Consider the following 128,295-nt stretch of genomic DNA (forward strand, 5'->3'; position numbering starts at 1 on the left):
TTGTACTGATATTGTGCTGTTTCATATAAAAGTCATCAAATGTTGCTAAAAGACTGGAAACTGACTGAATCAATCTCTTTGAATGCTTTTAAATCCAAACTCAAAGTGCTAGAGACTAACTCAAAGACTTGGACTTGTTTTTTCATAGTTTGACTTGTCCTGTAAACTACTGTATGTTGTAATTGTGTGTTGTATTTCATGCTGCCTCTTGGCCAGGACTCCCTTGGAAAAGAGGTTCTTAATCTCAATGGGATCTTTTTATTCCTGGTTAAATAAAGGTTAAATAAATAAAGTAAGTTTTTTACTACTCTGCTGAGATCATTAAAAACTTCATTTATATTTTTAAACAGGGCAGGTAGTCATCTGTAAAGTGATGTCATGTTTACAGACTATGTTTAGGTAGTTATTTAGGATTATTATTATTATTATTATTATTTGTCATTTGATAAATTAACATGACAAATTGTTTTCACACTGAGTAGGGATGGATATTTTATTGATACTCTTACAAACACTGCTCATTGATAGGGTACTTTTTTGTAGGTTAAGATAACAGTTGAAATTGTGAACAGAATGATTTGCCTTCTTTTCTTATTAGAGGCATAAGTCGATGTAATTAAAATATAATGGATATTCTGTAGCAGGAAAGTCAGCAGCATTATTTTGGATAATTTCCTATCACAGACTCTGATTTTGTTATGCTAGTAGTATGGAACAAAAAAAAAAAAAAATCATTTAAAAAAAAAAAAAAAATCTCATCATTGTTAAAACTGAACTCAACCGAACTCAACTTTTTCTCCCAACAGTTTTTTTGGCAAAGCGGTCGTTTTCCAACAGCTTCCAACCTCTAACTGCTCTCATCTATAAAACTATGAGTCACTGACAAATCAGTCGATGAGGCTCTGACCATTTCAGAATAAATTTGTGAACAGACCCTAATCAAAACAACCAGCGGGCTCTGGCCGGTGCTTATTAATTTTTTTTTTAATATTCAGTTTTGATACTCATTTAATTTGTATATTGTGAGGTCAAGGGCGGTGGCCATATTAGATTGTGTAATTTTTAATAAAATTGAGCTTTGAACATATTTACATGGAAGTTTTCTTGTGTTTTTGTCATCTTATCCTTAAAATAAATGAACTTAAACATTAGTAGAAAGTAAAATGCAGTAAGTTTTAGTTGCTTTTCAGCCAAAGCAGCAGAGGAGCCAAATTTGTCCTTATCTATCCAAGCTAAAACTAAATAAACTTTATTTACTTACTAACTAAACTAACTCAGGACCATGCCTTTCAAACTAAATTTTCTTCTTCACATTGAATAGAAACACGTCCTGAAATGGTGTTAGGATTGAAGGGGCTTATGTCCGCCACCTGTTGGTGGAAGGTGGTAACAAGATTTGGCAACTCTATCTGGAGCTGTGGTCTGTCTCAGGCAGTTATGTTGCAATATTGTAACGTTGGCACTTAAATGGTTAATATGTAATTAATTAGCTCCAGAGCCCATTTAATACCAGGTTTCAGTATCCACCTGTAGTCATACAGAATGTAAATCCAATGCAGCAATAAAGATTGATAAGCATTAATAACATCAACACACCCATTGTGTGAAACATTATGACAGAATAAATAACCAGCCTGGATTAGATTTCCAAAAAATATGTGACTGGTCGGCCACACACAGCCTCCAACAGTGCAGTTCTGTACTGAGTCCTCTACTTTTATTTTAGGTGTAGAAGTAGGAAGAAGTAAGTTAAATTCTTCCACCTGAATTACCTCCATATTGTAAAATTTGTAGATGTAGATGTAAATATAGATGTAGATGATGTTTCACACATTTGACATATTAGACAGGTGGCAAATAATGTTCTGCTCCAATAGATGCTGGAGTGGTTGAGATCTGATTGTTATCTATACTTTCGGTAGGTGCCAAGTACTTTACACCGAGAATGAACATGATTTAGAGAGGCCCTGACCCAGTGATTTGGACATAACAACTGATCACTTGTCAAAGTTTCCTAGATTCCTGCTTTTGTCCATTTTTGCAGTTTCTAACACATCAACTTACTGCCTATTATATCTACCCACTGTTAGGTCCCATTGTAAGAAGATAATCAATATTAATTCCACTTTGCCTGTCAGTGGAAGGAATGTTATGACTGGTCGGTGTACATTTACAGCATGACATGACAACACTGATGATTTCACTCTTTAATATAAAAATAGGACCAATGGCCCTGTAGCTGACCGGCCAAATGAAAAGCTTTGGGAAATGTATCCGGATGCCATTTATTATCACCCAGTTCTGTGTATTTATTCTATTACAGAAATAGCCCATGTTTTGCTCATTTTCCAATCACATCTGTAAAAAAGTCAAATTCCAACTTGATATCATTGATATTTACTGATTTATTGGATCAGTCCATTTCCTATCTCTTATAATGGGAAAATTTTTCGAAGTCGCGCCAAATCCAGAATCAGATCCGGATAGAAATAATTTCAATACCTTGTGTTGACATCCTCATACAGAAGCTGTATACCAAGTTTGAAGTCAATCAGAACTGGAGTTTCGGAGAGAAAGACGATTGAAATGTTTTCCCCATAAGAGCCCATGTTAAATTTTCCGTAAGTTCCCGGATCCAGAAGAAGATCCTGATCAGCATGTGGACATTATGTTTGGGTCATCTCCCCATCAGGGCTGGACTGTAGAAATTTACACTGGAGATCATTAATATTTACTGAGTTACTGCATCGATCCACTTCCTATCTATTATAATGGGGACATTTTTCAAAGTCGCACCAAATCCAGAATCAGATCCAGATCCAAATAATTTCACTAACTTTGGTTGACATCATCATAAAGAAGCTGTATACCAAGTTTGAAGTCAATCGGAATTGTAGTTTCAGAGAAGAAGACAATTGAAAATTTTGTAACGGACGATAGACGACGACAGACGACGACAGACGACGACAGACGACGACAGACGACGACAGACGACGACAGACAACAATAGCATACGGCCTGTTGGCCGGTAAGCTAACAAATAAGAAATAGGACCAATGTCCCTGTATCTCACCGGCATGTTCTATCAAGAATCAGTAACAAGTTGAATGTGTGAGGTTGTCAGGTTCTGTTGCTATGTTCCAGTCCTGTGGTCTGGATGCAGGAGATCAATCTCCCAATAGAAGAGGGTGGTATTTTCACTGGAGGAGAACTCAACTAATTCAAAGTCCATAAATGACTTTTTATCAGTCAATAGGAACTATATTGATATCTGTAACTATTGACATGTTATAAGTCAACAACATATGGACCATTATAGGAAAGGACCATTTTCAATACTTCAAAAATTTGTTAAAAAAAAAAAAAATTGAAATTCAAAATTTCTCAAAATTGTGAACAAATTTTGTAGACATTGTCCCAAGGAAGCTACTTATAAAATCTGAGATTAATCCGACCAGTAGTTTTGGAGAAGAAGATTGTTGAAATCTAGACATTAGTGATCTTGAGTTTGACCCTTCAAGGTCACTCAAGGTCAAAGGTCATGGACCCAAATAAAAGTCCATTGATCTCTAACCATTTCCATGTTATAAACCATAAAAATATGGACCATTATTAGTAAAGGCACATTTTTTATATTAAAAAAATTTGTCAAAACTTCACAAAACTGTGAACAGAGTTTGTAGACGTCCCAAGGAAGCTACGTAAAAAATCTGAAATCAATCCGACCAATAGTTTTATCAGGGGAGATATCTGATGAAATTACTAACAAAGATGACAAAGAAAAAGATGAAGATGATGATGATGACAGACACAGCGCCTTCCCAGAAGCTCATGGCCTATCGAACTAAATATATGAACTAAAAAGGACACAAACAGGATGAAGACGTAACGATCAGGAGTTTACAGTAATGTTAAGGTCATGTGACACTTGGAGAAGACAGATTGGTGAATGGTAATGATGCAAGTATTTCACATTATGGTGTTGTCTATTCGGTTTAAAGTAAAGGCTTTGAGGGGTTTTGTTCATTCATGTCTGATATTTACAGATGTCTGTTTGTGTGTGGAACACAGGCTCCCATTGATGTGATTTACCTTCACCCAAGACATCACTCTTTGTTAGTTGCTGCAGTCTGTCAGCAGCTGAAAAAAACAGAGAGAGAGAGAGTTGGTGTTCAAATAAAATTCACACAGTTCAGTAAAAAACATGAGAAATCCATCGTATTCTTTGAGCAGACACGGGATCTGTTACAGCTGAAGGGAAATCGGGGAGACAAGCACTTCTTTTTGATTTAAGAGAAAATGAGGAGACATTTTTGTTCTCGTTACCCATGAATCATTCATCACCCAGCACAGTAGGGGTTTCTGCCAGTCAAGACTTCAACTTACCAATTCACAGACACTCTAAACTTTTAAAATGTACTGTGTTTTACTCCTGTGGACACATTAGACACATGAAATAAAATGCACAAGAGGCTGGAATGAAGGTCTGTAACATGAGAATATTAAGTGTAAGAGATATAGACTGAATGATATGTGATTATATTATTAACTGATACATGGTATTTACATATGATGGATGGATGGATGGATGGATGGATGGATGGATGGATGTTCCCATAACTAACCACCGGTGTCTCTTCACGTCTCTGTGTATAAATAATGCCAGTGAAGTCCTTCCATAGGATGAACAGAGGAACCTTTGCACATAATGATGCCTTGTACAGAAAAAAAGAAAAATGTCACTGAGGAAGAAAATCTCCCATTAAACTTTAAGGAAATATTGATGTTTATAAACAATATGGACATAAATATTGGGACACATCATGTCTACAGCTGTAAGATATCCTGTTTATGATGATTTCAGATAAAAACATCAAAATAACAATTTAAACCAAAGTAACCAATGCAATGCAGTATTTATCCCAATATAAAACTCTGTTATTGTTTTGTATCCCAGACCCCTGTTAGAAAAGAAACACCTGAATTCAACGTGTCCCAATACTTTTGTCCATATAGTGTATGTAATATAAGAATCCTCATACAAGATAAAAAAAGACTTTGGATCCATTTGTGTCCATGTTTGCACTCATTTGCCTTATTAACACTATACCAGTCACATTTTGATATCCGTTGTTATTATTTTCACGCAGAATATTAGTGTTAATTAGGACTGAAATCTCACTGATTCCATTTAACTGGTACTTTGAGGAACAGTGTATGTGTCTGCTACATCACTCATGAACATCTCACTGGATAAACAGACTGAGTGAATATGTCAAAGTACTTAGATCCATTTTCTGAGTGCATTTGCATCACATTCAGATGAGTTTTCTTATGACAGAGAGATGATGAGACCATATGTCTGCACATATGTTATTTCACACATGCGAACTTTATAAATAGTCATGCAGTAAGTGAATGCTGTTTTCACACATACGTGGCAGGGGTCGGGGATTACACCTTTTCTTCTCACAGCAGGTGTAACATTGTGAAATGCAAAACAAAATAAGGTAAAGAGTGAAGTGTGTCTTTTGACAGCATTTAACTATATACAGTATGTTCTGGTGTTTACTCATATATTATTTCACTCATGCTTTGTAGTTTTCTGCATACTTTACTTTTTTTTTTGTTTTGTTTTATTGGCAGGAAACACTGACCTTCATGATGTTTGATAATGAATACTAAGATGTCAGTGGTGAGGGATTAAATGTGCATGTGTTAGGAATTAATGATTATATAAACACTATAAATACAGCCAACATACATTTGGTGAACATAAAAAATATTTTTCAGTCCGTGTATCTTTTGGTAATTGGATTTTCTTTTCAGAAACAAAAAGAAAAACTAGTGGTTAATTGATTTTCGTTTTAAAATAGAAGAATTAACATTGAATTTCAAGGTGTTTTTCTTTTTCAGTGTCAAAACAGATGAACAAAATCTAAAAAACAGAATGATTTTCGTTTTCTCTTTCTAATAACTGTGGTGGAAAAATTTACTTTTACTCTTTTAATATGTTATACTGTTAAGTACATGCTGAGTCATTGTTATGTGTGATGTTTACCACTCTGTAGCAACCCCGACTTGGGGACGAAGTTCTTACCTTGAGTTGAAACCCAAACACCTAAATGTCTGAATGTGTAGATAGAGGATGGCGCCTGTATTCAAGCAAGGTTAGAGTGAAGAGGTCCTCATGACCTCTTCACGGAGCAGAGAAGGAGTAGTATGGGGTGGTACGATGTACGTAAGGAATGACAGCATAGTTTGAGGGGGTTGGATTTGGTTCTATATAATCTTTAGTTTTCTCTTGTTTAATCAGACTTCATTTACAGAGCTTTGTCTGTGATTGATTTCTCAATAAATGCATTTATTATTTTAACTCTAACTTTCTCCCTTTTTCTTTGTGTGAGTTAACAGTTGAACGGTAAATTTCCACGACATAACATATAAGAAAGTTACGACGTTACCAAAATGGAAAAATAGACCAAAAACGCCTGTTTTTTTTTTTTCATTTTCTGAGACCAGATGTTGTTATTTTCAAGGAAAGAGGACTGATGCCTAGGTCACAAAGATTCTTACGAACGATGGGTTTGTACAAATCTTCCATTGTGAACAAAATCTAGACATCGTAGACATGTTCCCTCCATGAATGTCTACACACTCCAGATTTCATACAAACCATACAAACTGTGGAAGGACTTCAGCAGATTTATTATCGACCATGTTTTCAGAAACTTTGTCATATTGTGGAAAAATGTATTATTTAGTTTTTACAAATACTCCAAAAAGGAGAAAAAAACACAACATTTTTTATAATTAATTTACTTCTCTTACCTGCTAAATTTTTCATTCACAAATGTAGGTTCTGTAACACAAAACCAAATATTATTTATTTTTTGAAAGATGTTGAACTTTATTTAAAGCATTTAGATAAATCTGGAAACAAAAACACCATAAAAAACCATCGATATTTATTCTGAGTTAGACATTGTATTATAATACCTGTGTAATCCTTCCCCCTGGCAATTTTGTTATTTTCTTGTTATATACTTTACATTCTTGAAAAAAGATTTAATGAAAAAAAAAAAAGCCTTGGTCACAAAGATTTTTAGGAACGATGGGTTTGTATGAATCTTCCAGTTCATACAAAATCTGGACATCGTAGACATGCTCCCTCCATGAATGTCTACACACTCCAGATTCTGTAGAAACTGGAAGATTCATACAAACCCATCGTTTATAAGAATCTTTGTGACCTAGGCATTAATGCTCTTTCCTTGAAAAATGATTGGATGATCAAAAATGATTTAAAAATATTCGGTCTCAGAAAAAAAAAAAAAAAACAGGCATTTTTGGTCTGTTTTTCCATTTCTGTCAGGTTGCCCTGGAAAAAATCTAAATCTTACTGAGTGTATTTTTCTGATTTCTAGTCAAAATATCTCATCACACTAAAATAAGACATAATCACCTAAAGAGTAACTTTTCAGTGAGATATAAGAACTGATTTTTAGACAATAGATCTGGAAAATCTTATTTCAAGAAATCTTACCAAGATCATTTTCACTTGTTCCACTGGCAGATTTTTTTTGCCTAGAATTAAGCAAAAAAAAATCTTGAATTAAGCAAAAAAAAATCTGCCAATGGAACAAGTGAAAATGATCTTGGTAAAATTTCTTGAAATAAGATTTTCCAGATCTATTGTCTAACTAGAAGCACTCGGAGAGCGCAGACCTCCGCCAAGGCTGATCAGTGGCCCCCCCTGTGGGCCCCCCCACGCCAAGGAGGTTATGTTTTTGCCAGGGTTTGTTTGTCTGTCTGTCTGTTTGTTTGTCTGTCCGTTAGTGTGCAACATAACTCAAAAAGTTATGGACAGATTTTGATGAAATTTTCTGGTCTGCGCCCCCCCCATGGGCCCCCCCACCCCCGATCACCACCAAAATTTAATAATTTCTTCCTTATCCCATTTCCAACAAACCCTGAAAATTTCATCAAAATCTGTCCATAACTTTTTGAGTTATGCTGCACACTAACGGACAGACAAACAAACAAACCCTGGCAAAAACATAACCTCCTTGGCGGAGGTAAAAATCAGTTCTTATATCTCACTGAAAAATTACTCTTTAGGTGATTATGTCTTATTTTAAGTGTGATGAGATATTTTGACTAGAAATGAGAAAAATACATTTGGTAAGATCTTGATTTTTTCCAGTGTGTAACCTCTGTTTTTGTTATTTGAAAGAGAAAACGAAAATCTATCCATTTTTTAAATTTGGTTTATCTGTTTTGGCACTGAAAATGAAAAACGCCTTGAAATTCAATTTTAATTCTTCTATTTTAAAACGAAAATCAATTAAACACCAGTTTTTCTTTTGTTTCTGAAAATAAAATCCAATTACCAAAAGATACACTGACCTTTTCCCTGTTCTTTGCTATTCTGTGGGCGGGAAATCAGAGGGGGAAAAAAAACGGCAGAAAATGCAAATACAGATGTTCTTTCTGCAGCTATTTTCTCTCAGCCTAAGCATAAAAATACTGTAGATAAAAATTACATGATTTCATGCAACTTCAGCTCATATTTAATCCTGCTATCTGTATGAAAATGCTTGTGATTCGCCTAAATCTGCATCGTGGTGCAGGTTTTCCTTTCAGACCATGAAAATCACAGTATGCTGAAAGGCAATTGTGGATTTTTTTTTTTTTTTTAAACCAAGCAAGTCTAAAAAACCTTTTAGACATTTCATTTTTCTTCTTCCTTTTTTTCTGCTTCTTTAATGAAACATGTCTCGTTAAACCAGGCAGTAAATGAACCTGCTGCTCACATCCTGGAGGCAGATTCAAGGGTTGTTTTTTTTTGTTTTGTTTTGTTGGAATTACCCATTAAATATACAAAGGATGTGGTATTTACATCTCACACTTACAACTGAAAGCCATGGCAAAGTACACAAATAATATGTGACAAACAAACTGCATTCACACCACAAAAGCTTATTAATCACTTTAGAACGGAAACTAAATCAACAACACAATCTTAGTCTTTGGTTTGTGTGCATGACAGAATCACATGCACATTTTTATCGGTGTATTTTATATTCTGTTTTACTCTTTGGTATAAAATCTCCTAAAGTAGAAAAACTATGAAGGTGCAGATCCAGGCATGATTAGTCAACATTTTTTTTACCATTAACACTGAATATTTTCTCCATTTTCTACACTTTTACTACCAAATTAAACTGAATACAGACACATGTACAAGCAGAATTTAGATATATGATCAGTATTGTCTTTATTCAGACCAGAGGGTCCCAAATTTTTTCATCTCTAGACACAACAAATCTGTCTTTTACCTCCTGTCCTTTAGAGTGGACAGCATTTATTTATTTAGTTATACTATACTCTACTACACTATATTATACTATACTATACTATACTGTACCATACTATTCTATACTATATTAAACTATTCTATACTATTCTATGCTATACTACACTATATTATACTATTCTATACTATACTATACTACACTACACTATACTATTCTATACTATATTATTCTATACTATACTATATTATACTATTCTATACTATACTGCACTATATTATACTATTCTATACTATACTGCACTATATTATACTATTCTATACTACACTACACTATATTATACTATTCTACAGGGTGGGGAAGCAAAATGTACAATATTTTGAGGCAGGGATTGAAAGACAGTGTATGACCAATTAGTTTATTGAAAGTCATGAGAATTTATTTGCCACAAGAAAATGGACATAATAGAAAATGTTTTGATTGTATGTGTCCTCCTTCTTTCTCAATAACTGCCTTCACACGCTTCCTGAAACTTGCACAAGTGTTCCTCAAATATTCAGGTGACAACTTCTCCCATTCTTCTTTAATAGTATCTTCCAGACTTTCTGGTAATAGTTTTGCTCATAGTCATTCTCTTCTTTCCATTATAAACAGTCTTTATGGACACTCCAACTATTTTTGAAATCTCCTTTGGTGTGACGAGTGCATTCAGCAAATCACACACTCTTTGACGTTTGCTTTCCTGATTACTCATATGGGCAAAAGTTTCTGAAAAGGTATGGATAATAGTGTTAGGTATGATTATGACATCAATATATGTTTGGTTTCAAAACAGCTGACGTAGTGCCTGCTGAGAAAAAACAACTAAATGTTCATTGTAAATTTTGCTTCCCCACCCTGTACACTATACTGTACCATTCTGTTCTATTCTATAATATACTATTCTATTCTATACTATAGTATACTATACTACACTATATTATACTATTCTATACTATACTATACAATTCTATTCTATACTATTCTGTTCTACACTATTCTATAATACTATACTATTCTATACTACTCTATTCTATACCGCACTATATTATACTATTCTATACTATACCGTTCTGTTCTATTCCATACTAGACTATTCTATTCTATACAATAATATACTATACTACACTATATTATACTATTCTATACAATTCTATCCTATACTATACTGTTCTATTCTATTTTGTTTCTATTCTACACTGTTCTATACTACACTATACTCTATTCTATTCTATTCTATTCTATTCTAAATACTAAAATATACACAAGACCAACTCCATTTTATAGATAGAAGAAATATATATAACATAAAGGACATATATGTACATATGTACACACAGGTAATATCAGATATATTCAGGGTAAAATTCAAACCAAGGTGTATGAGTCATGAGTATCGTACTAAGGTAGGGTGAGGTGAGACTGAGGGTGGTTTGACACCTCTGCTCTACTGAATGCATGAAAGCACGTCTGCACTTGGGCTTTAATGTGCCAGCCAGTGGCCAAAAAACTGGATTATTCTGGGTTTGATCTGTGAAAGAGTGCTGCAGAGCTGTTCTATCTTGGATTTCTTTTGCTTTTGGGTACAAAGCCGTGCTTAAAGGCCTTCTACAGAACTCCTGCTCCTCCTGATGTGCTCCTCTGCCTGCCAGAACCTTTTCTCTTCACAGCTCCTACCGCTTTCAAGATGCTTTTTGAGCGCGTCAGTCACAGCGCAGAAACACTACTGTGAGACTTGGGCCATTTTCTCTGTAAGGCAATCTCCCTTTTCTTTGGGTAATAACAGGCTGTCTCTCTTCTGTCACAGTGAGCTGACATTTGCTGCTGTGATGCTAAGTTTCTTGTGTCTTGCTTTGTGCCACATATACAGTCTGTGTGTACGAGTTGTGTAATTAATAACTGTGATACTTGCTGCTTTTCATGTAGGTGTGTGACAGAATCTGAGCACTGAGCAGCTTTCCTATAGCCATATGTTTATTATAGCTCCACTGCCCTTTAGGGAATAGCGTGCGTCTTACGCAACGACAAATGTCAGCGGTGAGGAGGAGTCATTAACGAAGGTGGGTGACGTCCTCAGATCCTAATGAGTCTGATAATTAGAGCTTCATTAAAGGCACAAGCACCAGGAGACTCATCAGTAACGTATAGAGATGGAGCTTACGTCACAGACCGTTAGAGGTGGCGTGATCCAGAAAGAGCTGGTCAATAAAACCATCATTCATTCATTCATTTTCCAAACTACTTAACCCCCCAGAGTCTCAGAATGTAACTATCGTTACATGGTTATAAAGGCTATATATATAAATAATCTGGTCACTAAACTTCAGGTGAAGCTTAGGTTCTTTTTCAGAAACAGAACTTGCTTCTCCCTCAGGGTCAGAAAGAAATTAGTGACTGCAACCCTCTTGTCCATTCTTGACTATGGGGACGTGCTGTGTTTGAGTGCGTCTCATCCAAATGTCTCCAGTCCTTGGACACTGTTTTTCATTCAGCACTGGCTGCAGTCGTCTCACCCACCACTGTGAATGAGATTTGAAATCAAACTTGCCTTCTCTGAGTGTACGCAGATATGCACATTGACTGACCCTAATTTATAAGGCTCTTTTAACCCATAATGACCCAAATATTCACTGACGACCAAAATCATTTACTGATATAAAATGTTTAACACCTTTTGATCCACTAATCCTATCATTCCATGTAAATAATTAGTGTAAAATACAGTTCTTCATCTTTTCATGGTCATCAGATATGACCCATTTGGACGTTCAGAGGCTCTGTAGTGAACATGGAAACACTGTCATCTTCTACTACACTGATTCACCAGTAAAACCCATGAAATTGGATCAATGACAGTGGATGGACACACTGGATTTATGTTCAGTTAATGATATAATTGATGGAAAGGGTGATTTTTTTCTCTCCATTTTCTCAGTTTTTGGATATATTGACCCTCAACTTTAATTTGAGCTTTTATGGACATTTACATGACCAGTGACTTAAATGCAAGAAAATACCAGATTTTCACTTAAGAATGCAAACTATTGACCGTGATATTAGAATAAATGATGCTAAATTACTTTTAATAAGTAAAAAATAGAGAAAAGAATCATTTGGGAACTGCCAAAAAAGTAACACTGGGTCTTTATGGGTTAAGATAGATGCCTCTTTATTTGTGCACTTTATTGCAGAAAACTAGCAGCTGCTATGCCTCGTGTTCTTGCACTACACTTGTTTTATCTGTTCCTCGGGTCAGGACTGAATTTGGAAAAACAGCTTTCAGCTTTGCTGCCCCTTCGGCATAGAATACTCTACTGCTGAACTGAAAAACTCTGAAGATCTTCCACTTGGAGCCTTTCATCCTATCCTGAGGGACAGACAGTGTCCAACCACTGGACAGGGCCTGTGTTTTTAAATTATAAATTATGGTTTGTTGTTATGTTATAGCTCCTACACTTCTTGTTAAAACCCTATTGCACCTCTAAAATTGTAAGTTTTAATCTATACTGTGACTTCCTCAGAACTGTTCTTAGGATATGTGCTGCTGACCTGACCAGGTCACCCCTGTGAAAGACATCCTGATCTCAATGGGTTTTATCTGGTTAAATAAATATCAATACACATCACATTAAATTATGCAATTTTATTTAGTCTATTTTTGTCCATTTTCTCAGGTTTTGTTTCTCATTGTTAATTTTGATGATTATTTTGGAAATTTTTGTCTTTTTTTTTTTTTTTTTTTTTTTTTTTAATATATTTTGTTTAGGTTTTGTTTAACGGTGTTCATTTTGTTCATCATTTTCGGAATTTTTTTGTCCATTTCCTCATCTATTTTGTTCAGGTTTTGTTTATTGCCCATTTTCTTGACTGTTCTGTTCAGGTTGTTTGTAATTTGGAATTTTTTTTTTACTATTTTGTTGAATATTTTGTCCAGATTTTGTTTACTGTTATTCATTTTGTTTATTATTTTGTAATTTTTTGGAATGTAATAGTACTTCCATTTTAAGCATTACATCTTACATTTCACTCCACCTCATTAGTTTAAGAGCTTCAGTTTAATTCATCTCATTTCTATTGAGTTAAAAATCTCCAAATCCAACTCTTTATAGAACCAAATAAAAACCCTTGGACTCACTAGCAAATGCATCGGTACAGACCTGATGAAAAGCGGAATTTTCAGAGATATGTGGTTCTCATAGGACAGATGATGATCCTATAGAACAGGGGTGTCAAACATAAGGCCCGCGGACCAAAAGTGGCCCACCAAATAGTACAATCTGCTCAGGTGAATTTGCAAAATACAAATATTACACTGAAAATTAGGGCTGTAGCGATACACTAATCTCATGATATGATACGATACGATACACAATATTCAGCCCACGATATGATTCGATGTGCTTCGATATGATTTGACACACATCATTTTCTTGAAGATTTTAAAGGGACAGAGTGATTTTGGTGACATCTTGTGAGTGTTCCATTGACTTGGATTGAATTAACTGAACTGAAAACTGAAAGCATCAATCAATTACACAATATATGGCTCTGACTGGACAGAGAGTCCACAGCTTGCAAATGCTGGACAAAATGAATCAAAGATGTGATGAGAAAACTAGTTTGATTTATTGAAACAGTGCAAACTGCGGCTTACAAGCCTTTGAAAAGTGCAGTATCTATAACCCCCTTATTAAACTTTTTATAAAAGCATACAAATCAAAACTTCCAGGAGGGATTATATCACAGCTTTATACGAATATTTCAAATCTTAATAATCATTCCACCAAATACATTAAAGGAAAATTGGAAAAGGAAGGGAGATTTGTAGTAACAGATGAAGACTGGGAGGGGATATGCACATCTCAATGGAAAAGCATGAGATCTCATATGTGGAAAGAATATTGTTGTAAAAACACATCAGGCTTTTTCATAAGCCCATGTCAGAGTGCATACTTTTCCCCAGTAAAAAGTAAATGTTGGACAAACTGTGGCTGTCAGTTGGCCCATCACTACCACATATTCTGGGACTGTCAGGGTACACAAAACTACTGGTCTGAGATCAATAAAGCAATACAATTAATTTTTAAAACATACATTCTCTCTGACTTCAGAACTATGTATTTAGGACTCAAAACACCTGCTACGAAAATAGAAGAATATCTCTGGAATGTTCTTTTGGCAGCAGGGAAAAAAGCAATAACATAAAAATGGATGGTACAAGATGAGCCAACTGTTCAGCAATGGGTTCAAATAACATGGGCCATTTACAAAATGGAAAAAAAAAAAAAAAATCACCTTCACCGTTAATCTAAAATTAGAAATATTCAACAGACATTGGGAAAAATGGGAAAATTATGTGAAACAATACATGCCAAATTTTACCTTGGTGATATAAAAGGAGACAACTGGATTTAATATGTCCTTTTTATTTTCATTCCATGTTAAAATCACTCATAATCTTTCTTTTCTATTGAATATTATACAGAGCTACATATGTCCATGCTGTTCTCTCTCTGGATGTTTGAAGGAAAAAAAAAGAATTAGTTCTAATCCCTAAGAAAGTGGGACAGAGACAACCAGAACTATATTAACCTTACTGTACCTTGTTTGATGGGGAATGTGCGCTGTTTGGCCATGGATGGGGGGGTGTAGATGGTATGCATGCTTAAAACAAGTTGTAGAAATCCACTTGATTTTTGCCAAAATGAATATAAAGATAGCTTTGCAATTTTCATAATGTAATTTAACGTTCATACTAAAACGAGATTAAACATTTGGATTATTATTTATAGGTTATTACATTCCTGGTCTGGCCCACTTGAGAGCACATTGGGCTGAATATGGCCCCTGAACTAAAATGAGTTTGACACCCCTGTTATAGAATATGGTGTAGATTAGACAATCAACAGTTCATAAAGTCTGAAATTTAGTTCAGTTTAGTTTATTTTGAATATGCAACAAAACAAAGTAATCCTACTTAGTCCTTATAAATGAAACAGACTATAAGAAAACTAAACAAACAAAAAACAAAAACCAATACATAATGAAAACAAAGTATGATTTCATTTTCACAAATGAGCTCAACTTCAAACATCTGCAGCAGGAAAATGAGCAAAAACATCCGATATAATAGTGAAACCCTGACATTTTACTGCACAATGAACAGCGTGTCTTCCCTTTCTGTAAAAACATTTGGGGATACTTCGTTAAGTAAATGAGCGCTGAGTTTAACCCGCTCACTCTGTAATGATTAACTATTACAGCGGCGGTATCCTTGGCTTAAATTCTCCAATTGACCATCATAAAGTTAAGGAGTCGTGTGATGCTGTACGTTGTGGTGACGCACGGAAGATAGGCCTGTTAAACTGATAACAACTGCAAAGAATTGAGCAACGTTCAAGGGTCTTTTATGTGCAGTACGTAGGATGTGAATATTTAATACTTCAGCTGAATAAACAGGATTTTTGGATAAACGTTTTTCATGGACAAAGATAATGCGACATGGACGCACTGTGTGTATGTGCCAAAACATCTGCTGTGAAATAAAAACTCATAATACCTCCGTGTTGACTGGATGTACGAGTGTGTGTAGTTAAAGCTGTGAGGAATAATAACATGGTCACGTTTCCACAGAGAGATGCTGACCTCAGCTACCGTATGACCTCTGTGGTTTTTGGATTTAATGTCCTTGTTAAACAGGAAGGAGAATTACTGAGCCCACAGTCTGGTTTCCACTGAGTCACTGTATGATCATGCATTCAGCAACAAAACAAAAGGAAAAGAGATGACGTATTACAGCCGACTTTGCTTAAAAAAAAAACAAAACAAAAAAAAAACACATGAAACTGTTATTAATAAGGTAATCAAGTATCATAAGTAAATACAACAAAAATATATGATAGATTAAGATAAAAGGAGAGCATTCCCAGGATGAGGTTAAATAAAAAACATTGTAATGATGTAAAAGTCAAAACAAGACAAAAGAGTAAAAGATACACAAGGAGGAAAAAACATGAAATGAAACAAAGTAAAATATTTCAAAAGACAATATGACTTAAAACAACAAGAAAGGATGAGAATGTAAAAGATGAAACAAGACATGACTGATGTACTGAGACATTTAAAAGATTCAAGATGTGAAAATTACACAAACAAGACATAAAAAAAGATGCAAAGAAGAGACTTTCAAAGAGTGTTTTGACAGTGAAAAAGCCATGTGGTTGTGTTTGTTCATATTTAATTGTTTGTTTTGTGTGTTTCCATAAAATGTCACAAGATCTTGAAGCGAACTTTAAAATAAAAAAAAAAAAAATCACAAACGTGAATTATGTGCATTTCCATACGTGTATTAAGTGTTAATCATTCTAGACTGTGTTGAGTCACCAGCGGGTGGTGCTGTAGGCCACATCACCCCTGAGTAGGACCATTGTGTGTGTGTGTGTGTGTGTGTGTGTGTGTGTGTGTGTGTGTGTGTGTGTGTGTCTTATTGTGTGTTATAAGTGGCTGTGATGCTCTTTTTTCTCAGATGAAATAGAAATAATTCAGTCTGTTCTTGAGTCCACATGACCTGTTGGACCAGATGGATTTTCACACATAATCAGAATATCTGAAGATGCTGAGGTCTGAAGGTGTTTCTATTTCTTCTTCTGTTGCAAAAACTCTTAAAACCACCTCAAAATAGGAAAAAAAACTTTTGGAAAATTGGAGATTTTCTGTCAAATCATACTGGTTGGATGTTTTTTGTTGGGTGTCTGTGAAATGGGTTATTATGAGCACTAAATGTGAGGTGTCATGAGATAACTTTTGTTGTAATGTGGCACTATATAAATAAAATTTGGTTGATTGATTGATTTTTTGTGTAAAATTTACAATATGTGCGATAGATTTATGGTCATACACTGTATGTGTTTCTTGTTAACTGAGATTTCTTTCAGCAGGGACAGAAGGTTAAAGCTTTATTATCCCTGTAGGGAAATTTGGTCCCTGCACTTTACCTATAATGCACACAGTGCCTAGCATTAGCATTAGCATAAGCACACATTACTAGCAGTGAGCTGCCATTGAAGGTGCTCAGGAACCAACTCCAGATCAAACCAGTAACCTGTAGCCAGTCTTTAACTCTTTCGGTGCCAGACAGTTAAGGGGCTAATAAGCCTTAAAAGTGCCACAGAATTTGGCCGTTTTTCAGTATTTCGCGTCGTTTTTATAATATTTGAAGAATCCTGCAGGAAACCGCTCGGTAACATCCGACCGATTGCTGATTAGATTCAAAACGCACCGGACGCAGCTGATTCATTTTTTATCGTAATTTGCATAATTTATAATAATAATAATAATAATAATAATAATAATAATAATCTTTATTTATATAGCACTTTTCATACATTAAAAACTGTAGCACAAAGTGCTTTACATATCAGTTTAAAAATCAGTACCGCCCCCCACCCACACCCACCCACTCAACCGCACACACACACACACACACACACACACACACACACACACACACACATACATGCAAACCCACAAGCTCACACATACTTAAGAAGACTGACTGAGCACAGGTAGACCAGAACAAAAATGTACAAGTAAAAGTAAAACATCAATTTAGGAGGTGCTGTCTCAGGGAGCCATCCGCACCAGGAGGCAGCCGCGACCAGGCACCAGCAACACAGCCCCGCATCCCAACTAGTGGGAGAGGGCCAACTGGGACCCCCACCCACCAGAAAGGAGCGGACCCCAGTGAGAGAAGGCGCCACAGCCCCCGGAGTCCACAGCCGCCCCCCGGCATGGAGTGCTCCCTCTGATGAAACACCGGAGAATAAGAAACATTAAAAAGATATAAAAATATTATTCGGTCGCGTGACCTCAAATTCCCGTCTGGTTGGTCTCAAAAGGGGGACACAGAAAGAACGTCATCGAAATGTGAGAAAGAAATGGGGGTGGATGGTTTGTTTGTACACAAATATGGTGTGTTCTCCAAAGCCGATCTGATCGGCCCGTGGCACTTTACAGGTTGTATTCGTAAAGCCGATTTAATCGGCCCATGGCACTGAAAGTGTTAATGGAGGGGGAAACCAGCATGGTAGAACAGGTAAGCCCAATATGGGGCACCTTTCCACCGCAGGAACTTCGGGGTAGTTTTACGGGGGCGGGGCTATTAGAGTGTATCTCCACTGTAGGAACCGCCTCCGAGGATCAAATTACAGGAACCTTTATGAGGTCTAATACCGCGTTTTCACTACATGGTACCAGTTCAGCCTTTTTGCGTTTCCGTTACGAAAAAGGACCTGGAATCTGGTACCGGGTACTAGTTTTTTGGTATCACCTCTGCCGAGGTTCCAAGACTGGGGAACAGATACTAAAACGAGAAATGTAAGCGCTGCAGACCACTGATTGGTCAGAGAGTTGTCTCTGTGACCCGCCGTTTTACAAAAAACAGATACGGAAGTTGACAGGAAATATAGCGGTAGGTTTATCCAAATGATGACAGCCTGAAAACTACACCATGGCCAGTCGAGGAGATTAGGCGGCCAACGTAAAAATTCAGCATGAGCTTGACGAGACAACACACAACGAGCGAGTTTATCGGCAACTCTCTGAGCAGCCGACATGGATCACTATGACGTCCAGGTACTCTAACGTCAGTAGTATCCTGTAAGGGAAACGGTCCCCAAGAATAGTACCTGGTACCCGAGTTGAGTCAAGCCGAGTCGAGCCAGTTCCGTGTAGAGAAAACGTGGCATAATTGACTCTCTGCTTCAGGGTAGGTACTCGAAATGGCCCCAAAAACTCCTGGGTGGAGCATAAAGACCCAGAGCAGGACAGGAAACGAGCATCATTTTTAAAGTGCTGCACAAATCTGGAAGTAAATAAATAAATAGTAGATTTTGTGAGTATGGACAGATTTTACAATTTAAAGAATAATTTATAAGTGGACCGACACAGATGTGGAGGCAATGCTGGCATTCTACAGCCAGAATCGGTGGTGGGTCCGACTGCAGTGGAGACACAGCAGCTAAGACAGAGGACATACCTGTAAACCCCCACCCCCCAGCTTGTACCCCAAAGTTCCTGCAGTGGAAACATGCTTAAGGACTCCAGCCTGGAACATTCTAGCTGTGAGGTGGAGGCTCTAACTTCTACGCCACCATGCCACCACAACTTCATCACCAAAAAAGTACTTGTTGTCCTTATCCTGCTGACTATTTCTGCATTGTTTTGTTGGTGAAACCATCCGTAAAAGTGTGACATTATGGCAACTCAAGACTTATTTTTGTTCGTCTTGGTCCAGAGGAGACACAAAATATGTCATTTGGGTCCTGAACTGAAAAGGTCTGGGAACTATAATCACAACTAGACAAGTGGGTCATTCTTTGCCTTAAGTAACCTATATCTTGCTGCAATCAAACTGTTGTATTTAATACTGGCCCTGAAATGCCAACTGCCATTAGTTGTGACATTTATCTGCGGTTATCAGTCACCCTCCAAGTAGCTGAGTAAGTGAAAAGTTGTTTTATTCTGGCAAACAGGCAGCATTTTTTGGAAACTTCACCCCATTTTATCTGCCTTGTTCTCAAAGTTGCAGCGAACTGTGCAATATATAGTTGGAGTTCTCTCATAACACTGAAATAAAGTCCTTTTTCCAGGATAATTGAAATAATTACTTCTACTTTAGGTCATAAGTCTGTTGGACCAGATTCATTTTCCCCATTAGTTTTATATAACCCTCAGTGAGGAGGAAGAACGAGAACTCACTCCTCTACTCATAATATCAGTGGAGAGATATTTTGCTTTTTTTTAAATGGAATTGTGCATTTTCAAACACTTCCCTGTGGTCTACATAAACTGTAAATGCTCTGCTTGGGTCTGAATTCTTCATTCATTCAACTCCACAGGTCCATCTTCAACCCTATTTCTGACTAATGACACCAGAAAGGTGGTTTTGAGCACTGGCCCTTTAAATGTAAATCAATCACTTCAGGCCCCGCCCCCTCCAGGCTGTTGGCTGTGCTGCTCCGTCCCGTTCAACCAACAACTGAACATTTTAGGTAATCGGCTCAAAGTTTGGACATATTTTCAGTATGGAGTACAACCGCTGCTGCTGATAAACAATTATGTCGTACTCAGAGAAATGTTGGTCGGAAGTCTTGACCTTATATGTGCAAATGCAGTGACGTAACTAGTTATAAAATGTAACAAATTAAGCAGGAATTAAAATGGATTGTAAAAATCCACTCGATTTTTGCCAAAATGAATATAAAGATAGCTTTGCAGCACCAGGAGGGATCAAATTCAAACTGTATGAACTATTAGGGTCCAAATACACAAATAAATGAACCAAAGACTAATAAAAGTGGGTTTAGCAAAATATGACCCCTTTAATTCTTTTTACCTCATGATGTTGTGATCAATCTTAACCCTCAGAAACCCAGATCTGTACTAGTTTATTCATTTTTCTATGTATCTAAATATTTCTATGGTCAAACATGTCACATATCATCTGATTCAGAAAAACCTGACTTGCATTTTCTCATTTTCTGAGAATACATTAATTTACAATAAAAAATAAAATGTTAAATGTGTAACATGGGAATTTCTTAATATTTTTAATACACAGAACATACAGTAGACGTTTTAGACTTCCAACTCTAACCTTTCCTAACCAAGCTACAGCCATTTATGGGTTCAAATAAAGACATTACGATGAATAAATGCTGCACAATGTCTAAATATATTCACTATAAAGCATCTCAGCATCCAAATAAGTCCTATATAGTATGACTGAAAAATCTCCCATTAAAACTTTAAGGAAATATTGATGTTTATGTCTGAAATCAGTATGAACAGGACATCTTACAGCTGTAGCCATGATGTGTCCCAATATTTTTGTCCATATAGTTTATAAACATCAATATTTGAACGTTTAATGGGAGATTTTTCTTCCAAAGTGAGATGTGAAGAAAGCATTTTGGAAGCAAAGACAACAATTTAAACCAAACTAACCAATACAATGCACTGATATTCATCCCAATATAAAACCATATTATGACATTAGTCATTATTGTTTTGTATCCCAGACCCCTGTTAGAAAAGAAACACCTGAATTCAACGTGTCCACATACTTTTGTCCATATTGTGTATTTTTTAAAGGGGTCATATTTTGCTAAACCCACTTTTATTAGTCTTTGGTTCATTTATTTGTGTATTTGGACCCTAATAGTTCAAAGTTTGAATTTGAACCTTCCAGGTGCTGCAAAGCTATCTTTATATTCATTTTGGCAAAAATCGAGTGGATTTCTACAAACTGTTTTAATTCCTGCTTCATTTGTTACATTTTATAACTAGTTACGTCACGACATTAGCACATATAAGGTCAAGACTTCCGACAAACATTTCTCCAAGTACGACATAATTGTTTATCAGCAGCAGTGGTTGTAGTCCATACTGAAAATATGTCCAAACTTTGAACTGATTATCTAAAATGTTCAGTTGTTGGTTGAACGGGACAGAGCAGCACAGCCTACAACCTGGAGGGGGCGGGGCCTGAATTGGCTCATGTGCATTTAAAGGGCCAGCGCTCCAAACCACCTTTCTCATGTAGAATTGAAAATGGACCTGTGGCGTTGAATTAATGACGGATTCAGACCCAAGCAGAGCATTTACAGTTTATGGAGACCATAGAGAAATGTTGGAAAATGAAGAATTCCATTTAAAAAAGCAAAATATCACTCCTTCAAGGGGTTAAAAAACTGTGATGTAGGTTGTAGGTTGCTAATCATGATTCTACCTCAAAACCTTCTCGTCAGTTCAATCATATCCATGGTCTGTTGAGATTTATAAATCCTATCGTCCCTCTGGCAGGTGAGTCCTGAACTCACCACTACAGTACATCACTAAAATCACTGAGGGACACGTTTTCAGCCACGGGTAATTCATCTAGTTTTACGTCTTCTATTTGACTTTCCTTCCTGCAGCAGACTCATCTCTCTGTCTACATCGGTGCAGTTTCATTTCATCTTTTCCTTGTTCCGTTCAGGAGAAACAAACCAGCCACAAAAAGCCAAAATCTGAAACTTTGAACTAATCTGTCCTGTTTCTTCACGACATCCACCCACAGACACCGACATACTTAACGTACTTCAAAGAATTTCCAAAATGCCAAAACTGTGACTAATGATCCAACTTTTTCCAACACAACAGGCCAAAGAGCCACATCTGCACTGAAGTAATAAATGTGAGAACTTTTTAGAGCCTCCTCTTTTTCTTAGGAAGTGACAAGACAAATGTCATTATTCTGTTAAATTAGCAGTGAGTCATGCAGACAGGCAAAAGCAGATTTAGTCACAGGCTTTGCAAATGTTTGCAGATCAAACAGCTCAGATGGAGATGGATGACAAGAATGAATGTGCTCAACGCTGGAGAACAGTGCCATCTAGCGGTCATAGATGGAACAGTTGGGTTTTCTGAGTTTCTTCTAAAACTGATGACACTTAAAAGATCTGCAGTTCTGCATGTTGGAGGAACAGGTCTGACAGAAACCCAATGGTTTTGTTTGTACTGAACTTTTTCCTTCATTCAGCAGGTTCAGTGGAAAAAAGCCAAACACGTCTCCCTGCGTGGATGTTATCTTATCAGTAAAACCTTTAATTAGAGATTAGTGATCATTAATAGAATGAATTCAAGAAACGATAAAACCTTAAATGTAAAATAGAATGAAAATGTGGGTAAAGCAGGGTGGTAAAAAAAAAAAAATGGAGGTAATTGAATAAAAACTTAAACACAGATAAAGAGGCTAAAACAAGAAGAGTATTAAGTAAAATACGGTGAAATTAAACATTAAAAAGCTCTTTTCTGTCATAGTTCAAGTTAAAGAGTGACATTTTCCTTTCAAATCAAAAATAAATGAGTAAATTCTGAAAAAAAAAAAAAATACATATAGGAATTTAATACCACAAAAAAATAGTATTCTATCACTGTGTTGTTACCAAAAATGTAAAAATAGAAATTATTTTAGGCTTTTTTTTTCAGACAAATTAATTTTTAACCATTAGGTAAAAAATAAAGTAAATAAAGTACACTATTATTATTCTGACATTGTCACTAGTAATATTTTGGATATATTTTTCTTTTCCTGTTGTTTTGATAAAGTCTAGCTCACTTCCTGAAGACGTCATAACACCTGCTTCAACTTTGTCCCATATTTAGTGAAGAGAAAACATGAAATGAAGCTGATAACAGTCAGGTTCACATCCAAATATGTGCTGATTTTAACACAATTCAAAGAAAACCTACCAAATGGCGAAAAAAAAGAAAAAGAAAAAATCTGCATTAACATGCAAGATTTCAAAATATATTCCAAGGCACACTATAGGATTTGTGTAAAAATAAAATGCCTTTATTTCTCCATGGCAATCATTTCAAATGCAGCCAACATGTTGCGACCTCTGGTCTTCATCAGGGCTTTTTTCACCAGTGAAAAATCTACCAAATGGTTCAGATCAGGAGGTTATTTTGAATATTTTTATCTAGTTTGTTGCATATTTTGCACATTTTGTTCATTTTCTTAATAATTTTGTTCTTTTCTTGTTCATTTTGTTGATTATTTTTTCCATTTGTTGACTTTAATTCACTGAATTAGGGCTTAACCTGTTATATTTTATTCAGTATAGTGAATTTAAGGTTGTATTCCCAATTTGTCCTTTCTATGTTAATTTTTTTTTAACAATTTTTTTTTTTGTTTGCTTATTTTTCATTCATTTTTGTTTGTTTTGTTAATTATTTTTGCACATTTGTTCACTTTAATTTGTTGGTCTTGTTCTTAATGTGTTGGACTATTCAATATTGTAAATTTAATGTGTTTTCTGTTCAGTTATTCTTCATTTTTATTTGTTTTGTTTATTATTTTGTTCATTTTCATGTGTTTATTTAGTGCTTTAAAGCATAAACTGACTTTCATGACATTAAATCCAACTGGACAAATCAAGTTCAATATTCATGTTTATAATAATTTACTTTTTATTCATTTTCAGTATTAGGATGAGAAAATATCAAATCATGTTCAGTATGTGAGACAAAATGTACCTGTGTTTTTGGTTATTATGTCTATTCTTAATGTTGTAACATGCCCGTAAACATCCTCTATTGTCCCACATTCTGCTTGTCAGGTCCTCATCATTCTTCCTCATTCTGACAGTTCACCTCTGAGCTAAACACAGACAAAAACTAAACGTGGACGCCCCGCCGAGAGCAAACAAATACACTCAGAATGTTCAGTGTAGCAGGAGAAAGAAACATGAGTAGATGACAGCAGTTTGGATGAAGGGTTCACAAAGGACATGAGAGCGTAGTAACGTGGATACAGTGTCAGAGTGGGGGTTTACACACAGAATGAAGGAAACAGATATGGAGGAAGGAAGAAGATAAAGGCAGGAGGAGGGAGTGCATAAATATTTTGGAGAAATACATTCCATGCAGTAAATTATACCGGCACATTCTTACATTACAGACTGGATGATATTAGACAGTGAATCTGTGAGTGGAAAAATGTGAGCGGAGAACATTACAGTCCGTTTAATTTAAAGACAAATGGAACTGTGACGAAGGCAGGACGAACAAGTAGAACACTGGAAATACTTCACTACAAGTAACAGTAACAAATAAAATCTAAATTAAATCTAAAAGTGCATGGGTATAAAACTTAAAGCTGGTTTACAAAATACTCAGGTGTTGTTTCTGTGGATTCATTTTCCTTAAGGTTGTGAAATGCAGAGGTCCTTCCACCATAAAATGTCATGTTTTGAATGAAAAATATTTAATTTTGCAAGAGTCTTGGTCATGTTTAGCTATCACACATATGTACAAAAGGATCATATCAAGCAGCAACATGTTCATTAAGCTCTGTGCTGAAAACTAAATAACTTATCTCCATGTTTATAAAATGTATGAAAAGGTCTCATATGACACATGCTACAGTTTATAGAAATAAAATTTGGGGGCAAAAATACTTAAATTACTGCTGCGTGACACGGGGAATCAAAATGAACACCTTTTTTTTACTTAACGCAAATGTACAAAACATTCTGTTCTCATAAGAAACTGATCCTAAATAAAACATAGGGCTTTAGCTATGATGTTAAACTACAACTGTGATCAATATTGGATAAAAAAGTTGAAATGATAAGTTTTTATGACCATAAATACATTGTGACACGGGGACAGCAGTTTGTCACTTTGTTCAGTATCAGAATGAAAGACTTGGTTGGAACTAAAACACTACAAATAAGCTCATAAACTTTTATTTAACATACATATTAAAACTGAAGTGATATATAAAGCTAATAACAGCAAATAATTGACTAATAGTTGGATTGCACAGAACCTTTCTATATTCTTGTACTGTTGAATAATTAGTTCCTTCAGATTCACAGACTGAAAATATCACTGATACAAACAAGAACAAATATTATTATTAAAGTTAATAGTGAATTTACATGTTTTTGTCCTTTTTAGGTTAAATTTTATATTGATTGTATCTTTTTTTTCTACAAGTGATACTGAAATTTTATAAACAGTTCCATAAAATAGAGTAATTAAGCTATAAAAAAAAGAGCCTATTTGAGAAATGGTTGGTCAAACTTTCATTTTTGACACTGATGTTCACTTTCACTTGATCTGACCCTTAAGGTTGTGAAATGCGGAGGTCCTTCCGCCATAAAATGCCATGTTTTCAATTAAAAATATGTAATTTCACAAGAGTTTTGGACATGCTTTGCTATCACACATTTGCACAAAAATAAAAAAGCAACCAAAGAGCTTAAATGCAAAACTCAGACTGCAGCCGTTCAGAGTGAAAAGTCATGTTTGTCAGTTTTGGTGCTCTTTGTACTGATTATTACTGCTGCAGTCACGTGCATATCGTATTTAGTACAGTAAATATTAAGGCTGAGCTCATTTGAAGTGTTTTAGTCAAGACCAGGACCAGATATGTTATTACATGACATGGCACGACCAAACTGTTTTCCCTAACAGTCATTCTTGTAATCAGTAAATTTTGAGCAGAAACAAGAGTTGGAAAATGCTTAATACACAAAAGCGATGTTTAAGATTTAACAGTAACAAATAAATTAGACTGTATCCGTGCAGTTTAGTAATGTCCATAAAGCTGTGGACTTCATTGGTCTTGAAATAAGATTCTGAGTCCAAGACAAGACCAAGACCCTCATAAATAGACTGACCTTGAGTCCTTCAGTAGCACTCATCTGATCTACCTTATGCACTCTTGTCTAGTATGTCAAGTGTCATCACTTCTGATAACCTGTTGCTTATTTTCTTGATTAATTGATGCGTTTTTTTGGTCTATAATATATCAGAAAACGGTGAAAAAAAGCCCAAGATGATGTCCAACAATGACAAGCTTGATCCACAACCCAAAGATATTCAGTTTAGTGACAAAAAGTAGGGAAAAAAACAGAAAGTCTGCATATTTAAAAAGGTGGAATCAGATCATTTTGACTTTGCTCAAACAATTATACAAGTGTTATTATAGTAGTCGTCAATTAATTTAACAGTCAACCACTAAACGATTAATCATTGCAGCTCTGGTTTGCAGCAATGCATCAGATTCTACATGTTGGTAGCATCGCTGTACTAAGAGAACCAGGTGTCTCTACAAAGTTAACTGTTCATGAGATCAGAAAAACAGGCCTGAAAATTAACCTGTAAAGGAAAAACTTCACAAACAGTATTACAAGGGATCACCTGGTAGAACATACACCATTTGACCCAAGGTGACCCGGGTTTGACTCTGAGCCAGGTCCCTCAACACATCCCACCCTCCATCCCCCTGCACCAATAAGCACTGATAAAGATGATGACTATGATAATAATAATAATGATAAAGGAGAATTGTGAAGATGAATTGAAGCATCAGTAAAGAGTAGGACTGTAATAGACAAACCTTCGATTTTTTTTTCTCTTTGTTTTCTAGTAAGAGGCAGACTAAATATTTAAAAAATAATAATAATAAATAACTTCTCTTACTGCTCCTTTCCAAACATTAACATATTGATTTGTGTGTAAAATTAAATTGAGTCTTGTGTAGTCTCGTCTCAGATTTTTGCAGCCAAAGTCTGGTTTTATCTGCACCTCTCTTTATGGTTAAATTTATTTACTTATTTCATTCATTAGATAAAAGAAAGACACTTTTACGTGGGCACTTACAGTAGTCATTTCAAACAGACTGATGAAATCAACCTCTTTAATAGAATATCTGGCATTACTTACTGCTGTGATTTATATGGAAGAAGATTAGGGTCACTGGGAAAAAAAACTGAATTAAGGTCCAATACATTTTCTTTATTATTCTGAGAAAAAGTCAGAATTCTGAGATTAAAGTCAGAATTCTGAGAAAAAAAAGTCAGTATTCTGTAAAAAAAAAAAAAAAAAAAAAAGTCAGAATAATGAGAAAAAAAATCAGAATTCTGAGGAAAAAAATCAGAATTCAGGCTCTTTTGTTCTCAGAATTCTGACTTTAATTAAATCTCAGAACAAGTATAAAAAAATACTTAACCCTTTCATGCATAAATTATGAGAACATTAGTCAAGATTTTTTTATTGAGTGTTTTTATTCCTCCTTTGGCATGAAAAAAAAATTATGATCCAGTTGTGTTTTTTTTTCTCATGGAATTACAAAAATATCCATGCATTTAATTTTTGAAGTATAGAAACATGTGTTTGAAACCCATTATCAGAAAGTGAGATGAAAACAATGAAATAAAAACATTTTAATGCTGCTAATCTGATGTTTTCTCACCTTTTAACATATTCTAATGCTAGTTATTGCTCACATCATGAAGACAATATGCAAAAAAAAAAAAAAAAAAAAAAAAAAAACTTTTTGTCTAACAAATTACAATTGATTCACACTAAAACATATTACTCCAGATCAGGTTTATCAAGAACAGCAAAGTTACAGTAATGGTATGAATGTCAGTGTATGGGATAATGCATAAGTGTGCACTGTGTTGGCTGATATGGAACTAAAACAACATAACCCATGAATATACAAGAGAACAGCTGGAGGAAAAAACTGTCCACTGTGGTGACCAGTATGCATGAAAGGGTTAAAATAGTCAGAATTCTGAGGAAAAAAGTCAGAATTCCCGAGATTAAAGTCAGAATTCTGACTTTTTTCTCAGAATAATAATAATTATATATATATATATATATATATATATATATATATATATATATATATATATATATATATATATAGATAGATAGATAGATGGATAGATAGATAGATAGATATTGGACCTTAATTTTTTTCCACAGTGACCCTAATCCTCTTCCCTAGCCAAGGCAAGGCAGGTTTATTTATATAGCACATTTCATGTACAAGACAATTCTGTAGATTCATCATTTCCAAAAAAAAAAAAAAAAAATCTATTTATTCTTTAATTTCTTATTTTCTTTAACCAAACAGAGAAAGCACTTTAAAAAGAACAGTCATATTTTATTTTACTTATTTTTTTAATATTCTACTTAAACTTCTATGTACTACTGTTGTCAGTCTTTGACTTTGAAGTACCCTGTGTTTGAACTGTGTCATACTCATACACTTGTCCAAACAGGGAGGTTTCTTCAGATGTGATTTGACATTTAAAGTCGGTAAACCGGTGTCTACAGTTACAGACTAAACCACAACTGTACTTCTGTGACTCTTGTGCTGTCCGTTCGTGCAGGTCCATGGGCTGTTTGTGCTGTTCCATCAGTTTGTTGTGAGTTTGTGTTGTGCTTTCACAGACTCACCGTCACTCCTTCTTCTTCTCCTTCTTCTTCTCTGGTTCTGGTTCTTGGTCTTCGTCTGGTCCTTGGGGTCCGTACCGGGGCAGAGCAGAGCCGCTGAGCCTGTGTGTGCTTCAGCTCTGTGTTTCAGCTCTGTCAGGTAACCCTGCTGGACTTATCAGTCTTTTCCATGTTTTATTGCCGCGAGTCAGTTTCAGAGTTAGACTTCAAACTCTGCAACACGCGCCGCTACGTGCCCCGCCGTCACCGTGACGTCGGCGCATGGGTCACATGACAGGAAGTGGAGCTCAGAGGACATAAACAACTTTACTACTCAAGCCACGAGGTTGGATGGTGTGAGAGGTGGTTCAGTGTTTACTGCAAACCTTTGGGCTTTAACGAGAAGACTTGTGTCATAAACCTTTTCATAAGGCCACATTACGTTTGGAATTATATTCTTTGTATATTATTATGTATATATTTTTAATTTTATTTTCAGGTTTATTGTCAAGGGTAATAATGACTGCACGCACTGTCACATACAACTGGAATATGTCAGGAAAAACAAAATGACAAGTATTTGACAAGCATTCAGTGTTTGGCATTTTATTGTATTTTTTCAGTTATTTTATCTATCTATCTATCTATCTATCTATCTATCTATCTATCTATAGTAGCGAAAAAAAATGTTAGACCACCATGTTCTCTTCAATTTCTTGTTCGCTTTAGTGCCTGGTCCAACTAAAGGTACATTTGTTTGGACAAATATAATGATAACAAAAATAGCTCATAGGAGTTTAATTTCAGAGCTGATATCTATCCATTTTCCATGTTTTCTTGATAATAACCAAAATCACTTCAGTTCTTACACCAATATCTATGGCATTGTACTGACAACAACAGTGCTTTTAGACATTCCATGTGTTCTTTTCTGTCTGTTTTAGTCACATGATACACACAGGAGTTAGTACTTGATTGCATAGCCGTTGTTTTAGATTACTTTTGATGGTCTAATAATTTTTTCTGCGATTCTACATCTATCTATCTATCTATCTATCTATCTATCTATCTATCTATCTATCTATCTATCTATCTATCTATCTACTAATAATAAATTCAATGTTCAATGCACAATATTCATTTTTCACTTTCAAACAATCTGTAACAAAACAAGCTAAATATTTCTATTGTGATGTGAGCAAAATGTGTAATATGTGACCAGAGTTATCCATCTAAGTTGCCCTTTATTAGACATTAACCCTTTCATGCATGACGTCCAGATTTGTGGACACACAGTTTAAGCTCACTTTCCAAAGGGTTATAAAGGCAACATCCTCCAAACCACATGAGGGCAGTCTCTATAGACCCTTAGCAATACAATGAAAAAAGTATCATCTTAGTTTTTGTTTGTCTTTAGTTTTTAGTTAGAATTTAGGCTGCTATGTGGTCTCGTAAAGTTAACCTCCCAAGACCCATCTATGGGTTTTCTGTCCGTGTTTGTGGACAAGTATGGGGTAAGAAGAGTTTCACAGGTTTATACAAAAAAAGAAAAAAACACACACAAAAAACTGCCCACCGCAAAGGATATTCCATAATTTTTCTTTTTAAAATGCATCTGAAAAAAACTGTTGCATCATGATGTTTCCAATATAGGCAATTATTTCATTTTTAAAAAAGCCAAAACTTGCACTTTCATGGGTCTCTGGAGGTTAAATATCTTCTTGATAAAACCATATTTTAAAGAAAATTCAAAATGCATTTCAACTTTAGTCTAATTTTGAGTAATAAAATCAATCTAAGACAAACAATCTAGATACGTTTTTCTTAAGTCATGCATGATAGGTTTAGGTCTCCCATTTCACTGAAAACCTCACTATTGAAGAACAACTTTCCCCTACAATGTACAGTAGAACATTTGCTTTGTAAACTGCTGTGTGATTCAAAGGAATAGACTGACATGTTGGGAAATAAGCAATAAAACTTTCACCACTGTTATGTTTCTGTGGTGAACATGAAGCTGCAACCACTGATTCAGACCTAAAGGAAACGGGCTGAAACATGTGTTCCATCAGCAGCAGCTCTGAGGCTTAATTAACAGGTTAACAGGTTACACATCGACAAACCACTTGTTTACTCTGTACTTCCAGGAGGATTGTCCTCACTGTGAGGTTGCTAGGCAACCACTGGAGACACACATTTACCCCCAACACAAACACACAGGGAAAACACTCTGATGAGAGGTGGGAGCTGAAACACACTGATGGAGATGTAAGGGAGATAAATGAGTGAAATGGGACTTTACTTGGAGATTTGAGAATGTACTTTTCCTCTTTTTTTTTTTTTTTTTTTTGGAAGCTCTGCTCCACCTGAGTAAACAGAAGGTTTTTAGATCCTTTGAACATCTGACAAGCCTTTCACTTGATTAATATGAAGTTAGATTCTGATTTTATTTGATGGAAAACATCACAATTAAGTACTTAATGCTTAAAGAACTAATTTTGTGGCAATTTCTAAATATATTTTCCTTTATATATCACCTTTCATAAGTGATTTATCACCATTTATTATTATATTATCTTCTACCTTTTGTATTTTTCAGCCAGATATTGTCCAATATTTTATTACCCCACCCCCTGAAGGGCAGGTAAGGGGTATTATTTTTGGTTTGGTTTGTTTCTTTGTTTCTTTGTTTAATAATTAATTTACTGATTGAATTCATACCAAATCAAGTTTATAGATTACCTGTGACCCAGAATAGATCTGGTTACATTTTGGGAGAAGTAGGCCAAAGTTAAATTTTTTTCTGAATTCTTTAATTCTTTTTTTCCCATCTACTTATAATGCTTGAAATTTCACATCTATAATAACATCAATTTTGTTTCAATTTACTTCAAACTTGGCACATACTGTATATAGACACAACTGATCTGCTGACATCAGCACAGGCATAGTCATGATGACATCAGCTGAATCAATGCCAAAATAAGCTACAATACGTGTGAGGGATGGGGTTTGTTGTGCCTGGCACCACTTGTTTACTAATTCTGTACATGTCCTTAAAAGTTCAGAATAAATTTGTAAGTTACGATACCAAAAAACTGAAAGAGCAAACTGAAGAAAAAGTGACTTTTTAACCAAATCAATCATGAACTGAATGTAAAAACAAGTGTCTTCAACTGCTATCATTTGTCAAACTCAATAGGTTTTACTACAGAGTCTCTTAACATCCAAATGGGTCATATCTGATGACCATGAAAAGACGACAAACTGAATTTTACACCAATTATTTACATGTATTGATAGGATAAGTGGATCAACAGTTATTATATATTTTAGATCAGTAGATGGTTTTTGTCATCGGTGACAGTTTGGGTCTTTATGGGTTAAGTTTTCATTTATGCTCCACCTTAACTACAGAACTGTACTGACTCTTGAGTATATACTGTGTGTTAAGTTTTTCTATTTTTTCACATCCTCTTAGACCTTACAAGTATAGATTAAATGGAGTTGTTCTAGTCTCCAACAGCAATGGATACTGAGGACACAATGCAAAATCAAAGTCATGGACCATCAACATTTAGAACAGCACCACCAAGTTAGGGTTTTTGTTGTTTTTGTTTTGTTTGGGTTTTTTTTTTTTTTACATATAACTGATCACAACCTCCTTCCAAATACTTTATGTGTACGTATTACATATCACTGATGACAATGTAAAGAATGAATGGAAGTAGGACGCAGTGACGGTTGCATCATTTGAAACTCATTTCTTTAGGTACACAGAAGGAGCATAAATGAGCTTCACCTCTGCTGCACTGCCAAACAGATGATGTAAAGTACGTTAACGTGAGATTCTACCTGTTGAAGGAGAACTGGAAGTCCATTCTGAGTTATGGTAGATATTGATAAAATACTGGTGAAACTATTTTTAGGCATATTTCATCCCATTTATGTAATTAAATACACTGTAATCCTTGTAAATCTGACACACTGGACCTTTAAAATACACATGAAGTTCACGAACTAGAGCATAAACTAGATTATGTTGTATTGAGTGACACACACCACTGTTACAGCCAAAAACCTGAACAATTAGCACAGGAAATATAATAAATATGTATGTAAAATTAAAAAATAAATACTTTTTTTTTTTTTTTAAATTACTAAGTTGAAAAAATTAAGTTTCCATATATAGCTTCAGCTTTTTAATTTTATTTCCAAACTGTATTTCTACATGAAATGCCACAAAAGTCAATTAAAACATTTTCCATACAGTATATTTTCTTGTACAGTGCAAAAGATAAAACTCTACCATCATTAAGAAACCCCAGATATATAATGTTCTTAATTTAAATGGTTTAGTGCAATTATTAAATAAGTGCATATGAGGTTAAATGCCACTCTGTTGTTAAACTGCAGAGGATGAGTTTAGCCTCAGAGTCTAAATGAGCAGAATCATAAGCGAGGCAGGTCAAAGGTCAGAGTTGAAGCAGAAATAGCCACCATCGGTGACATAAGTCCTACGTAAAGAAAAGAAAAAACAAACTGCCCGACACAGGAGACACAAAGCATCTCTTTGTGCAAACGCTGGTTGACGAGATGATCCTTTGTGGGTTTGTTGTTTAAGATGTCTTTGTTCGGACTGAAGCACAGCAGGCGGACGGGCTCATGAACCTCCGGGATCATTTGGAGTACTGAGCGAACGGAGACTCTTCATTCACTTTGACCTGAGGAGGACAAAAAAACAAAAAGAAGTTGCAAAGTAATAAAAAAAAAAAACACACACAAAAAAAAAAAAACACAAAGGCTGTCAGAACAACCAGATCTTGTGTTTGTAGTCATCTATGTTTTAATAAAAGGTGATAAATCACTTAAGAATAGAATAGAATAGAATAGAATAGAATAGAATAGAATAGAATAGAATAGAATAGAATAGAATAGAATAGAATAGAAATTTGTGATGTTAAAACAGGGTCATGAGCCAAAAAAAGTTGGGAACCGCTGCCATTGCTCCAGATAGAGAAAAAAAAAAGATGGCGGACATGTGCCCCTTCAATCCTAACACCAATTCAGGGCATGTTTCAATTCAAAGTCAAGAAGAAAATCCAGTTTTAAAGGCATGGTCTCGAGCTGGTTTAGTAAGTAAGTGAAGTTTAGTTAGTTTTAGTTTGGATAGATAAGGACAGATTTGTGTACTCTGCTGCTTTGGATAAAAAACTACTAAAACTTTCTGCATTTTACTTTATACTAATGTTTAAGTTCATTTATCTTAAGGACAAAATGACAAAAAAAAAACAACAACACACACACACACAAAGAAAACTTCCATGTAAATAAATATGTTCAAAGTTCAATTTTACTAAAAGTTACACAATCCAATATGGCCGCCGCCCTGTAATATCACAACACTCTAATTAGAGGAGTAAATTTACTCCCATCATAAACTTTGAGTCATATTCAATATTTGTCTCATTTACAGTATGACTTTATCTCCAACCACTTCCAAGATACAGCTTTTTGAAATCTTGATGTCATTTTATTATTATTATTATTATTATTATTATTATTATTATTATTATTATTATACTGGGCGACATGGTGGTGCACTGGATAGGGAAGGTGGAAGGTCCTGGTTTCGATTCCAACACCAGTCGATGGGGGTGGGACCTTTCTGTGTGGAGTTTGCATGTTCTCCTGTGTCTGCGTGGGTTCTCGCCAGGTACTCCAGCTTCGTCCCACCATCCAAACACATGCACTGATAGGTTAATGGATTCATCTAAATCACCCATAGCTGTGAATGTGAGAGTGATTGTTTGTCTCTGCATGTTCAGCCCTGAGATGAACCGGTTACATGTCTAGGGTGAACCCCGCCTTCACCCATAAGTAGCTGGGATAGGCTCCAGTGACCCCCGTGACCCTAGTGAGGATAAAGCGGGTTTAGAAAATTAATGATTTTTTAAACTCAGCTGCTTAAAGGGATAAAATTCAAATCATTTCATTAGTCGCTTTTCCATTGACCCTCAAACTGTGCAAATATAACTTGCACATAAAAATTGACCTACTGGCAAAATGACAATTTTGCCTAAAGCCTCATTTTTTGATCAAAAGTTTTTGCGCTGGCAGCAGGTGGTTTTCGGTTGTAGCGCAAATGGTATATCACGCAAAACTGCAATGGAAAGACCTTTTTTCGCAACTAGAGTCGGGTGAATTTAAAAAAATGGATGCTGACGTACGTTTTAACAAGCGAAGAAGAAGAAGAAGAAACATGTCGCGGTGTATGTGGACACACCAGGAAACCACTTCATTTTTAAATTTAGTATGAGAGAGAGGGGTAATAATATATAATAATAATGAATATATCTGTAAATCAACACATATTTATGTTCGTCGCCATGTTTATGGACTGACTTCTCGTATCATCTCATGATAATAAATAAACAAATCATCGCAATTGTGATTTAATGGCAAAACTGAGATTATGCACTTGCGTTTTTTCGACATTTAGTAAATATCGTAAAGTTTTATGCAGATGTCCAATGGAAAAGCGACTAGTGAATAAAAATCCTTTTCTGTGTAATAAAATACCGTTAAAATCCAGTTATGTTACTTATTAAACTTGCTTATCTTCACTTGTGCAGTTTGTAAAATCAGCCTTTCATTCCAGACCTGCGTAGATGCTGCAGTACACTTTGTTATTACATAAAACAATATGTGGCCATAAAGATTCACTGATAGTTGACTGCAGAACCTGTATTTCACAAGGTTTTGGCTTCATCTGGAGCGACGCTGTCACTGCATTTTCATGTGTGACGTCCATGATGCTGATGTGCAGATGCAGTGATAAGCTGTCACTGAGTCACTGTACTTTTTCTGAGTCATTTTCCACCGAATTCATTTAAGGTAAAGCTGCAGGTGACTCCACCCAGCCCAGACCACAGCAGAACACCACATATGAGGGGGAAACGCAGCTGAGTTTACGCATCCACACTCACGCTGAGCCAACTCTGTCATGGAAGGCCACACGTGTGCAGTAAGAGAAGCCCAGACCAGTCCAGACCAGACCAGTCCAGACCAGACCAGATGTGGGCCACATTTGGGCCCAACACTCACCACTATCTAGGTGACGAATCAGAGCTGCTTCCTGTTAATGTGAAAATAAAACTGTGAAACACTGAGGTCACTGAGGGGAAAATAACGGCTGAGAGTCACACCTGGTTTTCATTTTAATATTATTCCACATGCATCATCTGTAGCCTAGTGTCGCCTCCTGCTGGTGGAAAAACCAACCAACCAACCACTCATCCTTCTGTTCATTCAAACTGACTACACTTATGTACAGTTACTTCTCTACAGGTAAAAATGACGACACATCAGAGCTCATATCATGTTGCTGTATCTCTACTTTTTCATCAGCTCATTCAGAACACTGCTGCTTATTATTACTATTATCAGATTCAGATTCATTCATTCATTCATTTTCTAAACCCGCTTTATCCTCACTAGGGTCACGGGGGTCGCTGGAGCCTATCCCAGCAATTTATGGGTGAAGGCGGGGTTCACCCTGGACATGTGACCAGTTCGTCACAGGGCTGAACATATAGAGACAAATAATCAGTCTCACATTCACACCTATGGGCAATTTAGATTAACTGATTAACCTATCAGTGCATGTGTTTGGATGGTGGGAGGAAGCCGGAGTACCTGGAGAGATTCAGATTCAGAAACTTTATTTATCCCATACGGTCAATTCATTTGCAGCTTATCACAGACGTCAGTCAACGTTCAAAGTGCAATGTGTCAAACATGAATCAGTAAATAAATACAAGATAGGCCACTGGAAGACAAATAGATACATTCAATAATCAACAATAAATCAACATTAAATACTGATGGAGGCTAAAAGACCCTGTTAATTCTGCTAACATTATGACTTATTATCACTATTATTTACTTACATACTTATATGACTTATTACTAAAGTATCATTGTTATGACTACTATTACTGTTATCACTTTATTATAACTTTTATCCTGTGATTATTAAACTTCAAAGGTTACATAAATACATATACATATTGTACGTATTATAATATAACATAGTAATTTTATTATTATTATTATTATTATTATTATTATTATTATTATTATTATTATTATTATTACATTATTTCTACTTTGTTATTTGTTATTTCTAATAGTGCTTTCCAATGTGCAATTGCCTGTTATTTTTATTTATTTATTTATTTATTTATTTATTTTGTTTTTACTACTACTACTGTTTACTGTACTACTGTTTTTATAGTTATTATATTATGTTGTGCTGCTACTGGAACCTTGATTTCCTGAGGGCTCTGCACAAAGAATCAGTAAAGTTCAATCATATCTGATCTAATCTAATCTAATCTAATCTAATCTAATCTAATCTAATCTAATCTAATCTAATCTAATCCAGGTCAAACAGACTAGAACCCATTATTCCATTTCTAAAACCTTTACATTCGGTCCAGTCAGTTTCAGAGTAGGTTTTATCTGCTGTAGTTTTGCAGGTATTATTCAAGGGGCAATTCACAGAATATAGAAGCAATAATTCATTAATCTTTGTTGTTATCATTATATTTGTCCAAACAAATGTACCTTTAGTTGTACCAGGCATTAAAATGAGCAAGAAATTGAAGAAAACAAGGATGGTCTAATAATTTTTTCCAAGACTGTAGAACAAGATCTGTAAATGAACTCATGCTAGAATTCCTAGATTTGCACCAGAACCTGATGTAACAACGGTCACATTTGTTATTATTCTACTGTCAGATTACAAAAAAAAAATCTATATATTTGAATTTGGTACAAAATCATACCCATTTTAACTTAAATGGCAAATTCATGCACAAAAGGATTCAGAATTTGCAGAAACTGCTGGAAATGATCAGACAACTGTTGCCAATTACACACTAGTCTTGCATGATGTTGCATCATAATTTGTCATTTTTTCCACAACTGCATATCTCAGCCTGAGACAAAACCTGCAAATGAGATGCAAACGTGCTGTAAACATATCCAAAGACTCATCATAAAACCAAAATAGTAGGCCATATCTTAAGAGTACCCCAAAAATTCAAATTATTATTTTAAATGGGCCAGGCTTTAATTATGTTCCTCTTGACTAAAAAACCTGCCACATAAAATTTTAGACCATTTCCACTATATTTAATGATGCTGCAGTTGGATGTTATTTTGGTTGTGCGTATGCTTGTGTACGCAATGGATGTTATTTGTTCCTTTATTACTACAAGAGCACAAAATAAATGTATTAACCAGTGTAAAACATTCATGTGGATCTGTATCGGGCTGTGGGAGATCTGTGGAGATGAAGCAGTGGCAGTAATGACAGCAGCAGTAGCAGCAGGAATGATCCAGCAGCGCCCTGGAGCACAGGAAACCTTTATAAGGAGTTTGGAGATTCACTCAGTTTGGACTGAAAGTGAACATCAAGTACCGCTTTGAGTCATCTCTACCAACACATGCACCTCTGAATGATTTGCAGTTGTTGCAAAAGCTAGTGTCCTATAATGACCAAGGAATATGCAGTGATCAAAGGCTTCCCTGAGACACATGGTATTTATAAGAGTTTGTAGGACTCACTTTCTTTGATGGTAAAACATCATCAGGTCAATATATTTTGCTTTATGTAAACTAAGCAGCACCACTTAAACAGTACTGCAATACAATTTTATGAAACATGTATTTTCATCATTTGGAACATTTTTGGGGGGTGGCCCATAAAAAAAAATCCAAACTTGATTTTTCAGACACATCCTACAAAATAATATCAGCATATTCCACATGTCTGAGTCTGAAAATGCTGGATCTGAAAAAAAGACCTATTTCTGAGTGTCATCATGGAACAGACATAGGAGACTGCGGCATATCCAAGCACGGACCGCCAGACTCCTAAACAGCTTTTATCCAGAGGCAGTTACAATAATGAACTCTTGCTGAACTTGAGCCCAGAATGCACTTTAAATTGGCACTTTACTGCTGTGCACTTCAGAAATAAAACGTTTTAGTTATTTATAGGTAATTTTTTTTTTTTTTTTTTTTTTTGGGGGGGGTATTTTTATTGCTATTTTATATCAGTATTTTATTATTTTATCAGTAATTTATGCTATTTACTAAATGCTGCTGACAGTCGGGGATCTGAGTACAATGTTTTGTTTCTGTGTATTTTTTTATATGCTGAAATGACAAATAAACTTGAATTTGAATCTGAATCTGAACACATGTGTCAAACATACCGTACGGCCCAAGGGCTAAAACTGGCCTGCCAAAGGATATGGGATAAATGTGTGAAATGCAAAAAATAGTTCAGGTTCCACATTCAGCCCAGTTCAATCTCATGTGGGTCAGTCAGTAAAATACTATCATAACAACCCATAAATAATGACAAGTCCAAATTTTTGTCTTTGTTCTAGTGTAAAATATAAATTAATTAATAAATGAAAGTGTTTACATTTATAAACTATCCTTCCATAAAAATATGAACAACCTGAAATGTCTTAAAAGACCTTTATGTAATTTTAAGAATATTCTGTCTTTTACTAAATGTTTTGTGTATTTGTAGATCCACTCTGATCTGTAAGTAGTAATGCACACCTGCAAATGATAAACTGAGGCATAAAACTGTTAAAATTGCATTTAGTTTTCTTATTTTAATTTGTAAATGTAGACATTTTCATTATGTAATTTTACTTTTTTCACACTGAAACATAAAGAACCGTTTGGAGTTGACATTATTTATATATTGTTGTTTTATTATGTTATTAGTCTGGCCCACTTCAGGTTATGTTGGATGTATGTGGCCCCTGAACTAAACTGAGTTTGACTCCCCTGTCACAGAATATTCTACATGACACCTCAAACTGAGTATATTGTATAGTAACAGTGGGATATTAGTACTTTGTGCTTCTTGTCCACATTTGAAGGATATGTAGAGGTGTGTTTAATCAGTTTGCATTTGTAATATCACTGTTAGAAATCTACACTGATATTCTGTCTGAAGTTGTGGCATGTGAGGGATGTTTTTGAACTCACCATCGGTACATCATCAAGCCTCTCAAAGTTAGACCTCGGCGATCGGATGCATTTAATGGTGGCCACCACCAGCACGAGGGCCAGAACGATGCAGAAGATGCAGAGGATGGCCACCAGACCAGGGTTCGCTGCCAGGTCTCCATGACTCCATTCAGGTGAAAGAGCTGAGGGTGAGAAAACCAGACAGGTGAAGAAGGAGGTGAAGAGATTAGAATTATGAAAGACAAAAAGAAGAGGAGGCAGGCAGGACTGTTTGGAGTTATTTCCTCACAGATTTGAGACTTAAAGAGGGTCCATGTAGTGTTGATGTTCCAAACTCTCACCAGCAGGGGTCAGTCTGGCACCAAAACACACTTAGGACCAAAACCACCAACGAATCTACCCTGTGTGTCCACAGACTGTACCATCGAGTTTTCTTCTTCAAACTAAAACTCACAGATACATATTTTAGCACATCGCTTCAAATAGCACTGTGTCCTATAATCTTCATATGTTGCGTCAGCTGATAGTTTACATTATAGCTCTGTTAGCTTAGCCCTGTTAGCTTAGCTCTGTTAGCTTAGCTCTGGTAGGTTAGCTCTGTTTTGCTTAGCTTGTGTGGGTAAGCTCTGTTAGTTTAGCTGTCGTAGCTTAGCTCTGTTAGCTTAGCCCTGTTAGCTTAGCTCTAGTAGGTTAGCTCTGTTAGCTTAGCTCCGGTAGGTTAGCTCGTGTGGGTGAGCTCTGTTAGTTTAGCCCTGTTAGCTTAGCTCTGGTAGGTTAGCTCTGTTAGCTTAGCTGTGGTAGGTTAGCTGTGTTAGCTTAGCTCTGTTAGCTCTGTTTTTAGACTGAAAAGAGCCACAGTAAAACCACTAATCACCTCTGTTTTCTGTTCAGTTTGTGTTGTCAGTAGCTGAACTAAAGATCTGTTTGAATCCAGTAAACAAGGTCAGAACTGTCACAGTTTAGTCTGAACCACGGATCAACAAACTACAACTTAGCAAAGATAATAACATCCCATAATAACTTTATACTTTCATAAACTTCAGAATCAAACTAAACCGTTAATAAGAAACACTGACATTTCAACTGGAGATCAACATAAATTCACAAAACAAAGAATTAAAAAAAATTCTCTTTTTTTACTTCAGTAAATATCAAACTTCTATGAAAGCTAAAAAAAAAAAAAAAAAAAAAAAAATCCAGTGAGAAGGTAAAATACAACATTTGTAAAAACATAGTTTTAAACCAGTTCCAGGCTGGTTTATGTTACACTGAAAGGAAACTATGTTTATGCCAAAATAATGCAATGTTATGAGTTCTTGTTACACATGTAGGGGTGAATAATCAGGGTTTCCTGTTATGCCACGTACTGCACACTTGTTACTTTAGTGATTATTATTATAATTACTATTTATGTAATTTTTGTAACTTTAACAATTTTTTTTTTTTTTTTTTTTTAATATTTTTATCTTCTTGTGCTGTAGTACATTTAAATTTTCTCCTGGGGGGGTCAATAAAGTATACAGTCACAGAAAATTTCAAAAGTCATCAAAAACAATGGTTATGCAATTCAGTCCTAACTCCTGTGTGTGTCATGTGACTAAAACACACACAAAAGAAAACATGGAATGCCTAAAAGCACTGTTTTTGTCAGTCCAATGCCATAGATATTGATGGAAGAACTGAAGTGATTTTGGTTATTATCAAGAAAACATGTTAAATAGATATCAGCTCTGAAATTAAACTACTATGAGCTTTTTTTTGTTATCATTATATTTGTCCAAACAAATGTACCTTTAGATGGACCAGGCATTAAAATGAACAAGAAATTGAAGAAAACAAGGGGTGGGCAAATAATTTTTTCCGCGACTGTATGTTATGTTATGTTATGTTATGTTATCTTGTCTTATCTTTTGTCATACTTAATCACAGACTTAATGTGGCTCATGCTCTGACCTGAACTCGTCGTGTTTATGGTGGTGGTCGAGGTGTTAGATGAGGTTGTCTGGAGTGTAGGTTTCTGGGTAAAGGTCTGGTTGGTGGTTGTAGTCTGAGCTGTGGAGCTGCTCTTTGGTTCCTGGGATGTGCTGTGTGTTTGGTGGGAGGTGGATGGCGGTGCAGACGTCGACCCTCGGTGGGATGTGACTTCAGTGGTGATCTGAGTCGATGTTGTTTCTGGAGGCTGTTTACTGTCGGTGGTTTTCACAGTTGGTGACGTGACACCGGTTTCGGTTGTCGTAGCTGAAGTGGTTTGGTGTTCAGCATTTGTGGGAGTTGATGTTGTTGATGTTAATTCAGAGGAAGTGATGACGCCTGCAAAGGAAATAACAGACATTGAAAACTGTGAGAGGAAACAGACAACCACAACTGACATAGATAAGAATACAGTGTTTTTTAGAAAGTAGAAAACATGTTAATGTTAAAAGCAGAGACAAATTAGTGTTTCCACTGTTTCTGCTCCAGGTATTTTTCTGCTTTTACTACATACATGCATCAAATCTCACAATAACAATAACATCTATGCTGTAACTACACACTAAAAATGACAAGTTTCCACAAAGACATACATCTGCTCATGTATTTTTAATAATGCAGCTCATGTCCCCATATGTGAATATTTCACCAAAACAGCTCCTGCCATGAAATAATTCAACAATAAACTGATGCTGCAGCCTTAGCACCACTAAAGCTGGGTTTCTCAACTGGTCTCAGTTTTCAGACCACAGTTTCATTTTCCTATTTTAATTAACTCAGTATTAAGTCTAATGTAACCCAAACCAAGTAAATGCATTTTTCAGAAACAGGCTGGTAAACATGTAAACAATGAGTTTAAAAAAAAAAAAAAAGACAATACACTTAGAATAGAAATATAAAGTACTTTCATTCATTCCTTACATAACTTAATCTAAAATTTGAGGTTTTACTCAACGTTGACAGAGTATTTGTGGACTGACAGCTGAAGTCAACATGGTGTATCTGTAAAACCTTTACACCAAAAATAGTGACGTTTTACATTAGACCTACACAGATATGTCAACGTATCTATTATACAGGTCTGGTTAAATTCTATAAGACTATTCTGTGAATTCAAAGAAACATGAGGAGGAATGTTTACATTTGTCATCCAGTTTCAATATTGTTTTTGTGATCAGGTTTATGAACTGTCCAGAACAGGGGTGTCAAAACCAACCAGCCAAAGGTTCCAATCTGGTGCTGGTCTTAGTTCAGAAGCCACACACAGACCAATGTGATCTAAGTGAAATAATAGCAAAATAATAACCTATAAATAATGACAACTACAAATTTTCTTCTTGGTTTTATATGAAAAAAATACCATTACACTATGAAAATATTTACATTTACAAACTATCCTTAAACAATAAAATGTGAATAACCTGAACAAATATGAATAACCTGACATGTCTAAAGAAAATTAAATGCAATTTTATCAATTTTCTGCCTGTTACTAAATGTTTTGTGTATTTGTAGAGCCACTGTGATCTGTAAGTTGTATTACTTATAAGCTGAGACATAATATTGTTGAAGTTGTTCTTATTTTAGCTCCAGAATTTTAACAGTATTATATCTGTGACCAAATGTTGAAACATTCTGTGTAATGCACATGTACAAATGATAAATTGAGGCACAATATTGTTAAAATTAATTTACTTTTCTCTGAAAATTTCATTGTTTTCAGATTATTCACTTTTTAGTGAAAGCATACAGTCACGGAAGAAATGATTAGACCACCAAAAGTCATCAAAAACAATGGTTAAGAAATGAAGTACTAACTCCTGTGTGTGTCATGTGACTAAAACAGACAGAAAAGAAAACATGGAATGTCTAAAAGTACTGTGTTTGTCAGTACAATGACATAGATATAATGGAAGAACTGAAGTGATTTTGGTTGTTATCAAGAAAACATGTTAAATGGATAGATATCAGCTCTGAAATTAAACTATTATGAGCTATTTTTGTTGTTCTCATTATATTTGTCCAAACAAACGGACCATTTGTTGTACCAGGCATTAAAATGAAAGAGAAATTGAAGAAAACAAGGGTGGCCTAATAATGTTTTCCCAGACTGTAGTTTGTAAATGTAAATGTTTTCATAAAACACAAACAAAATTTGGAGTTGTCTTTATTTCTAGGTTATTATGCTATTATTTTGATGAGGTCAAATTGGGTTGAATGTGGCCCCTGAAAGAAAATCAGTTTGACATCCCTGGGTTAAATCTTAAAAGAAGAAGAGTCAAACCTGTTTTAAACCTCCTCGTTACAGAGGAGGTGAGCAGCTGTAACGGATCACACACATCTGAGCTCAGGTTGTACTTTGGTAAATACACCTAATGTCCTTCAGATGTGTGTCTGTGGTTGGTGATGTAAGCCTTCATTAGACACACATGGATTCAATGGTCAGCAGGTCATGTGTGGGTGGGTGGGGGGGTACTGATTTTTAAACTCATGTAAAACACTTAGTGCTATGTCCTCAATGTATGAAAAGTGCTATATAAATAAAGATTGATTGATAATGAACACATGACAGTGACTCCATTCACACGTTCACCTCCTCAGTACAGTTCATGTGGGTCCAATTAAGCTTCATTTACACAGAGGAAAGACATGTTCACTGTCTGTACAGAGCTGGGATGGAAAGAACTGCCTCTAGTCTGACTGTTGTTGTTGTGGCTGTTGCTGTGTACAGTGTGTGTACTGGTTTCAGCTCAGATGTTGGAAACCACTTATAACAGGGATGTCTAACTCATTTTAGTTCAGGGGCCACGTTCTGCCCAACAGGATATCAAAGGGGACGAACCAGTAAAATAATAGTATAATAACTTAGAAATAATGACAACTCCAAATGTTTCTCTTTGTTTTAGTGCAAAAAAGTAAAATTACAGTCTGACATTTACAAACTATCCCTCAAAAAAATGTGAGTAATCTGAGCTTCCATGAACAACCTGAAATATCTGGAGAAACTTGAGTGTAATTCAACAATATTATATCTAGCTAATTATTTTCACATGTATATTATAACTTTGACATCACAGTGGATCTACAAAGGTACAAAATATTTGGTAACAGGCATCTGAAACTGAAAAATATAGAATTTAACTTAATGATCACCCACAGGTTCTAGATCCTGGACTTCATCATTGTCAGTACAGAGGGTGGGATGAGAAAAGGGGGGTATTTTAAAAACCCACATCCCGACCCTAAGGGGCAACATCCCAGTCCCCCAGCATGGATATTTGTTGTGTATTCATGCATGCTGTACCACATTTGTTCAGGAGTCACCACCAAAGTGTTCAAGTGAGTCTGGGCATAGCAGCCTGATTGTAAGGCTATTGTATCCAAGATTACTAATATCTCCCCAAATATTGGTCCTATCAACTTGCCGTTTTCACTAGTCTGTTCCTTTTTTTTTTTAATTCACTTTTTTATTGACATTCTGCATCAGTTTTGACAAAGATATTCATTACCTCCGCCAAGGAGGTTATGTTTTTGCCAGGGTTTGTTTGTTTGTTTGTCTGTCTGTCTGTCTGTCCGTTAGTGTGCAACATAACTCAAAAAGTTATGGACAGATTTGGATGAAATTTTCAGGGTTTGTTGGAAATGGGATGAGGAAGAAATTATTAAATTTTGGTGGTTGTGTGATGCCTGAGACACACACACACACACACACACACATACACACACACACACACACACACACACACAGAGTCCACTTCCCTTTTATAATGTACGGATACAACATTGAAGTTTCATTCTGTGGGCTGGATTGAACCCTTTTGGAGAGCTGGTTTAGGCTCATGGGCTGTATGTGGACGTTTTTATGCAGTTGTGTATTTGTGCATGCTGTACTGCATTTGTCCAGCAGTCACCGCCAAACCGTTCTGGGTATAGCAACATGATTGTAAGGCTATTGTATTCCAAAATTGCTAATATCTCCCAAAATGCTGGTCCTATCAACTTGTTGTTTTCACTACTGTCTTTCTTGACCAAAAATACATAAGTAAGTCAAACTGCAGCAGTCAGCTCTGTACGGATTTTGTGTGAATCCCCAGAAACACACACATACACACACAAAGAGGCCACGTGGCTTTTATAATGAAAATGGTGATAAATTACTTCATTGCTTTGTAAATTGCTGCAAATAATCACTTTTTCTTCACTTTTCTTTGTTTTAATATGATAACCTTTGAATTTACTTTGAGCTTTTATGAACATCTACTGTGCATGATCAGTAAATTATAAGAAAATTCATAATTATCACTGAAAAATATTAAGGCTAAAATAACAAACAGTGATAAATCAGTTACAGAAAGTTAGATGTAGAGCAGAATTCAGGGTGAAGCTAGGCTTCATTCAAGGCTGATTTTATCCCAACACGACTGCATCAGGAACTTCTAGTCCGGGTTTCTGCTGCATCAGATGCATCATTTAACATTGGTATTTACTCAAGAAGAGCAAATAGTCTGGATTTCCCTCCCATATTATTAACTGTTTACAGTGAGAACACGTTGAACCTCCTCTGATATTTGAATCAAGCTAAGATTAAAAGTAAAGGAATAATGATGAAACCTTATCTCCGTTTGTAGGTGTTTTTGGATTACTGGTGACTTGGACATGTGGGTTTAATTAGTATTTTCTTAAAATGTGATGAGATTGAAAGCATCAGAGCAGATATTATTAAGGCTTGAGTTGAATCAGTGAGTATTTCAAAGTTTAGGATGATGATAAAATGACTTAGAACGTTCAGAGGAAAAGATGAATTAGAACATGTCAATATTTTTCTGCATTTCTACGATAAAACTGTGTTAAAACCTTTTGAAAAACCTTGAGGTGAGACTGTTTTGAGGCTGGCGGGCTCACCGGTCAATCGGCAATAAGTTTTTGTAAAGGCGTTGTGTCTGCATCGTCTTTCTTGTCTTTGTTGAATTCATTGGCAATTTCTTTGAACATCCTCTTTGACAAAACTACTGGTTGGATTCATTTCACATTTTATATGTATCTTCCTTGGGACAATGCCTCCAAAGTTTGTTCACAGTTTTGGGAAATCTAGATTTTTACATTTTTGACAAATTTTTGAAATATTAAAAATTTGCCTTTACTTATAATATAATAATAATATTTCAATGATTTATAGCATGTAAATGGTTAAAGATATCAATATAGTTAGTATTGAGCACTGATTGGAAGTCATATATGGACTTTAATTTAACCCATAAAGACCCAGTACTACATTTGTATCAATTTCCAAATGATTTTTTGTCTCTATTTAACTTTTCTTTAGTAATTTATCACCATTTATATCATTCTGTTGGATTCTGTTGGGTTTCTGTAAATTGGCTTAGAGTCTGGTTTTGACCAACTCTACATATAAAGTGTCATGAGATAACTTTTTTGTTGTGATCTGGTGCTATATAAATAAAATTTGATTGATTGAGTGATTTGATTGGTTTTCCCCTGTAAGTTGCTTTGGAAAAAACATCTGCCAAATGCATAAACATACACATACACATAATATTATCCTCTGTATTTTGCATTTTTTCCGTGAACATCAGGTATTTTCCTATATTTAACTGACTGGTTATGTAGTTGTTTTTTAAAGCCCAGTTTAAAGTTGAGGGTTGTTACAACAAAAATAGAGAAAACTGAAGAAAAAGTGACTTTTTCAGCAAATATGTCAATAACAGAACATAAAACTTAGTGTGTCCATCCACTGTCATTGATTCAACTCCATGGGTTTTACTGGTGAATCAATGTTGTAGAAGATGGCGGTGTTTCCATGGTAACTACTAAGCCTCTGAACGTCCAAATGGGTCATATCTGATGACCATGAAAAGGTGAAGAACTGTATTTTACACCAATTATTTTAAGATATTCACAGGTTTAGTGGTTCAGAAGTTTATGAAACATTTTAGATCAGTAGATGGTTTTGGTCGCCAGGGGCTGTTTGGGTCTTTATGGGTTAAAATAGTTGAGTTCTCCTCCAGTGAAAGTACCATCCACTTCTATTGGGAGATTGATCTCCTGCATCCAGACCACAGGACTGGAACATAGACACAGAACCCGACAACTTCATAAATTCAACTTGTCATTGATTCTTGATAGAACATGACGCTGACATACAGGGCTAATGGTCCTATTTTTATTTGTTGTTAAGGCAGAGTCTGGTTCAGATCAGGTGACGCTGTTTACTTTGCATTACTCTTCCTAAAGTGGAATTAATAGTCTGTGTTGAAATGATTTGTATTTATTAGTAATGAGGATTTACTGGTAAACATTAGTCAGTTTGAACAAATACTATAAAGACGTGTTTGTAGAAGCAGCAGACGTGGCTGGAGATTCAGCTTCGGATCATTTTCACTGATCAAATATTTGCTTCAGTTTCCACCCAGACATGACCTTCACATTTACTTTAGCTGTGTAGAGAAGCAGCTTGTGTTTCTATCAGTCTAATAAAATTACAGATTAAACAACAACATCAGAGCCTCGGCTTTCCTTCACACAAATTAAAAGTTGCTGGATCTCATCTTAGATCTGCTTTATGTGTTAAAGTTGAAATAAGTGGAACATGTTGGTGAATATTCACAGAAAACCTGCATCAAACTAGTGCACACCAAATTGCTCAATCTCCCTGTCGCAGCAGGAAGTTTCCTGTTTGCATAACTTTGCATCTTCAGTAGAACCGAACACGAAGCTGTTGAACAAACAGGGGATTAAAAGGTAAAAAGTCAACGTACCTTTACAGACTGTCAGTGCAAACAGGGTGGTCAGCAGACAGAGGTGCATGGCTGCAGGCGTTTGGAGGAAGGAATGTGCCGGTGGTCATAGTATTCATACACAGACTACATCCTTGACAGCAGGATGTGTTGAACGGCTGAGGAGGAGGCTCCACCGTTCAGGAGGTGTTTTATCCAACGCTGATTAGTCAGTGTTTAAACAAGACTGTGTTTGTTCATAGCTCCGTCCCTGCTACGTCAGACAGCTGCTGCCAACGCTAACTCTTATTTCTACACTCAATAACTTCCCAATTACATAGAAAGAATGTGTGTGGGTTATAAGAGCTATTCCTTCTGGCATTATCAAAGTGATAAGATGTCATTTAGGACACCAAAAAGTTACACATTTGCCTTTGTTCAGTGCACTGCAAAAAAAAACGGGGTCTAAAAACAAGATAAAAGCACTAAATCTGAGGAAAAAGGTACTGAAAACAAGATCATTTAGAGCAGGGGTCTCAAACATGCGTCCCGGGGGCCAAATGTGGCCCGCCAAAGGTTCCAATCCAGCCCCTAGGATGAATTTGCAAAGTACAAAAACTCCACAGTCAAAGCTGTGGAACTCATTTTAGTTCAGGTTCCACATACAGACCAATCTGATCTACAGTCAAATAATAACAGCAGAAGAACCAACAAAAAAACCCAACTCCAGATTTTCTTCTCAGTTTGATGTGAAAAAAACATTACATTATGTCTATAAATAATGACAACTTCAAATTTTTGTCTTTGTTTTAGTGCAAAAAAAAAACATTAAATTATGAAAATATTTACATTTACAAACTATACTGTAACAATAAAATGTGAATAACCTGAACAAATATGAACAACCTGAAATGTCTAAAGAAAATGAAGCACAATTTGAACCATTATCTTATTAATTATCTTATTATTAATTAGTTATTAAGTGTTTAGTGTTTTTGTAGATCTGATTCATAACACTGGTCAACAACAAATGTATTGTTTAAGTTTTTTGAGCTGATTTAGGATAATTTTGGTGCTGAATCCAAAAATCACATTAATTTTGCTCAATCAGGTCAACTTTCTGAACTATGCTACATATTGGCTTTTTAACATTTTTGCTTACATTTATGGGCATTTTCACATCATATGATACAAAATTCTTTCATATTTCTTGCAATAAATGAGTTCTGAAGATTTTGCTTTGGCCAATTTATGATTAATGTTTTTTTTAATATTACAGGTGAATGAAATGGCTTCGACTAGAAGATCTTGCAAAAATAAGCCTGACGTATTCTGCTACATCTGCGGTGAATGCATAATAAATAATAAATACATCCTGTTAGAGAATGATTTTTTTTCCTCTTAAAACCTATTTTGTGTGAGAACTATATAAAAAATCAACTGATAAAGTCACAAAAATGTAATCAATTTTGTGAGAAGATCAAATTTTTCAAATCAAATTAGCAAAAAAACCTGACCTGACTGAGAAAAACAGATGTCATTTTTGGATTTAGCGGTGCAAAACGGTCCTAATTCAGTTGAAAAAACCTAGACAACTTGCAAAAAACATTTTTTTTGTAACCCAGTGTAATGCACATGTAGAAATGATAAGTTGAGGCAGAATAGTGTTAAAATTGCACTTATTTTTCTTAAAAAATTTCATTTTTTTCAGGTTATTCACATCTTTTTTGTTTGAATGGTTTATAAAAGTAAGTATTTTCATAATTTAATGGGGTTTTTTGCACTAAAACAATGACAAAAATGTGGAGTTGTCATTATTTATAGGTTACTATGCTATTATTGTACTGGTCCGGCCCACTTGAGGTCAAATCGGACTGAATGTGGCCCCTGAAAGAAAATGTGTTTGAGACGAGACCCCTGATTTAGATCATAAGAGAATTTCACTTGAATTAAGATTGCACCATTGTAAGATTGCAGTGCAGAAACAATTTTGCACTTATTCTTTGACTGTGCCTCCTCTGACACGTTTTAGAGGAAACTGGAGAAAGTTATTTTAAGGAAACCCAAAAACATATCTGAATATCTCCAAGAGAAAAGATAAGTAAGTTTAAATGCTCTAATAAACCTTTCATTTTTTAAATTAATCTAATCATACTGATGGGTGAACATCATATTCATAAGGAAAAGTCCTCCAGATTCCTCCCTGACATCAACATCTTCATTAAAGAATTAAAAATATATAATAAAACATTAGCCTTAGCAAAAAATCACAAATGTGAACATAGCCTCAAACTGTTTGATCATTTATTTTTTGTTAATACTTGATAACTTTTTTTTTATATTGTTGTGTTCATCTGCTTATTGTTGTATCAATATTTAAATTTATATGTGATGCTTCTTTCTGTTAAATGGTGCAAATTTCTACTTGTTAATTATCAATAAAGCTTTAATGAAACAAAAAAACGTTTTTCTACACTTCAGCACATTGTTGTTCTTTCTTCTTAATATTAAATATGCAAAGACTTTCCTGACTACTTTCTCTGTCAGGTCATTTCAGTTCAGTTTTGTGAAAACAAGGTTTCAGACACCCTTAAAATTTTACACAATCTTAAATATTATAATCAAACATTTGCGGAAAAATCTTTTTTCTGTTTCAAAAGGTGTGACTGCATCAGACGAACACAAACAAATATAAATTATTTTTTTGTTTAATGTTCTTAAGAAAAAATAACAAAACTAAATTCTTGTCAGTTTCATTATTTTGCTGAAACATCCACCTCTGACCTCGATGGAACTGAGCATGTGCAGAAGGAGCATGTGGGTTTGGAGAATGGAACAATACAGAGTTCAACGACTGAAGAGGGATTCTTAATGTAATATTTCATACATGCATGAGGTGAACAAACACTTTTTTCCATCACTACATAAGACCCAGGGTGGTGCTATGGTTAGCACTGTTGCAAGAAGGTCCTGGGTTCGATTCCTTTCAGTGTTGAGTTTGCATGTTCAACCTATTATAAAACTCGTACAGGAGATATAAGCAAATGAATACCATAACTCGTGCACAAAAACATCCTTATCTATGGATAAGCAGTAAGTACAGTAGGTTATTGCTTGAACTGTTCTTATGGCCGATTAGTTATAGAAAAGGATATTTATGAAGACGATTCAATGTCTGAATACTGTATGTACTTGAACAAACTGTGAGCTGAACATCTGTAGTTTAAAATGAAAACACATACAGTTCTATTATTAGTGAAATGTTGCAGTGAGTGAATAATGACACCTCCTCCCTGTGTAAATGTGATAAGAACTGAACGACGTCACATAAGTCAACAAGTCAGAGATTAGAATAAGAATCTGTCCAACTGCTGCATATTTTGTTGGGGAAAAAACTGTAATGCATGTTCTAGTCAACATTATATACTGAATATGTGTCTTTTAACAAATGCACATTTACTAGTTTTTGAGACAATATGGTGAAAAATGGAACTTGTTAAGCAAATTGTACAATGAAACGAGACAAATGTCTAAATATGCAGACAGACAGGACACTAACCAAGTTCATTTCCTTGAGTTTTGTATTTGCTGTTACCCATCTGGGCCAGGACTCGCCTGAGCAGAGGTTCTTAGTCTCAATGGAATTTTTTTCCAGGTTACATAGTTTAAATTAATGTCATTAAATTATATACATACTGTACCATATATATATATATATATATATATATATATATATATATATATATATATATATATATATATATATATACACACACACACACACCAGGGGTTCCCAACCTTTTTTGGCTTGTGACCCCATTTTAACATCACAAATTTTTGGCGACCTCAGATATGCAAAACAGTGACTTTTTTCTTTCTTTTTTTGCTAAAAATTTATTTGTTTTTGGTTCCTGTAGTAGTTTGCTATACTATGTTGCAAATAAATGTTAATTTTAGATGACATTTAGGCTATATAATGTATATTATTATGGACGGAGGCAGAAAAAACAATAACTCAAACTATGAATTATGAAAGAGCTGCAGGATCTTAAACCGGCCACAACGAACATTTGACAGATAAACAGAACCAGCGCTTCAGTTTCAGCTTCGGAGTTTGTCGTGTCTTTTATGTATTGTGATTGTCTCTGTAAACTCACCATATATTTTTTTATTAGTAAGTTTTTATTTTTTGTTTTTATCAATTACTAGAAATTTCAAGCGACCCCACATGGGGTCCTGACCCCAAGGTTGAAAAACACTGGTATACACAGTTGTGGAAAAAATTATTAGACCATCAAAAGTCATCAAAAACAATGGTTATGTTATCCAGTCCTAACTCCTGTGTGTATCATGTGACTGAAACACACACAAAAGAAAACATGGAATGTCTAAAAGCACTGTTTTTGTCAGTACAATGCCATAGATACTGATGGAAGAACTCAAGTGATTTTGGTTATTATCAAAAAAACATGTTAAATGGATAGATATCAGCTCTGAAGTTAAACGACTATGAGCTTTTTTTTACTGTTTTCATTATATTTGTCCAAACAAATGGACCTTTAGTTGGACCAGGCATTAAAATGAACAAGAAATTGAAGAAAACAAGGGGTGGTCTAATATTTTTTTCTGCGACTGTATGGATATCTAATCTTTTTCTCATCCACCTGGGCGGTGTCTCCTTCAGACTCAGGTCCTCTACCAGAGACATGGGAGCCTGAGGGTTCTGCGCAGGATCTTAGCTGTTCCTAGGACTCAGATCTCTGATGTTGTTCCTGGTATCTGCTGGTTCCATCCCCTCAGTTTGGGGGTCACTGGCCCTGGTGCCCCCATCACTACTGGTACCACTGTTGCCTTCACACCCCACATTTTCTCTACCTCCTCTTTCAGCCCTTGGTATTCCTCCAGCTTCTCATGTTCTTTCTGATGTCACCATCACTTGGGTTTGCTTCATCTATCTCTACCACTGTCCTCCCATGTTTATCCACCACCACTACGACAGGCTGACTGTCCATCACTGTCCTGTCGGTCTGAATCTGGAAGTCCCACAGAATCAAAACATATATATCCACTCAAAACATTAGTAAGAATTTCTAATACTTGACAGTTTAATTTCCTCTTCTTCTATATGTCCTTTAAATCAACCATAAAAGACAACACTGACATAATCCATCTGCAGAGTACTTTTAAGACAATTTTAATGTCTATATTTGATGCTTCATCTTTAAACTCTTTACACAAATACATCTGTACACGATGCCTGTTTTATACAAAGGGAAAACTGTTGAACAGTGATGACGGAGCAGCATCGATACGTCAATACTTAAACCGACAAAATTAGAAATACAAACATGTAAGCATGTCATAGATTTTCAAGTCATTTTTAGACAAATATAAAGTATAAAATTAGTGATTGAAAATAAATTAAATGCACATCTTCAGTCTCTTAGGAATCTAAACAACATGTACAGCTAAGGATTCTGTGGGTTGTCATAAAATATATAATATATCTGACACTGAAGAATCGTCCCTTTTCGATCTGTGTCGTGTAGTCTCAGACGTTTCCTCAGAGTTAAAATTGAAGTTATTTGGCTTTAAACACAGTAGTCTCAGACTACAGATTAAGGCAAATTAGACGTAAAATACAGCAGAACACTGAAGCTGCCAGGAGACGAAAACCCTCTTCTCAGGTTTTATGGAGTTGCAGATATTGGACACAAAAGGCCAAATATTTGGACGAGGAACCATTAACATTATGAGCCTTTTGGTCCGGTCATCAGCGCCGACAACGGAGGTAAAGTGTCGAGTAAGACCATGTCAGCTGACAGTTAAAAACAGATCACAGCGACTGGCAGTGTCACAGCTGTCTATCCCTGAAACGTCCTTCAGGAGCGGAGATAACGTACCATTCAAGCATAAATAAACTAAAAAAAAAAAAAAGAACAAATAAAAGGAAAGTGTTCCAGTGCTTCAGCTGCAGGAACATGTGGTGGGTTTAACAGTTAATCTGGAAAAAAAAAAAAGCCCAGAACAGACTCGTCACAGAGCTTCAACGTCATGTTCAGGCTTTTTCTTTGAGGGGTTTGGACGGTGGGATCACTTCCTGCTGCACGTCGACTGAACCGCCGTCTGAAACCTCAGCCTCAGACTGACTGTCCTGGAAATACAACAAACAAATACAACAAACACACATCAATCTGACCACTGTCGCTTCCACTCACACTGTAAGACACTGAGCCTGTTTACATGACCATAAAAACCCTATAACTTCTTTTCAGTGTTTGGACATAAAACAAAAATATTATTCTGGTATTTATAGCAGAAAACACATGCATGGTTTATGTACATGTGAAGTAACAAATGCGAATGTCGGATTTTGAATGTGAATAAACAATTAATTATAAGACAAACAAACAAAAAAACAATATGTTGCCTGGACAATACCAACTGTCAAGATCATGGAGGGTTTTACGCAATCCTCCTCCACACTCACATGCAAAAAAACCTATTGCATTGTTATAAATGAGCAAATAAACCAGTTGAATTAAAAAATGTTTTAAAAAATCCTGTAAGTAATCAGATAACTGTAATCATCTGATGCGTTTACATGCAGTTAAGAAACACGAAAATCGAAAAACCCTGGTTTAGACGTTTCAGTCCGTTATTGGATTTCTTTCAGACTGCGTATGGACATAGTGACGGTAGAATCAAACTTCCTATTTCTCTTTTCTGCTCACGTTTGACTACATCACTTCTCTTTTCTATGATTGTAACTGTTTAAAGACATGCGCAGATGTAAAAACGCAAAATGATGTGTCCCAATATTTTGTCCACAGCGTTTATAAACATCAATATTTCCTTAAAGTTTAAAGGGAGATTTTTCTTCCTCAGTGAGATGTGACGAAAGTAGATGGTTAGTTGTGGTAGAAAATTATTTATTACAGTTAGAACATGAAAAATATTTGAGAAATTTAGAGGTAGACCATTTAAAATCAAAGTCATGGATAAAAAAAAACCTAAATCAATTTTGAGAGAAATTAAATAAAAACCATCTCTGAGGCATTTTAGAAGCAAAGATAACAATTTAAACAAAAACTAACCAATGATATTTATCCCAATATAAAACTATATTATGTCATTTGTCATTGTTTTGTATCCCAGACCCCTGTTAGAAAAGAAACACCTGAATTCAACGTGTCCACATACTTTTGTCCACATTGTGTACATCCTAAGACACATGTTAAACCTGAGTTCATCTGCTGTATCTGACTTACTCTGTGTTTGAGGTAGGAGAGGTAAGTGTCCCACCCTAAAGTGACGACGTTTATGTACACCACACGGAATTTGGGCGACAGGAAGTAGAAGTTGACCATCTGAGCTGCAGGCCAAACACACCAGTCGGCCTGTCGAAGAAAAAACACACACGTCGTAGGCATAAACAAACCCCACAGAGCAAATATCATTAAAACTGAAAGACGCTTCGGGAAAAAGGTCTGGTCCCACTACCTACATTTTATTCAGTTTCAACTGACTAGTGCCCCATAATAAAAGTATCATCATGCATAACCCCCCTCCCCTTTTTTATTCTGTGTCTTATTTTATTTTATTTAAGATATCTTACTTTCTCTTTTTTATTTTATTATTATTATTATTGTGATGTAATGCTATTTCTGGTTTTCTGTGTCACTGTCCTGTCAGTGTAGTGGGTGTGTAGAGTGCCAAGTGTCAGCTGTTAATATGATATGTATGTTGTGTGTTTTTTGTCAAAAACAAAAATCAATAAAAACTTTGATTAAAAAAAATAAATAGAGAAACAATTCATTTACTTCAACATGAACAAAATGGATAATCTGTGTGAGCCCTTGGTACATCACACTGGCATCTCTACTCTTTTTTATGGCCCATTTGCTTTCCTTCTGCTGTAATGTCATGGTTAGGCACCTTTTCTCAGATTTGCTAAGATTTATCTTCTCGACTGTGATAAACACTGAAGACGAACGTGTGTTTTAGGAGTTACTGTGTGTGTACATTTATCTGTTGTTCTAGATCTGCAGGCAGGAACACATAACATACCTTATAAAACTCCCAGAACTTGTCCTTAAACTCCTCCCATCCGTCGGATAAGGTGCGTCCCTCTGCCAGACCCATACCTGTAATAAACAGGTAGACTGTCAGACGTGCGTCACTGCGAATTTCATCAACACCAACTTCAGATAAGGTAAGAGGCCTACAGAGTGTCTGTGTCACATAAAAAAGAACAGTCACGCACAAGACGTCATTCAGATCTGAAATTTTTTTCTCACAGACAATCTTTGAACTCAATCAACCTGTGATACGACAAACTGTGTCTTCTGTCTCACCTCACTGAGGTCTGAGGATGACCTTTGACCCCGATTTCTGTCTAATGCATATTTCAAAACCTAAACATGCCTCAGTCTGTAAAAGGTCACAGATCTGACACTTACATCAGTAAAAATCTGTGAAATTCTCCTCACCTAAAAAATACCACATCCCCAGAGTTGGTGAAGCCACAATCTGGTCCACTAAGACCTTTTTCCCGACTGTGTTCAGAGCTTTGCCCACGTACACTCTGTCCAGCCACGAGTACCAGTAGTGCAGCACCGGGCCCATGGAGCAGCCCACCGCAAACATACGACCTTTAAAGAAGAGAAAAAGAGAAAAATGAAGAGTTAGCATCTGCCCGTCACTCTGTCAAAATGTCATGTGCTGCAGAACTTTCCCTGAAATAAAAGGAGTTTCTGCTCACGAGAAGGTGGAGAAAAATAGACGACAAAATGTGGAGTATTTAATGAAGTCTGTAAACCAGTAAAACATTCAGACTTACAGCTTAGAAATAATTTTCCATCACAGATTTAAAAAAAAAAATCATTAGCTCATTTAATACATGTGTTTAAAGATAAATCTGTAAACACTGAGATGCATCATGCGATCACTGTTCTAAACTTCTTATTGGATCACTTATTTTGCGTAATAAGGACAAGATTCACCATTCAGTTGAATTAAAAAAACAGGCAGATAAAACCAAAACCGCATATTTCCTGTTTTTCGTCCCACTGTTTGCTTGTCATTATGCCCTCTACATCTCAGGATGGTTTTTTTTCTATTTGTAACTGTCATTATTACTCACTCATCTGTGTATTTCACTTTCAGGCTTTTATGTTTAAATCATTTTTATTGAATATGGCCTGCTGTCTGCAAGCAGAAATGCAATGCTAACTTAAGCAATTAATGCTAATAAATATCTCTTCTTCATTGGTTTACTGTATGTACAGTGCATAAATAAACTGTTACAAACTTGAAACATAATAGGAAACTGTATAATATTTTAACATCCTGGGTCCGAAAGAATATACTACTACACTGGACTTCTAAAAAAACCCTACTATTCCTGGATGGAGGAAGCCAATACTGGAGCACAATCCGCTTGACTGTCTGACATGTTTGGCACATTCTAACATAGACATATTCAATTGTATTTGGAAACCCTTCCTGGACTATACTGAAGGAAATGTGTCCTCAATTCTGTCTAAAGCTTTCATCTGCTCTTAAATGGACATTTTATCATATTATATAGATGTTAATGTGATGGGAATCTGCCTCTATGCTGACTGTAAATCTCTATTTTTGTTTTGACTGTGGGGCTGAGCTCTTTTTGTTTTGTTTTATGTTGTTTTGAAAAATGATAATTTAATAAATATATTCTTAAAAAAATCTGTTACAAACTTAAAAGCAAATGGTAAATGGACTGAACGTATATAGTGCATTTTCTACACCTTCATGGTGCCCAAAGCGTACAATTCCTCACATTCACCCATTCACACACACATTCACACACCAGTAGACGGCTGCTGCCATGCAAGGAGCTGCCAGGCTCTACTGGGAGCAATTTAGGGCTCAGTGTCTTGCCCAAGGACACTTTGACATTTGGACAGTTGAAGCCAGGATTTGAACCACCGACCCTTCAGTCAAAGGACGACCTGCTCTACCAACTGAGCCACAGCAGTGCAAAGTAGCACAAAATAAAACAAAATCAAATTGATAACTGATTTGTTTGTGTGACTATTAATCAGAAACTGAAACTGTATTACTGAGACAACCCTACGACTGGTTGTTTGTTTTATTGTTAGCCCCTTAACGTGTACTAGAATGTATGTATTTATTAATAACTGAATTTCTGTTGTTCCTTAAAAGCCAACACATAGAACAAGATCTGTAAATGAACTCATGCTAGAATTCCTAGATTTGCACCAGATCCTGATGTGACAGTGCTCACATTTGTTGTTATTTTACTGTCAGATAAAGAAAATTCTATATATTTGAATTTAGTACTAAATCACACCCATTTTAACTTAAATGGTGAATTCATGCACAAAAGAATTCTGAATTTGCAGAAACTGCTGAAAATGATCAGACAACTGTAGCCAATGACACACTTGTCTTGCATGACGTTGCATCATAACTTGTAACAGGACTGAGTTAAAGTTTCATCTACTCTGAGGCTGTAAAAGTCAAACTTTAACTGACCTTGGTTAAATTACTGCTGAAAATGGAGGCAGACTCCATAGTTTCAAACATATTTTGAGGACTTTGACCTCTGTGTACAGTGAATATGTGCAACCAAAACAAATCAGTTCTGTCCTTAAAAGTGGTTAAGGTTTCGCCCAAACAGTGTCCTTGAATTTGCGAAATAGAAGGTGTTCCTCATGCATCACCAGTCACTCATTTTTAATATATATACTCTGACATATTTTAGTAGAATGAACAGATGCAGAACAGTTTCTGGGTGCATAAAGATGATCAAACCCATCTCTGAATCTGAGTACACCACAGATGCTCCTCCCTCACCTGTCCTCTTCCAGTCGTGAACTCTGCCCGGGTCCTTGCGTTTTTCGTAGCTCTGCTGCAGGAAGTCCCCCAGGCCCAGCATGCCTCCGCAGCTCACGGTGTTGGTGAGCAGCAGGAACCGGCCCTGGAACAGCGGCCTCCAGAAGAAACGGATGCGGACCAGGAACTCTTTACCCGCCTGGGGAAGCATGTTCGAACCGCACACAGCCCTACCATCCGCTGGAGACACGCAGCTTTCCCCTGTGTGCGTCTGTCTTTACGCACAGAACGTGTTACACTGACATAAACATTTCAATCCAATGTTTACGCCGTTTATTCACATTTACTTTCTATGACCCCGGGATGCTAATGTAGCTAGCATGAAGCTAACAGTATGGGCTAACTGTCTGAACTTAACCACAAAGAACAAGCTCTACTGTATTTAACTGCAGATTTCGGATGATTTAATCACCGTTTAACCATCACGTTCTCATTTTAACTGAATTAAATACCACTTTTAATGACTAAACCCGGTGTCCTAATGAAAACGTACGAACATCATGTGCGGCAACAAACCAACGACAGCAGAGGAGACAGAACTGAGGCGGGTTTAAGGAGCCGAGCATTCACTCTGCGCCCCCTGGCGGCAGGAGGAACTACTGCAGTTAGATGAAGCCTGAACAATAACTTGGACTTAGATGTTGCACAAATTATAGGTATTTAAGTGTTACTCGAGCATGCACCTTTATTGTACTCCTATTCTGATACATCTCAGAGGCAAATATTGTACTTTTAATCTATGATATTTATCTGACACCTTTAGATACTTTGACAGTTTTTCATCACAGTTCTGTAGAATTATAATATCTACAAATGTGTTGCCTGTGATAAACACAAAGCTGTTAAAGACTCCAAAATATGACATGGATTTGCTAAAAAATGCAATACCACAACAGGACGCAACATACACATCAAAACTAAAAATATATGATGATCTGATGGAACCATGTAGATAATGACATAAGCAGTTTTTAAAATATGTCAAATGAACTGAACCTTAAATATGTAGAGCAGTAAAATGAACCCAATACTGACCTTTCTTTCTTTCCTTCTTTCTTTCTTTCTTTGGTTATTTCATGCACGCTCATTATTATAGCTTTAACTGGGGGCAGTTTTATACATATTTTAAGCTGCTTCACTTTTGCTCTCTCTTAAACCGTTGTAACACTTCACATGTCCTGATTGGTAAACTAATAAAATATTATTTATGTTTTTTAAACATGTTTTTTTTTATACCTATATCTCGAATTTGAGTTTATTTATTTGTCATTGTAAAACAAGTTACAATGAAATTGAGGGTTGCTGCTCCTTCAGCGTAGGCACAATGTATAAAAATGTATATTCAAATTATTAAAAACACAATTCACAAAACAACACCACAGCAGCAGGAAATACTTTTAAAAAAGTGCATTCAGTATGAAGTGAAAAGAATATCTCAATTCCCTTTTTATTTTTAATCTCATTTTATTGTATTTTTCATATAAATGTATAATTAAACATTAGATAAAAAACCAAGGAAGTATCACAACTGTAATATTCTAATATATATATATATATATATATATATATATATATATATATATATATATATATATATATATATATATATATAACCTTCATAACTTTGAAAACAACCTTTTCTACTCAGATGTATGCCTGATGTTCAAGGTTCTTCGTGGGCTTGCACCCCACCCCCCCATCTTAAAGCGTTCCTGAACTCACCTGGCTGTGGTAGAACTGTGCAGGTGAGAACCAGATCATCCTCTGGGGGAGACTGGGGACCAAAGTCTACAAGAACAACTCTTGGAAAATCACCATTTTCTGTAAAAGTGGTGGGAAAGTGGAATTTCCTTCCCACTGATATCAGAAGGTCTGGCAGCTTTGCACCGTTTAAAAAATGACTGAAATTTTGGCTAAAATCCACACAAAACTGTAAACATAATGAAGTGCTTTGGCTAATTTATTTTTTGCACCACTGAATCTCACCCAGGGCTTCATCTTTAAAGATGCTGCTGTAACTAAATGAGAGCCTTTTAATGGTACTTGGACAGAATACTATTTCTATTTACCATTTATGCTTTGTACAGAATATATTTTTTCATCCTGTGTTATTTAAACAGTATTCTTATCATTGCATTTTTAGCTTTATATTACATTGTCGTATCTGTATATTATTTTTAAATTGTTTGTCAACTGTTTTATGTAATGTCCTGTTTTTATATTCTGTATTTCCTCTTGTCTGTTGACCTGCCCACAGACTGCACATGTTAATTAGCTCTTAACTAACTCTGGTGCAACTGTGTGACTGTACACTGTCCCTGTCAAATAAACAATAAAGTAAAGTAAACAAATGGACACGTCTATTTTCAGGCTCTTTTCTTTACTGTTCTACTAATATTATCAGACAGGTGAATGTTATTGGGTGAAAACCACTACAGTGGTTACTACTGACCTCCTGTTCAATAATTCAGCCTCTCCGGCTGCGCTCATTAATAATAAACACCAGGTTTAGTATTTGAGCTGAAGAGTTCATGACGGTTGTTGCGGCGCGGCTCTGGATTGGGTAAACAAGCTGTCAATCTAATGCGTTGCTGCTGAGGACCCGCCCAGTTGTCATTCATTTAACGTCAACGATTTTTGCTGCGTAAAGATGGCGGTGATACACAAACACCGGAAATGAAGGGATCTTCAAAATAAAACAAATTACGCGCGGTACAATGGCATTTTATTATTTTATTTTGTTTTAATGACATGTTGGAGTGACGGAATAAAATATTCACATAATTTTGTAAAAATATGCAACTATTATTGGCAAATAATATTAATAATAACAACAGCAAAATGGAGTTTAGCTTAAGTAGCCTGTTGACATGGAAGTTGTTGGTGCTTGCTGAATTTAAAAAAAAGATTGAATTTTATTAAACTTTTTTTTTTTTTTTTTTTTTTTTTTTTTTTTTTTTTTTTTAAGTTTCTGTGCATTAAAAGTCAATAAAATAGGCTAAAAGCACAACATTTTCCCTAAAATAATGTAGGAAAAAAAACTGCAATACTCCTATCTATTGCCTACTTCACCACGGTCCTTGAGTAAAAGTTCATTTCTGACACTGGTAATATGTTTTATTACCCTGAATTATATCATCCAATTAATCATTACATAATATAATTTACTTTTATGATCAACAGCCACTACAGAAAATATGACAGGATGTGTTCTGAACATGTCTAATTATTTAAATGAATTTCTTATCATTTAAAAACACTATAAACAAACAAACAAACAAACAAACAAACAAACAAACAAACAAATAAATAAATAAATAAATAATGAACGAATGAACGAACGAATGAACAAACGAACAAATTTATTTCGAACAAACATGTCTAAAATTAAGGGGAAAATATACATATTTAAAATAATAATAATAATAATAATAATAATAATAATAAGTCTAAGATTTTGTGGAAAAAAAACTGAAAATAAGGAAAGGCAAGTTTATTTGTATAGCACATTTCAGCAACAAGGCAATTCAAGGTGCTTCACACAGGACATTGAAATAAAAGAAACAAAAAGAAACACATTTAAAACATTATAAAAGAAACATGTAAAAGGTGATTAAAAACAGCAAAAAAACACATGAAATAAAAAAAAAAGAATAAAATAACATAAAAATAAAAACACACACATATTAAAGTAAGAGTTGCAGTGCAGAGTTTCAAAATAAACATAACAACCACCACATACATACAATGTGGTGACTGTTGAAAATGTAATAAATCTTCTTCTTCTTCTTCTTCTTCTTTTTTTTTTTTTTTTTTTTTGTTAATTCGGACAGACTCTGACTGGTGCTTTTAATATGAAAGGTGTCTCCGGATGCTCGGTGTAAACTCTCTGACTTGACTCAGTGGTGTTTCTGCGGGTTCTGGACGCGGTGGAAAGCAGCCAGATAGAAATCTATAAAGGTAAGATTTGTGCTTTTATTCATCTCTTCCACTGATCCAAAAGCCTTCATTTGTGTGTGTATTTATACTCTGGTCGGTGTTTACTGCTCATCATCCCTGGCATTAAAACAGAAAAGAGGAGATTTCAGAATAAAGCCTGTTGAGATCAGATGCTCTGTACACCAGCTGTGTCCATTGTGTAAAAACCATCCCAGATGAAGCTGTAAAATGCATTTGTGCTCATATGATTTGTGTGGATGGATGTGGAGGTGAAGTGCTGCTGGTTTTTTGGAGGATCTGTGGTGTGACTCAGGGCCCGTCCTGCAGGAAAAGGCGTTTCACACAGTCCGATGAAACCAAGAAAACTGGACATAGATATAGAATATGTGGAATATGTGGAGCTTCAACAACAGAAATGAACAAAACCATGATGAAAACAGGGAAAAATGGAAAACTGGATTATATTTGTTGTCTGTATTTATTTATATACCTTAAATAAAGCAGTAAAAGGTAACCTAGACATTAATGCAGCAGTAATTTGATCCATATAGGTGGATATCTATATGTTTTCTATCTATATGAACATGTAGACATACTGCATTATAGTCATAGTGTAACCTATAGATAAGTATATAGATACATTTTTTGCTACACATGTGGGTGTGTGAGGACTGTTCATTAGGAATAAAAATCAGTTTATAGGTCCATGTGGAAGCTATTTCTTTCTCATGAAATATTGAATATATAAGATTTAAGAATGTATTCATTACTCAGAATAATAATTGGACTAATATCAAATGCTGATGTTGTTTTGTTTTTGCTTAAAAGGTTATTTTCCACCTTTTTATGGCAGAAAAACCAAGAATTCTTCACTATATAAAACCCCCCCTCTCCATTCCTCATGTGCTTTACCTCATACACATAATTTTAGCATTTTATTGCACTGTTTCTTTTGTAGGACTTATTTTTCTTAGCATTTTTTGCTGAGGAGGATGCTGCTAAATTGTTTTTTTATTATAGTGCAACCATGACAATAAAACTCTACTCTGTTCTATTCTATAAAAAATATAACTGTAATGTTTTAAAGTGGGTTTTTTTTTAGTTCATCACAGCATCTTTGAATGAGTCAGTTGTACAAAATTAACCTTCAAAGAAACACATTTGTTAAATATATTAGGTTGGCTTCATATAGTTACACATAATTCTCTTAATAGCTGAAATAATTGATTGAATGATGTATTTATTTTGAATATGAATGTCAAAAAAGCAGAATTATAAATAAACAAACAAAACATTTAAACATAAGACACATAATATTCTATAAAATAATATATAATATGGTAGATTTAATAGCTGAAACAAGAAAATAATACTGATATGAGCTGCGTCCAGACAGAAACAGTGTCTTGTAAATCTGTTGTGATGCACCTTTACATAAACTGCTGTGTAACGTGTTTGACGTCGGCCACATCTGCCTCCCACCTCCTTCCCTGTCACTGTCACTGACGCATCTGCTGTTTCTCACAGCGAGAAAAAAACACACCCGAGCTTTTCTCCGTAACTGCCTCCAAACACAATCAGGGAGGTGCTCTGGGTCGATATGTTTTATTTCATTTCTGATAACAGCCAGTTCATTAGAGCTGTTGGAGTCTGTGATTTCCCCCCTTTACAACATACATGGAAAACTCACATACTCTCAGGCACGAAACAATTGAATCAGCCTGGATTTAGCAGAGGTTTTATCATCCCATATGGTGCAAAACTGCCCTGAAGGAGCTCCGACGTCACTGTAAAAAACTAAAACATTTTTTTTTTTCTGGTATAAATGCAAAATGCTCCAAATCAATATGAGGTATTTGTGTTCAGAAGCTTCTAAGCAAAAATATAGTGGCAGAAAAAAATATGAGACCATCAAAAGTCCTCAAAAACAATGGTTTTGCAATCCAGTCCTAACTCCTGTGTGTATCATGTGACTAAAACAGACAGAAAAGAAAACATGGAATGTGTAAAAGCACTGTTTTTGTCAGTACAATGCCATAGATATTGATGGAAGAACTGAAGTGATTTTGGTTATTATCAAGAAAACATGTTAAATGGATAGATATCAGCCCTGACATTCAACTACTATGAGCTATTTTTGTTGTTTTCATTATATTTGTCCAAATAAATGTACCTTTAGTTGTACTAGGCATTAAAATGAACAAGAAACTGAAGAAAACAGCCGCGACTGTAATGTCATTAATTGCAAAATCTTTTTAAAAGTCACATAGGAGACAACTAGAGCTGCAAAGATTGTTTAATAAGTTGGAGAAAAAAAAATCAAAATTTCTCTGATTCCAGCTTGTTAAATGTGAATAAATGTGAATATATCCAGGTTTATTGCACTCATGTGACAGTAAACAGAATATCTTTCACCTTAGTCATCTTATCATACACATTTATTTCATCAACCAAACAGTTTATCAGTTATATCGATAAATGAATCAACAGTATAAATTCTTGCTATCTGCAGTATAACAAAATGAACAGATGTAAAGTTTAGATTCAACCACAAATTTTCTTTTTCTTACTTCATTTTTATTGTTGTTTTGGGACATTTGGGATGCACTGACTATAAAAAACCTTTGTGACTAACATTTGGTTTTAGTAATGTGACGTTGAAATGAAAATTGTCCATTTTTCCCATTTATTTTGACTCTCTTCAGTCTGTGGGTCAGAATCTCCATCTTAAATATTCCATTCACAATATGTATCCAGTCGTTAGTTGTAGGTGGTTCTAATCTGCACCATTTTTTTGGTAATAGCCTTTTTACAGGCCGCTAATAGTATTTTTTTTAACAAATATCTATCATTTTTAATTACATTATGAATGAGTGAATGGTTTATTTTTGGTTTGTGCATTAATCGCCGCACACTGCACAACAACAACAATAAACACAAAAACAAAAAAAAAGGAATAGGCTAGAAGTAAAAGCTTATTTTTGCTTTTTTGACATTGAATTAAATGTGTACATCATCGAGCATTCTCATTATAACAAAAGAATGAACAACAAAAATACATCTATCATCTCAACTTAATATTCCTCAATGTTATTACCAATTATACATCCGAAATACGTCACCAAACATGTTTTAGGAATTGCACAATTCAATATCTTAATTATTGTTGAACACACATTATCCAAAAATGATGCAAGTTTAGGACATAAAAAAAGACATGTGCCTGATTTACATCAACATCTGCACACTCACTCCAATAAAGATGAAGTCTGGACACATATTTAGCTGTAATTTTAGGAATTATGAAAAATCAAATTCTATTTTTCCAGTAATGTTCCCTCCAAATTCTCAAAGAAGTGTTTGACTGTTGAATTCTCCAGATATTTACCCATTCCTCCTCCTAGTGTAAACCACAAATTTTCAAGATTTATATAAAACATAAAACGCTAAAACAACAGGCAAAATAAACACAGTAGACAGATCTAAAAACCACAGTCCTGACGTGCTTATCGTCGGACTCTGAGCTGCTTTTAATCTAAGACGTCCTGGATTCACCTGCCTCTTCAATCCAAAAAAATAAAACATCCACCTCCCACATCTCTTTGCTCCCCTTGCTGCTTTCTCTCTCTGTTTGCTGTGGAGAGTAAAAAAAAAAAAAAAAAAAAAAAAAGAAGTGGTGCTATTTTTAGCGTCCCCTCCTCTCCTCTGCATCCCCACGCTTCCTAGAAAAGGAGGCACGTGATTGGAGGAAAAGGGGAAAAATGCCATCTCAGACAACCTGAGAGCAGGACGGCAGCCGCATAAACACCACCACTGCTGCTCAGAGGAGACATGTTCTGTTTGAACACAATGTAAGAACTGCAAACAGCACCGACTGCAGATGTACGCGCAAAGACAAATATGTAGGTTTTGTTACAGAGCAGGTATAAAGCTTTTGTGAAACGATGAGGCTGACATGAGATTAGACTGGATGAGTTCAGGGTTTTTCCTCTGGGTTGTGCAGGGTTTTGGTCCTGTTAGCTTTGTAATTGATGTTAACTGATGTATTTTTGTATTCATTTTGGATCTGTATTAATGCAATATTTACATCAGGGCTCTCAAACTCATTTTCTTTCAGGTTCCACATTTAGCCTGATTTGATCTCCAGTGGGCCGGACCTGTAAAATAATAGCATAATAACCTATAAATAATGACAACTCCAAATTTTTGTCTTTGTTTTAGTGCAAAAAAACTCATTAAATTATAGAAACACTCACTTTTATAAAATATCCAAACAAAAAAGATGTGAATAACCTGAAACAACTGAAATCTCTTTAGAAAAATAAGTGCAATTTTCACTGTCATGCCTCAACTTATCATTTCTACATGTGCATTATGGATTGAATTGTTAAAATTGTGCTTAATTTTCTTTAGCTATTTCAGGTTGTTCATATTTGTTCAGGTTATTCACATTTTATTGTTACAGAACATTTTGTGAATGTAAATATTTTCATAATTTAATGTTATTTTTTGCACTGAAACAAAGACAAACATTTGAAGTTGTCATTATTTATAGGCAAAATGTAGTATTATTTTTTTCACATCAAACCGAGAAGAAAATCTGGAGTCATTCTTTTTTGTCGGTTCTTCTGCTGTTATTATTTGACTGCAGATCATATTGGTCTGTATGTGGAACCTGAACTAAAATGAGTTCCACAGCCTTGACTGTGGAATTTTTGCACTTTGTAAATTCATCCCACGGGTCAGATTGGAACCTTTGGCGGGACGCATTTGGCCCCCGGGACGCATGTTTGAGACCCCTGATTTAGAGCATGAGCGATAATGACTCATTAATGCCAACACACTATTCCTGTTTTATTGGATTATTTGACAACATCCGTGTTCAAAAGCTCCTACACAAAAATATAAATCCAAATCTCATAAAAGAAAAGATGTGGTTTGACAGAAATAGGTACTAGCTACTGTCCTTCTGCAGCTCCTCTGCACTTTGGCACAACAGTGAATGTAAAACACATGCACAGCGTGACAATAACCTTGGCCTTTGCACCAAACGGCGTCCCACAGGGCTGAAAAGTGAAGCCAATGTCCAAGTGTGAGAATGTGCAGTAAAATGAATGTCCTCTGGGGGTCCGTCCCCATAGACCCCCATGTTGAAGAGTCCAACTAAACAGCAGAAAGGAGATGTTTTGCTTTTTTTTTTTTTTTTTAAATGCAATACTTCATTTTCAATCATTTCCCTGTGGTCTACATAAACTGTAAATGCTCTGCTTAGTCTGAGTTCTTCATTAATTCAACTCCACAGGTCCATCTTCAACCCTATTTATGTCTAATGACACGAAAAGGATATTTTGAGCGCTGGCCCTTTAAATGCACATGAGCCACTTCAGGCCCCGCCCCCTCCAGGTTGTTGTGCTTTCTGTCCCGTTCAACCACTTTTGTTCGTTAATACAACCAACAACTGAACATTTTAGGTAATCGGCTCAAAGTTTGGTCTTATTTACAGTTTTTACTCCAGCCGCTGCTGCTGATAAATATAATAAACTTTATTGCAGACACAGGTCCATAAACCACAAGCACACAACATACAGAATAAATAAAATATAAAAAAAATAAAAATAAAAAGGATAAAGAAGAATAAAAAGAATAAAAAAAATAAAAGGATAAAAAAAGAATGAAAAGAATAAAAAAATAAAAAGGATAAAAAAGAATAAAAAAAAATAAAAAGGAGATAAAAGAATTAAGCACATTATAAAATATACAAACTATTGCACCAATGCCGTCTCAGTTTAGAGGTAAAACCATAGCAGCTTTTCAGGGGCTGACTAGAGCTTCTGTAATGTGGTTCTCTGATTCATCCAGGCGACACATAAAACTAAACATCGGTCTTAATAGCGCCTCACAAGTTGGCACACATAAACAATTATGTCGTACTCTGAGAAATGTTTGTCGGAAGTCTGGACCTTATATGTGCAAATGTCGTGACATAATTAGTTATAAAATGTAACTAATTAAGAAGAAATTAAAACAGGTTGTAGAAATCCACCCAATTTTTGCCAAAATGAATATAAAGATAGCTGTGCAGCACCAGGAGGGTTCAAATTCAAACTGTATGAACTGTTAGGGTCCAAATACACAAAGAAATGAACCAAAAACAAATAAAAGTGGGTTTAGACAAATATGAGCTCTTAAACACGCTAACGGTCTCTGATATAACGGTTTTCTGTTCATTTCCCTCTGTTATAACTGCACAGTTGTGAATTATGATATAATGCATTTGTTTGATTATGATACCAAAATGTTCTGATTAATTTGGGGTGTGGCTCCTGTGATTGACAGGTGAGGTTGTTTGTGTATGTGTGGGCTTTGATTGACAGCTAGCGTTAGCAGCTGCTGGTTTATTGAATGAAGCCTATTTTTGTCCCTGACAGGCAGCTCTGTTTTAATTGTGTTTCAACAAAACCATCAGAGGATTCTGTCATGAAGTTTACTGGAGATTAATTACAGGAACTAGATTAATTTAGCTGTTGTTAGTTGATGTTAGCATTAATATGTATAGGATTCAATGGTCTGTCAGCTAGCCTGCTAATTAGCCGAGGTGGCTGTGATTAGTGTTTGTACATTTATAATGTTATCAACACAACTGTCTGGGTTTACATTTATTAAGGAGGTGAACTGACAAAGTGGTGTTTATTATGACAATGTTAGTGTTAGTGTGGGAGGGGTTTTCAGTAACATTTTGGTGTTATTCCTTTCTCTTCTCCATCTTTACCACCTTAAAACCAAGATGGTGAAGGCCATGTCACACATGTCAAGGCTTGAAAAATGCAGTTCACAAACCAGTGGATTCATTCAGTCTTTTTATTCAGTGTTATTTATACCCACCCCACATACACACCATGGAGTTCATAGTGTCTAAACTCTAAAACTCAGTCCAATTTGCATAATCACTATGTAAAAACAGGGTGATATATTGATTAAAATGAACATATGCTGCTCACCTACTGGGTAGCATTGTTAGAAACAATAATAAGTCTGCACATGTATATGTATCCAGACACTGGAAGATTTTTCTATTTGTTAATGGCTGTAAAAGGCAGAAGGCAGACTGAGAAATTTTATCACCACAAAATGGACTCTTCTAGTCAGCTGATTTTTTGTAGTTTTTTCATCCTCTGGTCATAAAGATCTGAATAATGCCCCGTTTCCACTACGTGGTATCAGCTTGACTCGACTCGGCTCGGCCTTTTTGCGTTTCCATTACAAAAAAGGACCTGGAATCTGGTACCCGGTACTACTTTTTTGGTATCACCTCCACCGAGGTTCCAGGACTGGGGACCAGATACTAAAACGTGACGTATAACACTGCAGACCACTGATTGGTCAGAGAGTTTTCTCTGTGACCCACTGTTTTACAAAAAACAGATGCAGAAGTGGACAATAAACATAGCGGTACATTAATCCACATGATAACAGCCCAAAACTACACCATGGTTGGTCGAAGAGATTCAGTCTGTGGTGGCCGATGTAAAAATTCAGACGAGACCACACGCAACGAGAAAGTTTATCAGCAACTCTCTGAACAGACAACACGAAAGTAACGCACCACATCCAGGTATTGTAAAGTCAGTAGTATCTTGTAATGGAAACGCTCTCCAGGAATACTGAGCTGAGCCGAGTTGAGCTGGTTCCACGTAGTGGAAACGCGACATAAATGTACTGTCTCAGTTTGAAGAGTTTCAGATCTTGACATTAGAGTTGGTTTGGATCCTCACTTTTCCATCCACTGTAACATTTGTTATCTGTTTTGTTTTGACGTCTGCACTGTATTTTATTCAGTTTATAAACCAAACAGCACAGCAGTGCAGACATCAGCGCTTTATTGGAAGGGTCAGAGGTCAAAAGGCTGCTGAGTTCACATTTATACAACGACAATAATTGTTAATGAAATTGATTTTAGTTTTCAGTTTTTGTCCAGTGAGTGCTGAAACAGGCCAGGCAGTTTGGAAGATGAATGGATGGAGTTTTACATCCACAATCCTGCCAGAAGTTGAATCATGCTGAGTTTTAATCTGCTGATTAATCAGTGCATATATTTGACTCCTTGTGTCTCACTGGAGATTTCAATATTTTAGCGTTTAGTAGTGTTTACGCTCTTTAATTCTGCTCGCACACTCAATGAACAGATGAGGAGACATTTTTCTTGGTGGGGCTCAGTACATGCTACAGTTTGCAGCCTAATTATTAAGACAAACGGTTGAAATTGACCGACCATTAACCATTTGTGTTGTTTTACAAATAGATCACGTTCCATTTGGTTTGAGCTCGATGTGGCTGAACTTTGACCTGAGGAAAAGACACACTCAACTACACTAATTTATTCAGGATTATTGATGTTTCTGTTCACCTGATTTGTAAAGAAAAAGCAGCAGGGATGTTTACATAGGGATTAGTTACAAGAAAAACTACAAGGATGGAGATAAAGACAAAGAGTTTAGGATTAGATTTTTATTTCATTTTGATGGTTTCATATGTGAATTATTTTGTGACATTTTAACACAATGTCTTATAACCTTCACGTGCTGCATCAGCTGATAGTTTACATTATAGCTCTGTTAACTTAGCTCTGTTGGTCTTGTCTTTCCCCTTTTATATAAGGTTTTATGCACTTTTTTTAAAAAAAGAATTATGTGTATTTCATATATCTTTAATCTGACTCTGAACGACTGCACAAAACTTCCTATGTGTATATGCACAAATGGCAAATAAACTTTTGAATCTTGAATCTCGTTAGCTTAGCTCTGTTTTTAGACTGAAAACAGCCACAGTAAAAACACTAATCATCTGTTTTCTGTTCAGTTTGTGTTGTCTGTAGCTGAACTAAAGATCTGTTTGGAATCCAACAAACAAAGTCAGAACTGTCACAGTTTAGTCTGAACCGTGGGTCAACAAACAGCAGTTTAGCAAAGATAAGAACATCCCATAATAAGTTTATACCTTCATAAGTCTCAGAATCAAACTCAACCATGAAGAAGAAACGCTGACATTCAGCATCAAACTCCATTCTTTACATTTACAGCTGAGTCCAGTGGAGAAAACAACAGCTTCTATTTTTATCACTTCTTTTCTTTGACTCTAAAAGTTGTTTCTTAATGGTTCTCATCCCATCTGGTCACTTTCTGATGCTTTGGTCAAAGGCCCTGTGGTGTTAGTTTTCCTCAGAGTGACTCACTACTCACATAAATCCCTGTCACTGGAAATAAATCCAGTCTAGTCTAAACACTAATTATAACTTTAGCTCATTTTTTCAATATTTGAAAGTAGAAGTACTACATATAACGTGCTACATTTAATTGACTTTGTATCAGATTCTAAAAAAATGCTGAATAATTCCACTATTTTGTGAACACACACTATATATTTCATATCAGTTCCTTGACCTTTAAAATTTCCACCCAGGATTTGTATTCATGTCTCCATCCTCAGTTGTTTTGCTCTTTATTGTGGTGGAGTGGAGGTGTTTTCAGGGTCCGTTATTATCAAACTGAAGGTGGACAGGTCCGATATGAAGAGGGAATGAACAATGAGTGAAATAAAACACATCTGAGGTTACACCTGTCAAAACTGAGATCACAAACAACTGAAACAGACCGTGTTTACCGATACTGTCATGATGTGTATGTGTGGCTTTTTACACAACAATAACGGACTTCATGTCTGATCAGATCCAGACCATCTACTAAGACAGTGGTTCTGAACTGGGGGGCCAAGGGGGCGCGGACACTCTCCTGGGGGGGCACGAGCACAGGACGGGAAGGGAAAAAAATTCACAAAAAGGAGATGCAGCAGATTCAAAAATGATGTTGAAATGCAAGTGGTTGGACTATTGTTCCGCGTTTCCACTGCGTGGTACCGGCTCAACTCGACTCGACTCGACTTTTTGCGCTTCCATTATGAAAAAGGATCTGGAATCTGGTACCTGGTACTAGTTTTTTGGTATCACCTCCGCCGAGGTTCCAAGCGATACTAAACTGTGATGTATAACACTGCAGACCACTGATTGGTCAGACAGTTTTCTCTGTGACCCGCCGTTTTACAAAAAACAGATGCGGAAGTGGACAGTAAATACAGCGGTACATGAATCCATATGATAACAGCCTAAAACTACACCATGGGCGGTCGAGGAGGTTCAGTCTTTGGTGGCTGACATAGAAATTCAGACGAGACAACACGCAACGAGCAAGTTTTCAGCAACTCTCTGAGCAGATGACATGGAAATAACGCGCCGCATCGCTATGACGAGCAGGTACTGTAGAGTCAGTAGTATCCTGTAATGGAAACGGTCTGCAGGAATACCGAGTCGAGCCGAGTCGAGCTGGTTCCACGTAGTGGAAACGCGGCATTACATTCTCAACTGGGGTGGTACCCCCACGTAAAGACCCTGTGTAAGTATCAGCGTATAACAAAGCCCCCCCCCCCCCCCCCCCAATCACAAATTAGTGTTTTAGGTGGGAACTGATGTGGTGAGGGGGTTTTATCTACAGAACTAACCCAACACGTCCTCCACATACAGGTTCGTCGTGTTACTTTTTCAGTAACATACCCTCCCCCCCACAAATTTTTTGGGGGGATGGGGGGGGCGGCAGGAGACTTATGATGCCATTAGTAGGCCTTTGTTCAAAAAAGGTACCTCGTGGAAAATCTTCAAGGTGAACTATGTAGTTGTAGAGATGCAGACACAGACAGAAAAGACAATATTCCAGCTGTTTAGGTTTTGAATTTCTTTCTTTTTTCACATTTTTCAAGCAAAAATGCAAACTTTCTTTTCTTTATGCTGCATTTTGTGGTATTTTATATTTTATTTTAATATCCAGCAGACTGATCTCATGAAATCGCATTGTATGTGATGCCACTTTATTGCATTTGGTGTGCTATACTTACACATTTTCATTCTTTTGCGTGTTATTTAATGCCATTTGATTACGTGTCAATGCACTAGCTGCTAATCGTGCCACCTGCTAACCCTAACTGCTAATCATGCTAGCCACTAATCGCACTAATGGCATGTTATTTTAGTTTTATTAGTAGTTTTATTTTATTACTTTTATTAGTAAGTTGTTTTTTTTTATCAATTACTAGAAATTCAGGTGACCCCATTTTGTATTCTCATGCGGTCCCGACCCAAAGGTTGAAAAACACCGCCTTAACCTAACCCTAACCGCATGAATATACATGCTGAAAGTTTATAATGTATACAATTAACATGCCAATTAAAAGTGGCGTGTTATCTGTACGCAACTGATGATATCACGTTGCATCCAGTGTGGGTTAGGGTGAATCACAGTTAAAAAAATACCATAACAGTTAAAAAGAAAGCTTTATTCATCAAATGTTTTACTCTTTTTGTGGCAAGGCTGTGTTGAAATGAGGATTTAATAAAGATCTGCTCAGTAGTTTCACTCAGACAAGGAAGGAAATGTGTAAACTGTGAATTCAGAAGTCGGAACACATTGTTTTTGATTTGATGTTTGCAGTTGATTCACTACGTCTGCTTTCTACAGACGAGGTATTTGTTTGAGCAAATACAAATCACAGCACTTCACATTTGGCATCAACCGTCAAACTGAACTCAGACTCTACATGAAGTTGACTGTGAACGTCACCTCTGCTGTAGTTCTCACCGTAGACGTCTCTGTCAGCGTCTGGGTAACTGTCTGAGAGCAGGAAGGTGTCGGGCTGAGCTGGGATCAGTTCAGGATCAGCCGTCAGTCTGCAGGAAGCCGCTCGGTCCTGATTAAATGTGCCTCGATCGCCAGCTGCAGCAGCACTTAGCTCCGGATCAATCAGCTCCTCAGAGACGTCAATCTTCTTAAGGTGACGGCTTTAGGGCAGAGCTTCATGATGTCATTGTCCCGTGCAGAAAGTCTCCACTCTTAATCATGATTAATTACAGAAAAAGACCAAATAAGTTGAATGAATAGTTAGATGGTGGCGTTTGGTTTGAAGGATGGGTTCTCAGTGTAATGTATTGTAACATGACTTTATTTTTCATCAATATGTCCACCTTTATGTTTCCTTGTCCTTCAGGGCATTTTGCGATTTCAGCCCAAATCTGTGGTGAATGTGGGTTTTTTGTCTGCACTAGAGGACACCAGTTCAAGTTCAGTAGTACGACAACGTGATATCATGAATTAACAGATAACACGCCACTTTTAATTGGTGTATTATCTGTACACATTATAAGCTTTCTGTGTGTATGTTCAAGACGCGTAAAATACCACACGATAAGCGTTAGGGTTAGGGCAGTGTTCTTCAACCTTGGGGTCGGAACCCCACGTGGGGTCGCCTGGAATTCAAATGGGGTCGCCTGAAATTTCTAGTAATTGATTAAAGAAAACAACAACAAAGAAAAAAAAACCCGGACTAATAAAAAATACATGTTGAGTTGAGAGAGAAAGTCACAATACATTGTGGCCGGGTTCAGATGCTGCAGCTCTTTGAGTTCTTGTTTGTTCAGTATTAATTGTCAGCCTTGTAAATCCAAGCTGGACTGACTGTACATATCCTGAACAGGGAAAATAAAAATCTCCCTTGGTGCAGTAATCTACACCTGGCTTTTCTGCCTCCGTCCATAATAATATACATGATATAGACTAAATGTCGTCTAAAATTAACATTTATTTACAACATAGTATAGTAAACTATTACATGATCAAAAACAAATAAATTTTAGCAGAAAAAAAGTCCGCGTTTTGAATGTCTGGGGTCGCCATAGATTTGTGATGTTAAAATGGGGTCACAAGCCAAAAAAGGTTGGGAACCACTGGGTTAGGGTTTATGGAGAGACATTTGTTTTTCTATTCATCAATCAAATACAATAGATTTGCAGCCAAAAAAGAGATCTGACAGCAAAAGACTGTAAGTGACAACCAAATAAAGATAATTTTACTCATAAATCAGTCCTCTTTGCTTGCAAGTTAAACTGCACTTAACCCTTTATGGGGCACTCATTGAAATACTCTGAAATTCAAAATTTCAGCCGTAGTGTCAGTCTCCCTCCTCTTACCATTAAACATCTGAGCAGCACTCACTAAAAATAAACCCACAAAAATCACTCATATTCACTATTTGCAGCTTCAAAATGTTTCTAAAATCTCACTGAATCACAGTATAGTGTTATAAAAACCAACATTATTCTTGACCTCACTGGTGCACAGGATTGGCCCCGTATTTAATGTTTGTGGAAGTTACCAAAAATAGTCACTTGCCTGATAAAGGAGTAATGGGCGGGGCCTACGCTGATGGATGACAGAAGAGTTTCTATTGGTGGGTTTGACCTGGCTCCAGTGCCGGCTACAGCTTCCACATTAAGCCCACCTCTTCCTTGTGTTATGCTACTGGGAGGTAAGTAATGAATTACACTAAACAGCGTCGGCTACAGCCTGTTGTAGATTCACAGCCTGAGCAGAGGATGTCAGAATGAGTGAGTGAGTTACAGGGAGGCTCCCAGTAGCATAACACAAGGGTTAGGGTTATTGCATGTTTTGTGTTCATATATAAACCTTAAATAAACAAATTTGTTGTTTTATTGGGGATGGGTCACTTTTCCATAAGGGGGGTCAGAATTCCACAATAGAAAACTGACCCACAGGTCATTTTTCCATGGGGGACACTTTTCTATCTGACACCGGCCCTAAGACTTTTGTTACCGTGGTTACAGTCAGTTGTGCTAACAAGTGACGCTATTGCTACTTTCATTGTACACACAATGACAATAAAGGCTATTCTATTGTATTCTATTGTATTCTATTGTATTCTATTCTATTCTATTCTATTCTATTCAATGAAGAAAATGGAGGTTGTGTTTTTTTGTGGTGTAATAGTATTGTGTACAGTCCATAATACTGGACTATTTGCGGCTGCAGCTGTGTATATGTGGCTCCATAGCTCAGGGGTTAGAGCACTGGTCTTGTAAACCAGGGGTCGCGAGTTCAAATCTCGCTGGGGCCTGGTCTTTCTTTAGCAAACAGATTACCGCTACCTTAACTTTCTAAATGTAGTGCAACTATGACCTTTGTATATTGGTGATCATTTGGTGATCCAACCTGTTCCACCAACTGAAAGTAGAAGCAAAGGTCGTGTTCTGTGTTTAACTCGGATGTTATGTAAAGAACAATGGACTATTGACCTTCCTTGCTCAGCATTTCTAGGTTATTAATTTTCCTTTTGCATTTAAATAGAGCGTATGGGGACCTAGAGGTCAGGGGTGAGGGCACTAGAACAAAGTTAAACAATGTGCTGAGAAGTTCATCTATATTATAAAAGGGAAGTGTGTCTTGGGCATCACACAAAATCCATACACAGCTGACGGCTGCAGTGTGGCATGCTAATGTATTTTTGGTCAAGGAAGAGACTAGCGAAAACAGCAAGTTGATAGGACTGATATTTTGGGAGATATTAGTCATTTTGGAATACAGTAGCCTTGCAAATGCCCAGAATCATAGAATCATAGAATTGAAGTGGGTTACCTAGCAACAGATAAACAATAGGGCCACGTTGCCATGGTGCCCAATTTCATGTGTAGAAACAGACATGCCAGCTGAGAGGTTATTCAACTGAAAATGACCGTGGAATTTACCAAGAAAGTAAAGGAACGGTCCCCCGCAGGTCAACGCTGTACTTTACAGGATAACACGGAAACAGCAGGTCTACTGGTTTAGAAAAAAGAGCCCCAGAATTAAAACTACTGGGCCAAAATTCAAATCGTTGTTCAGTTTCTTCCAGTTCACAGTTCATGTTCAACATCCTAAATCTCTTATTGATGTACGTTCTGAGTGCCTTATTTAGTAAAAACCTGTCAAACTTTAATTCCTCTCTTTGTCGTTTTCTGTTATTCCACCTGTTTTGACCTAAAACACACAGGAAAACAAAACCACTGAAGAAAAGGAACGCACTGAAACAGACGCTAATTCACAGCAGCATGTTTACCTGGAATAATGTCTCAGTGGTTAAAGGGTCAAAACCTTCTGCTTGCTCTATCGTACAACTGCACAAAATGGTTCTGTAATTTGTGTGTGTGTTTATCATTGTGCTAGAGTAGGAATGTTGTAATGCCATAAGTAAAGTAGACTGCTGGTGCAACGAAGAGAAATGATGCATGAAGAGATGTGACTCAAAAAGAAAAGAAGGAAGAAGGAAGAAAAAAAACAAAAATAAAACAGGTCAAATGATCCCCTGTATCTGCAGCAACAGAATTCCCATTCACCACACAGACTGAATCTGTTATTTATGATTCCTGGTTCTGGAGAATCTGAGTTTCAGATTGAATTTGACTTCCATAAAGTGGTGTCTTGAGTTGAACTGAAGGGTGGGATTTTGGACAGGCCCTGAGACTTTTGTTACCATGGTGACAGTCAGTTGAACTAACAAGTGGCGCTATAAGAGAAGAAAGCAGAGGTTGTCATTGGTGTCTGTTTGTAGTGGAACAGTTTGTGTTTTGTACAAAATGTTGGACTGTGTATAACTTTGTACCTACATGGGGCTCCATAGCTCAGGGGTTAGAGCACTGTTATGCTAAACCAGGGGTTGTAGGTTCAAATCTCACTGGGGTCTTAAAGGTCTTCCCTTTAGTAATAATTAAGACCAACTAAGGTTACCGTCGTTCATCTGTTACTGTGCATGAGGTTTCTCTCTCACAGCTGTACGAAGTCAAAAATGTTGAACCCATACGCTGGGAAGTTCTTCAACATTAATATATTATTATTTATTTCACAACGACCACAACAAAAATCAAAGGCCTTTTGTCTGCTTATTTGGTTCGGATGAAATGTGGACTTTATTTTTTTCGTTTGGGTCGGATCGCGTTCTCATTGCAGTTTTTGCTAATGGCCCAAAATTTGTAAACACAAGCACGAATGTGATTAGCTGCGGTGGCACTGGACAGAAAAGTCGAGGGTGGGGTGAATCAGAGATGGCCGGTGTTGATGAAAACAAACATGGAGGTCCTACGTGCAGTTATCGTTTTTGGCATATGTATTCTATTTTTACAGACGCAAACTAATGAAAATAATGTTAACTGTCAAGAACAGCTCATTCGGAGGGAATTTGTCAATGTTTTACGTGTCATTCTGCATCGGCGAAGGAGTGCTGCTCAACGGCTTCATGGCTACGGTGGCTCATCAAGCATAAAAAGGCACATGGTTCCTTGGTTTGTTTTGGCTTGAGGTTAGTTCACACCAGAAGTGAAACAGCCCAGAGTTTGTTTGGAAGTGGATCGAGACCCCCCAGGAGAGCTTGTTTGGTTTGAATCAGAGTTCGCATGTTTGTATTCACACCTAGAAAAAAGTCTGAACTTTCCGGGGAAACAAACTTTGGTCCATTTTAAACAAACCAAACAAAGTAGGTCGGAATACATCCGAAACAAGAAAAGCACTCGGAGAGCGCAGACCTCCGCCAAGACAGATCTGCCCCCCCCCCGGATCACCACCAAAATTTAATCATTTGTTCCTTCTGCCAGTATCAACATTTCCTGAAAATTTTGTGAAAATCCATCCATAATTTTTTGAGTCATCTTGCTAACAAAAAAACATGCACACAAACGCACAAAGCAAAGTGATCACAATACCTCCTGGTGGAGGAAACTAGAAAAGCACTCAGAGAGCGCAGACCTCCGCCCCCGATCACCACCAAAATTTAATCATTTCTTCCTTGTGCCAGTATCAACATTTCCCGAAAATTTCCTGAAAATCCGTCCATAACTTTTTGAGTTTTCTTGCTAACAGACAAACAGACAGACAAACTTCGATGAAAACAGAACCTCCATCGTTACACTTGGTGGAGGGAATAATCATTTTCCCAGAAATATATATTTAACCCAGTTTCAAACGATAATCAGTATCTGTGCAGCCTTTAAGAAGCGTTACAGTTTCACAAAGAGGCGTTTCTAGGTTGTATTTATTCATCTGCAGTGCCTGAAGACACACATTAATAAACTCTGGCTGTTATTTTTAGATATTTATACTTTATTTAAGATTTGAGTTTGGAAATCCTGAACATGTTCCACTGGGTAAAGCATTCAAAAAGGATTTGATGTACAGTCATTTCCTCTTCTTTGAATGCTAAACTTGACCAAACTGGAGGTCTGTAGCTGACTTGGCACTGGAGGAGAAAGTGTTTTACCATCCCAGTCAAATGAAAGCAGCAGCAGCAGCAGCAGCAGCAGCAGCAGCGATATCCTGCAGGCTGAAAGACATTTGCATAATGAGAATTTTGTTAATTACTTTGAGATTAAGCGCAGAGGCCTTATTCTGTAAGCTCCTGTATCAAATTAGAGTCTAGTGGAGGTTAAGTCAACTCTCTTCTCAGGAGCTAATCTCGGAGATGCAGAGGAAAAGCTGCTGCCGCTACGTCACAAACAGCGAACGTTCGCCAGCCTCGTCTGAAAACCAGAAACATGTTTGACAAGATCCAGACAGACTTGAGCAGCTACTTCTGTACCTACTCTTGTCACATCTATGAATAACTGTCACGTTCTTTTGAGTCTGCAAAGATTCCAACGTCATAGAATATTTGGGAAAACATTTATTTATAGGGAAGATAATCACAATTTAATGTCCAACAGAGGTGTAAAGATATGATTTAGTTGAGATATGAGACCAAAACATATGAATGTTGGGTTTTCTCCTGTTTATTCTTTGGGTATGAGGAAAATAATGGGAATGAGTGATAATAAGGACAGAGTGATTATGTTCATCATGTCTTCCATTCCAAATGTCTGTTAGAGATTTCCTTGTGATCTGACAAGTAGAACTGAGGAAAGATGTCTTTTTTTTAACCTACTGACGGTTTCGGCTGTAGCTCCAGCCTTCATCACACCCGCACACCTGGGACACTGTTCTTCACCAGCAACAGACACGGTTGGGTTGGGAAATTTTATCTTGAAAAGTTTCCTGATGAGCTGGTTTTAGACACGTCTCACCAGGAAGTGTTTGACAGCTCTGATGAACGCTGAAGGTGCAGGCAAAACCATCAACAGGTTAAAAAAAAAAACATCTTTCCTCAATTCTACTTGTCTGATCACAAGAAAATCTCTAACTAATAATAAGGACGTTACTGCTGTTAATTTATTTTCCTTTTAACTTTCTTTTCCTATTTTATTTTCTTAATTTTTTTCCTCTTCCTTTTATGGGAGGATCATTGTTTTGTTAGGGCTGTGATTAATTGCGGACTTGCAGCTTAGAGTAATTTAAGGAGGTTGAAATATCACTGGGTTACAAAAAAATGTTTTTTGCAAGTTGTCTAGGTTTTTTCAACTGAATCAGGACCATTTTGCACCGCTAAATCCAAAAATGACATCTGTTTTTTTCAATCAGGTCAGGTTTTTTTGCTAATTTGATTTTGAAAAATTTGATCTTCTCACAATCTGCGCCCAAACTTTATCTTGGTCACCAAGTTTAATACCAAAATAAGATTGGTAAGCACACTTTATGAAACTTGTGACTTGATTCCTGTTAGGTACAATGGTGTATTCACCGCAGATGTAGCAGAATACGTCAGGCTTATTTTTGCAAGATCTTCTAGTCGAAGCCATTTCATTCACCTGTAATATTAAAAAAAACATTAATCAAAAGTAAAATCTTTGTATGATATGATGTGAAAATGCCCATAAATGTAAGCAAAAATGTTAAAAAGCCAATATGTAGCATAGTTCAGAAAGTTGACCTGATTGAGCAAAATTAATGTGATTTTTGGATTCAGCACACCAAAATTATCTGAAATCAGCTCAAAAAACTTAAACAATAAATTTGTTGTTGACCAGTGTATTGTAATACATGAGTTAAAGAAAAGGGGTGGAAGTAAATAAGCGTTTCCTACTTCCTGCTCCTTTTCAGATTTGTAAGTAAATTCTACAACTGTATTAAAGGGCTCATATTTTGCTAAACCCACTTTTATTATTTTTTTGTAAATTTTTTTGTGTATTTGGACCCTAATAGTTCATACAGTTTGAATTTGAACCCTCCACGTGCTGCAAAGCTATTTTTATATTCATTTTGGCAAAAATCGAGTTGATTTCTACAACCTGTTTTAATTCCTGCTTAATTTGTTACATTTTATAACTAGTTACGTCATGACATTTGCACATATAAGGTCCAGACTTCTGACGAACATTTCTCTGAGTACGACATAATTGTTTATCAGCAGCAGCGGTTGGAGTAAAAACTGAAAATACGTCCAAACTTGGAGCCAAATTATCTAAAATGTTCAGTTGTTGGTTGAACGGGACAGAGCAGCACGGCCAACAACCTGGAGGGGGCGGGGCCTGAAGTGGTTCATTTGCATTTAAATGGCCAGTGCTCTGAACCACCTTTCTGGTGTCATTACTCAGAAATAGGGTTGAAAATGGACCTGTGGAGTTGAATGAATGAAGAATTCAGACCCAAGCAGAGCATTTACAGTTTATGTAGACCACAGGGAAGTGTTTGAAAATGCATAATTCCATTTAAAAAAAAAATCACTCCTTTAAAGTATTTTTTCAGTGTAATAGGATACATTTCTTGTTTTGTTTTGGTGGTTTCTGTTGATAATTTGCTTCAATAATTTGCTTTGTTGGTGGTTGTAATGTTTTTTTTTTTTTTAATGTAGTATTAGTAGTAGTAGTAGTAGTAGTAGTAGTAGTAGTAGTAGTTATTTAATCGTTAATTACTTTAAACAACAAACAAAAAACAACATATTCATTGTTCCACATACAATCCAAGCGATAGGGTTTAGGCTGAAGTTCAGACTTATTTTGCTTAATCCTATTTACAATTAACACAATGTTTCCACATGAAAACAAACAAAGAAAAACATTTTCAATGCAATCATTGCTAAATATACAACAGAAAAGAAAACATATTTAATTTAATTCAGGTAAATCGTGTCCTTATCTCAACTACCAATACTGATTCTAGTCTTTTAAACAAGTATTTTCTTTAGTCAATCCTGAGCTGTATATTTTTGAACAATAGTTCATTTGTACCTTTTTAAAAGTTGTAATTGTTTCAGACTGTTTGAATTGATCTTCCAGGCTGAAGTAAAACATTTATTCATTCATTTATTCATTCATTCATAGGTAAAGAAGGAGTTTCTAGACATGCAGCAAAACATTTCAGAAGTGAGTAACTGGATTTATGGGATTTTTGTGTCAGAAAAGATGGAGAAAACAGTTGCTAAAGGCTAGAATGTTTTGGCAGGTTGTTGTTTGTGGATGCTGACGCACATATTTCAGGGGAGTTTGGAGGTAAAGTTCTTAGGATCGATCAAAGCCCTGAAAAACCAGAGATAATTGCAGAAGTTTAGGAGAACGGGGAGATCCAAATTCTGCGTGTAAGTGTTCCTAAGTTGATATTCCTGAATCTAAACTTGTTCTTATGCCTAATGTTCTATCACTGTGACATCGCTGACTTGGCTCAAAAATAAAAAACACTGTCGATAAAAGGCACATGGGCTGAAATATGTGCCGAGCTGAGTAGACACTTTGTGCAACAGTAACACAAGCAGATACATTTTTAATAAGATATAAGGCTGGGATGGAATCGAACACCGAACTCTGGCTGTGAGCAAATCTGATCTCACTTCCAGTTTGTTTCAGGATGAAAAATAGTCGCATCGTGTCACATTTGGGGGTTTTTGTTAATTTAAATTCACAATATTTTCAACCAGATTCCCAGGAACTTTTATTACAAAGATCTTATTTATCTGGGTATAAGAATTTTTGCAGTGGAAATGTGCCTAAAGTTCATGGAAAACTTCCTGTGTGGAAAATGGGCTAAGGATGTCAGTCACTTATTTAGAGATGTTAAAAACTGAAGGACACTGGAGAAATAGTGTTTGACGATCTTAAATACAGTCAGGGAAAAAATTATTAGACCACCCTTTTTTTCTTCAATTTCTTGGTCATTTGAATGCCTGGTACAACTAAAGGTACATTTGTTTTTACTAAATTTATTAAATCTAAATTTTACTTTAGATTATTATTTCAGTTATATCGTATTTTCAAATTTATTTTTTTTCCTGTGTATTGTTTATTTCTGGGGAGGTATTTACATAAGCCTTTTTTGATGTCTATCCTCTCCTGCACAATGGTGTTACTTGCATGAATTTTTTTTTTTTTTTTTCATTTTTCTCTTGCTGTTTATGATATGCAAATTAATAAAAAAAAAAATGAAAATGAAAATTTGTTTGGACAAATATGATAACAACAAAAATAGCTCATAGTAGTTTAATTTCAGAGCTGATATCTATCCATTTTCCATGTTTTCTTGATAATAACCAAAATCACTTCAGTTCTTCCATCAATATCTATGGCATTGTACTGACAAAAACAGTGCTTTTAGGCATTCCATGTTTTCTTTTCTGTCTGTTTTAGTCACGTGATACACACAGGAGTTAGGACTTATTGCATAACCATTGTTTTTGATGACTTTGCATAATCTAATAATTTTTTTCCGCAAATGTATTAAACATGGTTAAACCCCACAGTTAGATATTGGATGTTTTTTTTTTCTGTAAACACATAGTCTAAAGCCTAGAAAACATCTTCACTTTGTAAAAAATAACTTAATAATCAACCATTTATTGAGGTCATTTCTAAATAGAGCTGTGGTTCAAAACTGTGAGAAAATGACTTAACATGCACTTAATTGCTGCGTTTTTTACACATAAAAAGTGCTGAACTGTCAAATCTTCTGCAGTGAGTTTCCAACACTGACTTTCACTGCGGTTATCGTCAGCTTTTGCTCATTTCAGTTATTTTTTCAGTTCATTCTTCTCTAAATGAATCCTCTTCTCTGTCAGATGATGCTTCTACAGCTCATCGTTGTGTTAATGTTACTTTTTCTGCAGATTTGTAGAGCTGTCAGTCATCCTTTATGCTTCAGTACAAATCTGACCATCTTTACTCCAAAACAACACTCAGAGTCAAAACTAAGAACGGTTATCAACAGAAACATTCTAAGAAAACCCAGACTCTCATTAAGTTTTGTTTATGTTTTGTCTCAAACTAGGACGGCACATTTTTATTGAGTCAAAGGAATACAAAAGTGATACAGGGTGAAATGTTTTCGTTCAGGTGTTTCAGAGTTCACGAGGTAACTTGGCATTCTGTGTGTTGTGCATTCACTCTGCCAAAGTCAATGAATATTGATTTATTTAGTTTAGACAACACACAATCTCAATGCGCTGTGTGTTTTGTCACTGATGAACGACTTAATATATTGATCACACTCCAACCCTTCAGCCAGCAGCTGTTCAGATACAGTCCGTCAAGATTAATGACATATAAAGTCAGGGTACAAATATTAAGTGATACAATAAAATATTTAAAACAATGTATAATAAGTACATTGGTTATGCATAAGTCTGCATCTTATTGGTTTTATTGTGAGTAACAGAAAAAACTTTGAGAAAAATTGTTGGTATCTTTGCCGAAGTTGTAATAGAAACAGCAATAAAAACAAATGGTAAATGGACTGAACTTATATTGCGCATTTTCTACACCTTCATGGTGCCCAGAGCGCTTTACAATTCCTCACATTCACACACCAGCGGGCGACTGCTGCCATGCAAGGGGCTGCCTGGCCCTACTGGGAGCAACTTTGGGTTCAGTGTCTTGCCCAAGGACACTCCAACATGTGGACAGTCAGAGCCAGGATTTGAACCGCTGACACTTTGGTCATTTGATGACCCACTCTACCAACTGAGCCACAGCCGCCCAACCAAGGGGATGCACTTTTGTATGTTTTTCAATAATAACAATACAGATATTTGAGCAGAAATCATGAGTTGCTTTTCCATTGACCCTCAAATTGCACAAATATAACTTATGCATAAAAATTTGCCTAACGGAAAAACAACAATTTCATCAAAACTCTTGTTTTTTAATAAAAGTTTTTGCGCTGGCAACATGTGTTTTTTTGGGTGTAGTGCAAATGGTATATCACACAAAACTGCAATGGAAAGACCTTTTTCTGCAAGTAGAGTCACATGAATAAAAAAAGGGATGTTGACAGATGTTACAATAAGCGAAGAAGAAGAGTTTTAAGAGAAACATTGTGCAACTAGGAAACCAATCATTTTTGAATCTAGTACGGGATAGAGGAGTAATATGTAATAATAATAATGAATATATCTGTAAATCAACATGATATTTATGTTTGTCGCCACGTTTATGGAATGACTTCTTGTGTCATCTCATGATAATAAATAAATGATCACATTTGTGATTTAATGGAAAAATTGACATTACGCAATTTTGTTTTTTCGACATTTAGTAAATATCGGTAAAGTTTTGCACAGATGTCCAATGGAAAAGTGACTACTGATTGATTGATCATTTTTATTTCAACCATGTGAAAGTAGAAACAAGACATGAAGAAGAAAAAACACCCAAAAAGAATATAAATATACAATATTTAAGTGTTTAAGTGAATTATATTTACAGGGGTTGGACAAAATAATGGAAACACCTTCACCTCAAGATGATAATGCCCCAATCCATACAGCTAGAACTGTTAAAGAATGGCATGAGGAACATTCTAATGAAGTTGAGCATCTCGTATGGCCGGCACAGTCCCCAGACCTCAACATTATTGAGCATTTATGGTCAGTTTTAGAGATTCAAGTAAGACGTCGATTTCCACCGCCATCGTCTCTAAAAGAGTTGGAGGGTATTCTAACTGAAGAATGGCTTCAAATTCCTTTGGAAACAATTCACAAGTTGTATGAATCAATACCTCGGAGAATTGAGGCTGTAATTGCCGCAAAAGACGGACCTACACCATATTAAATTATATTTTGTTGATTTTTTAAGGTGTTTCCATTATTTTGTCCAACCCCTGTATATTATATTTAAGTGAAGGTAGAAAAATAAAAGAGTAGCATTAATTGTACATATACAGTTCTGTGTGAAAGTCTTAGTTTAACCTTATGTTTGTTGGTTTATTAAAATTTTAATGTCCACACGTATGCATTTGTCTCTGTATTTAGATCCAATCTGATAAATGTGAAGTATGAACAGCAGGAAAAACTACAGTTTCAGAGCAAAAACAGCTTCTATAAACCAAAGTGGTCATATTTAGTGTGACCTCCCTTTGCATTTAACATATCTTTAACCCTTTTATTCAGACAATATGAGATTTATTTCATTAATTTTCTGATATTTTATACCAGGTTTCATTCAACACATGTCAGATGTTTGTAATTGTTTGTGCTACCTCCTTCCATGGGGTCAGAGGTCACATTAAATAATGACTTTAACCTTTTTAACACATTTAGTTCAGTTTTTTTGTGTGTTTTTAAGGCTGTGAACATTTTTCTTGTATTTTCTTGTAGAATGTGAAGAAAAAAGAATAAGGAAAAAATATGTATGATCATTTCAACCCCTTAGAATAACAACAAACCTAGAGCTGGCCTAAGACTTTACATATACACTATACAATCTACTTTTATATAATTATAGCAATAAATATTTAGATTTTTTCTCCTCATATTCCATTTTTAACTTGTTTGTTGTTTTTCTACCTGTCTTTCTCTGCAGTGGTTTGTTGTATGTTGCTGCTGTTAACAGTGAAATTTCCCCATGGTAATATAAAAAAATCAAATCTGATCTTATACACATATACATATACAGATGTGCACTTATACATACAAGCAGATCTATTTGCATGTAAATCTGTATGATCTTTCATATGACTTACATATATTTGACCAAAAAGGAGTAAGAAGATGTAGAAATTAAACCCCTAAAACCAAAATGTTAAAATGACACCATTGTTAAAATACTGTATGTTTATTATTATATTCTTCCTGTATTGACAGTGTTATTGACCGATGGTAACAGCGTTCTGCCGTTCTGCCCTCTTGCATAACACCCCGCTGATGTGTTGAGGAAGGGTCGGTGCATTTCCATAATTTATCAAGCATCTCTCTGTTCCTTGGTGTAAACCGATCTGTCGGAGCTCCGCGGAGGGTGCAGTTGTTTTGTTTGTGCTTTATTTCCTCTGAGTTCTAGTGTTCCACTGCAGTCGAGTTGAGATAACGCTGTTCTATAATTAGAGCAGGGCACAGAGACTTTGAGTCCTGAGGGCTCAAGTCATCCTACCCTCAGGAGTCGCAGAGGTTTCCTGAAGCCTTTTAGCCCGTTGTTCAGTTTACTCAGCCCTGTGATAATGACGGTGGATATCTACAAAGAAATGTGACTTCCACTATAGTCTGTAGAAAAGACGCCAAACAGAGCCGAAATACAGAACGTGCAATAATAGGTACTATAGTGACCCCTCCATCGTGCAATATTTCTTTTTTATCTTTACTAACTATTTATTTATTTATTTTAGTGCAGTTTTTAATATTTTATCATATATATGGGTTGTTTTTAGTCGGTGTTTTTAAGATTTTTTTCTGTGTTTTTATTTCGTGCAGTGCATTTTGCTATTTTGTTCTGTAACAGCATCTGGGATGTTCTTATTGAATGACAGTTAATAAATCTGAATCTGAATCTGAATCCAATGCCGCATTTCCACTACATGGAACTGGCTCGACTCAGCTCGACTCAACTCTGGTACCAGGTCCTATTCCTGGAGACCGTTTCCTTTACAGGATACTACTGACTTTACAGTACCTGGACGTCATAGCGATGCGGTACATTACTTCTGTGTCGTCTGCTCAGAGAGTTGCCGATAAACTCGCTTGTTGCGTGTTGTCTCGTCAATTTTTAGGGATGCACCGATACCACTTTTTTCCAGACCGAGTACGAGTACAAGTACTTACATTTGGGTACTTGTCGATACCGAGTACTGATACGAGTACTTAATAATCCCATTCCAGTTCTTAGTTTCTTTTGTAAATGTGCTTTATTGTCGTTGTCGTTAGTCTGACTGGAATCAAGTTGCTGCTACTGACATTTAATGTGTTGGAATGAGCGTTTCTCAATCAATCCACCAGGGGGCACCACTCTGAATTAACCACACTGGACAAATACCACGAAGAAGAGTAAAGTTTTTTGAGAAGAAGAAGTAGAAGAAAGTCAGTAATAACAAACATGGAGACGACAGAGGGAACACTAATGTGATACTAATGTTGCAGCGTTTTCACCGGTAAGGTTTAAAAGTTTAGCTTCAGCAGGAAGAGAAAAGAGAAATGAGCCATAAGTTTGGTTTTCACTTCTGTTGGCGGCGGTCCACACCGCTCCATACTCCTGCTGGTATTCTCATTCTGTTTACGCATCTGCGAGCACCTGGTAAACAGATGGAATGTACGCAGAGGACGGACAGAACGCTGCGTCCGTATCTGTCTGTGTCTGGAACGTTACTGTCAGTCAGCGTTACTTTTATCACCGTCATTTATTTTTAAAAATCTCCACACTCTTCACACTCCACACACATTATTCCTCCTCCTCGTACCTGCTGCACTGAACTGGGAATGTCACACGGCCATAAGTGGTATCGGTGCATTTTTATCGGATATCTTTTACGAGTACAAGTACGAGTACACACACTGAGTATCAGAGCCGATGCCAATACTCGTATCAGTATCGGTGCATCCCTATCAATTTTTTACATCGGCCACCAAATAGACTGAATGTCCTTGACTGACCATGGTGTAGTTTTGCGGGCTGTCATCATGTGGATTAACTTACCACTATATTTACTGTCAACTTCCACATTTGTTTTTGTAAAACAGCGGGTCACAGAGACGACTCTCTGACTAATCAGTGGCCTGCAGTGTGTACACGTCATGTTTTAGTATCTGGTCCCCAGTCTTGGAACTTTGGCAGAGGTGATACCAAAAAACTAGAACCGGGTACCAGATGCCAGGTCCTTTTTTGTAATGGAAACTCAAAAAGGCCGAGTCGAGTAGAGCCGGTTCCATGTAGTGGAAATGCAGCATAAGTACACTGGTCCACAAGTTTGTAGAAATTATCCGCCTCAGGGATTAAATGTGCTAAATGTTACCTTAGAGCTGCACAATATATCGTTTGAGCGTCGACATTGCGATGTACGTGTACGCAGTAGTCACATCGCAGGTCCTGCAATGTAGGAGGCAAATGAACTTGTGTTCTCACCTACACTACCAGTCAAAAGTTTGGACTCACCTTCTCATTTAAATGGCATGAGATGGACCGCAGAGGGCCGACCAGTGCTCAGCATCACTGGGAACTCCTTCAAGACTGTTGGAAAATATTTCCGGTGACGACCTCATGAAGAATGTGCAAAGCAGTAATAAAAGCAAAATGTGTCTATTTTGAAGAATCTGAAATATGAAACATGCTTTGAGTGATGTCACACTTTTTTTAACTACATAATTCCATGTGTGCTCATTCATAGTTTTGATGCCTTCAGCGAGAGTCTATAATGTAAATAGTCATGAAAATAAAGAAAACCAGGTGAGTCCAAACTTTTGACACACACTGCACGCAGCGATCCACCAATCACAATCGTTCTTAATCAGTTTGGAGTGAGTCACTGCTAACAATATTGAAAAATAAAAACAAGAGAAAATCACTGTAAATGAAGACTTGGTGCCAAAAAGAAAAGCCACGTCAGTTATCTGGAATTATTTCAGCTACAAGAAGGAGGATACTGAAACACGTGTTCTGTGTCGATAGTGCCTTACACCTGTCACCACAACGAGAGGAAATGCAACTAATTAGTTTGACCATTTACGTCGGCACCCCACAGCTATTATATACTCTTGAGTATTTTTTCAAATCACAATATATATCGCATGGTTAAAAAAAAAATCGCAATGACAGTTTTTTCCAATATCGTGCAGCTCTATGTTACGTATTTTAATCAGACTTATGATGACTTCAAATTTTTCTCTTTGTTTTATTGTAAAAGAAGTAAAATTCCATGATTTTTTTTACATTTACAAACTGCCCTTTCACAAAAAATGTGAAAAATCTGAACAAATATGAACAACCTGAGATGTCTTCAAATCAAATCAAGTCAAATCAAATCAAATCAAAATATATTAATATAGCGCCAGATCCTAATAAATGTTATCTCATGACAGTTTACATGTAGAGCTGGTTGAAACCAGACTCTTAAGACAAGTAAATGCAATATTATCAATATCCTGCCTGTTGTTAAATGTTTTGTGTATTTGTAGATCCACTGTGAGAAGTAAAGTGAATCTGAATCTGAAAAGTGCTTGAATTTGTGTGTGCATTACATAAATAAAACCATTTCCACCATAAACTGATGACGTGAATTAGAAGTGGTCACGACTCCCTTTTGTCTAATTGTTTACAGCTTCGATCTGTTCCAGCCCAATTAGCACATCATTACCAAGACTCCACAGCATTGTACACCCCACACGACTCACTGGTTACACATCTGTAAAAAAAACAAAACAAAACAAAAAAACAAACAGTTTCTTCCACCTCCCAATCTTCATCCTGAATTATGTTAAAATTATGCTTGTGCATGTTGGATGTATTCATTCATGTGCACTTTGTTTTGTGTTCGTTCGAGTAGAATTGGGCCAATTTCTGTTTTAAATAAAGCAAGGAAATTATGATCAATGTGTCTTTTTGCATGGTTTGTCAAATTAAAAGAATCCGACACCGATAACCTGAAGGTGAAGGCGTCACGGCGCTAAATACAGCTTGTTTAAGAATGAGAGGCAGCATGACAACATGATGAATGTACGGTTAAAAACAGATTAATGGAGTTAATAGTGTCTGATGAAGGATGAGCTTCTTCACTCCTGCTTTTTCTTCTTCCCGTTGTGTCGTGTTTACAAAGTCACCACGTGGACTAGAGTCCTGGGCTTTGGTAGTCTCATTTCTACTCTTCTGTTCAGTGGAAGTGCAACACGTAGGTCCTGTCCATATGAAGACGGTTTCTGTCGTATCCACAAAAGTTTTGTATCAGATAGGCCCTGGGGCGCCGTAAAGGGGGGGATAAATGTGACAAGTTCATGGGGCCCAGCATTTGTGGGGGGCCCATAGAGCAGTGGAGGGGGTCCAGTGGATACAGGTTAGAAGTTTCGTGTAAGGTCTGCTGTATAATAGAGGCATAGAAGTCGGGAGTCGGACATTGAAAGCATGTTAAGTTTGACTTTCGCTTCACGAACAGCGTTAGTTATGTTACTTATGGACCAGACCCCCACACATATAACTGCTGCCCCTACCCCATGTACACCCCACACACACACACAATTGCTAGCGGCGCTCCAGGATAGGCCTTTCGTCCACACAAACCCTACGTTCTCAGTCACTGAAACTGCACCTTTTTGAAACCAGGTCCCAGAGTGGATAAGTGTGAACATTAGTGATGGGACTTTTGGTTCTTTGAAGGGAACCATTCAATCAGGAGCCGTTGACTGAAAAGAGTCGTTCACCAGACTGGCTCTTTTATGTTTTTTGCATTATTTTGAAACACCAATGTTTTAATGACTAAATAGGCTACATGTGATTGACATTACATTTTAAAGGTGTTTAACTGGCACGGCAGTAAATATTATCTTACCGTAAAAAAGAATAGTTAGTTCAAATGTGTGGTCTAAATCCATGACATGAGAGGTGACATGAGGCAAATGCTGGAATTTGACAAAAAACATCACGGTACATTATGTGGACTAGTCTGTAGCCTAAAAATGAATTCGTATCATCTATGACTGTGACATTTCGCCTATTCCACAAGTACAGTTGGGTGCTGTGTTTTCAGATGGCGATGCAAATTATTTATTGACCCAGACTTGAAAGATATATATTTTTTGCAAATATTGCCAGTTGCATGCCCATCTTTTCTTTCTGAAAAGTGCATCCAAATACTCCTCCTTTTTCTTTGGCTCATTATTCAGAGGTGCTCACTCACTCACTCTCAAACTTTTCTTTGCTCACCTCACGCTTCAAACTGTTGTTTTTTTGCTAACTTCTTGCCATGAGACATGTGCAGTGTGCAAGCACTCTTTTTTTTCTGCTCAAACATTCTCCTCCTGCCCAGTGCCTCCCCAGTGATGCTAAATTGACAGGCAATCGGACAGTCCCTCCTTAACCCTTTCATACATGAATTATGAGAACCTTAATCACAATTTTTTTCCTGAGTGTTTTTATCCCTCTTTAGACATAAAAATAATAATTCTGTTGATTTTTGTTAGCCTATTTTTATGGAGTTACAAAAATGTCCACTCAGGTGGACACCGTGCATTTAGTTTTAGAACCAAAGAAACATGTATTTACTGATATACTGTGTGAAAACTATGAAATAAAAACATTTTAATGCTGCTAATCTGATGTTTTCACACATTTAACATACCTGCATGGAGGTAATATGCAAAAAAAACCTATTAATTACAGTCTAATAACAATTAGTAGTTTTTTTTACTCTCAAACATCTTACTGCAGATCAGGTTTATGTAGACCAGCAAAGTTACAGTTATGGTATGAATTGCAGTGTATGTGAGGATGCGTAGGTGTCCACTGTGTTGGCTGATATGGAACTAAAACAACAAAATCCATGAATATACAAGAGAACACTTTTGAACACCTGTCCACTGAAGTGATCAGTGTGCATGAAAGGGTTAAAAAAAAATAAAAAATGAACGGCTCTTTACAAAGACTTGGTTCCCATCGTTCATTTCAAAGAGCCATGCAAAAGATTCGATTCGTTCGTGAACGTCACATCACTAGTGAACATGCCGGTTTCACATCTTCGTCTGTTTGACCGAACTGCAACTTTTCTAAAATGATGATGTCATAGCCCCACCTCTCTAACCTTTCACCCTGGAAGCAAGACACCACTTCACAACAACAACAACAACGATGCACTACAGAGCAGCGCTGGTGCTACAGCAGCTATTGAGTTTATGGGAAATATTGAATCCAAATCTTCAGCTACTCTTTCGTTACAATGAGCAATAAACAACCATGGCTAACAATCTTCACTGCATGCTCTTGGATCTACAGTGGAGAGTTGTTGTCATCGTTCTTCTTCTTCTGTAGCCTATGGTTTGTATACAGTGTGCAAGCTTTATGTTCATGCTCCACGTCTTCTTCTCCGTTTTTTGCAAGAGCTTTACAACGCCACATACAGGTCTGGTTTGATTTGTTCTACATCGTTTTCAGTCATTTTTAGTTTCATGTGGACGCAGATATTTCCTGAAACAATTCTGTGTTTTCCGTTCACTTTTTTGAAAGTGATTGGATTGGAAAAGATGCGGGTTCATGTGGACACGGTCTTAGTTCAGCACATGGCTTCACATCAAACTGGTTCTAAAAATGGTACACAGGCCCGATCGTACATTCAAGCTCAGACTCTGTTAAGGGGTTTATGACCTTAACGACCATCTGCATTATGTTTGAGCAGATGTTCCTGAGTCTCTAGAAAATGTGTCAGTCTATATAAAGGCTTTAATCTGCTGTAAGTGTGCTGCCTCATGTAACATTTATGTGTCCTTATGTGAAGTTTCTGTTCTGGGAGCTGATTGTTCGGTCATGTTTAGCTGATTCCATTTCTCAGTTAATGTTAGCTTGTGTCGCAAACTCTTGCAACTGTAGAAGAGAAGAAAGAAAAACATGGAATAACTCAAGAATGAGGATTTTTGTGGAACGACAGTCCTCCGTTGCTGCTACCATGGATGTACGCCATCAGCTTAGAAGGAAAGTTAGCGAAGAGGTTCCAACACTGACTCCATGGAACATGAGCACACACTGACGTTACATCGTGAGCCTTTAAAACTGAGGCAAACTGACATTCAGAACAAACAGCAACAATCCCTGAGTGGATGGAAATTATTGTTGGACTTCATTCTTAAAATATGCTGCTGATTTCCTGGTAAAAGACATTCTATTTTTTTCATACAGAGCTATGTCATCCAGTAAAGCACTAATATTCTTGCAATAACAATGCAGTATGGCTTCTGTGTGTGTGTGTGTGTGTGTGTGTCCAGGGATTCACACAAAATCCGTACAAAGCTGACTACTGCAGTTAACCATACTTATGATTTTTGGTCAAGGAAGAGACTAGCAAAAACCGTAAGTTGATAGGACCAATATTTTTGGAGATATTAGTAATTGTGGAATACAGTAGCCTGTGGCCAGAACACTTTGGTGGTGACTACTGGACAAATGTGTTACATCATGCATGAATACACACCAGCATAAAAACTACCACATCTACAGCCCGTGGCTCCCCACAGGTCACAGACTAGTCTAATATCAGACTATTATACAGCGTGTGAAAGTTTTGTAAATTATCTTTGTGAGATAAACAAAGATTTATGCAACTGTTAATCTACCTGTCCACAATTATCTAATATAAGATTATCATATCCTGTGTAGATCAGTGTTCTTATTTCATATATCGGCCAATATCGGATATCGGCTTTTTTTAGCCCCCAATATCGGTATCGGCGTCAGCCCCAAAAATCCCATATCGGTCGAGCTCTACTATTACATACTGTTAATATTGTGTCTATTCATATTTGATGTCTATTTTAATTTTTTTTTTTTTTTTTTTGACTTTTAGTTCTATTCTTATTTGACTTTTTGTAAAATTTTATATTCTATTTCCAAATCTTTTACTTTTTGTAATTTTATATTCACTCTATTCTTATTTTCTGACATATTGGATTTTTTATAATTAATACTGTTGCACTGACTGGAGTAGCACTCCTAATTTCATTGCACCCACAATGACAAAGGCTATTCTATTCTATTCTATTCTATTCTATTCTATTCTATTCTATTCTATTCTATTCTATTCTATTCTATAGTGTTATGTAATGGAGGGTTAATAGAATATCTTTATTGTCATTGTACAGGTACAACAAAATTGAAAGTGCAATCATCTTTACGTGTCATTAAAGTATGAATAATGTATATAAAACAGTATAAAAGCTAAAAAAAAAACAAAAAGAATCAGAGACATCATGGTTAATATAAAGTTAGAAAAAATGAAGTGCACCCTAAATAACTATCAATAAATTTTACAAAATATGGGAGCCTCATTTACACTGCATGAATGTGTTACCTGGCCTGGAACTTTAAATACATTTTAGGTGTTTATATTATTATTGACCTGTTTTTTTATTTATTTATTTACTTTAATGGTACCAGAATGCACTGTCTTGACTCTCTTTTTTGTGTGTTTTGTTTGTATTGCCTTTTTTTTTTCTCCTTGGGTTCTGTTTGTTTATCATGTCCAGTGTCAATCTCTGTATCATAAATACATTACTTGAAATTATACATGTAATATTTGTTAAATGAAAAGTTCTATAAATGTTGAAAAGCTCTAAAAAATAAAGTAAAAATAAATAAATAAATCAAAGAAAAATATAAAAGAAAAACCCTGATGGCATAAGTATCTAAAAAAGCCACATAAAATAAGTGTCACTGGAAGTATAAAACCACAACCAACATTATTAAAAAGACTTTCGTGGAACTTTAGTCTCTTGAACTTCCATCCCTTCATATTTTGGTCCATCTCTTCTCAGGAAGTGTTATTGTCCATCTATGAGGGTTACGGTCAGTTTAAAGCCCTGGAGGTCTTTGTCGTCGCTGTAGTGAACTGTTCTTCAGACAAATCGGCCTTCACGCTGACCTCACTGTAGTGAGTATGTGGGCTGTGACGTCTAGAGTTACCACTGTCATACTTACATGTTAGCCGTGTCGCTGTTGGTGTGGATGTCAGGGTTTGTTTCCCGACCTGGATCCATTTGCTGACAGTTATGTCCAAAGTGATAGATAACGACGGAGTGTAACTTTAGCCGAAAGCACCAGACTTATAACATGCAAAACCAACCTCACACTAGTGTTCTTCAAGCACCGTGACCTGATTATCCAGAGTGATTTGTCATTATTGTTGCCAGAGAGGTTATGTGATCACCTCCATCAGTCTGTTATTACATTATTTTAACTTGTTTTATTTATCTGTTTTTATTTGATTTTCATGGTTTTTTTTATGCTTTTATGAATTTTTATTGGGTTTTAGTCTTCTGTACAGCACTTTGGTCCACTGTGGTTGTTTTAAAGTGCTTTATAAATAAAGTTGGATTGGATTGGAACATGAAACAAAAAGACAAAGAACATCAACCCATAAAGACCCAAACAGCCGCTGGCAACCAAAAGCATCTACTGATCTAAACTGTTTAATACCTGTGATCCACTAAGCCTATCAATACATGTAAATAATTGGTGTCAAATACAGTTCTTCATCTTTACATGGTCATCAGATATGACCCATTTGGATGTTCAGAGGCTCTGTAGTTACCATGGAAACACCATCATCTTCTACAACCTATGAAGTTTGATAAATGACACTGAATGGACATACTTGATTTTATGTTCAGTTATTGATATGTTTGAAGAAAAAGTCACTATTTCTTAAATTTTCTCTATTTTTAATAAAATAACCCTCAGCTTTTGTCCAAAGTTTTATAAACATCTACATAATCAGTGAATTAAATATAGAAAAATACATGATTTTGACTGAAAAAAACACAAAATACAGAGGATAATATAATAAATGGTGATCAATCACTTAAGAAAAGTTGAATATAGTGGAAGAAATATTTTGGAACTGCCTCAAAAGTAGCTCTGGGTCTTTATGGGTTAAAGCAGGTCCATGAAAGAGAGCAGAGGATGGATTAATACTTTCATTAACCTGGAGCAGGGGTGCCAAACTCGTTTTAGTTTAGGTTCCACATTCAGCCCAATTTGATCCCAAGTGGGTCAGACCAGTAAAATAATAATACAATTGCCTATAAATAATGACAACTCCAAGTTGTTCTCTTTTTTTTTTTAGTTTAAAAAAGTAAAATTACTTGAAAATGTTTAACACTCCTTTCACAAAAAATGTGAATAACCTGAATAAAAATGAACAACCTGAAATGGCTTAAGAGAAGTAAATGTAATTTTAACAATATTCTGCCTTTTATTAAATGTTTTGTGAATTTGCACAAACACTGTGATCTATGAGTTGTACGAACATGTGCAAAGGAGAAGCTGACGCATAATATTTTTTTTCATAGATTTTCGTTTGTTCATGGTTGTTCATGTTTTTCACATTTTTTAAAGGATAGTTTGCAGATGTAAACATTTTATAATACGATTTTAATTTTTTTTTTTTTTTTAACTTTAAAGGGCTCATATTTATCTAAACCAGTGTTTCTCTAAAAGTGGGTCGGGCCCCCCCGGGGGGGCGCAGAGGCTTGCCGGGGGGGCATGGGATCATTCCTAGGTGTTTATTTTTTCTTCAGGTTGGAACATGTTGCAGGTGGAACTAATGTTTTAGCGTTGGAACACCCTGGACTCATTTTAGGGACGTACAACAAACAAATCTACTGCCACAGTGATCTGTCACTGGACTAGACAAAGAGTTTAGGTTTGGAGAGTGGACAAGGACTGGACTGGAAAAGAAAAATGTGCAATGTTTCTGTTTTTGCACAGTTTGTACAGTTTGCACTTTAATTTTCTCAGATGTGCTATGTAAACGGGCTCATTGCAGCCACTGATATTGTTAAAATGTTCATCTTTGTTACCAAAATGTGTTTGTTGTTCTAAAAAAAAAAAATTTACCTTATTGTCATAGTTGTAAGATAATTACACATTTCCTATTTTTATTTTGAAAAATAATGTCTCAGGGAGCAGTTTTGTTGAGTTCATTTGTATTGTTCAATCAAAAATCTAAGTTATTTTTAATTTGCACAACAAATTATTCAAGGAAAAGCAAAAAGTATTTTTACAATATTGATGTTTCTTTCAATAAAAGTAATAATTGCACCACAGGTACAATGTTGTTGGGCTTGAGGGGGGCTTGGAGATTTTTCATGCTCCAAAGGGGGGCCCCAACAGAAAAAGACTGAGAACCACTGATCTAAACCCACTTTTATTAGTCTGTGGTTCATTTATTTGTGTATTTGGACTCTAATAGTTCATGCAGTTTGAATTTGAACCCTCCAGCTGCTGCAAAACTATCTTTATATTCATTTGGGCAAAATCGAGTGGATTTTGCTACAGCCTCTTTTAATTCCTGCTTAATTTGTTACGTTTCATAACTAGTTACATCACGACATTTGCACATATAAGGTCCAGACTTCTGATGAACATTTCTCTGAGTACGACATAATTGTTTATCAGCAGCAGCGGTTGGAGTAAAAACTGAAAATATGTCCAAACTTTAAGCCAGTTACCTAAAATGTTCAGTTGTTGGTTGAACAACCTGGAGGGGGCGGGGCCTGAAGTGGCTCATTTGCATTTAAAGGGCCAGCACTCCAAACCACCTTTCTGGTGTCATTAGTCAGAAATATTGCTGAAGATGGACCTGTGGAGTTGAATGAATGAAGAATTCAGAGCCAAGCAGAGCATTTACAGTTTATTGAGACCACAGGGAAATGTGGGAAAATGAAGAAGTCCATTTAAAAAAGCAAAATATCACTCATCTAAAACATAGACATTGGAAGTAAAAAGTTTGAAACTGACATTATTTATATATTATGTTATTATTTTACTGGTCCGGCCCCCTTCAGCATTTCACAGGACTATGAGACAAACCACACATTAATTGCATTTAAAGAAACTAATCCATTTGCCCCATCTTATTATGTGAAGTTCAGTTTGCAGCCTCAGCATAAATGTTAATCTCTCCATTTTGTGAATTTCATCAGCAATTTTCAACGAGTCCTCCAGCACCAGTGGATCAAGCTGAAGCCATTTACTAGGGATTTTTTTTTTTTTTTGCTGCTACCGCCATTCATTTTAAAGTAGAATCATATGATGGTGAACATAATTGATCATTTGATTCAAGTTTTTCTTCTTCGTTTTCTCTGTTTGCAGATGGCTTCGGCAACAGCAACCTATGGACAAAAAGAGTCCTCAGACCAGAACTTTGACTATATGTTTAAGATCCTCATTATTGGGAACAGCAGTGTGGGAAAAACCTCCTTTCTATTCCGCTACGCCGACGACTCCTTCACACCGGCCTTCGTCAGTACAGTGGGTATCGACTTCAAGGTGAAGACCATCTACAGAAATGACAAGAGGATCAAGTTACAGATCTGGGTAAGACGTCCGGAGACATCTGGGGACATCAGGCGTGAAAAGAGACAGAGATCTATGATAGAAGCGTACTTATCCAGTAAATGTAAGGGTGGAGCTGAAGCTGGAGGTGAATGAGTAATCGATGGGAGGGAAGTGTTTCAATCGTATCATCCTTGAAAACACGTCGAGAGGCCTCATGTTTGTTCAAGGACACAGAATATTTGAATTTACTTTTAGGGAAATGATCACATCAACATCCTCATCCTCCAACTATACTACATGGACAAAAATATTGGGACACATCATGGCTTCAGCTGTATTTTTTTATTTTTATTTTTTTTTAATTTAACCTTTATTTACCACAGGCAAGCAATTAAGAACAGATTCTTATTTACAAATGCAGCCTGATCAAAGAGCAATGGCTCCTTGAGGGGAAGGGGGTGAGGAGGCTAAAAGTAAAAACAAGGTTAAACAGTTACAAAAACAAATAGTTAATAAATAAATACATTACAACAATGACAGTGAGACGTGTAAAAGACAAATACTCAACAGGTGCAACAGTCAACTAAAATTTGTTCCAGGTTCCAAGATATCCTGTTCATGCTGATTTGAGATAAAAATATCAATATTTCTTTAAAGTTTAATAGGAGATTTTTATTCCTCAGTGAGATGTGAAGAAAGTAGATGGTTCATTGTGGTAGAAAGTTATTATTTACAGTCAGAAATTTAGAGGTAGAACATTTAAAATCATAGTCATGAGCAAACAAAATTAAAAAAAAAAAAAAAAAAATCAATGTTTAGAGAAATTAAGGAAAAACAAAAACATCTCTGAGGCATTTTGGAAGCAAAGATAATTTAACCCACAGAGACCCAAAGCATTTACTGATATAAACTTCTGATCCACTAATCCTATCAGTTCATGTCAATAATTGGTGTAAAATGCAGTTTGTCATCTTTTCATGGTCATCAGATGAGATGAGATGAGATGAGACTCCGTAGTTACCATGGAAACACCGTCATCTTCTACAACATTGATTCACCAGTAAAACCCATGGAGCTGGATCAGTGACAGTGCATGGACACACTGGGTTTATATTCAGTTAATGAAATATTTTACAGAAAAAGTCACGTTTTCTTCAGGGTTTTTTTTCTGTCTTGTTACAATAACCTTTGACTTTACTCTGAGCTTTTATGAACATCTTCATGATCAGTCAATTAGACAAAGGAAAATACATGATTTTTACTGGAAAAAATGCTAAGTTCAGAGGATGATATTATAATAAATGGTGATAAATCACATAGGAAAGGTTAAATAGAGAGAAAAATTAATCTGGGAACTGCCACAAAAGTCACACTGGGTCCTTATGGGTTAAACTAAACTCACCAATGCAATGATATTTATCTCAATATAAAACTATATTATGACATTTGTTATTGTTTTGTATTCCAGACCCCTGTTAGAAAAGAAACACCTGAATTCCAAATGTCGGAAAAATTTGTCCACATAGTGTACCTCATGCCTTTCTTTTAAAGCCGTTATATTACGTGTTATTACATATTGTTATACAATCTGAATTTTCACATAAATTTTAAAAGATCTATCAGTCTGTGGAGATTATGCTCAGGCCTGGCTTTCATCAGTCATAATTCATTTAGTTACTTTATTAAGAACTGATGCATCTTTTTAAGTGAATTTTCTGTTCTATTTAATATATAACAGTGTTTTGGGACAGAAAACTATAAAGCTTGGATACTATATTACATATGTGGTTACAGGGTTTTTGTAGTAGCACATAAATATCATGAATGAGCCGCAGAATGTTTGCCTCAAAACCTGTAGGAAAAAATAGAATCCTTGCACTTGGTTTTTCAATTAACCTAATTATAATGTATGTTTCCTCCTGAGACATGCATAAAAGCCTCTGTACAAAATAACAGCAGAAGTTGTGTGTCAATGCCTTCAGGAGTTGGACCTCGTGGGAATGTGCACTGTTATAGCATCACAGAAACAAAAATACCCATCGCTCTAGCGTCAGGTTTAGCTCAGAGAAAATGGAGATTCCCATGTTCACATTCACATATTTTCAGTCCCATCTTCTAGTGGTCTAGTGGTTCAGATCCCTGGTTTTCACCCAGGCGGCCTGGGTTCACCTCCTGGTGTGGGAAACAGTGTTTTGGGTGGAACGGTGGTGGTGCGGTTTGCACTTCAGCTTCACAGCAATAAGGTTCTGGGTTGGGCTCTCAGTCAGACTGGAGCCTTTGTTGGGTTTAAATGTTCCCTCTGCATTGCACTGGCTTCCTCCAGTTTCCCCTGCAGTTACACCATATGGACAAAAGTATGTGGACACGTTGAATTCAGGTGTTTCTTTTCCAACAGGGGTCTGGGATACAAAACAATAATAACAAATGTCATAATATAGTTTTAAATTGGGATAAATATCATTGCATTGGCTAGTTTTGTTTAAATTGTTTAAGGAAACATTGGTGTTTATAAACTATATGGACAAAAATATTGGGACACATCATGGCTACAGCTGTAAGATGTCCTGTTCATGATGATTTGAGATAAAAACATCAATATTTTGTTAAAGTTTAATGGTAGATTTTTCTTTCAAAGTGAGATGTGAGGAAAGTAGATGGTTAGTTGTGGCAGAAAATTATTATTTACAGTCAGAGCATGAAAAATGTATTTGAAACTAAGAGGTAGAACATTCAAAATTATAGTCATGGATTAAAAAAAAAAAAAATCAACAAAAAAAAAATCAAGGCATTCTGGAAGCAACGATAGCAATTTAAACCAAACTAACCAATGCAATGATATTTATCCCAATATAAAACTATATTATAACATATTGTTTTGTATCTCAGACCCCTGTTAGAAAAGAAACACCTGAATTCAACGTGTCCACATACTTTTGTCCATATCGTGTACATACTGTGTTTGTTCATTCTCCTGTCTGTGTCCTGGACCACGGTGCAGATGAAGATCTGGAGTTGGTCTCCGAGAGCCTTCAATGGCAGCTGACTGCTCCTAATATGCTAAGTGCTAATGCTAATGCTAATGTGAATGCTAGGTACTGAATTGAAAAATCTTTAATGTCCCCAAAGGGCAATTTGATTTGCAACAGAAGTTTACATATCTCACATATCACCAAAACAAATTTATCTCACATAATGCAATAAATACAGTAAATAAATAAATAAATCATCATAGTTAACGGTGCATTGTGTGTGTATTACGGGTAAAATGCAGAGACCAAATTTCCCTACATGGACAATAAAGTAAGTTAACATCTATACATTTAACACATATGCAGCGTTGACTGAAAAGTTTACATAAACCCATCATGGATATAAATGTTCTGGCAGTTTTGGACTTTGAGCTAAAACTGTGTTTTATTTTACTTAGTATTTATAAAACATTCCTAATATTTAGCTAAATGTCTCGTACACATGACTAGATCCTCTTGTGCCATCGTTAAGGTTCTGCCAGAATTCTAGTTGCTCATCTTGGCAGAATTTGCAGATTTCAGCGTTGGGTTTCCTGGCACAGACCTGGGTTTGAAGCACAGCTCGCATATTTCAAACAGAGCTGAGGTCAGGAGTTTTGGAGATCCATTCCTAAAACATTACGTTAACCTGTTTTACAACCAGATTAATGTGTGTTCGGGGTCATTGTCCTGTTGGCCCGTCCCGTTGTGTCCATGTTTCAGTTCAGGAGCTGAAGGTTTAAGGCTATGTTCACTACAGGCCTGTGCGTTATGGGTTTTTTCTGTTGTTTTTTGTTTTTTTCAGAGGGTGACAGATTGGGTTTTCTTTCACACCTTGGCAAAGTGGCCACACTTTCAAGTAATCTGTACTCGTGGACAATTGTTTGAATTGACTTGGAATTGAAAAAGATTCCTTTGTGTAAATGTATGATTATCTTTCTTACATTTGCACTTCACTCTTGAGACTCAAAAACAATCAGAGAAATCAGTTAAAGTTATTAGGGCGTTAACTCTGATCCAAACTCACATAGTACCCAGATAGCAAATATTTTGGCAGTGTTCTGGCATACATTTGGCATTTTTAGCTTTCTTTTGGCATTATGAAAACCTTTAGGCTTAACTGTGGCATGATCAAGGTTATCCATAATAGATATGGAGGCACCAGCATGTCTGGTTAACCAAAAGACTGGGCAAAGAGCGCGATCAAGGATAGGGATGGTATGGCATGTTTATGGCAAACCAGAAGATTGACGAAAGAGCGGCAACATCTTATTCCACATATGGATGTGTTTTGGTTGTGTTTTGGCATATTTCTGTGAAGCCAAAACACTGCGCAAAGAGTGGGAATTTCTACCCTGAAGAAAACCCCACTTCATTTTAAAAGCATGATCAACACAAATTTGGGGTGAATTTTGGCCTCCTTTTGGGTCAGTTTTGGCTACTTTTTGGCTGGATTATGGGGATTTGGGGCTTTTCTGGGACAATTATGGCTATATTTTGGAAGTCCGCAGTTAGTTTTGGGTGAATTTTGGCTTCCCTCTGGTTTGATTTTGGCTTGCCTGTTTGGGGCCATTTAGGGCCCATACATCCGCCCAGAACTTTGCCAAAATGGCATGCCAGTTTTGGGCCAGATTTAAGCCATAATGATTTTGCTATCTGGGTAGGGGACGTTAAAGCACCTGAACACCACCAGAGAAACCTGTACAAATATGAAGGTTAACTTGTTTTATTATCCCTATAGGGAAGTGTGGTCTCTTAATTTTACCCATAATACACACAGTACTCAGTATTAGCATTAGCATGTGGCATTCATTAGGAGCAGTGAGCTGCCATGGAAGGTGCTCAGAGACCAACTCCAGATCTTCACACTGCAAATTATTTGGCTCTTACCAAGATTTAAAAAACAAACAAACAAACAAACAAACAAACAAACAAAAAAACAACTTAGATTTAGAAATATTAGATAATGCATCTTGTTTTAAGAGTTATATTGAAGAACTCTGGTGTGTGTGAGACTATTGTGCTGGGACCTCTTTACCCGTGAACGTACTCCAGTTTAGGGGCGTTAGAAAATATGGGTTCAGCAGTATATCGTAATATTTCATTTCACAATATTGTATCGATATTAAAAAGTACTGTATCAATATTTTTAGGTATTCATTCAAATGCAGATATTGTGGAGGTTTATTTTTGTTTGTTTTTCTTTTTTGTTTACATTTTATTTGTTATTATTTAACAGTCTTTTATTAAATAATGTTAGTTCCTTTGTTGGGATTACACAAAAATAATGTTCTGATCTTAGTTCTGAACTAATAGAATATGAACATTTGAACAGAATCTTAAAGTGTAATGTCTGTAAAACAGAATTTCAGTTTGAACACAGGAACATTTTGTGATATAACATTAGATCCTGTTGTGATCAAATAAAAATGTGTTTAGTATTTGTGCAGATTTCTGGTGTAATTCAATTCTTCAAGGAAATAATCATTTAAAAGAAAAGAAACAAACAAAAATGGCCTGTTTAACAGTATTGTGATATATCTTGATATATTGTATCGTGATCCTAGTATTGTGATTTGTATCGTATCACCAGATTCTTGCCAATACACAGCCCTACTGCGGTTAGGAAATAATCAGGACATCGATGACATTTTTCACTTCTTTATATGAAAACTCTGAGCAGCTAGGTAAGTACATAAATGACAGAAACGTTTACTCCATGAGGACCCCGCAAGCGTAATAACATAGCTGCCCTGTTAAAATCCTGACCTAATATAGAACAGACCAACCAAGTAGATGCCTGACTAAAAACATTCAGACACCTGTATCAATATACTTTATGCATAGCCTAAGAGGGAATTTATAACAAGTTAATTTCTTATTTTAAGTGTTCGTACATCTGTAGACATGTTTATCTCTAGATTTAACAACCTTAATTCAAGAAATCTTGTCAAGTGAAATTCTCTTGCTGCATGGACAAATATTGCACTTGTTTTAAATACCTTTTTCCTCAGATTTAGTGTTATCTTGTGTTTAGGCACCTTTTTTTAGTACAGTGGGCAAGAATGCTGACAGGAGAATGAACCTTTAAGTACCTGTTATTTATTTATTTATTTATTTGACAGGAACAGTGCAGTTAAACATACTTACACGTTTGAAGCTGATGTGATGCATATAGAGTTCATAGTTTGTGCTAATTCTCAACTCCAGTCCCTGGTTGGGCTCTTCCACAACAATGCAGTACAAGTATAAAATATACATAATTTAAAACGATCATACCATACATAAAAATACATAAAATTATGATATTATTTATATGGCGGGATAAAACAGAGGACCTAGAGGAAACATGAATGGTGACCTGCTCCCTCTGCAGATATTAACCCTTAAAGACCCAAATAACAACCAGTGACCAAAAGCATCTACTGATTTGAAATGTTTAATAACCTTAGAGCCATTAATCCTATCAATACTTATAAATAACTGGTGTAAAATGTAGTTTGTTGTCTTTTCATGTATATCAGATATGACCGTTTGTACGTTCAGAGGCTCCGTAGCAAGATTATTATCATTAACGAAAACGAACGAAATGACGAAAACTAAAACTGAAAAAAACATTTTTGTTAACTGAAATAAATAAAAACTATAATTAAAAGAAAAAAATGATAACTGAAACTGTACTGTGTGTTTACAAAACTAACTAAAACGTATAAAAATTATGGATAAAATTCCCTTAGTTTTCGTCTTTTTCAATGTTGATATAGGATAGAACGTGGAAATTTCGTCTCAGATGAGCGGTATAAGAGAGGTATAGAAGTCAGGAGGTCAACGGTGAAAGTATGGAAAGTTTCAGTTTTGTTTTCACGTAAGTGATGTGTATGGATCGCACCCCCACCTACATTACCCCCCCACACGCTATAGGGAATTTATAGTCGATGGCCCACCCTAACCCGACCCCAAAATAAAGTGTCCATGGTAACCCGCTGATCTGTGCCTCACTTATTTCTTTGAATAGGATGGCAAGGAAGATAAAATACATGAAAAAACTGAAACTAATATGAAAACTAAACTGAACTAAACTAAAACTAAGCATTCAGAAAAAACGACAACTAATAAAAACTAGCAAACCTGCTCTAAAAACTAATTAAAACCAACTGAATTAGAGAAAAAAAAGTCAAAACCAAATAGAACTAAACTATAATTAAAAATCCAAAACTGTTATAATAATAATAGCTTTATTTCTATAGCACCTTTTAAAAACAAAGTTTACAAAGTGCTTTTGACAGACAAGTGAAGGGCACAACAACAGGATACAAGATGTAAGTAAAAACACTAAAACAGAAGCAACACAATAGGAGAGATGTGTACAACAATGCGGAAACATGACACTTCGAATAAATTAAATGAATCGGAATAAAGAGGGCAGGGATAACGTAACATGATGCTGTCAAATCAATGCAAAAATAAAGGAGTGAGATAAAACAACATCATGTATGAGAATATAAACCAACAATCAAACAGGATGAGATTCAAATTAAAAAAAAATAAAAAATTAAAATTAAAAGGGACAAACGTCACATAAAAGCAAGTCTATAAAATAACCTTGCTCTGTAGTTACCATGGAAACACAGTCATCTTCTACAACATTGATTCACCAGTAAAACCCATGGAGTTGGATCAATGACAGTGGATGGACACACTGGTTTTATGTTCAGTTAATGAGAAATTGGACTGAAAATGTCACTTTTTTCTCAAGTTTTCTCTATTTTTAGTAGGATAACCCTCAAATGTAATCTCAGCATGATGATTAAATTACACGACCAATAAAATAAATACAGAAAAATACCTGATTTTCACTGAAAAATGCAAAATGGAGAAGATAATATTATAATAAATGGTGATGAATCACTAAAGAAAGGTTAAATAGAGAAAAACAAAATAATTTGGGAGCTGCTGCAAATGTAGCACTGGGTCTTTATGGGTTAAAGGTTCATTCTAAGCAAAACACAATATTATTTCTTTATTTATTTTCAACTGATTATACACTGATGGAAACATAATTAGGAATATTACACCCCCACACACAGTTTACACATTAGACCTTTCATATCTTCCAATTAAACTCCAAGTAAATACTATTTGAGAAGATGTTGCGTAGCATGTGTAACAGGGTTATCTTGTGCATATTGAATCACTGCCCTGTGGTGCAGTTTCATTATGTAAACTGACCTCTCAAGTAGGAGCGAACACATGTGTTTGCACGCGGCGCTGCATCGCGTTATTGCAGCTGTGGATGAACGCAGAGGAGTAAAAGCCAAGCAGCAGAAAGCATAATGAGAGATTAATACATCAGTTACAGTGACCTGCCCTCAAGAACAAACAGGAGGTGTTTTCTGATGTGTGAACTGCAGTAAACAGTAAAGCAGAGTAAACAGGGGCATGATGGGAAAACAGGCTCCCCGAGGTGAGAGGAAACGGGTGCTTCTGTATTCCATTGTACGTAACATCATATTCACCTTTATCACATACTCTGCAATAGGCTGAGCAGTGGTGCTGGGTTGTGCATTTGTGTGCGTTTGTGTGCGTTTGTGTGCGTTTCTGTGTGGTGGAGCTGCTTCTGTTGTCAGCCTTTGCGAGGTCTTGCCTCTGGTAAGGAAGAGAAGATCGTCCAATCAGAAACGAGGGAGAGTGATGACTGGGTGCTGCTCAATCCCCTCCCCCATTTCTACACATCTCCCCTCCCCACCCTGAACACACACATGTATGAATACACACACACACACACGCATCCCCATCCCCCCTCACTCAGCTGAGACTCGAGTAAAAATGAAAATGGTTTGAGTCATGAGCGCAAAAGTCAGCATACGGCAAGTGTGCATTTAAAGCGATTCATGAAAATGAATGTATGCAGGTGTGTGATGTACAATAAAACCATAGTGCAGTAATTGTAGTAATAGTACTAACGCTGTAATGCACCAGTGTGGAGGTTTTATTATGATAAATATTTACTGTCAGTGTTCAGTGTCAGCAGATTTACATTATTTTCATTATTCTGCTGACTTGCAGATTAATTATTTAGTAGTAGCACAGTCATTCAGATTCTTATTTACTTCATGGTTGGAGCGTTGGAACTGCGGTGTACAGTTATACACAAACAGCAGATGCACAGTGGTGTAAGTGGTTAGAATATAACACAAATTTACATCAAATTTTCAAGTATTACTACATACAACTTAAAATGTAGGTGAAGAAATGTCATTTACCGTTAAAAAGGCAACATTTAGACTTCATATATTTGTGTTTGGTTTTTTTCCAGTGCCAAGGTAAAGTAAAAAAGGCAACATTCAGGATCTTTGACATCTTTTTAATGGCGGTATCTGACATTTATATCTAATAATGGGTCAAAATTTTTTTTGCGCCACACAAATTTTAGTTTTGCATGAAAATAACAGAAGCATTTACATTTACGAAGAAAAGTGGAAATGCTAAATGTTAAAAACTTTTATGCAAAGTTTTTCATGGCATGTTTAGAGTAAGATAAGATAAGCAACGTGATATCATGAGTTGCGTACAGATAACACACCACTTTTCATTGGCGTATTATCTGTACGCATTATAAGCTTTCCGCGTGTATGTTCACGCCACGTAAAATACCACGCGATTAGCGGTTAGGTTTAGGGTTAGGGTTAGCGGTTACAGATATGTAAACTGGAGATCTTGGCGTCCATTGGCATGGGATCAAATGGCATTTAATAACACGCGAAAGGATGACGATGCGTACGTATAGCACACCAAATGCCATAAGAACTGGCATGACATACAACGCGATTTCATGAGATTAGTCTGACATAAGATAAGACTTTATCCCACTGTGGGGAAATGTCACAGTTTGCAGCAGCAAAAATACAACAAGCAAGTGCAGAGACAAAGAGGTAGAAAAAAAAATATGAGTGAAAAAATTAAAATATGAAGAGAAAAATTACAGCTATAAGGAGCTATTCATTAAATCAGAGAACCATCTTCTTTTTCCAAGAAGGTTTCTGTCTGAATATTCCTTTAACTAAGAGTTATCAGTCCGTCAGATCTGTCAGGATGAATTTTTTTTAGTTTTGGAGGGTAACTAAGTACTTTTATTCTAGTACACAGCTTATGTACAAGTATACATTTATATATATACACAGAGAGAGAAAGATGTTTGTGCTTCAGTATTTTCCTTCACTCTAACTTTGTTCAAATTTATTTTCAGATTTTTATGCACTTTTGTCTGAAAGTTTTAGTTCACAGTTTTTCCTTCCTTTTCTGTCCGGTGAAAGCGACATATTTACAATTGTATTGAATATTTGAGATAAATTAAAGGGTGAAGTGCATTAGCATAAGAACGATAAAATGCATACAGAAATTATCACCATATCATCAGTTATGGTTTCAGTATACTCTTCTAGCGAAATTAAGTCAGTATTTCAGAAGTATGTAAAGTAGTAGAAAAACACAGACTTTAACATCTGCAGCAGTAAAATGTAACAAACATCAATGCATCCTTAAAATCAGTCAAAAACATCATTTATAATAGTAAAACCATGACAGGGCCATTTTACTGCATAATGGCCGCTTTTATTTTCATATTTTACAAGCATTCGCCTGATAATATTAACATACTTTTATTGAAGTGAGGTCTTAAATGCACAACACGATACTTTTAGGAACTGAATATCTCTTCACCCGGTGATCCAGTGATTACATAATACCATTCAGTGCTACCTACACTGGCTTTATAGGTAGAGTTGAAGCACTTTGCCTGCAGCATTTGGAGGATATATATGCACATAAACATGAGCTGCAACAGTATGGAGGACAAAGGAAGAGCAGCAGCCATAGGAGTAAAAATAGATGTCATCCAATACACTTGTGATCACACAATGATCATGTGTGATTTAGTGAATAGATACACTGAAAAGTCCAAGGAAAGAAACAAAACAGGAGAACAGTTTACATGGTGCAATATCTGTGTTAACTCCAGTGATTAGTTCAAATAAAAAGCCCGTTTTCTACTGTTTCTGCAGAGGGATGAGCTGGGTCATAGACACACCAGGTGTTTGGTATCAGAAACACTAAACTTCATTTCCCTGAGCGTTCATTAGGGTTTATCGCTGAAATTCAACCTCCCCTGGCTTTGGGACAGAGAGGGAGGACGAGGCAGGATCAGTTATTGGCTGCGGAAACAAGACAAGACACTGGGACAGCTGATATAGTGTCACCTACTGGCAGAGCTCGACACAATGATCTAGAACATGAGAACAGTCACACACACATCAGTCATATTGGATTTACATGCATTTCATCTTCATTTACAGCAAAGAAGGTAACTGCTGGGTCATATTTTTTAGACATTTGCATTGAAATACTGTCAGTTGAACTATGAATTAATTGTATTTATGACCCCAGAGGAAAGGGGGATAGTTTTTGGTTTGGTTTGTTAGTTTCTTTAACACTTTAACAGCAAAACTATTGGTTGAATTCATACTAAATTGGGTTTATAGATTGCCAGTGACCCAGAATAGATCTCATTACATTTTGGGAGAACTCGGCCAAAGTTCAAATTTTTTATGAATTTTTACAATCTTTTCTCTCCCCATTTTCTATAATGGGGGAAATTTCAGATGTCTATAAAAACATCTATTTTTTTTTTTCAATTTACTTCAACCATGGCTCATATATAGAGGCCATTGATATGTTGACATCAGCACACACATAGACATGATGACGTCAGCTGGATCAATGCCAAAATAAGCTACAATACTTGTGAGGGGCGGGGTTTGTTGTGCCTGGAACCACTTGTTATTTAATGTATTTGACAACGACGTAACATGTGGACATTGTTACAGCTAAATAAATTGCAGTTACTGTGACTACTGTATTATAATTATTTTGTTATCCTCTGTTTCTACTAGTACTTTCTAATGTGCAATTGCCTGTTTTTTTTCACTACTGTTTTTATAATTATCGTTACCCCGCCCCCCAAAGGGGAGGCAAGGGATGCTGTTTTTGGTTCAGTTTGTTTGTTTTTTAACACTGTAGCAGCAAAAATATTGGTTGAATTTATACCAAATTGGGTTTATAGATTGCATTACATTTTGGGAAAAGTAGGTCAAAGTTCAAATTTTTTATGCACTTTTACAAACTTTTTTTGTACATCTACTTACAATGAGCAAAATTTCACATATCTATAAAAAAATGGGGTTTTTTTTGTTCAATTTACTTCAAACTTGGCACATTTATAGCGGAAATGGATATGTTGATATCAGCACACACAGACATGATGACATCAGTTGGATCGATGCCAAAATAAACTACATTACGTGTGAGGGGCGGGGTTTGTTGTACTTGGAACCACTTATTATTTAATGTATTTGACAAAGACACAACATGTGGACATTGTTAGAGCTAAATAAATTACAATTATTACTACTTTATTCTAACTATTTTGTTATTCTCTTTTTCTACTAGTACTTTCAAATGTGCAGTTGCCTGTTTTTTTCACTACTGTTCTTATAGTTAATGTTATGACTATTTTCATGTATTTCTTATATGTATATGTGGCTTTGTGCTGCTTTTGGAACCTTAATTTCCTGACAGCTCTGCCCAAGGGATCAATAAAGTTCCATCTAATCTAATCTGAAGAGTAAAAATAAACTGTTGAAGAGTCCTAATTTTCATTAAATCACTGGCTTTTAGAAATGTTCTAAGTCCTGAATGTGTGTGTTTTCCAGGATACAGCAGGTCAGGAGCGTTATCGCACCATCACCACGGCCTACTACAGAGGAGCCATGGGCTTCATCCTGATGTACGACATCACCAACGAGGAGTCCTTCAACGCCGTCCAGGACTGGTACGTGATCGGAGCTGTGTTCGTATCAGTCAGGTCCAGACCTGGGTTAAAAAGTTGCAACTCTCTGCAGCTTTTTTTCCCGCTCGGTCCCATTAAAAATCTAATAAAGAGCTGAATCCGTCACGGTGACATATTGAGGTGCAGTGTGATTGCAGCCTTCCAGTCTGGGCTCAGACCGCTGCTTGTGTTTGATTTACAGGTCGACTCAGATTAAAACGTACTCGTGGGACAACGCCCAGGTGCTGCTGGTAGGAAACAAATGTGACATGGAGGACGAGCGCGTGGTGAGCGGAGAGAGAGGCCGGCAGCTGTCTGAACACCTCGGTGAGTTTACAGCACACAGGCACACAAAGACACACAAAACACACACTGTGCAAACACTTGTTCATATCTGTGGTCTGGTGTTGTGTACACTGACCAGAGGGCAGACGGCATCAACAGCTCTGATAACAGTTACACAGTTGATATTATTATCATCATATCACCGTTGACAGTTTCAGTAAAGGAATTTTTACAATGAAAAATGTTGACTTTAGTTACCCTTCCAGCAATACTTGTTTAAGACCTCAACTTCCAAATGAGTTTTCCTCTACATTTAACCTTTCAGAAGTGATTTACCACCATCTATATTATGAAAGCCAAGTGGCCACTGTGTGTGTGTGTGTGTTGGGATTCACACTAAATCCGTACAGAGCTGACTGCTGCAGTTCGGCTTATTTTTGTATTTTTGGTCAAGGAACAGATAAGCAAAAACAGCAAGTTGATAGTACCAATATTTTGGGAGATATTAGTAATTTTGGAATACAATAGCCTTACAGTCATGTTGCTATACCCAGAACGCTTTGGCGGTGACTGCTGGACAAATGCGGTACAGCATGCACAAATACGCAACAGCGTAAAAACTTGAGAGAGCAGTCAAGAAGCCAGTTCTGTGAAAGCGGAAAGTCCTTCCCTGAACAGAGGTGGTGGTCTGAGACACTACTCATCAAAAACCTGTAACCCTGTGGTTCCCAACCTTTTTTGGCTTGTGACCGCATTTTAACATCACAAATTTCTTGCGACCCCAGACATTCAAAATGGAGACATTTTTCTCTTGGAGATGTCTGAGCGAGGCCAGGCGGATGAATAAATCTTTCCATTCTGTGTTTGGTCTGGTTTTCTCACTGTGACTGTGTCCGGGCAGGTTGAAGTGTAGTAGCTAACGCATGAGGTCACATGATCGGGTCAGTCAATCCTCTCAGGTATTATATTCGGCATTTTATTTAAACTTGATTTTTATTAGGAAAAGTGTGTGGTGTTTTAATTATAATTAAATATATTTATTTATTTAATCATCAAAAAACATTTTCATTAGTAATTTTTATTTTTTTAATCAATTACTAGAAATTTCAGGTGACCCCAAGGTTGAAAAACACTGCTCTAACACTAGTTTAAATAACATTCCCAAACAATTTTCAACTAACAAACCTTCCACACCTGGACTCACCTAAAACCAAACAAACCCCCCTGAAGGATTTGGACAGTGACTGGTCAACGACCCTGAAACTCACACACAGTACCCACTAAGGACCCTACCCCCAGGAACACACGACCCTAACACTTAAACTGGGAGTAACACCTTCACAGACCACTCCCCCTCCAGGTTTATAAGTCCAGTTTCCCCCTCCAGTTATTAGAACTGAGAAGTCTCTTGGATGAGAGACAAGACATTTTCAAAAGAGTTAAACCGTTCCAGTTGAACTGAGATGAACTAACAAGAACAATGATGACCTGGGTAAATGAGAACCTACACAGACTGCATCAAAACTACCACCTCTCGAACCTGTGGATCCCCTCAGGTCAACACACTATAGTTTATTATATTATCTTCAGCATTTTGCAGTGAAAATCAGGCAGTTTCCTATATTTAATTCACTGATCATGTAGATCGGGGTAGTCAAATCCGTTCCTCAAGGGCCGGTATCCTGCATGTTTTAGATCTTCTAGCACACCTGGTTCAACTAATGATCAGCTCATCATCAGGCTTGATAATGATGTAATGGCTTCCAGGTGTGTTGGAAGAGGGAAAGATCTAAAACATGCAGGATACTGGCCCTTGAGGACCGGATTTGAATACCCCTGATGTAGATGTTTGTAAAAGCTCAGAGGAACTTGACCACTTCAGTAACACTGAAGCAAAAGTGGCTTTTTTAGCAAAATACAGTATATCAATAACTGAACACAGAACCCAGTGTGTCCATCCACTGTCACTGATCCAACTCCATGGGTTTTACTGGTGAATCAATGTTGTAGAAGAGGACGGTGTTTCCATGGTAACTACGGAGCCTCTGAACGTCCAAATGGGTCATATGTGATGACCATGAAAAGACGACAAACTGTATTTTACACCAATTACAGACTGATCTCATGAAATCGCGTTATATGTCATGCCAGGTCTTATGGCATTTGCGTGCTATACGTACTCATTTTCATTCGTTCGTGTTTTATTCAACGGCATTTAATTGCGTGTCAATGTACGCCAAGATCTCCGGTTTACATATCTGTAACCGCTAACCCTAACCATAACCCTAACCGCTAATCGTGTGGTATTTGACGCGGCGTGAACATACACGTGGAAAGCTTATAATGCGTACAGATAACACACCAATTAAAAGTGGCGTGTTATCTGTACGCAATTCATGCTATCACGTTGCCATTATTTACATGTATTGACAGGATCAGTGGATCAATAGGTATTAAACAGTTCAGATCAGTAGATGCTGTTGGTAAATACTGTTGAGTCTCCATCATTAGAAGGCGTTTGAAAGCCACCCAAAGTGTTTTCAGGTCAGATGAGACACTGTGTCCATTTAAAACAAGAGCACCAGTCAAAACAAGGCTTAAAATACGAGTCTGTCTAGACGAGGACGCTGCTCCTTGTAAACCGGTCTAACCTTCATGGCGTTTGTCCGAACGTTCTTTTCTGACCTGTGTTGACTGGAAATCAGCCAACAGAAGATGTTCTGAACAATGAAAAAAAACAGAGCGAATGTCATGTTCTAGGAAAAGATGCAATACACTCCTATTCCATCAGCCCCATTGTGATTTAACATCATTCTGGTCACTGTAAGGTACAGTTTGTGATATTTATTGACATCTAGAGGTGAATTTGCAGATTGCAGCCGTCTGCATCCCCCACCCTGGTCTGGATCATTGGATGTGTACTCTACCAGAACAAATGTGACTTTTTCAGTCTGACAGTGGCAGGATTGTAATTCTCCGTCCTTGCACTGTCTCTGTTTGTCTGTTATGTGAAAGAACAGCAACCTGAGCTGGAAAAGCAACAGTTTGACCAATATTTGTCATTTTATTATCACAACCTGCTCCCTCCTCTGCATATAGAACACTGACTTATTTTGCAAATACAGGGTTTTTTTCATATCATAAGGCCTAGTTGCAGCTTCTGAGTCATTTTGGTCATCAAGTGAGCAAACAACTAAAATTAGCTTCAAACGATGGTGTCTGATTGTCATCTGCTCCAGCTTCTCCAAATTTTTGTACAAAGACATGGTGATTATTGGTCCAAAGTTGGTTTTTTTGTATTAATTATTTTTCAATAGACAAACATACATAACACATCAAGACATACTACACTGATTGCACAAAAAAACTGTAAGAGAAAAATAAAATAAAATTCTAAAAAAAAAATAAAACTGGCACACACAAAGAAAAAAGGAAGCTGTCACACTCAGTAGCTTTACAGATGAGTATAATCTATTGCTGTTGCTTGAGAAAGTCAGTGGTCCAAAGTTAAATTAACTGACATATTGTTCCATTCAGAACCATCTTGTCCTGTGGTAGTAACTCTAAAATACCCATAAACCTTCTAGAAACTTATTAAAAATGCCACATTACCTTATGCTGCCTTCACATGCTGTCAGGAAGCTGATACTTTCCATTTGTGAATTTGAAACACACCTGATTCAAATAAGCCTTTCATCAAGCTCTGCAGAAGTCTGATAACCACCGTCAGGTGTGTTGGAAGAGGGAAACCTCTAAAACATGCAGGACAGTAGATCTGGAGGACCAGGGTGGGTGACTCCTGCACTAGATCCTCCAAAATCCCGCTGAATCCTATAAACCAGACATGCATATTTTTCTCAGTAACAGTAGTGGGTAACGGTTTCATTTATTTTGCAACTGAACAAAAATATGAACCATATATTTGTTTTTGCTCTAATGCTTGATCAGTTGAAACGTTCTATGTACACAGTAGTTCTGTTCCTCACAAATTAGTCTGTTACTGATGCTTCAGCTTGGCTGACACATTCTACCCTGTCCTGTCAGGATGGGAATTAAATGAAATCATTAGTGACACACCTGAGCATTAATGATTCTGTCTACTCTGTATCTGACTGGACACACCTGGAATATCTCAGCAAAGTACTCACTGAACGGGCAACTTTCTCCTAACAGTATGGAATTACTTTCTGTAAATAGTGTTTATATTCACCCTTGTACATATTTTCTAACTTGTGAACAAACTTTGAGAGGAATAGGTCTATTATTCCTTGATTTCAGTGAATCTGAAAGAAGAACAAAAATGAAAAATGTTAAGTAGTTTTGATTTTTTTCTTTTTTTTTCCCCCGTTTGCCCCAACATCTGGAGGAGGTTTGGGCAACTGGACTTCACTCAAAAGATTCCCAGGACAACATTTTCCTCTGTTTTTTTCGCTTTTATTAAAGTTCAGAGGCACAGGTTGTTTGGATGCACATACACTGAATGCCGTAATGGTCTTTAATCTTTAGGTGGAAGACCTTTAACAATAAACACAAAAACAACAATTAATTGACCAATAAGTACAAAATGCTATAAATACACAATCACCATTATATAGAAAAATAGATATTTACATATAGATAAAATACAATACAAAAATTGTTTAATTTAAATTGATTAACATGAAATATATAATATATTTAACACATCTGAATAAATAGAATAAGCAGAAACAAAAAACCCAATTAATTACACTCAATTAACAATATTTAGACCCAACAAAGTCACTACTTTAACTGTAAATAGCTGACATAATTAGACAACTGAAATCCTGTACCCAGGCAATTTACATTTAAAATACATGATCATATTTAATAAAAACCACAAATAACCCTACTGATTAAAAAAAAACCAAAAAAACCACCCACCGCTGCAGTTACACACAGGCAGCTTTAAGTTTAACCCTTTAAACCCCATTTGTGCTCCGGTGCTCTCACACAACAGCACATTAATGTGAGACTATCATTATGATTAAATAATCACAGTTCTAGTGCAGCACATAAACTAAACATTTCATAAATAGTCTCACCGGCTGCCCCTCTGCAGTTTCCAAACGTCTGTTGCTCAGCAGTCTGAAGTTTGCATAGGAGCCGCAGCGGCGTCTGCTCCGCCCTTTTCTCAGTTGCTGCTGCTGTCTGATTGGAGACACCTGCAGCCTTTCAGCAGCGTGCATGATGACACAGCACAGCTGAGCCCAGTGTGCTCCTGACTGAACTGACCTGTGCCGTGGCCTCTGAATCTCACACTTTTTTTTTCTCCATGTTTTTCCCACAGTGGATTAAAACCAGTTTGACTTTACAAAAAATGTTGGGTTTATATTTTTGTTCAGTGTAACTGAATATAAAAATATAAAGCAGCGCTCAATAAACCAATCAATCAATCAATCAAATTTTATTTATATAGCGCCAAACCATAACAAAAGTTATCTCATGACACTTTACATATAGAGTTGGTGGAAACCAGACTCTAAGACAGTTTACAGAAACCAACAGAATCCTCCAGAAGTAAACACTAGTGACTGATGACAGTGGAAGGAAAAACTCCCTTTAACAACAGAAACCTGGAGCAGAGCCAGACTGAGGAGGATGGACGAGTGACAGGAGTAGTTAGGGTGAGAGAGAGAGAGTAAAGGAGGAGAAAAAGAGAGAGAGAGAGAGAGAGAGAGACTGGAGGAGAAGGGGGGAAGTAGGGAGAGACACGGATGCACAGAAAACTGAACTAGAACTGTCAACAGTAGATCAGCTGGTGTTAGTATAAGTACTAGAAACCAGAACAAAGGACCATGACTGTTAGTACTACTACTACGAATACAAGTACTAACAGTGGATATACTACTACTACAACAGTTAGTACAAATACTATAAACCTCTGCCATCTATGGAACTGTATAATAAACACTATCATAACTGAATGGATAAGTGACTGATTATGATGAAGGCAGGAGAGAGGCAGAACCACAGCAGCAGGTTCAGAGATGATCCAGGGAAAACCTGTGATGATCCTGGGAGAACCTGTGATGATCCTGGGAGAACCTGTGATGATCCTGGGAGAATCTGTGATGATCCTGGGAGAACCTGTGATGATCCAGGGAAAACCTGTGATGATCCTGGGAAAACCTGTGAGGTGATAAAGCACAAAGACTCCGGGGAAGAGGTCAAATAAAGCAATACTAATAAACTAGTGCACTGACCCATGGGGAACCACAGGTTCTAGATCCTCTGATCCAGTTCATTCCTTTACTTTCTTTACTTTCTTGGTGAATTCCACCAGCATTTTCAGTTGAATAACCTCTCAGCTGGCATGTCTGTTTCTGCACACAGACATTTAAAAAAAAACAACAACTCACACACACATTTAAAAACAGAAAGACACACATTTATGATAGAAAAACAACAAAGGCAAAGTGCAGATAATAATAAGAAGAATAACAATAAATAAGCAAGAGGAAAATAAATGACTGAAATGAATATTGTTGTACATTATTAGGATGCTGTAGATACTCTTCTTCCTTCACTGGTGTACATAAAATGCTGTTCTACTTGACTCGTCTCTGAACTCCTCCGTTTCTCCTCAGGGTTCGAGTTCTTCGAGGCCAGCGCCAAGGACAACATCAACGTGAAGCAGACCTTCGAGCGTCTGGTCGACATCATCTGCGAAAAGATGTCGGAGAGCCTGGACGCCGGAGATCCTGCCGTGACGGGGGCCAAACAGGGGCCCCAGCTGACAGAGCAGCCGGCCCCCCCCCACCAGGACTGTGCATGTTAAAGCTCCTCCCTCCACACCCCTTCGTCCCCCTCCCTCCTCCTCCTCCTCCTCCTCCTCCTCCAGTGGGACCCCAGGGGCTTCTGGTTCATCATCCTCTTCACTCACTTTCCTGCTTCTTTAATCCAGTCCGGATCACGGCTGACGGTGACAGGAACCGGGTCGGAGAGGGTCTGAAATACTCTGAGATGCTGGTGGACCAGTGCGTTCTCCCCTGGTTCCTTAAATCACTGCAGGTCTTGGTCTGATGCCAAAGCAAGTTCAGTCAAAACAGAGTATTTTGGACTCTTTGCGACCCGGGTTCTTGAAGGTTCTCTCTTGCGTTGTCCCCCCCCCGTTCCTCGGTGTGGTTTTACAAGAAGGATTTGACGGCGTCCGCCCTCAGAGTGCCATTTAAATCCTTCCGATGTTTACAGTACTTTGTTTCATGTCAGTCACACGTCTTGAAAAGATATCAGCCTCGGGTTCGGTGTTCCAGAAGGCAGCAGTTGTGAAGTTATGAAGTTATGTGTCGTCCTGCAAACAGATAGCGATGTGTTTGGTTTCTTTTGTGGTTCTGGGTAAAAACAGAACCAAAATCCATAGATCTGTATTGGGTTTGTTGCGTTGCCTGCTGTTTGAGGATGAATACTCTGCAAAAAGTAAAAATCTTACCAAGTGTATTTTTTTCATTTCTAGTCAAAATATGTCATCACACTTAAAATAAGACAGAATCACCTAAAGAGTAACTTTTCAGTGAGACATAAGAACTTATTTTTAGACAATAGATCTGGAAAATCTTACTAGATAATTTTCACTTGTTCCATTGGCTGATTTTTTTTGCTTGAATTAGGCAAAAAAAAATCTTGAATTAAGCAAAAAAATCTGCCAGTGGAACAAATAAAAATGTTCTTGTAACCTTTTCCAGATCTATTGTCTAAAAATAAGTTCTTATATCTCACTGAAAAGTTACTCTTTAGGTGATTCTGTCTTATTTTAAGTGTGATGACATATTTGGACTAGAAATGAGAAAAATACACTTGGTAAGATTTAGATTTTTTCCAGTGTAATGCAGGTATTAGCAAGTGTTTTACTTCCGTTTTTCATCTGAGCCTTCATTTGGCCTTTTTATGTTTGTACATTTCTTGTTTTGTACCCCGGTTTATTCTTTTCATGAAACACTGGGTGGAGAAAATATGAACAAAATATAGCTAGGTATAAAATAGCAAAAAATTAAGAGACACATTTTATTTAATTATATTTATTTCATATGTATATATAAATGTTGTGCAATATATTATATCTACAGGTATGCATTTCTGGAAATGACTTTTAAAAGGTATGAAATTCTATGAGGATATTATCAAATATAAGCGCTCTATGTTGTCGGGTTTGTTTGGATGATGTGTGGAATTGTTTGCGCCAAGTGGCATCTCCTCGTTTCCCCTCTGGGTTTGTCTCATGCTGTTTTCCGGAGATGTTACAAATGTTAGAAACTAAAAATCCCTCCTCCAACTGGAAAATGAACATGTCTATCAGTCTCCAGTTCTGGTGCGAGACCGTAAATAGAAAATACAGACTAGAAAAAAACCCTGTGCTGCATTCGTAATGTTGTTTTAATCCAGATTTTTAAGTGAATAAATGGTTTAAGTGTCATAAAATACCCATCTAGGCTCATTGGTGTAATTGTAATTTTGCTAGCAGGTGTTTAGAGGATGTTTCTCCCAACGGCCTCAAGGTGTCACTGTTTCTTAACTCTGTTCTAAAGCATTTTTGTGTGACGAAAACAGACAAGAGAGCAATGCCATCTGATTTATTTTTTGGAGCTGAAGTCATGTCTGTGGTCGTATTTACGTTACTGTAACAGACTCGAATGCAGCACATGTTTGTGTTCACATCCGACCTGTGAGGACGGTATTTTGTTTGAAGTTTTCTGTGGTATTTTGCCTTTAACTCATGATTAAGAGAGTGACTGTTAACAAAAGGGGAGAGTATTATGATGCACCATCACCGGGATAAATCTAGCTCCATAAGTTTGTTTATTTATTTATTTCGAATATAACATTAAAACCAAACCACAAAAAGATTTATATAAAAAGAAAGGAAAACATTCGAAATAGGAGCGGGATGAAGTTTAGCTCCTAATCTCCCGCCCCCTTTCCCCATCCTTCTACCCAAAACCAAATTCAAAAATCCTACACATGTCGGACTAAATTCTGACTATACACAAAAATGCACAGCAAAAATAGACTCTGTCCACTTCGCAACATCACTTCGCATCAAAATAAATTCTGTCCCTTTCGTAGCAGTAATAATACACATATCAAAAACAAAAATAAACTCTGTCCATTTCATACAATAATACCCATATCAAAAACATAGCATATAATAAAACAATAATGCACAAATCAAAATAAACTGTCTATTTCTTAGCCGTAATATACATATCAAAAATAAATTCTGTCCATTTCATAACAATGATACCCATATATAGAAAAAAACAAAAATAAACTCTGTCCATTTCATAACAAAATACACATATCAAAACAAAAATAAACTCTGATTCATAACAATAATACCCATATCAAAAACAAAAATAAACTCTGTCCGTTTCATGACAATAATACACATATCAAAACAAAAATAATATCTGTCCGTTTCATAACAATAATACCCATATCAAAAACAAAAATAAACTCCGTCCGTTTCATAACAATAATACCCATATCAAAACCAAAAATAAACTCTGTCCGTTTCATAACAATAATACACATATCAAAACAAAAATAAACTCTGTCCATTGCTTGACAATAATACTCATATCAAAACCAAAAATAAACTCTGTCCGTTTCATAACAATAATACCCATATCAAAACCAAAAATAAACACTGTCCGTTTTATGACAATAATACACATATCAAAACAAAAAAAAAACAATCTGTTTCATACAATAATACTCATATCAAAACCAAAAATAAACTCTGTTTCATAACAATAATTTACATATCAAAAGTAAACTCTGTCCATTTCATAACAATAATACACACATAAGTGATGTAAATGTGACACTATTTGTTCATGAAAACATGCATCGAAGCTACTGAACACAGAGCAGTTTGCATAAATCAGATACATCGGTTGAAAACTTGAAGACGTCAGACACATGATCGTACAATTCATGGCTGCAGTGAAATATGATGATGTTCAAACACAATCACAGAGCAGCACGAGTCCAGATACTGAAGTGGTTTTTTCCTGGTGTTTATTTGTGCAGCTCACGTGTGCAGCTTTCCATGTGTTTAATGGCATTACTTTGAGAGGCACATATTTGATGGAGCTGGAACAATTGGATTGCATTGTGCACGTCACTTAAGCGCTGATCTCTTTTTATCTCCGAACCCAGGAAAGCATGTGTCAACCTAAATGCAACGCGCTGGCATGTTGTGTTTTCTTGCTAACTGTCCAAGATGGTGCAACTTCTCCAGAACCAGTATTACAGACACGGGTGAAGATTTCATTAGAAGACTGTAGGCGGGGACACATTTACTGTAATGTACACTTCATTTTCATGCATCTGTTTATGTCTTTTCTGTATTGGTTTAAGGTGGATTTGATTTATTTACATAAAGCAGTTGCTCTCAAATTCTTTCAGCTTCAGTTTTCTGGACTCGAACTTAGGAAAAATACAGCAAAAAATGGAAAAAAAAACATAAATTTCATCATAAAAGTGAGTGTATTGTTGCATTTCTCACCACTTTATTATTAACTCGTGCTAAACAATGATGCATCTTGAATTAATTATGTGACTCATCAACCCGTGGATCAGTGTTTCTCATATTAAGCATCAGAACCAAAACTGGGCCATGGATGTACTTTATTGGGGTCACCATCTGGCAAATTAAATACATTTTTTGGTGCACCTGTTGAGCGACGATTCTGTTTCCATTGCCGTTGTTCATATTTCTGTTTTATCGATAAACCAACTTTCCTGTTTCCACATGACTTTTTTTATGCACTCATTGAAATCCAAATAAAAACACAGGGATGTAAATGCATGTCGGTCAGTATTATGTTGATAAAACTTACCAAACTTTGCAAAAAGAAGTTCATTTGCTCACTTTGGGTGGTTTTTACAGTTTTCCACCAAAGACTAAATGTGTAGAGAGGAAATAGAAAAAGCTTTTTGGAATAAATTCAGACACATTGAACATTTAAGTCACATGATCTTCCCTTACTTTCCTATCAGATACTATAACAGGTCGTGTGTCCAATGCATAGAAAAAGCATCACAGGTATTGTGCCCATGTGTTCTACTGCTTATTGCCACTCTGCTTGCACTGCTCTACAATTTCTTGGAAAATATCTGTTTCAGACATTAAATGTGCTAAATCTTACAGACTTCAATAAGATGAATTAGAAAACAAATGACAAACGTGTTATTCAGGGCTTGGTTAAAGAAAAATCAATTTGATCAAGTTTAGATTGCCCCCCCCCCCCCCCCCCCCCCCACACACACACACACACACACACACACACACACACACACACACACACACACACACACACACACACACATACTCCAGTGACTTTCTTTTACCAAGGGCCCAACATTATGTTTGAGGGGGGCCAAAATTGGTAACGGTGCCCCAGGGGGATAAGTAATGCACCTTAAGGCTAGAATCCACCAGCCATAAAACAGTATAAAGATGATGAAGTCTGTTCTGATCCACTGTAGATCTGTCCTGTTCATTATTTAAGAGCAAATTCATCTGTTTACGGCTGAAATGTCAGATTTATTTCCTTCCTAATATCAAAACTGATACCAGTAGTGATGTGTTGCATGGCTGCGGTAGTCCGATAATCAGGTTAAAGCTCAAAATTGTACTTTGGTATCACTAAATGAATCAGAATAATCAATTAATACTAAATCGAATCAATATCGGATTGAATCAAATGGAATTGTGATTAATCAATTCAGAACCTTATGAAACAAAATCAAATCGATGAAGTAAATTGGCCCTAGTGTTATTAGACATATATGTTGGTTTAAGTACATTTATACAATAGATTTATAAATGATCCACTGGATAGAACAGGTAAAGTGAATGTATTGTCATGTGCAGACCCTGTTTTGAGGTAGATCTGTAGCTCTGAGACAAACATTCCTTTTGAATTAAACCCATTCTCTCATTAATTCTCAGAATTTCACATTTTGGCCCAAGACTGTATCTTAGAAACTACAACCAGCTAGCACTTTGGACTTAATTTTTCTTTATTAGTGACTCAAATGTGGTAAAGTTGAACTGTTTTTATTCTGAAAGCATTTTACTTGTAGACCAGTGTTGTCAGAGCCATGTGGAACGCAGCCTGCACCGCCACCTGCTGGAGACAGGACGTATCTTCGATTATTCACTCCAAACCAGTTCATGGAAACACTCTTAATTTCACAAATTTAAATCCACTGTAAATTCCCTTGACATTTTAATGGGAATACAGATGATGTCAGAAGTGATTGCTGATTATTGACATTTTGGCGTCACAAATTACAGTTTTGTCTTTGACCTTGTGTTAGTCTTAGCATGGACCCAGTTTTAGGTTTTAAACGCGTAAAAGAACCACATAAAATTTGTTTACTGCATCAAGGCTTTTTGACTTGGTCAGGAACCTCTATTTCAACAAAATAACACCAAAAAAATGGTTTTCACTAAATTATGAAATGCTCTGGTTGAAATTATGACCTTTGTGTTATTAGGGTCGGTTCAGCTCACATTCAGTTCAGTTCACATTTATTTACAAATCATTTAAAAATATGTATGCAACTTGAATTCATTATTTACAGCAAGATATGATTTTGTAAAAAGGATAACCCCAGAAACTATCCATGACTTATAAACAGGAGGCCAAGTCGGTTTAGTTATAAAATAAGTTATAAAAATAAGATTATAATACAATAATTAGAGCCAAAACTGAAATTATAAGTGCACTGTCAGCCAACACACTGACAGACAGCCCCTCTAACAATCATGTGAGCTTTTGGGGATTTTCATTTTGCCTTGGTGTCCAGTTTACCTGCACAAAAATAAAACAAGCAAAGACGTACATGTCCACACATGTGAGGTCAGTTCAGTTTAGAGGTGGGGACTTACAGAGTGCACATCCAGGGTATATTGACAAAAAGAAAAGGCCCAGAGGCTCACACCAAAAATATTAAAACCAGTATTTTCATGGAAAATGAAGCCAAACAAAGTAACCAAGAGATGAGAAACAAATTGGATGGTAGATAATTGTTTTAAGTGTATTTTACAGCCGACCCGTTAATATAAGAGATGGTAAAAGAAAGCAAACACAAGAGGAAGGGTAACTTCATTTATTCAACACTGGTAAAAAATGTTGATGTCATGGCAAGTCTGGGTCCTGACCTCCGGTCTGGAGCTGAAAACATAAGGGAACTCCTGCAGTAAATTAAAAAAAAAAAAAAAAAAAAAAAGCCCACCAAGCATATTTTCCACTGGACAAAAAGTATGAATACTGGGAATGACTGTAGTATCTGAAAAACTGCTTGTCTTGTGTTTTTATTGCATGTGGTCTGAATACTGACACAGAAAAACACCTTCGCCTGTGAGTACAGAGCAGCTTCGGTTGCTTTTTTGTGACAGTTTACCTATATTACCTGTTATCTGCTACACTCAGATTGAGCAGAATGACAAAAAAAAACCCAGCATCAAACCCACGGAGGATGCATATTACTTTGTTTTTAAGTCTGTGCAGCTTCACTCAGAAAGTGTTTGCAACCTTGTTTTAGTACATTTTCCTGTTTTTTGTCTGGTATTCCTTCTTATTTCTTCACCAAAGATTGCTATAGATGCAGTAAACTGTTTGTTGCAGGATGCCAGGATAGTAACTGTGCATGAAAATGTAATAAAACAAGAGTTGCTTGTTGCATTGGGTTGTTTAAATATGTTTCTGGTCAGTTTTTGTGTTCCATATGGATGGACCCCGAAGGCAAAACAGGCAAAACACCATAAGAAGGAGTCATCAGGATAGTGTTCATTCAGAGTAACTTTTATTATTTATCCGTAAGGTGTAGCATAAAAATGATTTCTGCAGCTACTGACGATAAAAACTTGATCTCAAGGCCCCGGTCCAAGGTTGTGATGTTCAGAAAGGGAGCGAATATGTGAAGATTAACGATCCCGACAAACCTGGGAGACAGTTTTGACCCTGCGTATGTTTTACTTCTTACTGGTTGTGACTGTTTCTTTTCCAGTAAAAACTTTTCAACTGTTCTCCTTTCTAAAATGTCTTCCTCTCTATATAAACCTGTAAATACTGTATCTTTGAGTCATACGTGTGGATTGTGTTGTAGGCTTGCAACAACAAAGATGACCAAAAAAAGAAAAAAAAAAAAAAAAGGAGAGAAAAAAAAAGGTAATAACACAAAAAAGAGCCATGTTGTACTGTATCTGCATTCATTTCTAGGCCTGCTTGTGAATGAATGTGTCACACAGTTACAAAGCAATACACACAACAGTATCAGTACAAAAAGAAATGCCATCGAGCTTAGTAGAGGTTGCCGACTTTAG

At 36.3% G+C, this 128,295-nt stretch overlaps 4 protein-coding genes, 1 long non-coding RNA gene and 1 other non-coding gene across 6 annotated transcripts in view; 3 read left to right on the forward strand and 3 right to left on the reverse strand.

The window, feature by feature from the left end:
• LOC115417459 (cAMP-specific 3',5'-cyclic phosphodiesterase 4D-like) overlaps positions 1-29,374 on the reverse strand; it is a 239,641-nt gene extending 210,267 nt beyond the window's left edge. The window contains exons 1-2 of the mRNA XM_030131388.1: positions 29,169-29,374; positions 4,093-4,140 (exon numbers count right to left, since the gene is read on the reverse strand). Coding sequence (XP_029987248.1) covers positions 4,093-4,107 — 15 coding nt within the window. The 5' untranslated portion in view covers positions 4,108-4,140; positions 29,169-29,374. The remainder of the gene's footprint in view (positions 1-4,092; positions 4,141-29,168) is intronic.
• Positions 29,375-32,829: 3,455 nt separating this feature from the next.
• cist1 (colon, intestine and stomach enriched 1) lies at positions 32,830-49,144 on the reverse strand. The gene is made up of 4 exons (XM_030131411.1): positions 48,959-49,144; positions 42,165-42,521; positions 40,230-40,393; positions 32,830-33,868 (listed from the first exon to the last, which is right to left on the reverse strand). The coding sequence occupies exons 1-4, from the start codon at positions 49,005-49,007 to the stop codon at positions 33,824-33,826; spliced, it is 615 nt and encodes a 204-aa protein (XP_029987271.1). The 5' UTR covers positions 49,008-49,144; the 3' UTR covers positions 32,830-33,823.
• A 4,943-nt stretch (positions 49,145-54,087) lies between these two features.
• On the reverse strand, positions 54,088-60,332 carry mpv17l2 (MPV17 mitochondrial inner membrane protein like 2). Its single transcript, XM_030133161.1, has 5 exons — positions 59,780-60,332; positions 57,409-57,570; positions 56,987-57,063; positions 56,188-56,316; positions 54,088-55,070 (listed from the first exon to the last, which is right to left on the reverse strand). Exons 1-5 carry the CDS (start codon positions 59,967-59,969, stop codon positions 54,975-54,977), a joined length of 654 nt encoding a protein of 217 aa, XP_029989021.1. The 5' UTR covers positions 59,970-60,332; the 3' UTR covers positions 54,088-54,974.
• Positions 60,333-63,678: 3,346 nt separating this feature from the next.
• Positions 63,679-121,468, forward strand: rab3ab (RAB3A, member RAS oncogene family, b). Its single transcript, XM_030131792.1, has 5 exons — positions 63,679-63,778; positions 100,572-100,796; positions 113,533-113,651; positions 113,851-113,975; positions 120,545-121,468. Exons 2-5 carry the CDS (start codon positions 100,572-100,574, stop codon positions 120,733-120,735), a joined length of 660 nt encoding a protein of 219 aa, XP_029987652.1. The 5' UTR covers positions 63,679-63,778; the 3' UTR covers positions 120,736-121,468.
• trnat-ugu (transfer RNA threonine (anticodon UGU)) lies at positions 77,692-77,764 on the forward strand. Its single transcript has one exon. It is a non-coding gene; the product is annotated as a tRNA-Thr (tRNA).
• Positions 121,469-123,410: 1,942 nt separating the features above from the next.
• Positions 123,411-124,813, forward strand: LOC115417747 (uncharacterized). The gene is made up of 2 exons (XR_003935196.1): positions 123,411-124,369; positions 124,402-124,813. It is a non-coding gene; the product is annotated as an uncharacterized LOC115417747 (long non-coding RNA).
• Positions 124,814-128,295: the final 3,482 nt, after the last annotated feature.

This window comes from Sphaeramia orbicularis, chromosome 4 (assembly GCF_902148855.1).
Source record: "Sphaeramia orbicularis chromosome 4, fSphaOr1.1, whole genome shotgun sequence".
NCBI lineage: Eukaryota > Metazoa > Chordata > Actinopteri > Kurtiformes > Apogonidae > Sphaeramia > Sphaeramia orbicularis.

Excerpts from the sequence above, each read along its gene's own strand:
- mpv17l2 (XM_030133161.1), bottom strand. The coding sequence starts at position 59,969 with ATGCTTCCCCAGGCGGGTAAAGAGTTCCTGGTCCGCATCCGTTTCTTC. Across the intron at positions 57,571-59,779 it reads TCACGACTGGAAGAGGACAG|GTCGTATGTTTGCGGTGGGC; the intron begins GTGAGGGAGGAG and ends TCTTCTTTAAAG. Across the intron at positions 57,064-57,408 it reads GGGGATGTGGTATTTTTTAG|GTATGGGTCTGGCAGAGGGA; the intron begins GTGAGGAGAATT and ends TGTTTATTACAG.
- rab3ab (XM_030131792.1), top strand. The coding sequence starts at position 100,572 with ATGGCTTCGGCAACAGCAACCTATGGACAAAAAGAGTCCTCAGACCAG. Across the intron at positions 100,797-113,532 it reads GGATCAAGTTACAGATCTGG|GATACAGCAGGTCAGGAGCG; the intron begins GTAAGACGTCCG and ends TGTGTTTTCCAG. Across the intron at positions 113,976-120,544 it reads GCAGCTGTCTGAACACCTCG|GGTTCGAGTTCTTCGAGGCC; the intron begins GTGAGTTTACAG and ends GTTTCTCCTCAG.
- cist1 (XM_030131411.1), bottom strand. The coding sequence starts at position 49,007 with ATGCACCTCTGTCTGCTGACCACCCTGTTTGCACTGACAGTCTGTAAA. Across the intron at positions 42,522-48,958 it reads TGCACTGACAGTCTGTAAAG|GCGTCATCACTTCCTCTGAA; the intron begins GTACGTTGACTT and ends TTTCCTTTGCAG. Across the intron at positions 33,869-40,229 it reads GGCTTGATGATGTACCGATG|GTCAAAGTGAATGAAGAGTC; the intron begins GTGAGTTCAAAA and ends TGTCCTCCTCAG.